This window comes from Bactrocera dorsalis, chromosome 3 (assembly GCF_023373825.1).
Source record: "Bactrocera dorsalis isolate Fly_Bdor chromosome 3, ASM2337382v1, whole genome shotgun sequence".
NCBI lineage: Eukaryota > Metazoa > Arthropoda > Insecta > Diptera > Tephritidae > Bactrocera > Bactrocera dorsalis.
Window position 1 is genome coordinate 42,397,036 of NC_064305.1, and position 144,179 is coordinate 42,541,214.

At 36.9% G+C, this 144,179-nt stretch overlaps 3 protein-coding genes across 20 annotated transcripts; 1 reads left to right on the plus strand and 2 right to left on the minus strand.

The window, feature by feature from the left end:
• Window positions 1-18,065: 18,065 nt before the first annotated feature.
• LOC105232171 (ryanodine receptor) lies at window positions 18,066-108,178 on the plus strand. 17 transcript variants are annotated; one of them, XM_049451151.1, is made up of 32 exons: window positions 18,066-18,203; window positions 24,592-24,789; window positions 33,514-33,717; window positions 52,686-52,763; window positions 52,877-53,065; window positions 53,129-53,328; window positions 53,936-54,110; window positions 54,171-54,520; window positions 56,191-56,315; window positions 69,521-70,085; window positions 70,160-70,597; window positions 70,711-71,130; window positions 71,820-72,423; window positions 73,329-73,428; window positions 78,798-79,002; window positions 79,065-79,827; window positions 79,913-80,290; window positions 80,379-81,160; window positions 86,099-86,296; window positions 86,368-86,483; window positions 86,537-88,809; window positions 89,066-89,545; window positions 90,532-90,669; window positions 90,832-91,118; window positions 95,009-97,106; window positions 97,358-97,470; window positions 98,301-98,643; window positions 98,862-99,162; window positions 104,283-104,417; window positions 104,477-104,896; window positions 105,087-105,288; window positions 105,362-108,178. In XM_049451151.1, the coding sequence occupies exons 2-32, from the start codon at window positions 24,736-24,738 to the stop codon at window positions 108,054-108,056; spliced, it is 15,429 nt and encodes a 5,142-aa protein (XP_049307108.1). In that variant the 5' UTR covers window positions 18,066-18,203; window positions 24,592-24,735; the 3' UTR covers window positions 108,057-108,178. The 17 variants fall into 17 exon arrangements, with proteins under 17 accessions (XP_049307108.1, XP_049307112.1, XP_049307113.1 ...); XM_049451155.1 differs by having other exon boundaries at window positions 104,307-104,417; XM_049451156.1 differs by lacking the exon at window positions 97,358-97,470 and adding an exon at window positions 97,764-97,873 and having other exon boundaries at window positions 104,307-104,417.
• A 20,833-nt stretch (window positions 108,179-129,011) lies between these two features.
• LOC125777158 (uncharacterized) lies at window positions 129,012-140,423 on the minus strand. Of its 2 annotated transcripts, XM_049451416.1 has the most exons (6): window positions 137,902-140,423; window positions 131,698-133,066; window positions 131,487-131,630; window positions 131,375-131,416; window positions 131,172-131,305; window positions 129,012-131,039 (listed from the first exon to the last, which is right to left on the minus strand). In XM_049451416.1, the coding sequence occupies exons 2-6, from the start codon at window positions 131,780-131,782 to the stop codon at window positions 130,704-130,706; spliced, it is 741 nt and encodes a 246-aa protein (XP_049307373.1). In that variant the 5' UTR covers window positions 131,783-133,066; window positions 137,902-140,423; the 3' UTR covers window positions 129,012-130,703. The 2 variants fall into 2 exon arrangements, with proteins under 2 accessions (XP_049307373.1, XP_049307372.1); XM_049451415.1 differs by lacking the exon at window positions 137,902-140,423 and having other exon boundaries at window positions 131,172-131,416; window positions 131,698-133,728.
• LOC125777582 (uncharacterized) lies at window positions 133,691-137,217 on the minus strand. The gene is made up of 3 exons (XM_049452671.1): window positions 136,654-137,217; window positions 135,194-136,600; window positions 133,691-135,085 (listed from the first exon to the last, which is right to left on the minus strand). The coding sequence occupies exons 1-3, from the start codon at window positions 137,215-137,217 to the stop codon at window positions 133,691-133,693; spliced, it is 3,366 nt and encodes a 1,121-aa protein (XP_049308628.1).
• Window positions 140,424-144,179: the final 3,756 nt, after the last annotated feature.

The following is a 144,179-nucleotide window of genomic DNA, read 5'->3' on the forward strand; positions in this document are numbered from 1 at the left end:
AATTGGAAATAGCAGCTGCAACAATATTATCAGAAACAGCAAATATCAATTGAAATTTGAAATTGGACTGTGCAGTCCAATATAAAACGCAAAAATAAATACGTACATGTGTTTGTATTTTATGCGTTTAAGGCGGGCTGCACAATCCAGTATAATATGTGAAAACAAATGTTTGTTTTATATTTTAAATGATCAAATAATATTGGATTGTCAAAAAAATCTTGCGGTATTTTCGCTAGTTGACGCTGAAAGCACGTAGTTCTAGTTTTATTCGTCGCATCGGGTCATGCTATACCTTTTTAGAAAGCTAATTCCACGTGTTTGATTGATTGTCGTTTCTTTTAAGTCGTTCGTGAGTTATAGCGCCGCTAACATGGAGCAAAATAAAAAGAAAATACGGCATATTTTACAGTAGTACTACGATAAAGGCAAAAATGCATCTCAAGCCGCCAATAAAATTTGTGCACTTTATGGACCCGATACAGTTTCCATTTCCACCGCACAACGATGTTTTCAACGTTTTCGTTCTGGTGTAGAGGTGGTCGAAGATTCGCCACGCTCCGGAAGGCCTGTCGTCGAAAACTGCGATAAAATCGCTGAATTGGTCGAAAGAGACCGGCATAGTAGTCATCAAACCGTTATAAACCATCTGAAGAAGCTTGGAGTCACTAAGAAGCTCGATGTATGGGTGCCGCACGAATTGATTCAATAATAATACCGCAAGACTTTTTTTGACAACCCAATATTTATCTTTTCTTTCAGATGTTATTATTATTTTTTTTTAATTAATCTTTGCTTTCAGAGTAATTTCTATTTGTATTTAATATATTTTATTGTTTCAGATAATATTAATCTTTTTTTCAGATATTAGATACTACAAATTCAATGTAGTTATTATTTATATTCAGGTATTTGTCTTTTACTTTCAGGTATCATTAAAGTTTTTCTTTAATAAATCTTTTTTCAGATATTAATTATTTTTTTAAATTAAATATATTTTTATTTATATACATAAGTCATACTAACTTTTATGTAAATATTTAAAATATAAATTAAAATAAAAATTTTAAATATTTGTTTTGTTTGAAAATTTAAAAGAAGGAATCGAAAAATGCAATCCTGCATCAGCCGTCGATTGGCGATATTAGAGCAGGACAGATATACTTTTTTATATGACACTGCTGAATGTGTGCAACAGAGATGTATGATCACATGTACATATACGTACGTGTGAGGGGAAAAGTGGTACGCGCGCTTATGGCAATCTACCCACATTTTTTATCCAGTTTACTACCCACTGTTTCACTGGTTTTTTACATGCACTGTGCTTACATGCACACAAACATATGTACGTGAATATGCGCGACCGCTTGGTCTTCTAATATGTCATCAAACATAAGCAAATAAATATGTAAATATATATAGAGATTTTGAGCGAAATAAAACACGTGTTTGCTTTTCAGTATCCAAATGTTCGAAATGTCGATATTAGTTATAAAGGGGTTAGGCCAAGTTTTCGACCAATATTAGCAAATTTCAATATCAAATATTAAGATAACTCACATATTGGCCGATATACATATGTATGAGCCGTTCAATGCACACATCGGTTAACTCCACTTTTTGAAAAATCTTAAATTTAAAGTGTCAAAGCCCTTGTTATAGTCATAACTTTTTATGTTCATAATATCTTTCCTGAATATTAAATATTACCACCATTAAATGGCAAATTTTTTTGGCAACTGAATAATAAGTAATTTATTTCAAAAGCCATTTCGCTTAAATCCATACTCTAATATAAACAGTTTCAATAACGCCGTATATGTTCTGGCCGTGCATCGACGCTGTTATTTATCAACAGAACAGAATAAAAGGTTTGACATACAGGAATAGGGGAGGAAAATGAATACCTGCAAATAAATTTGTCGATATACAATGCAGATTTGCAATCAAAACGTCAAAATTGCAATCAAAAAACTATTTCGGATGAGAGAGAGGCTGCTATGAAAAAATTTTATACCTTACATAGTCAACTTGGCCAAAATATTTTCTTAAGAGGTTAACAAGTTACGTCTTTGGCTGATAAGCGCAAAGGTCACTTTGCAAGCATATAAAGTCATTTCCAGCCTACAGTTGTCACTACACCAGAGCTCATAATCCAAGACGACAATATTTAAATCCTGACTTAGCTATTAAGAAGATGTCTGAACTATACGTCACAGAATGTGAAAAGGAAAACGTAACACCAGTGAAAGAAAGATATTATTATAATTTATTCTCTACAAAATTTAATTTACATTTTAAACAACCATCAAAGAATACGTGTCAAATTTGTGATGCATTTCAAATAAAAATTCAATCTTCAGACATTCAAAACATTTTTTCACCAGACGATTGGTACCATATAGTCAAAACATGTAAAAAGAAATCTAATCCAAATGACTCACCAAGATTTTTGATCAACAAAACCTTTAGAGCAGTTTATCATTAAGGGGGCATTCTACTCTAGAAATCAAATTGTGGCCAGTTTTTTGAATTTTATTTAAAAAAAAAACCAAAAATATTTTTACTATCAATTTTTTATGGTGTTTTTAGTGATATCTTAAGAATACAGAAAAAAAATTTTACAAAAAAGTATTAAAAATTAAAATAATTAGAAGGGGGGCGGGGGGTTTGTCCGTGAGAGACAGGTGTAAAAAAAATGGCGCATTCTGCTGACATTGATCCTGACTCTCGTGGTGGTCTAAAAAAAAATCAAAGAAATTCTTAATCAGTAAGGATACTGTTATAGTCCCTACCTTAGGGAACACGAAAAACAATTTTTTTTGAAAAATGGCGACTGCCTGAAAATAAAAATCATTTTTTACGTATTTTTTGAAATACCTGAATTTTTTTTAATTTTAAAAACAAAGGATTATATAAAGATAAGGGATAGAGGATTATATTGTATAAAGAAGGTTCACACAAAATTTCAAGTAAATCGGTTTTATAGAACTTGAAATAGTGCCGGTACCGTGTGGAAAAAGTAGTTTCGAGAAAAACGCGTTTAAAAAAGTGAGTCTACCTACCTACCGTGCTAGGTACCTCGTCACTAAAGTAAGTGTAGCTCTTAAAATAATTTTAATTTTTAAAAATCTTTTGGAGGATATGTTCTTAAGGGTCTAAACTTTAAATACATATATGAAAAAAATCGAATTTTTCAAAATTCTAGAGTAGAATACCCCCTTAACAGAAAAGTAACCGTCACAGGGCTTTCAGTAAATTGGCTTAAAATAAGCTGGTTAAAGTTAGAAAGGTCGAAACCCTATCTCATACAATTAAACTGTCACTATAATGATGGTACAGAATTTCAAGCCGTTAATATAAGAAAATCTTTAGTGGGAAGACCACAAACTTTGAAAAATATAGATCAGTCTTTATTATATCCTAAAGGTAGAACTGTGACAGAGGAAAAATGGAGAGACATGACAGACCTGCTAAAAGTCATTCCTCCTGTTAACCCTTTCGCGGACACACGAAATTTAGTAAATGTTATCAGAATGACACATGCATTTATTTGGCTTATAAAACCGATAACCACTCATGAAAATTTCCGTTATAGTTAACAAAAAAAAAAAAACAAAACAAATCGAATTGGGACACTAACTTAAATCTGATTGCTTCTGCAGTGGCACACAACAAGCTACTACTTATAAAACCAATGCAGTAGACGTCGCCTATGTCCGACGTGTTTATATACGATTTTTTTTCTATGTCGGCATATACCGACGTGACCCATTTTAAGCCATTCGTTGTGTCGGATTATGCCGACGTGTCCGCGAAAGGGTTAAACACGATTACTACAAGAACTTGGCAACAAATCGAAATGACGAATCCTCGCATACAGCTGATGAAGACATTATTTACAATATTGCTGAATCATCCCAAGGAATACTGCCGCTAACATATTATTTTATAACCGAAATTCCAACATTAATTTTTATGGAAAAGCTGTGATAAAAATGTATAATAACTAAATTTTTCCTGCAATAAAAACTTACAAATTAAAAGACTAAATTTAATTTTATTACTCACATAAAAACTGTAACATTTCTGCCGATTATTTGTTGGTTATTCTTTATTATTAGATTTATATACCGTTAGATGAAAGCTATATCTGCAATTATGCATTCCACATTATATTTTTGAATTCATATTATCAGAGGAATTTTTAAAAATAATACATATGTATGTATATGTTACATCATCGTGTGTCTCAACTTTTCGTATTATGGAGTTAATCGATATGTGCACTGAGCGGCTCATATGTCGGAAGTTCGAAAATATTTATAATATTGTTACAAAAAGTAGTATTAAGTTGTATTTGTATTACTATATGCATCCCTGATTATGAACAATAGCTGTGGGTATATGGAATAGCATTTGTCTTGTTGTAGACATCTGGCGCCACGGCTGTCTGCTTGTCGAAACAATAGACATCTGGCGCCGCACTGTCTGCTTGTCTAGTTAAACAATTGCTGAGTCTGGCGCCGCGACTGTCTGCTTGCGTCTGGCGCCGTATAGCCGTATGTTCTGGTAATTTCCAGACGCGATATTCTAGAAGGACACGTCGGCATCAGCGAGAAGTGCGTGGCTATATAAGCCGTGGCAGCACCAACGTAATCAATCAGTGCTAAGAGTAAACTGCTATAGTGTAGACGAGTTGTGAAATAAAGAGTTGTTGAATTAAATTAAACAGTGTTGATTTTATTTGTCAATCCAGAGATACGAACCTAACAAAGTAAACTAGCAAGCAGTAGTCAGAAGTGGGATTGTCAAATAATCCAAATTCAAGATGGTTAAATTCGGAGAATTGAGAATTCAGCAATTAAAAAAGGAACTGGAGGAGCGTAATTTGCCGATAAGTGGGCAAAAGGCGGATCTGCAGGCACGATTACGTAAAGCAATGGAAGCGGATGGAATTAATCTGGACGAGTTCGAATTTGATGGGCCAGAAACTTCTACAAAAGTAGAAGAACAACGAACATCATCAAGTGCAGACATGAACATGCTGTTAGTGGCTATACAGAAAATAGCTGAAAATACAGAAAATGCAGTGCAAACAGGAAATCGTCTGGCACAGCAAATAGCTGAAAATGCAGAAAAAGCAGTGCAAACAGAAAATCGTCTGGCACAGCAAATAGCCGAAAATATATCACAAATAACAGAAAATGCAGTGCAAACAGAAAATCGTCTGGCACAGCAAATAACGCAAATAGCTGAAAATACATCACAGTTAGAGTCTCGCCTTACACAACAAATGACTGAAAATAATACGCAGTTAGAAAAGCGTTTGGTACAACAGATTACAGAAAATAATACACAAGTGCAAGAGAAATTTTCAAAATTTGAAGACGAATTAAGCACAATAAAAAATGACGAAGAAAATTTAAGATCAGAATTTCTTCAACTGAGTAATCGTATGCGAGAACTGCAACTGCATGGCCCTGCACCATCAACAAATAATCCAAGACTGAAGGCACCCACATTCGATGGAAGTATTCCATTTCAAATTTTCAAACTTCAGTTTGAAAAGACAGCAATGGCCAATAACTGGAATGCAGTGGACAAAGTGGCGTCCTTGTTTGTATCATTGAAAGGACCTGCGGTAGAAATCCTTCAGACTATTCCAGACTGTGAACGGGACAACTATGAGGCATTGATGAGTGCGATAGAAAGACGATATGGTAGTGAGCACCGGAAACAAATATACCAGATCGAACTGCAAAATAGGGGTCAGAAGATGAACGAGTCATTGCAAGAGTTCGCAACTGAAATAGAACGACTGGCTCATTTGGCAAATGCAGATGCACCTGTGGATTACATTGAGAGGGTAAAAATTCAATGTTTCATAAATGGAATTCGTGATGTGGACACCAAACGTGCCACATATGCCTTGCCAAAAAGAACGTTTGCTGAAACGGTTTCGCACGCCCTCACACAGGAAACAGCTTCCCTACTAAGTAAACCAGCACACAAAGTACAAAGGGTTGAAATGGAACAACCGGCGCTGATGGAAGAAATGTTGAAGACTCTGAAGGCAATTGCTGCACCGCGAGTAAATACAACAGGCAGATGTTTCAACTGTGGAAAAGCGGGTCACTTTGCCCGGAATTGCAATATAAAAGTAAACCCATCAAAACGGAAACAACCAACAGATAACGAGGACGGAGCATCCACATCTCACAAGTCGTTAAACTAAAACGGAACAGTTCAAAGGGGCGTGAGCTGGTTCCCACAACTATTTGCCCCGCCATCTCGATATCACAAATAGGCCGCCATGACAACAATCTTACTATCAACGGTATCGTAAATGGACGACTGTCAACGCTTACTTTGGATACTGGTGCCACACATTCAATTATCCGACCGGATGTGGTAAGAGGAACGGTTGAACCATTAGTCGATTGCAAGCTTCGAACGGCCACCGGAGAGGAAGCAGCTGTTGCGGGAAAAGTGTTTTGCGAAGTCATGATTGGTACCCTGGAAGTTAATCACACCTTCATCGTAGCAGAAATTACGGATGAAATTATAATGGGAGTAGATTTCATGATTGATCACGGGGTTACTTTGGATTTAAACAAGCAAATGCTGTTTTGCCAGAACATGGAGATGCCTATAAACACCGGATATGTGACCAACGTTGAAAGTAAGAGGGCGATTGTTGATGATAATCAGAGTATTCCACCAAAATCTGAGGCGATTGTATGGGCTAAAGTGAATGGAGGAGGTGGGACTGAGTTGTGGATTGTGGAACCAACAAAAATAGATACACCAATATCGGTAGGAAGAACGCTTGTGAAAACTAGAGAAGACGCCACCATTCCGGTCAGAGTAGTGAATGAATTCAACACGCCTATAAGTCTGAAGAAAGGAGCAGTAATTGGACAGTGCCAGAATATAAGTGCAATAGCACGATGTGAACGGTCACAACAGAAGCCTACTATTGAGCCACAGCAGATAAGTCCTACACTCCTAAACAATTTGCTGAACGAGGTGCATGGAAATGAAAAATTAAAAGCAGAAAAACTATTAGAAAAATACGCATCCATATTTGCCAACGAAGGAAACAACACAGGAAGAACCAGCATTGTCAAACATCGCATAAATACCGGAGACGCTAAACCAATCCGACAAGCTCCGCGCAGGGTTCCACTAGCAAAACGTGAGGATGCTAACAAAATTATTCAAGACATGCACAAAAACGGTGTAATCGAACCTTCAATAAGTCCATGGAGCTCACCTATCGTCTTAGTTAAAAAGAAAGATGGTAGCACCCGTTTCTGCGTAGATTATAGGAAGTTGAATGATGTCACAAAGAAAGACAGTTATCCTCTACCGAGAATCGACGATACATTAGACACCTTGTCGAAATGGTTTTCTACATTAGATCTACAAAGTGGATATTGGCAAGTCGAGATTGATGAATGTGACCGTGAAAAGACCGCTTTCAGTATGGGCGACGGGTTATGGGAATTCTCTGTGATGCCATTTGGGTTATGCAATGCGCCTGCAACGTTCGAGCGACTGATGGAACATGTGTTAAAAGGACTCAACTGGAAGACATGTTTGGTGTATCTTGATGACATTATCATCATGGGAAAAAGTTTTGATGATCATCTGAAAAATTTAGAGGAAGTCTTTCAGCGAATAGCATCAGCCGGATTACGCTTGAATCCCAAAAAGTGTTCATTATGGAAGAAGCAGGTCACATATCTCGGACATAAAGTGTCAACTGAGGGGATTCACACCGAGGAAGGAAAAATAAAAGCAGTCAAAGATTGGCCTCGACCCACCAACATACATGAACTCCGCAGCTTCCTTGGCTTATGCACGTATTACCGCCGTTTTGTACCTGGATTTGCGAACGTGGCTAGAAGTTTACATGATTTAACAAAGAAGAATCGCCCGTTTGTATGGCAGTTGGAACAAGAAAAAGCGTTTGAGCAGCTTAAAGAACTACTTTGTACGGCGCCGATGTTAGCTTATCCAATACCTGGAAAGAAATTCATCCTGGATACAGATGCGAGCGCTTATGGAATTGGAGGTGTCCTGTCTCAGCTCATCGACGGGCAAGAAAGAGTAATTGGGTATTACAGCAGAGTGCTCGGGAAACCAGAGAAAAACTACTGTGTGACGCGAAAAGAACTACTAGCTGTGGTGGAATGTGTAAAACATTTCCACAAGTATTTGTATGGACAACGATTCTTGCTGAGGACTGATCATGCAGCATTAAAATGGTTATTACAGTTTAAGAATCCGGAAGGCCAAATTGCACGATGGATCGAAAGATTACAGAATTACGACTTCGAAACGGAACATCGAAAGGGGATTCACCACAAAAATGCGGATGCATTATCACGTCGCCCTTGTCCACTGGAATGTAAACATTGCTCCAAATCAGAGGGAAAAGAAGGTATAATCGACGTGCGATTACTGAATATAGAACCTGAAGATGATTGGACTCCTCACCGCATCAGAATCAATCAGCTGGAGGACCCTGATCTTGCAAAGCTGATAATAGCCAAAGAAAATGGGGTACGACCACCAAAGGAACAAATAAGTAGCGAGAGTCCAACGGCAAAAGCATATTGGGCCCAATGGAACAGCATAAACCTCGTTAATGGATACCTTCATCGTACCTGGGAAAGCGAAGATGGCAAACAGTCTCGTCTGCTGATCATAGTACCGAAGTCCATGATCCCGAAAGTATTGAAAGAATATCACAATGGATCTAGTGGAGGGCACCTTGGAATTACAAAAACTATAGAGAAGATTAAACAACGGTTCTACTGGATCGGTTGTCGAGATTCCATAGCAGAATGGATAAGTAATTGCGTAGAGTGCATGGCAGCTAAAGGTCCTAAAGCCAAAAGTCGCGGTAGGCTCCAACAGTACAACGTGGGATCACCATTTGAACGAGTCGCAATGGATGTTGCAGGTCCGTTCCCAACCAGTACGGCCGGAAACAAATATCTACTGGTTGTCATGGACTATTTCAGTAAATGGCCAGAAGTATATGCCTTACCAAACCAAGAAGCAAAGACAGTAGCCGAAGCGTTTGTAGAAACTTGGATAACAATGTTCGGAGTGCCCGTCGAATTACACTCAGATCAAGGCAGGAATTTCGAATCTTCCATTTTCCAAGAAGTCTGTACATTATTGGGCATCCACAAGACACGGACAACAGCGTTACACCCACAATCAGATGGGATGGTAGAGAGATTCAATCGAACGCTCGAAGAACATCTGCGGAAAATCGTCGATAAAGATCAACGGAATTGGGACAAGTGCATCCAGATGTTCCTGCTGGCGTATCGTTCAGCGAAGCACGAGACAACTGGTTACACGCCAGCAAAGATTATTTTCGGATCTGATCTGCGACTCCCTGCTGATCTTAAGTTTGGAACGAGTCCTACAGCTGTAAGAAATGATGGGGATTATTGTTCTGCCTTAAAGGAAGAAATGAATGATTTGCATCTAATGGTAAGACAGCATACGCATCTGATGAGCAATAAGATGAAGGACCGGTTCGATCAAGCGGCAAATTCAAAAGGTTTTGAAGAAGGTGATCTGGTCCTGTTGTACAACCCACTTCGAAAGAAAGGCTTGTCCCCGAAACTGCAGACAGCCTGGGAAGGACCCTATATGGTGATGAAACGACTTAATGACGTGGTATACCGCATACAAAGAAATGGGAAAGCACGATGTAAAATGAAAGTAGTACATTTGGAGAGGCTCGCCCCATTTGGTTCAAGAGGATTTGTGCCTAATCGGGACGATTAGGCTTTAGTGGAGGGCAGTGTTACAAAAAGTAGTATTAAGTTGTATTTGTATTACTATATGCATCCCTGATTATGAACAATAGCTGTGGGTATATGGAATAGCATTTGTCTTGTTGTAGACATCTGGCGCCGCACTGTCTGCTTGTCTAGTTAAACAATTGCTGAGTCTGGCGCCGCGACTGTCTGCTTGCGTCTGGCGCCGTATAGCCGTATGTTCTGGTAATTTCCAGACGCGATATTCTAGAAGGACACGTCGGCATCAGCGAGAAGTGCGTGGCTATATAAGCCGTGGCAACACCAACGTAATCAATCAATGCTAAGAGTAAACTGCTATAGTGTAGACGAGTTGTGAAATAAAGAGTTGTTGAATTAAATTAAACAGTGTTGATTTTATTTGTCAATCCAGAGATACGAACCTAACAAAGTAAACTAGCAAGCAGTAAATTCGTAACAATATGTATAAAAGGGCTAAGGGAAGTATTAAACGGATTCAACACTTCTTTAACACAAAAAATGCTACTATCAGAAAAGGATTCTCTCTGAATTTCACACTGACTGATATTTTATGTAAATTTTTGGCCATGTCACATGTGACCATCCTATAGATATTATTTGTGCCAATTTGTATCCCGTTATATTTATTACTTCTTGATTCGTACACTGGACAGTGAAAAGATCAGATGGAATTTAAAATTTTGTTATAAGGAAAGTAGGCGTGGTCCCAGTGCGATTGCTCACCTTTACTTAGGAATGTGAGAAGAATGTGACATACCAAATTTGATTGAAATTGGTGAGGCCTGTCCTGAGATACGCGATTACACCTAAAAGTGGACAGTGCGACACCCTTGCGTTTCGAACTCTGACTTACATTTATGCCAAGGAACAGGTGGATGATGGAGCCATGTGTAGAAGTTCACACAAGTGAAAAAAGTTCTTTGAGCGCCATTCACTTGGGAGGCGCCAGAAACGATACTTTTGCATATGGTTGAAAAAGCTCACGACTTTCGATCTTAGACCAATTATATTCTGGGTAGCCAAAAAACATCAGTTTGAAGACTAGTTAAAGTGAGAAGGCGAAACATTTCTCCCCAGGGTTGTGTGCTGGGTTTGGGATTTTTCAACTAAAAAACATCCGCAATGAAAAGAATAAAACAACCTCGGATAAGGGACCCCTTTTGGTTACGACTACTGCAAACGTACTAAAGATTACGATTTGAAGGCATGTACCTGGAATGTCCAGTCACTTAATTGGAAAGGTGCCATTGCCAAGCTGGTTGCTGTCCTCGTAATAGTAATGGCTGACATCGCCGCCGTCCAAGAAGAGTGATGGACAGGACAAGGATTGAGAAATGTAGGTTATAGGGGCATTTACTTCAGTGGCCATATAAAGGAGTGCAAATTTGATGTGGGATTAATAATGGGAGACAGATTCCGTCGCTGAGTACTGCCATATACCCCGGTGGATGAACGTATAGCCACAATTCACATCAAAGCGAAGTTCTTCAAAATATCGCTTATTTGCATTCACGCCCCAATGTCTTCTACGAGCGCTTTGAGCGCACCTATGAGAGCTGCCCCCGCCGACAGTTCGAAATGGTGCTTGGCGACTTGAACGTCGGGTTGACCAAAAAAGGTATACATATATTGTATTTAACTTGGAATTCATCCAAAGTTTAAATGAAAAACCACAATCTTTTATTATTATATTATTATTTAAATATATTTATTTTTACTTCTTCACTTCTGCACAACAAGTCTGTTCTAAGTCTTTTTAAATAATGAATTTAACTAACTGAACTAGAGAAGAGCAAACTATACAACTGCTGATCCTGCCACTTGCTCTCTCAGCTCTTTTTCTAAATTGTCACTGTAGCTTTTGCATGACGCAAACCGATTTCACATTTCTTAGAAAGAGATTGTGGTTTACTTCAACAGTATCTTTGGCAGAACGGTTGGTAAATTCAACATACTTACATGATGAAACATCCCCAGCCCGAATATGGTTAGAACTGGATTCCACCATAGGAAATTAAGCTACCTGGCTGTCTCTGGCTCACCGTCAACAAACCGCGGCATCAGGCCTGGAAAATCAAAATCGTCGATTTCAAAGCTGCTGTTGACAGTGGCTTTATACTGCTGTGCTGAATTTTGTGTGTAAACTTTCTTGGAACAGAATTAGAGCAGCCTCATAGTTCAGCGAATTTAAAGATAGTGGCTACACTAGCTAGGTCATGTCACATACAACCGTTAGGTAAACCAAATTATACTCTGTAGGAACATGTTGCAAGAGTATAAAACTAAAAAGCACTCTTTTAAAGGACTTCAAACTAAAAAGTGAAAAATAATTCTTGATACAAACTTATTTACCTACATCGACAATGTTTGTTTTCAAACATACAACTATGAAAGTTATTACAAGTTACAAAAATTATACAAATAATAAACATATGTACATACTACTGTGACTAAATTGAAAGATGTATTCTGTCTATTTCATCTCCTTCAAAGTAATGCCCTCCCGCTGCAATACACTTATTTCAACGAATTTTCCAGTCATCATAGCACTTGGAATAAACCTCCGTCATTATGAACATCCATAATTCGAGCTCTTGAAATGGCAATAGAAGTCAAATTTCTTACAACTCTTCTTCCATAACTCAAAGTCTGTCCAACTGGAGGTTTGTTTTAGATTATGGCGATTCGAGTTAGGATAGTTCAACTGTATATACATTGCTTGGGTTCCGATCCTCTGACTGACGATTTGCACCATAAGGTATTTTCCTCGCTTTGATTCTTGCAAGTTGCAAGAGTATAAAATATTAGGTTGCACCCGAACTTAGCCCTTCTTACTTTATTAACATAAACTGCTTCTTGAGAATTATGGAGGAATTCAGTTATATATTATAATTGCAATACATAATAAATATCTATAGAGTGAAACCTCTACATTGGAGGTGTCTAATAAGCGGTCCTCTCTCCTTACCGGACAAAATATCTTATTTGTGGACAACGAAAATCAATAATTGAAGTAAAGGTAGAAACTAAACCGAGCAGCCGAAATCTATGTAAAAGTAATTCTTACATACACACCATACACACCATATTTAAAAATGTGAGAACGAACATAAACCTGTAAACTTTTAAAAACATTTGACATTTTGAACGCTGTTTATTTATTATGACCGCAACTTAACGATGGATGAAGATTTTCTCATAACGAAGTTTAGGCTTTGATACAGTTTTGAATAAAATTGGCATTATTACTGACGAAAATTTTACTCAGAATTATCTCGAAAAAATACCGAAAACCTATATAAGGCTATTAAGTGGGGTCGCGGACGATATCTTTAGATACCTCAATTTGGCATGTGTAATTAAGCCTTTCAGTCATTAATAGATATTCTGCTTTCGTCGATAATTTTTGCAGCTGATCTTACTCAATACTCAAATCAAACGCTGTAAACTCATTATGTTCACTCTACATGATATTCATTAGTGTATCAAGAGTTTCATCAATGTTATTTTGGCTTTCAGGCGTTCGACGCTGTCTGCCACTTGCGTTAAAATATGATGTGCTTTTTGTACTAATTTGTCTGCAATCGTTATCATACTTTTTCGTTTATTTCTCAAAGAGCTGCGAATTTTCAGTTAGAAAAAAGAACTTTTTAATTGAAAAAAATAGTATAGCATTTTTTATTACTATAACTGCTGATTTAAAAGAAAAATATTAAGATAATTAAATAATACATTAGAAACAAATCACTGATGATTTCAATTATCTCGTTTTTTTTAATTTTTATGGCTTCAACAGCATTATTCTTTTAGCACTTGTGGATGCGGCATTTTAATTTTTGTGGATATTGGATATAATGGAAAAGTTCCGACAACACTATTTACCAGGAAGCAAAGTTCCATATTTTATATCGGAAATAACGCATTTCGATTAGACACACATGATGGAGCTTTACTAGCAAGCTAATACAATGGAGTCGACTGTTGATGAGTCATAACATATTGAATCTTTGTGCTAATGTCCCAAACGCACAGTCGACGAACATTCTTGGACAGCATATCCGGTAATTAAAAATTACTTGCTGTCAGTTTCAACGTTCGACTATAAGGAGCCCGCATAGTGGACTCTCAAATGCGCTCGGCTCGGCACTTTACTGAGTCACTGCCAGCAATGTAAATTTTTAGTTGGGAAAATTTAAGAGTTCTATATATTCGAGAGTTTAAAATAATCAATGATTGATGTACATTATAAAAACCTCGTTTCCATTATCAGACAACATTCTCACATTTATTTAGTAATCAAAAACCGTGTTTTTGTACCAAAATACAGGACTATGCAGAAAATTTAAACTGTTTTGATTGCGAAACCTTTTTTCCAAAATTTGTATCTTCTTCTTAATAATTTGCACTGGTAAGTTGATCTAAGAATTTATAATATATGAATGTATGTATCTGCAAAAGCATTATTAGTTTTTATTTTTATTATTATTGTATGTCTCTTTCATTTTAGAATACAAACAATGTAAAAATATAATACTCGTATATGTATAAGTAGGGTGGCTTTTATATTTCGGGATTAGAGAACAATTTGTTTTTGTTGATCAAATTGTTCCCCATAATTATATACCATACATCCATATTAGCTTTTTGGCAAAATTTTATAGAAGGATTTTATGGTCCAAGAATAGGCTCTGTATTTTTACAGGAATTTGAATGCTAATTAATTCAACTTCGTTTGGTTGAGGGATCAATACGTTCTTTAATTTCAATTACTCTAAAAGCCGAAATTTTAGAGTGCATTTGACGTGCTTACGCTATTGCTAGTTTACTTTTATGCGCCAGTGGCTGGTGAAACCTTTCAACGAGTTTTAAGTGATTTTCTAGAGTCTTTGTGGCTTTTACTGGGGATTTGCTTCGACATAAAATAGCGGTGTCATCTGCGAATGATGAGGGTACTTTGCGCTGCTTTGAGGAACTCTAGCCATAATTGGATACTCCTCTGAGACAAATTCCTTAGTTTTGACTGAAAATCTCGTGTTAGTATGATATGAACAACTGGCGAAAGCTGTTGAGCAAAGTCATTTTAATTTTATGTATGAGTTCATCATAATATACTTTATCAAATGCTTGGGCTACGTCGAGAAATATCGCAGAGCATTACTATTTGATCTCATTGGTGATTCGATAGATTTGTATAATAGTACCATGCTTACCGCGAAAATCGAATTGATAATTTTGAATAGTTTCATATTCGTGGAGAAAGAAGATAATTTGGATAGCAATACTTTTCCAAACTTGGAGAGAACGGGCAATTAGTTATTAGTCGATATGATGATGGTAGTATTGCGTCACTTAATATTAAGAATAACAGTACACCTTTGCGCTTAAACTAAACAGGATATGTGTGGTATTGCCAAATATAAATACAATTTCAATTTAGGGAAAAATCACACAGTGTCATATCTGCTGAATACGGTGGTTGATCAATAGTATTCATTGGATTTTTGGCTTTAACCTCGGTCACAATCGTGGCTCGATGCGGTGGTACATTAGTATATTGTAAAATTTATGAATTGTTCTTCCACAATTCAGGCTGCTTTCGACGGAGGTTCTCACTCCCATGTCTCAATATGGCCAAATAGAACTCCATATTGACCGTCAGTCCCTCCGGAACGAATTCAAGATGCACCAAACCCTTGATTATTCAGCGGCCATGGCATGTTTTGTTTTTGTTTTTTTTTTTTGGTTTCGGCAAACTCATAAGCCCTCATCGGTAGTTACAATGGTTATAATGCTCTCCATAAATGTGGGATTGGAATGCGCACGATCAAGCATGCCCAAAGATACTTGTTACGGTATTCTTTTTGAAAAAAATTTATCGGGACGAGTCGAGCAAAACGCGTTTCATACCCAAAATATATACCAACACCAGTCGAAAGGACTCGCGAGAGATGTCGAGCTCTCCTGCCATCTCACTAACACTTGCCTGACGATTTTTCTCAGTTAAAGAGGTCGAAGGTCGTACAGAACGAGGTGTGTCTTCAACGAATTCTCGGCCATCTTTGAAGGCTTTGTACCACTCGTAGACTTGTGTTTTGATAAATCTGTATCTATCACTGTAAGCCTTTTCCAGCAACCTCAACAATTCCGTAAGAGGAATTCGGTTAGAAATACAAAATTTGAGACAAATTCTTTGCTGATGTAAATAAACTGGTTCACAAATCGCTCATATTTAGCAAAGTAATTAAGGGCAATTATCAATTTATCAAAATAAATTGCTTTGAAATATAATTTCAAAATATATTTAAAAAATTTGCTTGAAAATATGTTTTCAAGTATACCTCAGCAATATCAAAATGCGATCCGCCGGGTTCAGGTTTGTTAAAATTTCTGATACTAAAATCATCCTACTAAAAGTAATTGCGATCCTCTGGTTGACGTTTTTACATCAATTCATTTTAGCCTCTTCAGTTGAGCTTTATGGCATGTTTAAGGATGACTTTAATATATTTTTCGTTGAAGCAAAGTGAAATATAGTAATAAAACTAAGTGAGCCTATAAACTTCAATATAAGCCAATAATATACAAAATTTTATTGTAATCCATTCACGATTTCATCTAAAATTTAATATTTCGCAATAATCATGTCTATTCTGAAGCCAAATTTGTCTGGTATTTCTTGATAGCAAGGAAGACGAGCGGTATTATAAAAATATTGTCAAAGCAATTGAACTGGCTGGCATTATTGTATAGCTTGCCATCCCAGCGAGATATGGTAGACATTGGTAAGCAGCATGATTGTATCGCTTACCCCGACCGATGAAAATTAACACGGCGATGTCCTACGAAAAGTAACAGATCACCCCTTTCGCTTACCATAGGGACGAAGAATTCTTCGATGCCAAAGTAAACGAAAAATTCTTCGATGCCATAGTAAACGAAGAATTCTTCGATGCAATAGTAAACGAAGATTTCTTTGATGCCACAGTTAACGATGAATTCTTCGATGCCACAGTTAACGAAGAATTCTTCGATGCCATAGTTCACGAAGAATTCTTTGATGCCAAGGTCAATGAGAAAAATTGCATATTCGTATGAAAATAAGTATTATGTGTACAAAAACTCACCTTATAGGCCATTCACACTTTTTATTAAAAAGAAAAATGCACTAGATTCAATACAATCGTTATAAAGGTTTTATTTTATGCGAAATGCACTTAAAAATTGTTATAACAAAATGTGTTTAACTGAACTGAATTATTACAAATTGAAATATGTAGTTTAAAAACGTTAAATACATATTATATATGTATGTATATATAAAATATTCAAAGGTTGAAAACAGCAGGCTTTAAAAAACGTTAAATATACATATATAAAGACGGGTAACTAGCGGAAAGATCCGGGATGCTGCCAAAACGGAGATGTTGGTCGCTACTCATTTAGCCATTATGGTTTTCTTTTATTTTTGTGGCTGAGTCTCTTTTCGTTTTTTTCCAAGCAACGAGACTTGAAGAAACGGCCTTTGGCGAGCTTGATACTTTTTTGAATTTGGTGAATATACTCCGATTCGGTGAAGCCTTCAACTTTCACACATTCTACAAAAAAAGTTGAAAGAGTATGTCTATAAATTTGAAGCTATGTCCTTCAATGTTAAAAACAGGAAAAACTTACCAAATAGTAACCAACTTTTTGCTTGATGATTTGACGAAATAATGAACAAATTTGCTTATAAATTTTATTCCATCAATTTGTATTTGTCGTTTTTCACGTACTTACTTGACTTGTAAATATGAACACAGTAGAATTTAGCCGCATAGCTTACTTTTATGCATTACCTGGTATCGAAGAATTCTACATAGAATTTTCTTCGAAGTATTCTTCAAAGAAAAATGTAAGCGGGGAACCATTATTCCGCATAGCTTACTTTTATGCATTACCTGGTATCGAAGAATTGTACATAGAATTTTCTTCGAAGCATTCTTCAAAGAAAAATGTAAGCGGCGAACCATTATTCTGCATAGCTTGCTTTTATGCATTACCTGGTATCGAAGAATTGTACATAGAATTTTCTTCGAAGCATTCTTCAAAGAAAAATGTAAGCAGTGAGCCATTATCCCGCTGGGATTATTTCATATAAGAGAGCATTACAAGAGAGTAGAACATTTTCCTATTTATTTACTCTTATTTTTTTTTAAGGTGCTTGAGAGAGTTTTTTTTTTTCTTCATTATAGTTAGTGGCGTTTTTCTGATTTCATGAAATTTTTCGTTTCATTGCTGTGCTGCTGCTCCTATTTTCAGTCAGAAGAGAATTATCGACACGACAAGTGGTGAATTGTAATTCCGTTCGACTGTGGTGAAGTGTTGGTAGGGCAGAAAAGAATTAATTTTTACAATATATTTTGTAAAAAATTTCGATAAATCAAAAATTTAAATACATATAAATAAACGTGTTGTCACAAAATAAACCTAATAAACTAAAATAAGTTGATATCACAAGAATTTTGATTTGATATTTATTAAAAAGTGTATTGAAATTGTGTTCACCGTATTCAAATTTTAAATTCAGTGAAAAACTTCCCAGGCAGCAACTGCAAAGTATTTTTAGCCTAGATGGAAGTCGGTTTGCTATTGTGAAAGCGTGCTCTTAAAAGTTCGGGCAAGTTCGGCAATCTTTATTGACGCTAATTTTAACTGCACGAATTCTACACATTTGCCTTCAAAATAAATACATACAAACCCACCTACAAACATTTGTTCATATGTACTTATGTATTTCAACATACATCTGCATATGTACTATATTATAAAGATTGATGAGAATAGGCATTCTTGTATATTTATACCAAAAAATCCATTAAAAAATTCCCAAAACAAGAAATTAGTGTTTTGAAGTATAGATACAGACATATAACCTGTTAAACTAATAATTATTACAAATTACAAGATCCTGAACCAATGAATTTATTTTAAAATGGGATAACAGTGAAGTGTAAATATTGTTACATATAGAAATGTACATACACATACATATAATCCATTGAGTAAAAAATACAAAAATAACCACGTGGTATTATAAAACAGTATACATACATATGTATTACTACATCCGTTGTAATGCCGGCAGTTTGTGTATGATGTACTCTTACAAATAAAAAATAAAAGCATTATAAATGATGCACATATGTATTTAACTACTTACAAAGAGTTGGGATGTATGCAATTAAAATTATCCATAATAAAAGATGAGAAGTGTTTTCGTATTATCGAAAATTATTGTGGACCACTGCCCAGAGGGGATATACTTGTAGTGTTATTTTTATATTTACCTAGTATGATTAAGAGGTGTATTCAAAAACTAACGGGAATTTTGTTTTTTGAAAAAAAATATTGTTCATTCGTTTACATTAATGATTTTGCTTCAAAATAGTCCCTTTTCGATACTATGTACTTATGCCAGTGGTTCTTCTAATCGTCGAAACGCTTCTTAAACTCGTTTGTTGGGATCCAAATAAAAATCGCCAACTTCATAAAAGCACGTCTAACATTAGAGGCTGCTACAGACAAAGAAGCTGAAAATTTTATCGCACTTCAGGCCATGTATATCAACATAATTAGGCGTTTCATACAGTCTCATAAAGTTATAAGTTATAACGAGTCGAAAACATAGCGTTAAGAATTGCGTAAACTGTTTTTTATGTAATCCAGCAAACATTTTTTTAAACAAGTGTAAAAATTTATGATTTTATGATTTTTGCATTGTGACAAGTTGTGAGTACCCCAAATAAAAAAGTTTGACAATTGGACTCTTCAAAGTTACGAAATTTTAATTTTAAAATTCCCATTATTTTTTGTACACGCCTCTATATGACATATGTATATCAAAATAGTATTCCACCCTAATAGTTATTTAGGGTAAATTTCAGAAAAGCATGACTTGTTACGGGGTTGGAGTGGACTAATTTTGGGGGACTTAGAGGTAATCCAGATTTAGAAATTTTGTGTAAAACTGGGTTTTGAATGATTTGTATCTAATGTTCATAAATTTAATAATCATCCTGAAAAATTATGTTGTTCATATAGGAAAAGTGCTCTTCAATTGTAGGGACTAGGTTTTCCTGTAAGATCTGTTGGTATTTAATGGCGTTAATATTTCCATCAATCAAGGCCAAATGTCCAACACCATCATAGGAAAAACACCACCAGATCATTCGACAGGGGAGAGGTCTGACAGTACGTTTGACACACTCATTACTGAAACGTTCGCCAACTCTTCTGCGAACGTACGACATCCCGTCTGAACCGAAGATGTTAATTTTGGACTCACCTCAAAATATGACTTTTCTCCAATCTTCTTTGGTTAAGGTTTTGTGCAGTTTCGCCCATTGGAGGCATTTTTGTCGTATTTTTACTGTCAATAGTGGTTTTTTGGCAGGTCGACAGGCAGTTTGTCCGGCTTCTTGGAGGCGCCGTCATACTGTTTGCGTACTGATTTCGGTTCCATTTAATTCCTGAACTTTGCTTCTGATGTCTTCAATTGTTTTAAATCTTTTCTGTATGCTAATCCGCTTAATATGGTGGTCATCCTTGGTAGTAGTCTTCTTCGCGCGTCCGGAACCCGTTTTTCGTTTTAAAGACTTAGTCTTCGCATATTTCTGAAGGAAAGCACCGACAGTGAGTTTTGGGCTTTTTTCACAATTCATTTTATTTGCAGCCATGTGTATACTCAGAAATATAAATAAAAGCGTCTTGAATAATAAAGTTTGACTACAACACTACATCGATTTATAGTCACTACAATTAAGTGTTCCGTTAATTTTGTCCGCTACTGTATAATACCATTTGCAAGAAATATAAATTACTAGCTGACCCGGCGAACTTCGCCCCGCCCAATTTTTATTTTTTTTTTGGAAGTCATAGACTCGTATAACTTTACCACAAATAATATAAACTTCAAACAACGCATTTTCATTTAATGTTTGTAGCGCCATCTACTGTAACATACCGCACTCAATACCGCACTTAGCGCCACCAACTGGTGGATAGCTCTTTGCTAATAATAAACAAATAATTTGCAATAAATAAATAATGCGACTATAAGGAGAATTATAAACTATCCTATCTTTTAAGTTGGACCAAACTGCACACAGTGTTAAAAATTTCATTAAAATCGGTTCAGTAGTTTAGGAGTCCATCGCAAACAAACAATGTGACACGTGATTTTTATATATTAAGATGTTACAAGTTTTCCCATTTAACTGCTTTTTATTGAGGTTGCTATTTCCTAGCAGTTATTTGTAACGATTTAAGCGATCGAGATGTATGTAACGTTTCATACATACTTCCGAACGATAAGAACAAACAGTCTGTCTGTGAATGCCGTAATAGTGCTTAATGTCACAACATCTGACATCATATACAATACACGTATGTAGACCTAATTCTACATTCGGCGACTAACTTAGAATATGTAAGAATGATATGGTCCAATCAGTTTGTTGACTGCAGATTTAATCTTTCACGCAATATTGCTCGATAGGATCTTATATGCGATATTGAGGGGGTTATCCCACTCGTTGGGCAGCTTTCGTCCACCATATTCTGCAAAGAAGCTAATACATGCTCCTTATCTGTTCATCGACGATGTGTTTGAATAACTCGGTCGGTCGCCCCGCCGTTTTGTTTTTCTTTAGGCGGGTAATTGCTCACGAACTTTTTCATCATCGATTAGAAAATCGAGTTCACCATCTCCTGGTGTTATGCCTTCACTGCCAGTCAGAAAGTTGGAGAAGTGTTCCCTACACAACTTCAATATGCTCAGGGCATTAGTCACTTGATCATCTCTGGGGGTTCTACAAGTTTAAGTTCAGATCTTGAAACCTTCTGTCAGTCGCCGCATTTTGTCACAGAATTTCGACCATTACCTCTATCTGACAGTTTGTCAAGCTCTTCGTACTCACGCATTTCGATCTATCTTTTTGTTTGTCTACAAAATTCGTCTCTCTCAATTCTCAGTTGTACGTAAGGAGCTGAAAGCTGTTCCATAGTTACCTTATATTGAGTTGAGGATGAGTGCTCTCAGAGAGCAGAAGTGCAAATCGATCGGCTGTCTGTTGTGATTGCAGCTTTTTGACGTTCAATCTTTATCTTTATCGACCTGCGTGTTTTGCTGCACAGCCAGATAGTTTCATGAATTTTCTTATGCAGGAATCTAGTACTACAGATAACCATATTTCGGGTCCGGTGAAGTCGATCAGCCTCAACCCATGTGAGGATGTTTCATCTTGCAGTCAGAATTTACCGACCGTTGTGCCAAAGATACTTTCTTTGCTCACCTTGGCGTATAAGTCGCCAAGTATGATTTTTACTTTATTATCGTAATCAAAAGAGGGGTCACTCATTCGAGGCGGTATTATTCTTTTCATTTCTATAGTTTTTACGTGGTGGGGCTCAAACCAAGTGCGCCACCCTCGTTTCTGACCACTCCTAAGTGAATGGCAATCAGAGAGCTTTCCTCACTTGCGTAACGCCCTGACGGTGAGAAATACCAAAAGCTCTTCTATAAGAGTGTACAGCTGCTGAAGTGCGCCCGTGATATCGATATCATGCGCCGTTAGTTCTGCTTTCTTCCGATCATCAAACAAATACCCTTGCCATGCTCTGAGATGTGTCAAAGGCACCTTTAATGACTAGAAAGGCGCATAACATTACCTCCCCAGTTTCCAGCGAACTCTGTATCTCAGAGGATAGCTGGTACAGAGCACTGGTCGTATAAGTACCCTCACATTTTTTAATCGTTAGAGCTGAGATCTCAAGATCCTGTAATCTGACAGTGAAGGTTCTGACAACACCTTCAACTGTGAGACCTTCTCCGACATTCGTTACTCAGGGTGATGTCTAGCACTTCCCCCTGTTACTACATTCTCAATACTTATGTATTATTACTATCAATAAATTCAAGGAGAGACTCATCTCGTGCATTGGAGTCCGTACTATCCCATTCAGTGTGGTGCACGCTCGCATTATACCCCAGGACCAGGGCAGTCTGTTCTTCCTGCACTAATCCACCAGGCCCTTCACAGCCTTTGGGGTCGTAGTATGCGTGTCTCTGGAAAATAGGCCGCTGCCATGACGAAGTTGTCCCTGACCTGCACAGCGACCAGGTCTAATGTTAGGAATTCTGAAATACAGAAGTAATCAATATTTCTCCTAACTAAGTACTATACATATTCGGGCTCTCCCACTGGAGGGATCCCGGATAACGTTATTGCAGTCCAAGTTGAGGCCCCTGACCTCTCCTCTCTCTCTTCTCTGTGGAAACATGGCTCCTGTATTAGCAGAATGTCCAGGTTATCTGAAGGGAACCTGCTTGCGATGACAGCAGATGATGACGCCGCGTGATTTAGGTTCACCTGGACAACCTTTATACCTGCGAGCACTAAAGGATCGGTTCAATGAGAAACTGGTTCTCATCTGCACCGTCCCTCGCATTGCCATTCAGGTCCTGAAGTTCCTCTATGAGCTAATTTTAAAATGATAACGACTTTTTTTTTTTAAATCATCTTCTCCGAAGAGGCTCACTTTGTCACTGTCGATTTTGGTGCGAAGAAAATCCACAAATAATTCATAAACACCCATTCACTAAAATTGAGAGTTTGATGTCGTTTTTGGTGTCGTTTTTGGATCGATGATAACCAACTTTTTATGGCCGCAATTAATAATTTCCTTAACAATTTGAATTTCCATAACAATTAGTGTGTGCTTGTTTTAATAATATCACTCTTCTTGGAAAGCCTTGATGCTGAATCGAGAAAAGAACAAACGACTGGCGCGCTGTTGTCAAGTCGACTATAACCGCCTAGCGTTGTTTACTCCATTAAAGAAGAAGACACTGAAATAATATGATATATTATAAAGGAAGCTACTATTATGTAACTAATTTGCTTGAAATTGGTCTAAATTTGGAGGCGCCATGCCAATGTACAATTTATTACCGATTTAGATTTTGACTTTTTTTCACACTTTTAATAGTTTCTATGAAACGTAGTATAGGAATAAGAGTAGTTATGCTCCCATTTTATAAAATGGGGGGTATCTTATTTTACAAATTCTATTTTCATTATTCATTATTATTTTTCGTTAATTTACATAGCTTTAGAATCTTATGAAATATATGCATTAAATCTTAATTTGATGATATTTGTTTTTTGCATTTAAGGTGAAGATATTTATATATTTTCGATGTTTCAAACAACCATTAGGTGAAGAAAAGTACTATAAAAGAACATATAAAATTTTCTTTATTTTCAACGGTTTATGTACACAAGAAACAATGCGAAATAAAGCCATATATAGAAAAGAAAACAATCATAATTGTATTATTGTCAAATTAGCGTCATTAAGTATAGATGCCACGGAAATCCGATATTTGTGTATAAATTCATTATCCCATAAAATTAATATCTAGTAAATATATATAGTATTAGGTTGTCAAAAAAGTCTTGTGGTATTTTCGCAAGTTGGCGCTAAAAGCGCGTAGAACTAGTTTTATTCGTCGCATCGGGTCATGCTATACCTTTTTGGAAAGCTCATTTCACGCGCTAACACGCGTTTAATTGATTGTCGTTTCTTTTAAGTTGTTCGTGAGTTATAGCAAATATATACAATACAAATTGCAAAAGTTTTGTATGTGCAACACGATTATACAATTTTTAGATAATAAGGTTTCTAATATAGCATTTATTATTCTTTACAGCTTTCAATTTCGAAATAACGCCTCTACGCTTAACTTCAAGCATTCTGAGATTTTCTCAAAAAAACATTAGAGGCTAACATCAAGCTCATTATTGAAAGGTGCACTCCATTTCATGGTGAATAGCAATTTTGACCGAGCACCACAATGGCTGAAGCCGAAGGAGGTTCCGAGCAGGATGATGTTTCATTTCTGCGAACGGTAAGAATACGAAAAATTAAAAACAATGATGAAATATTCCTAAAAAACTTTACGTATAAAAACACATTATGTTAAACATAATCCAGCATAAAATTTTAATTTTATGTTTTATTAATATTATTATTTTCGAATTTATTTTAATTCATTGCTAATTCATATTCATATTCTTGATTAACCTTTCTATAAGAAACAACAATGAATGAAACGCTGACAGTAACTTAGACTGTAAATTTTTCACGTACAGCATTTTTTCAGTTTTTTCGTCCGTTCTCATTTGCCACAATTGATGCTAATTTCTTCTAGTAAACTTAAAACTAAAACTTAAAGTATTTTCAAAAAACATATATAAGCACTGAAAACATATCTTTAATGATAACTTGATCTTTACCTTTAAGGGCTATACTATTTTGCTTGTAACAAAACGGCGATTATTTGTAGCGAATTTGTAAATAAGTTTAGATGAACTCCCATCGTGCCTTTCACCTTTTACTTTCGCTTCGGTGTTCTTAGTTTTACTACTCATATTATAATTCAGTTGAGAGCAGACATAGATCAGTCTTTTTTTTACAAATCAAAAAATAAAACTCAAAAGGCAAAAAAACACTTAAAGCTTACACCGTTTATTCGATTAAAACACTTACTAATAAGTTCCTGCAGTGAGATCGCGGGCAAGCATAAAAAATAACATAAAACATGATGACGATGATGCCGTTATGGATTAGCATAAAATAAGAAAACGACCAGTAAAAAGATCAATGGATATCTCACCTAATGCGATTAGACAACAACGGGCACAGGATTATAGAGCCAACACTTCAAATAATGTTAACCATTACAATATTTTAAATGAAGATGGTGAAGAAATATTCATGAAAGATACAAACCCTGATAACGTAATGAATGGTAAAAATTTAACTGAATACGAGCTCGAAGAGAAAACAAATTATGACGAGATAGTAATGTAAAAATCATGGTTAAGTCGGTTGATATGTATAGAGAACTAATAAAAATGATGAGAAACTATAATACATACTTATTAAGTTGCATATATTTTTACCAAACCAAGAAAGAGCTTTTCGTGTTGTAATCAAAAATCTTCATCCTACTTTGCCACTGAAAACAATTCAAGCCGATTTTGGACATGATGTTCGAGGTGTTAATAACATAAAAAGTCGCATTACTAAGGAACTACTTGTATTAAACAATTTTCCATTGATCTTAAGCCAGATAATAGTAATGCGCATATTTACAATTTAAAATACTTACATATATTGGGAACGCTGCTGTTAATATAGAACCAGAAGAGAAGGTGAGCGATATCATCCAATGTTTCCGTAAAGAGTTCGGCCACAGAAAATCATAATAGTCAAGATGATGCATTGTCCTGAATAGAAAAATTTCTAGAAAAAGGAATTAAACAAAGAAGTAATTTGCATAATATGATAATGCTTCTGTCCATTCAAAATAATTAAATAAATTTGTTCGCTAAATCAAAAAACATTGGTATAAATTTAATTTCAGAGTCGCATTTTAACAAAAAATCATATATATATATAGTATATATGTACATACATAAAAATAATATGAATTTATAAATGCTAACCACCCACCTGTTCAAATTCAACCTCCACGAGGAAACTTTCCCAAATGGGTTGACGCTGATCGACTTCGCCGGGGCCCGAAATATGTTTATCTGTAGTACTGGATTCCAGCATTAGAAGATTCATCAAGCTACCTGGCTGTCTCCGGATCGAAAAGCCACCAACCAGATCAATCATGTTGTGATAGACGGAAGACACGTCGCCAGGGTTTTAGATGTGCGTGCGCTCCGAGGTCCTAACATCGACTCGGACCACTATCTTGTTGCAGCCAAGATTCGCACCCGCCTGTGTGCAGCACCAAACGCATGTCAACAAACACAAGGAAGGTTCGACGTCGAGAAACTGCAATAACAACAGACAGCCGAACGATTTTCTACTCGGCTTGCACTCCTGCTTTCTGAGAGCACTCGTCAACAACTCGGTATAAGGGATCTGTGGGACGGCATTTCAAACTCCTTACGTACAGCTGCAACCGAAACCATTGGTTTTCGGAAAGTGCAAAAGAACAGCTGGTACGACGAGGAGTGCCGTGTCGCAGCGGAGAGAAAACAGGCTGCCTACCTCGCAACGTTACGATCGACCACAACGCGTGCGGGATGGGATAGATACCGAGAGTTGAAGAGGGAAGCGAGACGCATTTGTAGACAGAAAAAGAAAGGGGCCGAAGAGCTTGATAAGCTGGCCGACAGGGGTAATGCTCGAAAATTCTACGAAAAGATGCGGCAGCTTACAGAAGGTTTCAAGACCGAAGCATACTCTTGTAGAACCCCCCAAGGTGATCTAGCCACCGATGTCCAGAGCATACTTAAATTACGAAGGGAACACTTCTCCAGCCTGCTGAATGGCAGTGAACACACAACACCAGGAGAAGGCGATCCCGATTCCCCAATCGATGACGATGGAGCCATCGTTCCATTGCCCGACCAAGAAGAAGTTCGAATAGCAATTACCCACCTGAAGAACAACAAAGCGGCAGGGGCCGGCGGATTGCCGGCCGAGCTATTCAAACACGGAGGCAAAGAACTGATCAGGAGCATGCATCAGCTTCTTTGTAAAATATGGTCGGACGAAAGCATGCCCAACGATTGGAATTTAAATGTGCTATGCCCAATCCATAAACAAGGAGACCCCACATTCTGCGCCAACTACCGTGGGATAAGCCTCTTCAACATCGCATATAAGGTTCTATCGAGCGTATTGTGTGAAAGATTAAAGCCCACCGTCAACAAACTGATTGGACCTTATCAGTGTGGCTTTAAATCTGGCAAATCAACAACCGACTATTCACCATTCACCATGCGCCAAATCTTGGAAAGGACCCGTGAAAAGGGAATCGACACACACCACCTCTTCGTCGATTTGAAAGCTGCTTTCGACGGCACGAAGAGGAGCTGCCTGTATGCCGCGATGTCTGAATTTGTCAAAACTAATACGGCTGTGTAAACTGACGTTGAGCGGCACCAAAAGCTACGTTAGGATCGGGAAGGACCCTGCGAGCCGTTCGATACCAAACGAGGTTTCAGACAAGGCGACTTCCTATCATGCGACTTCTCCAATCTGCTGCTGAAGAAAATAGTTCGAGCTGCAGAACTTAATCGGGCAGGTACAATCTTTTATAAGAGTGTACAGCTGCTGGGGTATACCGATGATATTGATATCATCGGCATCAACACCTGCGTCGTTAGTTCTGCTTTCTCCAGACTGAACAAGGAAGCAACGCAAATGGGTCTGGCAGTGAACGAGGGCAAGACGAAATATCTCCTGTCATCAAACAAACAGTCGTCGCACTCGCGACTTGGCTCTCACGTCACTGTTGACAGTCATAACTTTAAAGTTGTAGATAATTTCGTCTATTTAGGAACCAGTATTAACACCACCAACAACGTCAGCCTGGAAATTCAACGTAGGATAACTCTTGCCAACAGGTGCTACTTCGGACTGAGGAGGCAATTAAGAAGCAAAATCCTCTCTCGACGAACAAAAACCAAACTCTATAAGTCACTCATAATACCCGTCCTGCTATATGATGCAGAGGCTTGGACAATGACAACAACTGATGAGTCGACGTTGCGAGTTTTCGAGAGAAAAGTTCTGCGAAAGATTTATGGTCCTTTGTGCCTTGGCCACGGCGAATATCGCATTCGATGGAACGATGAGCTGTACGAGACGACATTGACATAGTTCAGCGAATTAAAAGCCAGCAGTTACGCTGGCTAGGTCATGTTGTCCGAATAAACGAAAACACTCCAGCTCTGAAAGTATACGACGCTGTACCCGCCGGGGGAAGCAGAGGAAGAGGAAGACCTCCACTCCGTTGGAAAGATCAGGTGGAGAAGGACCTGGCTACGCTTGGAATACCCAATTGGCGCCACGTAGCGAAAAGGAGAAACGACTGACGCACTGTTGTTAACTCGGCTATAATCGCGTAAGCGGTGTCTAAAGAAGAAGAACCACCCGTCTGTCAGTAATTGGCAAAAAACGCTTAAATTCAGAAAACTAGATAACGTAAATTTAGTAAATATACAAGCCCCCGCTTTTCAAATTAAATATATGCATAATGATGTATTGTAAAATTGTTATTTTTGCAAACATTGTTATTGATGGTACAGTTATTTCTAATTTCCTTAGTTTTTCTTTGACTATGCACGCTTCCTCACTTAGGGTTTGTGGTGATTTTCCATGTACATACATATGTATGTATTTACTTCTTATCTGCTTTCAATCGGTAGTCCCGTTATGATTTCATAGTAAACAAAGTCACGCATTCAATAGAAAGTTGATATTTGCGCAATATAGATCATTTTGGGTGGGATCTCTCCGTAAGAATTGATTTGGTTAGTAACATTTTTTGATTTTTTAATTCAATTAAATGTATTTTGTTGCAGTTTGTTGGCTATATTTTTATTATACTCTCGCAACAAAGTTGCTAAAGAGAGTATTATAGTTTTGTTCACATAACGGTTGTTTGTAAGTCCTAAAACTAAAAGTGTCAGATATAGGGTTATATATACCAAAGTGATCAGGGTGACGAGTAGAGGTGAAATCCGGATGTCTGTCTGTCCGTCCGTCTGTGCAAGCTGTAACTTGAGTAAAAATTGAGATATCATGATGAAACTTTGTACACGTATTTCTTGGCTCCATAAGAAGGTCAAGTTCGAAGATGGGCAAAATCGGTCCACTGCCACGCCCACAAAATGGCGGAAACCAAAAACCTATAAAGTGTCATAACTAAGCCATAAATGAAGATATTAAAGTGAAATTTGGCACAAAGGATCGCATTAGGGAGGAGCATATTTGGAAGTAATTTTTTTGGAAAAGTGGGCGTGGCCCCGCCCCCTACTAAGTTTTTTGTACATATCTCGGAAACTACTATAGCTATGTCAACCAAACTCTACAGAACCGTTTCCTTCAGGCATTTCCATATACAGTTCAAAAATGGAAGAAATCGGATAATAACCACGCCCACCTCCCATACAAAGGTTATGTTGAAAATCACTGAAAGTGCGTTAACCGACTAACAAAAAACGTCAGAAACACAAAATTTTACGGAAAAAATGGCAGAAGGAAGCTTTTCTTTCACCGAAAATATCGGTAAATCTCTCAGAATTTAATTCTAATTAATTTTACAGCAAAATAAAAAAAATATGTAAATGACGGATAATGAAATCTCGATTATCACTTTATCGTGCGAGAGTATAAAATGTTCGGTGACACCCGAACTTAGCCCTAAAGAGAAGACTCGGATTGAGACAATGTCTGAGAGTGGTGTAAAAGTTGGTGAAATAGGGAAACAACTCCAACGTCACTAAAATACAATTACTAATTATTTAAAAAAAACCGCAAAAATACGCCCAAAATAATCAGAAGGGTGCGATTCCAAAAACTTTGAGTTGCGGGTAGATAAAGGCACAATTGAAATTATCAATAACTAGGCAAAGGGTACAACAAAAGCACCGAAAGGCGTTGTACTTGAAATATAATGCCAAAGTTCGGGTTCCACAACTTTTACCCCGGCATAATAAGGTCCGTCTTGCATTTTTGAAAAATATAAGTTTTAGGTAATTGAGTTTAAAAAAGTGATCTTCAGTGATAAGAAAAAGTTTAATTTGGAAGCTCCATGGTTTGGATGGAAATCAGAAATATTGGCGTCATCCAAGGCACTCCGGCAGACTTGCTATAGGCGTAACCATGGTGATGGATCTCTCATGGTATGGGCAGTTTTAGCTCACTAGGAATGTCTCCGATTTGCTTTGTACCTGGCCAGATTGATTCACAAATGTATACGGATCTCCTTGAAAGTGAACTTATATGTATCATTTGCGGAAAAATAATGCCGCTGTACATCTTTCAAAGTATACGAAGTCATTTCTCGAGTCGAAAAGTATCCCGTTATTGGATTGGCTAGCTCTAAGTCCGGACCTGAATCCAAGTGAGGATCTTTGCGGCATTCTTTCCTCAAAAGTTTATGAAGGTGGACGACAATTTGATAGCTTAAAAGAAGCCATTGTTGAGAAATGGGCAAATAATTAATAAATTCGATGCTTCGACGATTTAAATTGGTTTCATAACGAAAGGGAGATTCAATATGATACTTATCTAATCATATAATCTAATGATATTATTAAATATCATTATTAACTACCTGTTCAAAATAAATAACAAAAAATCGATGAAGTCAAAATTCCGAAAAAAATAATAACAAAATATGTTGCACAAATATCAATCTACCTGCCTCCGCGTTATGAGTTTAAATTAGATGACTACGAAATATTTTTCGAAAGTTTTAGCAACTATTTACTTGGTGGGAATCTAGTCTGACTAACCCAAAAGTAAATAGTTATTTAAATATAAAACAAAGTTTAACTATTCAACTATTTCTACCAGAAAACCCACACTCTTGCCTAGTGATCCTCTAAAAAGATTAGACCTGCTAGATTTTATATCACAACACCAACTTCACATTAAGGAGACCTTTGACTTACTGTGATCATTCGCCAATCAGTATAACGTTTGGGATTACTGCGTCGAGTATGGAAAACCATACAAAATTATTACGCAAAGTATTGATATATGTACATATGTATATAGTATAGAAATTACTTGAATTAAAAGATGATGAAACAGGAAGGAATGGAATCTAAATCACCACCCAAACAATCCTGAGCTTAATCTGTGGAAGGCAACCAAATATTTGAAGAGGCCTACTAGAGGAAACACGGTTATTGAAAATACATAGTTATGAACACTGCTTAGGTACAAAACTTTCTAGGATCGCCTTGCCAGATGATTCTGCCTATTCGAAAAAATTCTATTAATGAAGTAACGACTGAGATTAAGAAAATAAAACTTAAAATGTTGCTTGCATTTGATAAATTTGATGGACTTACTGTTTGACCTCTACCTTACAATTGTATCAGACCGCCACTTATATCTGTAATTCTATTCTTCGACTCGCCACCCACCCAAGTCAATGAAAATATGCTAAGATAATTATTAGTTAGTTTACTGGAGACATTCTCTAAAGTTTTAGAAAGCGTTACCTGTTTCGATGATCGAAATATATTTCCCGAATGTCAGTTTAGGTTTAGAAGGGGACACGGAACACCTGGGCAGGGTCATCGAATTGTTAAAATTATCATGAGTGCTTTCAAATGTAAGCCCTACTGTGCAGGAGCCTTTTTAGATGTTAAACAAGCATTCGATAAAGTATGTCATCCAGGTTTACTTTATAAAAAAATGACTTCCAGCGCCTTACTATCTACTGATGAAGTCATTTTTAAGTAACCGTAAATACTATGTCCAAGAAAAATGAGCATTTTCTGAGTTGTATTCATTGATGCTAGAATTCCGCTATAGAGCGTTTTGGGTCCCTTGTTATGCACAATATTTACAGCTGACCTGACGGTCATCAATGATTTAGAAGTAACAACTTATGCTGATGATACGGCATTTATTACCACAAGTTTTAATGGAAGATAGAAGTAAATACACAGAAGATTAGAACCGAAAATGCCCCTTAAATGGCTCTACAATACCTGAAAGTGAAACTGTCAAATACCTAAGTCTTCATTTGGACATAAGACTCACTTGGAAGACGCAAATATAGAGAAAATGAGGCAGCTCAAACTTAGAACTAAAAATATGTACTGGCTTTTAGGCCCGCGATCAAAACTTAGTCTTCAAAATAAATATCAACTCTACAAGTAAATTCTTAAATCAGTATGAGTTTTGCAGTTATGGGGACGTCGAGTACACCTAACACTGAAATCCTCCAAAATAATCAATCTAAGACTTCAAGCATCATTGGTATGTAAGCACCTTCGAAATCCTTTAAAACTTTTCCTCCTCGACGATCAAAGACCAATTATTAAGAAGAAGAACGGGGATAAGGTTGCATTCAATTATATTGTTGTAGCGGATAGCATTCTCCTGTTAGGGTATTGCCAAATTAATCATAAATAATTAAGAATATCATGATTTCAATTCGGCCGGGCAAAGTTGCAATTTAGTTTGTGGAACATTCAAGTTGTGCCTGATTAATGAAGAACTTTCCGCACTTTGCGCGAAGCGAAGCAAATATAGGGTATGTCAGAATGACAAAATATGATACAATAATATAACTTGTTTAATAATATAACTTATTTATACATGAGTATGACAACGTGATGAATGTTAATAAGTCGGTTAAACTCCACCTTCGCACGTAGCTGTTCATTAAACAGTTACCTCCTCAACGCTCCAATATCAAATAGTGCCTATTTGATTCTAGCGTAGGCTCATTAAAAAGATGTTTCCCAAAATTTTATAAGAAAAAAGTTTGACAACTGATGATACAACTGGGGTTACGTTTTAACTTTATAATCAACGGGAAATTACTAATGTCGGTACTGTGATTTGATTTCAAACACGCTCTGAGTTGGATTATATTGTGACACTTCGATTATCAGAAATCTTCGCAAACAGCGAGGAGAAGGACTGCGTAGAATATCCCTACATATTACATTTGAGCGTTCATTTTACCTGATAAGTCTTTATTTTATTTAAGTATTAATTTTATAATTATTTATTATTTTTCTCTTATAATTTATTAATAATTGTATATTAAAACCCGTGTCATTTTCAGGAAGATATGGTTTGTCTCTCATGTACCGCAACTGGTGAACGCGTCTGTTTAGCAGCTGAAGGATTTGGTAATCGCCATTGTTTTTTGGAAAATATAGCGGACAAAAATATTCCGCCAGATCTATCCCAATGCGTTTTCGTAATTGAGCAGGCACTATCAGTTCGAGCATTGCAAGAATTAGTAACTGCGTCTGGATCAGAAACTGTGAGTTTTGAAAACTTATATTATAACGCGTCTACCAATAAGAATGACATATTTTGATAAATTTGATTGATTTTGTCAGTGTGTTCAGTATGGTTTGCCATTTCATCATGCCACGTTTTTCAATTTGGTACAATGCTTGAAAATTGTTCAAGATTATTGCGCAAAGCACGATCTTCTAAGATGATTATTTTACAATATTTTACAAATATGTTCATAATAATCGCAATCCCATAATATTAATATCATAAGTAAGGTCGTGCTTAGTTCAGGTGTAACTTATTATACTCTTGCAATTCACAAAAAAGGGAAATATTTTCCGGTGCTGCAAAATTTTATATTAAAAACCAGTAAGGAAGGGCTAAATTCGGAGGCAACCGAACATTTTACACTCCTGCAACTTGCAAGAATCAAAGCCAGGGAAATACTTTAAGAGGTAAAATGTTCACTAGAGGATCGGAATCCAAACAATTTTATATATTCATATACTATATATTACTCATACACTGACCGACATGAAAATCATTATCATGACGGATGTTCGAAAATGCTGATATTAGTTATATGGGGCTAGGTCCAATTTTCGCCCAATTTTATCTGTTCTGGGTACAAAGATACACTGTTATGCTAAAACAAGTTCTGCAATATTCTTTGAGATAACTTAAATACTGGCCGATATATGCAGTACAATTCTTGAAAAAAAGTTACTATCGACAGGAAAGAGTTCTCTCTGAATTTCAATTGTATATCCCATACATTTACTCATATTTTCGGTGAAAAATCAACTATAGTTACTGGGGTCTACATATTCGGTACCTAGGGTCTTGAGGATTGAGCCGTTTCACGCATGCGAGGAAAGTAATCTGAACGCCATTCACTTGGGAGTGGCGATCAATGATTCTTTCACATATGGTGCAAGCAGCTCACGACTTCCGGTCTTTAAATTCCGGTCCTGCCATCGAACAAACAGTCGTAGAAACTTGGTTCCCAGGTCACTATTGGCACTCATAACTTCGAAGTCGTAGATAATTTCGTCTATCTGAGAACCAGTATTAACACAAACAACAATGTCAACCTCGAATTCCAACGCCTCCTTCCTCTCTCCCTCCCTTGGTACGGTTTTATCCCATAATATGAATTACTTCTTAATTTGTGTACTGAAAAGTGCAAGAATCAAATCGAATTTAAAATTGTGCTATTTGGGAAGTACGAAAAAAATTCCCCACTTAATATCAATAAAATATGGCATATATTGACCAACATAAACGCTTTAAAGTCCGATGGAAAAACGGTACAGATCCAAGGGGAAGTTTGATATTGAGTAAATAGGAGGCTACGGGTAGTATTACCCGATTTTATCCAATTTCGACATTCTGACATAACAATATCAAAATCATTATGTTATATCATTAGTTTAATAAGATAACTCACAGATTGATCAATCTAGAATTCAATTCTAGAACACAAATTTGCAAGGGAAAAACGATCTCTAAGTTTCATTGTTAGCCATAGCCACTCAGGTCCAGATATTCGGATCGTTCATACTAAGAAATTAGATGTAATAGATATTAATGACACTATTTGTGCAAAGTTTTCTTCCGATAACTTCCCAGGTGTTTGATTTGTATACTGTTAAAAAAGAGTAAATACTCGATATTGTGTACTATTAAGATGAGGGAATTAAATAAGTACTATAGAATTTGAAATTTTGTTATATGGAAAGTAAACGTGGTTGTATTGCGATTTCGTCCATCCCTTCCATCCTATTTGTGAAATGCTTCTGACGTATTTATTTAGTGAGTTATCGTACTTTAAATTGAATTTAATAAACCTATATAAAGAGTGTGGTTATAATGAAATTACATACATTTTAACACTGTCAAAGTTTTGTTCTGAGCAAATTAAGTTATAATGAATTTTACCTCAGAGTTATTATGGGGTAGAGCCAAGCCTATTTATTTTAAGCCCACAGGTGCCTCTCACTATTGCAATCCTCTGTACGAAATTACAGTTTTATATATTAATTTTGAACTTAGTTATATCAACTTTTAAGTGTTTCTTTAATGCCATTTTGTGACTGTGCCAATATTCCGATTACAAACATCTGCAACGCCAACCTTCATTGGGTGGAAGGAACACATGTATGATGTACGTATGTAGGAAGTTTCATCAAGAAATCTCAAGTTGTCGCTAGCACGGACACACAATCACCCAAATTTCAACTCGTCAACATTTCGATCTTTTATTTATACAATATTCCATATCAATTTCGATTAGTTTTTAGTGATGCAAACATCCGTTAGGTGAACAAAACTATTATAACGTTAAAAATTCGTAATACCCGGAACTAGAAAACTAAAAACTTAACACAGAAGTTATTATTGTATTAAAACATAATTCATAAACTAATTGAGACCGATGGTTCAGGGGCACGGTATTATTCAAAACCACGTAAGCGAAGTAGTTCTTTATAAATTAATCTCACGAATTTCAATGCTAATGTTTTTGAACTTGTGGTAATGTGAAGAAATTAAAATCAGGGAGGGAACATTCATGCAGATGCTATTTAAGGCAGTTTGAACTTGGGTTCAAAAAATCGAAATTTTTTTGCTTAATTCGAAAGTACAATGTCTTTAAAATATACTGTGAAAATTTCAGACAGAAATTCGAAATATTTCGGAAGTTATAACGAGTTTCCTATAGCGCCTCGGAGTTCTCTCTCTCTCGGAGTTGTTGAACTTTAAACGCGTTTTTATCACAACAATTTTTTTCTGGTCGGCCCGGGTCCTAACTTTTTTTCTACTTAACCGATTGCTTTCAAATTTTGACTGGCTGTTCTACACACTTATAGTTCTCGTCGGAACTTACGAGAATTTTTTTCACCACTAACTTTTTATTTACAACTCTTTCTTTGCTAAAATAAAAGGACTATTTTTTTTCAAAGTCCGCTATTTTGTTATTTACCCTTGACATTTAACTTCAGTAGTTCCGACCAGACCGACATGTCTAAAGATTAATAATAATTAGGAATATTTGATTTCAGATAACATCAAGACCTAAAATCTCCTGGACCACCCACGTGCATTTTTTTTGAGGTTCCAACTTCGAGTGACAATAATCTATATATAAAAAACAAAGACGGGTTTGTTCGAACACTTATAACTCGTAATCTGCTGAACCAATTTTCATGGTTATTGATTCGTTAGATTTGTCTCCACCCCGAATAGCAGAATACATATTAAAAACAATGAAAACTCGATAAATTGGATAATTCCAAATAGTAACTTTTTTCCATACAATTTTTTTTTTTTAATTTTTGTTTGTTTTGTTTTTCAATATTTTGATTTGTAAATTATTTGAATAGTTTAATTTCGGTCGCTTGCTTTTTTATTCCGGCTATTCAAAAGAAAAATTATTGAAAATTATTCAGAGAAAACTTTACGTGTGTTTCACACAAAGAGGTCAATTGCAGATTGAAATTTGTTACGAAGCCACGAAGAGGTCGCCCTAATATCGGTCGGCTTTCGTTTTACCATCAACGTATGCCAGCCCAAGGCAAGGCAAGGCAAGAAGTACTCCCAGGATGCGGTAACGTTTGATTGACTTTATCTTGAAGCAACGTATATATGGTGCTGTTGGGTGGCAAAATAGAGGTTTTCGGCACGCACACATTCTTCCTTGGATGGTGGATGATGATTTCACCAGATCAAATTGATGAAATCATTTCTCCGGAAATTCCTGATGTAGAGAAAGATCCAGTATTATATGAAGTGGTGGAAACCAATATGGTTCATGGACCTTGCGGACACAACAATCCCTTTTCGGTTTGTATGTCTGACAATAAATGCACGAAACAGTATCCCCGTGCTTTTCTTTCGGAAACACAAACTGGAAATAATGGATATCAACTCTATCGGCGTCGCTCACCAGATAACAGAACATTCAGCATTCAACTTAGAAGAGTGAATATCGAAGTTGACAACACATTGATCGTACTATATTCACCACTATTGTCTAATTCATATTCAAAACTCATATCAATTTTTAGTATTGCAGTTTGGTGAAATCGACAAAATACGTTTGTAAGTACGTCACCAAAGGATGCAACATGCCGATTATTGGTCTTGAACGATACGGTCGATACGTGAACTGCAATAAAGCGCTTTGTAGGATATTTACTTTTACAATTCATGAACGTTTTAAGTCTGTTGTGCGTTTCGCAGTTAATTTGGAGAATGGACAAAGAGTGTATTTCAACCCAGAGAATACAGTATAGCCAGTGGAAACATAGCCAGCAACAAAATTAACATTGTCGACTTTTTTCTCAAATTTCATCAGTGATCCGTTTGTGAGAACATTGCTCTATTCGGAAATACCTTGATATTATACATGGAATGCATCGTCGAAGAAATAGTTACGCAGAAAGCAAGGCCAATCAGTAGATTGACATCCAGGTGTCTAATGCATTAGGACGAATTTACACAATCCACCCAAAAAACGACTACCTTCGGTTGCTATTGATTAATGTACGCGGTTCAACTATATTTGAGTCATTGCTTACTGTGAATGGTTCGATGTGTGCAAGTTTTGGAGAAGTAAGCCAGCAATTACATTTGCTGGAACACGTTAATCACTGGAATTAAAATGAAGTTCGCATACTTTTCGTTGCCAAAGACATTTTACATCGTCTTCGCTAAAAATGGGAAATGGTACAATTTCAGTTGATACTTCCGGTGGCTCGATATCAATTCACGAAATATGAACTCATCACAAATGTTCGGACATTGGCTAAATTATCGTAACTACGATTCCTTAAGTGCACGCGCAATGTTAGCTGTCAAAAATAACGATGTTGTTGACTTAAACTGGAAGATTCAAAGTCAATTTCCGGGAGACTTGCGCTCATAGAAATCGATCGATCGTCTTGACAATGAAGACGAGGCCGTGAATTATCCAGTGGTATTTCTAAATTCTTTGGACAGGCTTGGTATGCCACCGCATCATTTGCGTCTCAAAGTAGGATCCGTCGTTATTATGTTTTGCAATCTTCATGCGCCGAATATAAGGGGGAGAATGCTAGATTCTACGAATTCCTTTGAGTTCTAACGATTTTCCATTTCAGTTCAAACGTATTCCGGCATAAATAAGGAAATGCTATGTTTTTCACACGGCCGTAGCGTGCACACGAGTTGGAAAACCATCTTTTCTGTACACCGGAACAGAAACCAAAAAACGTTGTTTATAAAGCTGCGTTACATTGAAAAAAATGAAATGATATATTTAACTTTCTTTTCATTTCAAAATACATAATTTCACGCAGGACAACGGCTGCGGGGTCAGCTAGTAATAGTAATAAAGTATTAAATTTTTTCAAATACATTTTTTTTATATTTTCAATATGTAAATAAAAACACTCTAAATATTCAAGATAATTCATTTTTATTTTCCTTTAAAAAACCACCCTCCAAAGTAGTCATGAAAATAGGTATAAGTTACCAGACTACTACCTTAAAACCATATCAAGAATACTATAACTATGCGACAACACCCAACTTCCGTAAAATAAAAAAATGTTGCTATTATCGTTGGGATAATACTCCGGAGATAAAGCGAAATTATAGGTTCAAATTACCCTAAATCAATAAAAATCCTTCTAATTAAGAAAAGAAAGTTACGACGGAAATGGCAACAAGCCCGTTCACCACTCGACAAAACCAACCTTAATAAGGCAACAGCAGAATTAAAACGAGAAATTGCTCATATTAAGAATGAGTCAATTAATAAATATTTATCTCAACTATCCGCTAACAAAAAAGATGATTAGATGATTGCACCATTAAAAGTTGCATCCAATACTTGGGCTAGAAGTGATTGTGATAAAGCTAATGCATTTGCAAAACACCTAGCTGAAACCTTTCGTCCAAACGAGGATAGTGAAATCGCGTTCCTCAGTAGTATTAAACAGCATCATGCAACAATCTCAGCAATCAAACGAAAAACAGTTGATCCCATCGCATCAGTTCGGTTTTAGAAATAAGCATTCAACAATAGAAAAAATTCACAGAATAACATCAGAAATAGAAAAATCCCTGGAGGAGGGAAACATATGCTTGGCTGTATTCTTTGACGTTGCACACGCGTTTGACATTTGAGTATTGTGCTCTTTTAGAATCGTATTTTACCATGACATTTTGACAAGGAAATGAATTTTCCAAACTAAAAGAAATTGAAGCAGGAGTTCCTCAGGGAAGTATCTTAGGTCCACTTTTATATATTCTGTATACAAGACACTTACCGTTAGCACCAAACAGTATGACTGCCACTTTTGTTGATGACACCGCAACACTATGAGCCGAAAAAACAGCAGAAAAAGCTGCGTTAAACCTGCAACATGCAATCAACTCTGTAGTAAGTTGGACTAAAAAATGGAGAATAAAATTAAACGGTGGCAAATCGGTTCATGAAAATTTTACAAATAAAAGAATCACTTATCAACCTACGTATATAAGTATTCTAGATGTCTGCATACCATACGCAAATACAGCTAATAATATTGGCATCACGCTCGATGCTAGATTACGTTGGAGAGAGTATATTAAAATAAAAAGGATTAAACTTAATCTGAAATTGTCGAAAATGAAATGGCTAATTGGGCGAAGGTCAAACCTGTCCATACACAACAAATTACTTCTTTATAAAGAAATAATCAAGCTGGTATGGTCATATGGTGCGCAACTGTGGGGATGTGCCAATGATGGCAGAATTAATATTATACAACGTTTTTAAAAGAAGGTGCTAAGAGGCATTGTAAATCCTCCCTGGTACTGCAGAAATGCTGATATTCGTCGAGACCTAAGGATGAATACAGTCGCTGAAGAAATAAAGAGTCCGGCAGATGCCCAATACAAAAGGCTTAATGCACATGTGAACGAGGAGGCGAGAAATCTTTTTTTAGACACATGCCGCTCTAGTCGATTGTGCCGAAAAAAACCACATAGCTTAGTTGGAAGCTAAAATATAAAGGAATTAATTATATACCATATATGTATGAATATTACTATTAATTTCTATGTAATTTGTTTTAAGTTATTCAAATCAAACTGCTCGTTAGTTTTTTAAACTAGTTGTAGTGATATCAAACATTGTCAAAGTTTTAAAAATGTTTGTAATAAAAAAAAATTACCGTTACGTACGTTACTTCCTTTCCTTTTCACATCAAATATGATTACTTTAAAATGGCTGCTTAAACATAGTTTGTTAGCTTTAATAGAAAATAAAAGATATGTGTGATCCAATCAATATAAAATTAACCTTTTGTTTTAAGATCAATAAGTCATTTACTTTATTTATATTATTTCTCTCATTTGCATAAATATTTAATTATTTTACCTTTTTCTTCCTTTTTATGTTCGGTATGCATGTGCACTTTCCTCAATTACTTCATCTGGTGATAAAATAATGCTAATAAAAATTTCTGCCCAATACAACTACCTCAATGGTGCAGGTCATGGTAAAATTTTATATAAATTGGAAATATTCTAAATTTAACCAAGTAATTAGCATTTTAAGTGGATTTCTTAAACAAAAATTTTATTGGTTGAAAGTATACAAATCATAGCTTATTTTAAATTAATAGTCAGCATTCTGAAAAATACTTAGTACGAGTATATGTGACAGCATGAATCGCGTTTATATTAACCTTAATCAGAAGATTACCAATATAGAAATATTGTCAAATGTACACGTATACTTATATGTATATACATGTACATATATTAGGCTGTTCTTACTTTGTATGGGAAAATTCTTTTATTCGAAATTTTTGTCACGAAAGCTGAAAATAGTTGAGACTTGATAAGAAAATGAATCTACGAAAATTTCACGCTTCTCGGACCACGCCTTATAGTGCCGATAGAAAATTGTATTATTAATTGCACGTCAGTCATACCCCAATGGTATCTTCGTTGAATTATGTATGATACATTACAAAAAATTATTTACATTTCACAAATTATTATTTTATATTGCTTCATTCGAGTTTATTTCGTCTCTTACTATATCAAATTATCAATGCATTGAATTAAGAAAACATATTTTTTGTTAAAATCAATTTCCAAAAACTATATTTCTCAATTGATGACAACTTACCGTTTCGTCTAGACGCCTTTTGCTAACACTTACGTTATTGTTTTGGTATTGTTTGCACTATGATTCTTTGATGAGCAAGATATGTAGTACCGTTACACCGTCTCGGCGTCAATGCTTTTTGGCGTTGCTCATTTTACGGTGAGCTCATTCTGTTTATATTTACAAGCAAGAAAGAGTGATTTGAAGTGAAATGGATTTAAGAAATAAAAATAAAATATTTTTGGTTGGTTCGATTAACTTGAGTATTCTGGGCTCGAAACTACCATGAAATAAGCAAGTTCTACAGGTACTTTTTTTTAATATTCGTGTAGTAAAGTTATCTGTGTGTGAAAGTGCAAATCTTGTAATTCGAGAAGTACTAATATTTTGGGAAAAGGCTCGTTTGCCCACTAAAGAAAAGCACCATTGCACTAAAAAATTGCAAAAATTGTATGACGTGTGGCGTTTTCTGCAGAAAAATAATAAAAAGTCCGTTGATTCTTATCGTGAAAAAGAAAAAGCTTTTGTTAAAAATTTGGACAATTTATTTGATGTTGCGCATGCAGATGTTATGAAACTCGTAAAGATTGAAGAAGATAGGCTTTTTCTTCTCGGACAAAGAGGAAGCAAGCAGAGGAAAAAAGGCAAAAAAGAAGGCATGATGAAGCAGAACGTCGGGAGCGAAATATTGCTGAACAAAAAATTCAACCGGGAGAAATATCATTTAGCAGTATTTCTGATGATTCAAACGAAGTGGATAGTGATCAAGCCGAAGCTATACCGTCACTGAAGAAATCGAGAGTAGTCAAGAGAGGCCAAAAACATTTTATAACGGCAAAATTAGTTTCTGTCCTAGATCGATGCCAAGTAAGTGTACGGAATGCAGTTTATATATTACAAGCGGCTGCAGAAGCTCTTGGCCACAATGTTGACGCTTTGGTTATAACTCAAACGTCAATTTATCATCAAAGAAAACACCTGCGCTCTGTGCAAGCTGAGCTGATTAACCCTGCTTAATAACGTTATTTTTAAGTACTGAAAAGATAACGTACATCTGAGAGACGTATTCAAGTTTTCGTCCTTTAAGGATGTCAATGGAAACACTTTTGCAGATATTTTTTTACGTAGATCTTTTATTTAATTATTATATTTTATTTTGGATATTTGTTCTGCAGTTAACGACTGAGAAAACTGAATGCGAGAATATTCCCTTTTAACGGTTGTGAGAGAGAGAACGAAAAATAAAACAAGTGTACGTCTCGCAGACGTACGTTATCTAAGCAGAGTTAAAGAGAAGTTTAAATCATCACTTCCGCCATTCCTTGTTGTGCATTGGGATGGTAAGATGCTGCCATCATTAAGTAAGTGCAAATTTGATTTTATTTACAAAGATTAGAGGCAGGTATCTAAAAATAACATATGTTTTATAATCAAGATGTCCATGATAAGAGTGCTGAGCGGTTGCCAATAGTTGTTTCAGGAATGGACCATGACCAACTTCTTGCCGTTTCAAAACTGCCAAATTCAACGGGCAAAGAACAAGCAATAGCAGTATATAATGCGTTGGAGGAGTGGAATGTATCGGAGAAAGTGCAGGCATTATGCTGTGACACTACAGCTTCAAACACTGACCGATTGAGTGGTGCCTGTGTGCTCTTAGAGCAAATGCTTGATAGAGAGCTGCTTTATCTCCCTTGTCGACACCATATATTTGAGATAGTACTGAGAGGAGTGTTTGAAGCTAAACTTCCACACTTTACATCAAGCCCCGATATTCCGTTATTTAAAGAATTTAAGAAATCTTGGTCAAAGCTTGACAGAGAAAAATATCAAAGTATGGTATGGAGGATGAATAGTTAGAGAAGACTATCGAGAGCTTTTAGAATTGACATTAATCTTCTTGGATATAAAAAGCGATACACGAATCCGACTTCGTCCTCCAGGAGCAATGCATCAAGCCAGATGGATGGCACGCGCTATTTCTTCCTCTTTACTGGCGTAGACACCGCTTACGCGATTATAGCCGAGTCAACAACAGCGCGGCAGTCGTTTCTTCTCTTCGCTACGTGGCGCCAATTGGATATTCCAAGCGAAGCCAGGTCCTTCTCCACTTGGTCCTTCCAACGGAGTGGAGGTCTTCCTCTTCCTCTGCTTCCCCCGGCGGGTACAGCGTCGAATACTTTCAGAGCTGGAGTGTTTTCGTCCATTCGGACAACATGACCTAGCCAGCGTAGCCGCTGTCTTTTAATTCGCTGAACTAAGTCAATGTCGTCGTATATCTCGTACAGCTCATCGTTCCATCGAATGCGATATTCGTCGTGGCCAACCCGCAAAGGACCATAAATCTTTCGCAAAACTTTTCTCTCGAAAACTCGCAACGTCGCCTCATCAGATGTTGTCATCGTCCAAGCCTCTGCACCATTTAGCAGGACGGGTCTTATGAGTGACTTATAGAGTTTGGTTTTTGTTCGTCGAGAGAGGACTTTACTTCTCAATTGCCTACTCAGTCCGAAGTAGCACCTGTTGGCAAGAGTTATCCTGCGTTGGATTTCTAAGCTGACACTGTTGGTGGTGTTTACGCTGGTTCCAAGATAGACGAAATTATCTACAACTTCAAAGTTATGACTGTCAACAGTGACGTGAGTGCCAAGTCGCGAGTGCGACGACTGTTTGTTTGATGACAGGAGATATTTCGTCTTGCCCTCGTTCACTGCCAGACCCAGTTGGTGGTGCTTCCTTATTCAGTCTGGAGAAAGCAGAACTAACGGCGCGGGTGTTGAGACCGATGATATCAATATCATCGGCATACGCCAGCAGCTGTACACTCTTATAAAAGATTGTACCTGCTCGATTCAGTTCTGCAGCTCGAACTATTTTCTCCAGCAGCAGATTGAAGAAATCGCATGATAGGGAGTTGCTTTGTCTGAAACCTCGTTTGGTATCGAACGGCTCGGAGAGGTCCTTCCCGATCCTGACGGAGCTTTTGGTCCCGCTCAACGTCAGTTTACACAGCCGTATTAGTTTTGCGGGGATACCAAATTCAGACATTGCGGCATAAAGGCAGCTCCTTTTCGTACTGTCGAAAGCAGCTTTGAAATCGACGAAGAGGTGATGTGTCGACACACATCCTCCTTTGACATTCTCCTTTCACGGGTCCTTTCCAAGATTTGGCGCATGGTGAATATCTGGTCGGTTGTTGATTTACCAGGTCTAAAGCCACACTGATAAGGTCCAATCAGTTTGTTAACGATGGGCTTTAATCTTTCACACAATACGCTCGATAGAACCTTATACGCGATATTAATGAGGCTTATCCCACGGTAGTTGGCGCAGATTGTGGGGTCTCCTTTTTTATGGATTGGGCATAGCACACTTAAATTCCAATCGTTGGGCATGCTTTCGTCCGACCATATTTTACAAAGAAGCTGATGTATGCTCCTTATCAGTTCTTCGCCCCCGTGTTTGAATAGCTCGGCTGGCAATCCATCCGCCCCCGCCGCTTTGTTGTTCTTCAGGTGGGTAATTGCTATTCGAACTTCTTCTTGGTCGGGCAATGGAACGTCTTCTCCATCGTCATCGATTGGGGAATCGGGTTCGTCTTCTCCTGGCGTTGTGTGTTCACTGCCATTCAGCAGGCTGGAGAAGTGTTCCCTCCATAATCTAAGTATGCTCTGGGCATCGGTGACTAGATCACCTTGGGGGGTTCTACATGAGTATGCTCGGGTCTTGAAACCTTCTGTAAGCCGCAGCATCTTTTCGTAGAATTTTCGAGCATTACCCCTGCCAGCTTATCAAGCTCTTCGTACTCACGAATTTCGGCCTCTTTCTTTTTCTGTCTACAAATGCGTCTTGCTTCCCTCTTCAACTCTCGGTATCTATCCTATCCCGCACGTGTTGTGGTCGATCGTAACGTTGCGAGGTAGGCAGCCTGTTTTCTCTCCGCTGCGACACGGCACTCCTCGTCGTACCAGCTGGTCTTTTGCACTTTCCGAAAACCAATGGTTTCGGTTGCAGCTGTACGTAAGGAGTTTGAAATGCCGTCCCACAGTTCCCGTATACCGAGCTCTCAGAGAGCAGGAGTGCAAGCCGAGTAGAAAATCGTTCGGCTGTCTGTTGTGATTGCAGCTTCTCGACGTCGAACCTTCCTTGTGTTTGTTGGCGTGCGTTTTTTGCTGCACAGAGGCGGGTGCGAATCTTGGCTGCAACAAGATAGTGGTCCGAGTCGATGTTAGGACCTCGGAGCGCACGCACATCTAAAACACTTCAGACGTGTCTTCCGTCTATCACAACATGATCGATCTGGTTGGTGGTTTTTCGATCCGGAGACAGCCAGGTAGCTTGATGAATCTTCTTATGCTGGAATCTAGTACTACAGATAACCATATTTCGGGCCCCGGCGAAGTCGATCAGCCTCAACCCATTTGGGGATGTTTCCTCGTGGTGGCTGAATTTACCGACCGTAGTGCCAAAGATACCTTCTTTGCCCACCCTGGCGTTGAAGTCGCCAAGCACGATTTTGACATCGTGGCGGGGGCAACTCTCATAAGCGAGTTCCAAGCGCTCATAAAAGTCATCTTTGGTTACATCGTCCTTCTCTTCCGTCGGGGCGTGGGCGCAAATCAGCGATATGTTGAAGAACTTCGCTTTGATGCGGATTGTGGCTAGACGTTCATTCACCGGAGTGAATGATAGTACTCGGCGACGGAGTCTCTCTCCCACCACGAATCCCACACCAAACTTGCGCTCCTTTATATGGCCACTGTAGTAAATGCCACAAGGACCTACTCGTCTTTGTCCTTGTCCCGTCCATCGCATTTCTTGGACGGCGGTGATGTCAGCCTTTATTTTCACGAGGACATCAACCAGCTGGGCAGCGGCACCTTCCCAATTAAGGGACCGGACATTCCAGGTGCATGCCCTCAATTCGTAGTCTTTATTTCGTTTTCCATGGTCGTCATCAAAAGGGGGTCTCTCATCCGAGGCTGGTTGTTGCTATTCGCTGGGGTTGTTTTTTTACGTGGCGGGTCCCAAACCCAGCGCACAACCCTATGTAGGGGATATTTCGCCTTCTCACTTTAGCTCGCCTTCAAACGGATGTTCTTAGGCTACCCAGAGGATACTTGATCAAAGACCGGAAGTCGTGAGCTGCTTGAGTCATATGTAAAAGAATCGTTTCTGGCCACTCCCAAGTGAATGGCGATCAGAGAACTTTCCTCACTTGCGTGAACTTCTACACATGACTCCATCCTTCCGCTATTTACTGTTTAAAAATATTCCTGTTCCGAGCTCAATATCCTATGCAGGAAGAACAAAAAGCAGCACTAGCTGATGTCTGCATTTTCATAGTGCGATTTTATATTAAGATTAGGTTCAAATGCTCCGACGCTACTGCTGCTCCCGTTGACGATGTAAATGTAATAAAAAGTTTAAAATATTATGAAAGCATTGATTTTACAACCAGCGATGCTGCACTGCGAAAATTGTCTAACCATTTATGGTATTTGACAGAGGAAGCAGCCGCTTTAGCCTTTTTTGATGACAGACTATCAGTAGAGACAAAAGTCAAAATGGTCAGTGCTCTTAAAAAACCCGGCAGATGCGATGGATGCAAAAAACTTATTCTAAGTTCACAAGACATGGGACAATTGTTAGGTATAATATAAGAATAATACTCTTAAATTTTTATTTTATTCTTAAATTATTGTCTTACAGACGAGACCATGGAGCATTTCATATCTTCCAACAGTCTCAAATTGTTTTCAAGGCTGCAGATAGATACCAGCTTCTTGGATTTCAACCCAGAAACATGGCAGACGCAGGCTTCATATATGGATGGCAAAAAAATAATAAACTCTCTAAAAGTAGTTAACGACACTGCAGAAAGAGCCGTAAAACTAATGCAAGATTACCATGGATTGCTAACCAAAAATGAAAGTGATTGGGGTTATATTTTGCAATGCATACAAGAACATAGGGAAATGTATCCGAATTGTTCAAAACAAACTTTTAAAAGTTGTAAATAATTATAATTTTGTGTAATGTATCATACATAATTCAGCGAATGTACCATTGGGATATGAGTGACGTGCAATTAACAATACAATTTTCTATCGGCACTATAAGGCGTGGTCCGAGAGGCGTGAAATTTTCGTAGATTCATTTTCTTATCAAGTCTCAACTATTTTCAGCTTTCGTGATAAAAATTTCGAATAAAAATTTTTAACGAACAGGCTAATGTATATATCCAAATTTCCCGCATGTTTCAGAAATAATGTTGCAAATAGTCTTCGAAGTAAATCGAAAACATGAGTGGCACTCTACCGTACTCTTTTCCATGTCGGCAGCTCATGTCGACAGAAATCAACATTTTTTTCCGTTCAAATGAGTTTCTTACTCTCTTTCATTAAAATATTATTTAAATAATTCAAAATCACAGCCAAATGTTGTAAATTATAGAAATATATATGCAAGTATATTACATGCATAGGTCTAAAAAAATGTTTGCTTGGAGTCGACAATGCTATGTTATAGTTTAGTTAAATAACTATCATAGCTTACAAGATGTCATACGTAGTGGTTAAAATCTTAAAATGTAGCACTCACAGTTTCTATTGTTACTGACGACGCTGCTCCTCCTAAAGATGTTTTCAGACTTTCCAAATTTCTGTGGGGTATTTGACAGGCCATAAACTTTGAGCACAAACTGTATACTTGTACAATGGATTCAAATCTTGATTTCCAGATGGCCAGCCTTCTGCATTTATGGAACCAGTAATATTGTTCTCCATCGAAGAGATTATTGGTTAACTGTTTTACGACTCTTTTTAAAACATCCCGCTTGTTAACTTTTGCCCCAGTTTTAACCTCATTTTCACAAAAGTCTTGATATTGATTTCCAGAACGACCACTTCTCTTTCTGTCATCAATGATTAATAGTGCGGCAACAAGCATTTTCGAAATATAAAGTTTTTTGAGCAGCCCATAAATATTCATTGCACATTTTCTGCGAATTTGTCCTCGCTGTAAAAATTGTAATATTTGTAACAAAATATATGACAAGACTACTGTAATTAGTGAGCCGATGATCTAGAAATTAAATAAAAAAAACTTAATTACTTAAGTTCATACGATTATGAAACAGCAGAGCAAAAAACACCATCGAATCAAGAATGATTTGCCAAATTACGAAGAGTTGGTTCAAAAAGTCGTGATAACAGTTTATTGATGAAGTATTACAAATTATTACAATTATTCTAAAATGAAAAGGTCTAACCTTTAAAAAAAATTTAACCAGATTACCATATGCATGTAGCAGTAAAAAAGAAAGAATCAAGAATTTATCACGGTACTTAATGTATTATAATGCTTACCTTTTAGCGGTATTAAATTATTGAAGATCTGTGTCGTATACGAGTATAACAATTTTCATTTAAGGAGGCAAATAAGTGTTGTACGTATTTATATGAGTATGCTAGGAGATCAAGGACAACATTATATTAATGCCTTGTTCTATCTACTTAGACTAATAAAGAGACTACATTAAGGATAAAACTTATTTATTTTTTTTTACCCGCTTCGCCGCGCTAGAGTTTGCTTTATTTTACATCTGCGGGAGTTGAACATCATCGATTTTCGTTGGTAAAATTTTTTATTTTAGCCAGATTAAAATATGTGCGTATGGCAGGCCACGCTTTTGCGACTCAACCGAATTGAGTTTCGCCATACAAGTATATATTACTAGCGTACCCAGCCCGCTTCGCCGAGCTAGATTTTGCATTTTTGTTTGAATACTCGTTTAAGGAGATCGTGTCTATGTGTTGACATGTCGGGGTCTAACAGGTCAGTGATGTCTTTTCAAGTTGGATTGCACGTGAAAGTAATGAAGAGATCCGGTCGTCTGTACTTGCGCACGTAAGTTACAGCATATTGGGCGTACTCGTTCATATGTCGATGACTGCCGGTGTACGTTGCTGGCATCACCATTTTGCCAATATTTGCATCATTTCCATCATTATTAATCGCATCACGTAAGTGAATATATTCCTCGGCGCGTAGCTTTCGTTGATTCAACCGAATAAAAAGAAGACGTTCACTTTCTATTTTTGAGTACATGTCGACCGCAAATTGATGTAATAATTCACGGCATTTTAACAAACAAACAAATTCATTTGTCGGATCATAAGGTGGTAGGCATAAAAGTTTATGCAAGTAACTTTTTTTGTTGACTCATTATTTAAATTTACTTGCATTGCATTAAAATGGTAACCAACTTCGCCACGTGGTAAAAGAACTGCATACTGTAATGCATCTTATGATCGGTGCGTTTCCGCAACGCGTCGACGGTTTTCATTTCGGAGATGGATGATGATATCGCGTCGCTCGAATTCTGTTCCGACCATAACCACTGCAATGTCGTCTTTTACCGGTGAATTGAATCGCCGCTTATGCTCCTCGGGTGGTGTTTTGTCTGCTCTTATCACAACCATATAATCATCTGTCGGCATCTGGTCTGAATGAACGTATGAGGATGTTGTGCTCATGAAGTTCTAAGACGATTTCTCGTCTTACTACAACTTACTTACCTACTACTGATTGCCCAACGTCGATCAGCTTCTGCAGCTTCATTACCGGTGAAATAAATTTGTAAAAACTTGGGATATTCATCTTGAACTGGAAGCAATGATCCAATTCTGTGGTAAATTTGACCTTGCACTTGAAAAGCGGGCATGCAACCGGCATTGTTCACTATGTTGGTTGCTCCAAAGGACGTCATTTGGAAGTATGAATTGCACTTTCGGATGTTTTGAAAAGAATGTTTGGAAGTTGAAGTGCGCTTAGAAATATAACTAAGAAGATGCCCAGGGGGTTCATTAATGGTGAAAAAACAACTTTACCGTTCGAAAGCACAATCCAGGAGATTCTTTAGCAAACTTCAAAGCATCACAATGTGTACAAACTTTGTTCATTGCACCCATCACTACGTCTTCGTGATTTCGGTAATCATCATCCTTATTGTAATTGAACGCCGCAAGATTTAAATCTATTTTTTTCGTAATTGAGCTATTCGGTTACGATTGGCATCAAGTCTTTGCGTACGTTTTTGGATTGTCTCGGTAGCACGCGATGAAGATTTTTTTCACTATCATGTTGAAGCCGTGATTCATGCTCTTCTTCTATATATCGTCTTCTAGATATTCTGTTACGATTTTTCTCAAGGCGCAACTCACGTTCATCATTTGTTTCATTTGCTCTTTTTTCTTTAACATTCTTTGATTTGGAGGTATTTTTCCAATACTTGCTTTTTTGGGTGTCATTTTTTTATTTATTACAATGATTTACAATTTTCCGTTGTAACATTCAATTGAAAACGCGTCAGTAAATGAATACAATCGCGGCGCTACAACTTACCTGGAATTCCTAAAACTTCTTAATTATTTACTTCAATATACTTCAGTATAATTCTACTTCAGTATACTTCAATATTCTCCATTGTACTTAAATATGTTTCATATTGACTTATACATATATCCACAACGAATGTGTCAATACAAATTTGGATTATAAAACAATATAATCATCATAGTAAATAAAAACTGTATTTGACAGTTCAAAAAAAGTGCTCCGATCATCTTTACAAGATTACTCGTCAGGTCAATCTAAAGATTTCCTGAAAGTTTCATTGAAATTGGTCCAGCCGTTTCGGAGCCTACCCGGAACATACAGACATACTTTCTTTTTTATATACTACTACATAGATTAGACTATGGACGGTCTCTGTGTACCAGTCGATCAGTACAAGTAACAGCAGCTTTAGAGAGTGTTGTGTAAAATACGCAAGCTAATATGAGATGAACTCGTCAACTTACGAGTATGTACATATAGTACGCATGTTGAACATAACTGTCGATAAGTCAGAAAAATTTTTTCTACTTTCATGCGCCAGCTTGCCTAGACACAATTAACTTCAAGTAGGAATAAGGATAAATTATAATTCTTTTATGTCGTCCACCATCTTTTTGCATTGCTTTGACCTTTATTCCTGTGCCTATTATGGAGTTACTCAAATACTGTTACGCATACTTTTTTTTAATTACGCAATTTTAGATCTCAGTTTTACTGATAACACATAATAGTCATATACCATATACCATATACAACAAAGTATACTATACAAAGTTTTCGACGGCATAGAGCTGGGCAGAAATTGTTTGTTTAATTTAAAGAGCTTCAATAGTGAAATGGTTCTCTCTGTCTCCCTAAGTAAGAAGTAAACTCCTAATAAGAAATTGAATATTTAAAATAAAGTAAGCTATATTAATATCTCATTATTTCCCGATGCCACATAAGCAACAAGTAATCGTACATAGCATGTTGTTAATAAAATTTTTGACAGTGGGGCAGTGTCTTCAAACTTTTACTTATAGTTAGTTGAAATTTAGTTTGGCATTTAACAGTAATTCTATTTAGCAAAACAATCTAAAAATATATGTAAAACATTTATGAAAAAAAAGTTGCATGAAATGTAAATAATCAGTGTTAATTGGCGGAACTCATACTTTTTATCTCCGCGTCATTCGTCATTTCTTATGTCATAGCCTTGTAGATGCATCCATATTATAAAAGTGATAGGACGCTCGTCCGATTATTTTAGATTATTTAAGTATCCCTATTTTATTTTCTTCAATTCAATTATTACGAAATTTATATATGTACATACATAAATATGTGTTTAAGAAATTAATCATAGTATGTATCATTTGCAAACAATTTTAGCATTGTGTACTATTGCTTAATTTATAGCCTTTTTATACATGAATGCTCGCACTTGCTTTGCTTACTTCCAGGGAAAAGGAACTGGTTCTGGTCACAGGACATTGCTTTATGGTAATGCTATACTTTTGCGGCATCACAATAGTGATATGGTAAGAATACTGCGCGTAATCTTCGGAATATTGGTATATCAGCATTAGTAAATTTTAAAAAGTAGCAATAAAATAGTTTAGTCTTAAATATTAATTTCCTTAATTTTCGGTAGTACCTAGCATGCCTTTCCACTTCTTCCTCAAACGATAAGCTGTCTTTTGACGTTGGATTGCAAGAACATAGCCAAGGTGAGGCTTGCTGGTGGACAGTACATCCTGCAAGTAAACAAAGGTCTGAAGGCGAGAAAGTACGAGTGGGTGATGATCTGATTTTAGTTTCTGTAGCCACCGAACGATATTTGGTATATACCTAACATCAAACAAACCCTTCACTATTTAATACTATTGTATTTTCTAATCAATAGCACACCACTAAAGAAAACGAACAGTCAATTGTTAACGCCAGTTTTCATGTAACACACTGGTCGGTTCAACCTTATGGTACTGGTATATCACGAGTGAAATATGTTGGATATGTTTTTGGCGGTGATGTTTTACGATTTTTTCATGGCGGTGATGAATGTTTAACTATACCAAGTACATGGGGTCGTGAAGCAGGTCAAAAGTAATTTCTAAATGTTATATTGGGTTGTGAAAAAAGTCTTGCGGTATTTTCGCAAGTTGGCGCTGAAAGCGCGTAGTTCTAGTTTCATTCGTCGCATCGGGTCATGCTATACCTTTTTGCCCATTTCACGCGCTAACACGTGTTTGATTGATTGTCGTTTCTTTTAAGTCGTTCGTGAGTTATAGCGTCGCAAACATGGAGCAAAATAAAGAGAAAATACGGCATATTTTACAGTACTACTACGATAAAGGCAAAAATGCATCTCAAGCCGCCAATAAAATTTGTGCAGTTTATGGACCCGATACAGTTTCCATTTCCACCGCACAACGATCTGATTTCAACGTTTTCGTTCTGGTGTAAAGGTGGTCGAAGATGCGCCACGCTCCGGAAGGACTGTCGTCGAAAATTGCGATAAAATCGCTGAATTGGTCGAAAGAGACCGGCATAGTAGTCATCAAACCGTTATAAACCATTTGAAGAAGCTTGAATTCACTAAGAAACTCGATGTATGGGTGCCACACGAATTGATTCAATAACAATACCGCAAGACTTTTTTGACAACCCAATATTTTGTTAACTCTTTTATAAATAATATTTTTTACCTCAGCATTGTTGTGTATGAGGGTGGCTCAGTAATGTCGCAAGCTCGTTCGTTATGGCGTCTCGAATTGGCACGCACTAAATGGACTGGTGGCTTTATTAACTGGTATCATCCAATGCGCATACGTCATATTACCACTGGACGATATCTTGGTGTAAACGAAAATAACGAATTAGTTTTGGTAGCTAAGCCTTACACTAAGCTTTCGTGGATATATAAATTGTACTTTTTTATTGAATAGGTGAAAAAAGAGGAAGCATCTATTGCATCAACGACTTTCTGCTTAAGACAGGAAAAAGACGACGAGAAAAAAGTACTGGAGGACAAAGATCTAGAAGTTATCGGTGTACCTATCATTAAGTATGGTGATACCACCGTTATTGTGCAACACTGTGAGTCCAGCCTATGGCTCAGCTACAAGAGCTATGAAACTAAGAAAAAGGGTGTCGGCAAAGTGGAAGAAAAACAAGCAATTCTTCATGAAGAGGGAAAAATGGATGATTGTTTAGACTTTTCACGATCTCAAGAAGAGGAATCCAAAACTGCGCGGGTTATTAGAAAATGCAGTAGTCTTTTTACACAATTCATCAAGTAACTATAGTAGTGCATTTTATAATCATTAAGTGTTTAATTGTGGAAAACAAAAATCCGACCTGTTGCAGTATGAGCAAATACCAAATTAATATCGTGGTATTAACTTTACAGTTTAATTCAAAACTGATTTTACTTAATTTTTATCATGTTTTGATTTGATTTTTATACTTTCGCATATTGTTCAACAAATATTAATAGTGTTGATTATCTAACCGCTTTAAAATAATCGACATAGATACAGTGTTATATACTTATGTATATTAATCCGTCTGTCCGTGTAACGATAATTTTAATAATTATGTACATTTTTAAACTAATTTCGCAAGTTATGTCTCTAATTTTCTTCAAATTCCAGCATTTGTTTGTTACATTACCTATATACTTATCAATAGCTGTCTTCGATTCGCCATTTCCCTGCTCGTTTCTGCTCTCTTGTCAAAAAAATGACTTATAAAATCAACAACAAAGTTATCGAGTTGAATTAGTAATATTTGTATGTGTAAAACATAAGACATAAATTAATTAAAGTAATTTATAGAAAACAAATATAGCGCTATAAAAAAATTTCCTTACTAAGAATTGTAAAACTACTGCGCATGCAACAGAAGAGAAGTTTAGTTTGTAACATACAAGGCTTGTCCGGAAAGTAATAGGACTGATTTTCTTCCGCCGAGGTGACTGGATTCGGTAGAGAGCGATCCTAGCTAGTGAACCAGCGGCTGGTCAGTCCTCTCCGAGCCCCTAGAGAGGCAGGACAAACATTTTCGCGCAAAGTGTTTCAGTAGTTGTGCAAACCAAAAATTCAGCACTCGTTAGAGCAGAGGTAAGAGATTAAAATATGTGACAGAGACATTTGATATGATCAAACTGTCTTACGTGGATGTTGCTTTAGTAAGAAGTAGTGTGTTTCGGTGACACCAGGCCTTTTTAGAAGGCCGGTAAGAGGTCGATGATGAAGACCGGAGGAATGAGCAAATCCAAAGTGAAAACGTTGCTCATTGTCTTTTTTGACATCAAAGGCATCGTCCACCATGAATTTGTTCCTCCTTGGCAAACCGTCAACGCCAAGTTTTACGTGGAAGTCCTCAAGAGATTCAAAAGAATCGCAGCCGATTGGAAGTTCCACCACGACAACGACTCTGCTCATACCGCCTTTCTTGTGAACAGCTACCTAAACAAGGCCGCATCCCAACGCTCCCGCAGCTGCCTACAGCTCAGATGTGGCCCCCGGACTTTTTTTGTTTCCTTTCCTGAAAAGGCCGATGAAAGGGGATCCAAGCAGCATGCACCTCGGCTCTCAATGCTATTCCGGAGAATACCTTCCGTTGCGCCTTCAATGCTTGGAAATCGCGCTGGCAGCGCTGCATCCGAGCAGAAAGAGCCTATTTTGAAAGTTTTTAAAGAATAGTATTGATTGATTCAAAACATTTTGTTAAATTGACTAAGTCCTATTACTTTCCGGACAAACTACGTTGGTTTGAGCTTCTGAAATACATAGTTTGTTCAATTCGCTGGAGAGTAGAGCTTTGCGAATCGAAGCCATCCAATATTGCATTGGTAGGAACAACTTTCTTGCATTCATTAAGTGCATATCATTCGGAGTTTGAAAGTAGATCCGGCTAAAATATGTGTAAAACCTTTATTTATTAACTTTTTAATAATTATAGTGCTTTGGAAACACTACAATCTAATCGACGACATTCAATATTCTTTCAAAAAGTAAACTTAAACGAAATGGTCATGTGCCTTGAGGATTTAATCAATTACTTTTCGCAACCTGAAGATGACATGGGTAAGTAATATCAATGAAATCATTATTTTTATGCAACAGGAAATAAATAAGTACATATGTACGTATGTATATATGTATGTATAACTCATTTATTGCCACCTCTTATATTAATTACAGATACAATGCCTCACAAAAGTATTCAGAAAATTAATTTCATAAAAGAAATTACCTGCAATTCTTATAAAAGTTAAAAAAAAAAATAGAAATGAAATCTGAACTAATCATTGTTGCAGACTGAGTAGTCGTTCGCGTTTCACAGTCAATGCTTAATTTCTATAAAATTTTATTATGAAATATGGCTACGTTATGTGCAACAAAATTTTTTACAAATGTCATCCAAAAAATATGTTTGAAATATTTAAATTATAACGTGCAATACATAACTTTCCAGTTATATCGAAAATGGAAGAATATAACAAAAGAACCCCGAATTTCACCGCTATTGGAACTGGGGGAAATCCTAATCCGATTCCATATTTTTTCACAAAAAATAATCTCTTATTTCTTATTATTCTGCTTTTGACAAATAACTGAAAGTTCAAAACAAAAATCAGCTGTTACTTAAGCACTGCTTAAGTCTCCCATTTTCAGTACTTAAGTATGGACTGTGAAACCAAGCATTATCCATATATTATTCTAAGACAAGGCGCTTATTTCCAGAGATCTACAAAACGTACAGAGACAAATAATACATCAAATTAAAATGTGCGATCTGAAACTTTGCTCAAATTTTACTGATTTTAAATCCATTAAACCACTTTTGATATGTTTGCGTTTAAAGTTCTTCAATTTTTACATTAAGCTAATATAAGCAGCGCTTCTACAGAAAAGAGCATATACATATGTAAGAGAACGAATAATTACAAATGTTTCTGTCATTTGCTTTCGTTACATACATACCCACATACGCGAAAGCGCAAGTGCGAAATCTAACAACAACAATGTTGCCTGCTCGGTAACAAAATCATAGATAACTTGATGCGAGACTCTTTGATTCGAGAGAGAGCTGCCAAAACTCGCATTTTTTATAAAATTTGCCAATGATGGCACTGCTGAAAAATATTAGATTGGCTATTTAATAAATTCTACAAAACACTAAAATAAACACTTTGAAAATGCATACATATATAAATAAATACTAAAATGCAAAATCATTAATTATTTTACATAAACATTTATTTTGCCAAAATATGTTCGCACAGTTCAATGAAATTTCATTTCACACTAATTTCGTCAAGTAATTATAGCGGTTTACTTCTGGCATCCCGCCTTTTTGACTAACTGCTGGTTGACGGCACCCTGATTGTGTTTTGTTGCCAGCTCACCTACTGAACACATAACGACGACAGACGACAAACGACAAACGAGAGTACGAAAGTGAAATGAAAACAAAACAACGCAGCTGTCCATTTTGCATGTACACAATTTCGTTGTGGCCATACTAATACCTTGCACTTCAATGAAATTTTAATATTTTGTTCAAAGTTAAATTTTTTATGCAAAAAATAAGTAAATAGGTATATATTTTTGTTTTAAATTATCAATTGTTATTACAAATGATATAATAGAGCTATTTTATGCTTTTATTTGTAAAATAACGTCAAGTTTGTAAGAGCTGTGAATAATTTTACATTTTACATATTAGTGGCATCACCACTCTTCCTCATCTCTCTTCTCCCATTCTACTGTCGTTGGCAAATAGGAATTAGCGAGAATGACAACTGTCGGCCTACAGTCGTGTTTTCGTGTCGTCGTCAATATAAGTGTCCATAAGAACGTGTGTAATATTTGACAGATGTCGTTTGTCGTCTGTCGTCGTTATGTGTTCAGAGCTTTAGAAAGCAGATCAGGGTTCGCTGCCAGCTGACAATCGAGAGAGCAAGAAAAGAGATTCTGATCAAGTTATCTATGAGCAAAACGACAATAAGTGAATGACGAATATTACAAATTACAAATGTTTGCTTTGGCATGTGCACTGCGTAGTTGTATGAATTGTACATACATATGGTACATAAATACATATGCATGCGCTAAGGCGCTATCTACGATTTGACATGCGCTCTCTTCTATGTTGTATATTCGTATGTATATGTATGTACGAGCTAAGGAACACTGCGCTTTGACATGCGCACTCTACTTTGTTTTATATTCACACATACATACTTACAAACATATGCATATATGGGCGAAGACGCAAGTGCAAAATCTAACAAAAATATTGTTGTCGGCGTCATTTTTATTAGAAGTTTATTGCGTTAGGTAAGCTTTGAGTCAGTTCAGTTTTCTTCCAAAAGTCAAGGCGGCTATTACCAGCGAATACATACATACTTCATCGAAAATCAGTGCAGATTCAGATTAATTATTAAAAATAAAATGCCAAACCAAAGGCGAATTAGACGAAAAAGGAGTTTAACAGGTCGAAGAGAAGAGGTGAATGTTATAGATAAAAAGGAATTTTTAATTGTTAATGTATGTATGTATATGAATTGGCCAGTTTTATTAGAGCCGTAGTCATGCAGGATCTATGGCAAGTTATTTCAAAGCTGCCCTAAACTCCGCAGTTCTTCCGGAGTATAGGTCGCTTGGGGGTTTGACTAACATATGTTTACACTGTAAAGCAAAACATTTCGGAAGTGAAAAGGTACATACTTATACTCTTCATTGTTTTATATTCGTAATGTATGTATGTAAATACATACTTATTGTCTCAATATTTGGTTGAAATTGTTACTAGGTAAAAAATGGCTTTACGACATGTTGTCATGGCGGAAAAGTTAAACTTCAAGAATTATGTGTACCTGAGTTTTTGAAAGCTGTGTTAGAAAATGATTTGAGCTCTTGGCGGGGACACTATTTGGAGAATATTCGGCAGCTAAATAGTTCGTTTGCTTTTGCATCATTCGAAACGAAAATTGCGGAGCCTACAGGGCGCGAACCATATTGCTTCCGAATACATTGATCAATATATCATAGGGTAGGTCCATTGCATGCAGATCATCCTTCAGAATCCTCCTACACCCAGCTGTTTATTCTTGACACGATCAAGCAACTGATATAAGGGCACAACATAATTCAAACTGCGATAGGTATTTGCTGAGAAAAATCCACGAAATGCTTTCAAATATTAACCCCTTGGCAAATGAGTATAAGCATATGGCGCAGGTTGAACGCGAAGAGGAACATAGGGCCAGAGAAGAAAATCGTAATGCTCGCCGAATTAGCATGCTACTTTTTAACAGCGCTGATCGACGTTATAATTTGCCAAACTACTCAGAAATTGCGGCCGTTTTCACAACAGAGGATGGTGAACCACCTGGAAATCGAAATTTGCGAATATTTTCACGGAAATCTGATATGCAGAATTTATTATTTGTCTCAACGCTACATAGGTTGTGTGATCCATTAGTATATTCGCTTTTGTTTCCTTATGGCGAGTCAGGATATGATGAAACTCTGGTCATCGAAACAGGGTCATCGAACGGAATGTAGATTTAAATTAACCCAACTGCAGTTTGTTGCTTACCGTATGGCGATAAGAGAAGGTTTCAGCTTGCTTTATACGTCAGGTAAACTTTGGCAACAGTATTTAGTTGACCAATATGTCAGAATTGAAGGAGCTCGTCTGGCATTTCTGCGAACTCATCAGAAAGAGCTACGTGTTGAAACATACATATGCTGGTTTGCATGACTACTTAATGCATCGTGCAAATATGGAAAGTGTTCGTCCTGGTCGTATAGTTGTACTTCCCTCAAGTTTTATTGGCTCCCCTCGAAATATGAACATGCATTACCAGGATGCTATGGCTATGGTTAGAAAATATGGAAAACCGTCGCTTTTCATAGCTTTTACATGCGACCCAAAATGGCCAGAAGTTATTCAGAATATTGAGAGATACCAGGGACCGGAAATGCGTCCAGAACTGTTAGCCCGGGTTTTTAAGCAGAAGCTCAATGAGCTTATGAAAGATATTTCCCAGAGGAATGCGTTTGGAAAGGTGAAATACTACCTAAATGTCATTGAGCTTCAAAAACGGGGTCTACCACATGCCCACATCTTAGTAGCACTTCACGAAGAAGATGTTATTCGCGAGCCTTCTGAAATTGACCTGGTTGTCTGCGCTGAGATTCCTAATAAGGAGGCAGAGCCTGAGTTGTCTCAAAATATATGATTCATGGCCCATGTGGAATACTTAATCCATCATCGCCCTGCATTACTGATATTGGAATTTGCTCCAAAAACTATCCGAAAACTTTTCATGCTAATACGCTTTCAAACGTTAACGGCTATCCTCAATATCGCCGCCGCAATGATGGAAATAAAATAGTTGTTCGTGCCAATAAAAATTTAATTGAAATAGACAACCGAGTGATAGTCCCATACAAATTATTGAACACCCAATTGATGGCGTGGATAATCATGATGAAATATCTACATTTATAGACGCTCGATATGTTAGCGCCCCTGAAGCCTGTTGGAGGCTTTTGGAATTTTCAATGCAAGAAAATTTGCAAATGGTAAAAGCTCTAGCCGTTCACCTTCCAGACTCACAAAATATTTATTTTCGTGATGATAATGCTGCGATTTCTGATACCCTTGCTAGGTGCTGCGATACCACTTTAACCGCATATTTTAAATTGAATGCGATAGATCCATTTGCGAATACTTTGTTGTATTATCAAATTCCTGAGTACTATACTTGGCAAGATGCGTCGCGCTCATGGCAAAGAAGAAAAGTCCGAGTAATGCAATTGGTAGAATGGGTCGATCCAAAAAATCGGGAACTCTTTGGTTTACGTTTATTGGTTACTTCGTTAAAAGGACCCAGGTCATATTCAGATATATTAACCGTGAACAGGGAACATATCTCTTCTTTTTGGGAATCAGCAGTAAAGAGAAAGTTGCTAGCGGATGACACAGAGTGGTAGAGGCATTCTTTGTTGATGGTCCTGGCGGCTCTGGCAAAACTTTTTTTTATAAGAGTATTATTCACCATATTCGTAGCCTCAGACAGAAGGTGTTATCCGTGGCTTGGACAGGGATTGCCTCTATTTTGCTTCCTGGCGGAAGAACGGCACATAATAACTATATTCAAATTTTCAATATCTTTGACTGAATCTTCTGTTTCTCTCATTAAGCCAGATAGCACCCTCGGAAAAGCAATCAAATGTTCTACAGCAATAATATGGGACGAAGCTAGCATGGTTCCTGGGACTGCATTACTATGCTTAGATCGATTATTACGTGATATTCACCAAAATGAAGTACCTTTTGTTGGAAAGGTTATTTTGTTAGGTGGTGATTTTAGGCAAGTTCTTCCTGTGGTGCCCAATAGCTCACGCGCCGCTATAGTTGGTAATTGTTTGAAACGGTGCTCACTTTGGAAATTTTTTAGGTGTCTCAAACTCTCAACGAATATGCGTTCTAAAGAATCCATATATAACAGTTTTCTTTTGCGTGTTGCAGAAGGTTGAGAGCTCTCTCCAGAGTCGAAAATGAATATACCAGAAGAGATAATTTTGCTAAATGAAAATTTAGTGGATTGGGTATTTCAGCCTCAGTCTCGTGTTATTAGTCAAAACCATTTGAAGGATCGGGCAATTTTGTGTCCAAAAAATGATCACTGTACGATAATAAATAGCGAAATAGTAAATATGTTGCCCGGTGAAAAAAGGGTATATTATAGCGTGGATACTGTCGTTTCTGAAAATCCTCAAGAGCATGTCAGATTCCCTACAGAATTTCTAAATTCCCTTAATTTCAGTGGAGTAGCGCCTCATGAGTTAAGGCTTAAGGTTGGAACAGTCATGTTAATCCGCAATCTTAATACATATGAAGGGTTGGTCAATGGGACTCGCTTGATAGTAAAAGCACTACATTGTAATTGTTTGGAGGTCGAAATTTTAACCGGTGAATCACAAGGGAAACAAATTTTATTTTCCCGTATAAATTTACAGCCCAGTGAATCAACACTTCTTTTTATTTTAAAGCGTCGTCAATTTCCAATAATTGTAGCATTCGCAATAACAATAAACAAATCTCAAGGGCAGACTCTAGCAAGAGTTGGTGTTTTCCTCAAGGAGGATTGTTTTACGCATGGCCAGCTGTATGTCGCATTGAGTAGAGTACGATCTTCTCAAGATATCAAAGTTAAGACTTACGACCAAAATAAAACCACTACGGATGTAGTTTTCCATGAAGTACTTGAATAAATTGAATTTTTATAAAAAAAAAAATTGTTTACTTTTTTCATTTTAAATAACGGAGACCCCCGATTATCAGGGGTTATTACAAGTTATTATTAAAATAAGTTATTTAATTTCTGTATTGTAATTTTTTTAAACCCAAAAAAATAAGTTTTTATTTCGAAGGAACATAGTTAAAAGCACTCCAACTGAAGAAATAGGTGGATATACTTATATAACAAAAGGATTTGTAAAGAAAACGTACATATATGCTAAAATTAACTTTTCTTTTAATTAATATCGGGTAGCGTATTAATTCATCTTTATAGCTTATTTTAATCTATTCGGCAAAAATACTATTTTTTTCGTTCGCTCCGCAGAGATTTCTCCCCATTCGCTAGGAATGTTATTTTGGGGGTTTGGATGTTTGCGGATAACACGTTCCTAATCTGAGTAGGCTTTCCTAAAACTTTTAGAGTGTTGTAGAATATTTACAGCTTTGTAGTGTGAGCTGTATATTTCGGATTGTTATTCTGTTGAAATATTCAACGATCGCAAAATCGGAACTTAAATTAATATTTTAAGAATATATTGTGATGCATATTATCTGTAATAAACTGCATGTTTACAACCATACTATCCCATAGCAGTACATTTTGGCTTTAACTTTTCGCCAAACTTTGTTGCCACAATCCGCTCTAAATATATGTATGTATCGACATTCGATACCTGATTTACATATGTACGTAAGGTTTTACGAACTCAAAACGCTTCTTTCTATTTTTTTCACTTATAAGCGTCATTATTTGTGCTTTGATTAATATCTCTATCTGAAGTACGTGGATTTTCTTTAATTTTTACAGCCTTCCTGATTACTGTCCCAACTTTATCGAATTCCTCTGCAAAATGCTGGATAATTAAGAAGCTTCTATTGATAAATTTTGATATCTTCAGGAAAGTCTTTCTTTCCTTTGGAAGATTAAATATTATTTTTCTTCCTTTTTTGATTTTCGTTCCATCTTTTATACAATTTGACGAATTTAAGGGATCATCTCAGTGTGAAATTTTCGGAAAATCGATTAGTTTTTTGTTGTGCATTATCGGACAGAATACACTGTAATAAAAATTCTCTCAAATTTAAAAATCAAAACTCAAATTATTACGGACGCTACAACGTTTCTTGTAGAGAGGGAGCAGAGTGGGGAACGAAGGGACTGCAATCTGTAAACGCGTTTTTCTCAGAATGGTGTTTTTTAAAATGATTTCCACTCTAAAAGTAAGAGTTTTGAAGATATCTAGTTCCAATTCGAAGACAACATTTCTAACGCCATTCTCTATCGCGCTATGGAAGCTTTTTGTCTTCCTATTTTTTCTACGAAAAACTGTCGATTAAAAGGGCCAAATTCGATACTTTTTTTCAAACCGCCGCCTTGTCAATTTTCAAAAAACAAAAACTCTCCGACTTTTCTACAGATTATAATCTTTTTTGTTATAGATTAGATCAAGATTGCGGTCATTTTTTTACATGCCATTTCAACAATTTATTTAACTATTATGCACTCAATAATAAACATTAAGAAATCATCTTGTATTCGTCTTGAATGTTTTTATTTATTAAAAACCCAAAACCGACCGATTAATTAATTTCAACATTTAAAAAAATTCGCGAAAATCAGTGATTTTTCGGTGGGTTACACTGAGACGATCCCTTAACGTAAAGGAGACAAAATAATCTACAATTCTACAAAATTTGCTAACATAAATTGCTAATAGCTAAAAATGCCGAAGCGATGTTGGTTTGGCCAAGTTCATACTTAAAATAGTTTAAATTCATATTTTTGTTAACAATAAGTTTGGTTTCTCATTTTTAGTCAGAGCTAAAAATTTATTTTATAGTTTGTATAAACTTCCAAAATAAAATTTTGCAAAGCAAAAATATTTTTACAAACACAAAAGTTGGTCTACCACTCTGGTTTGACTTAATTTAATAGCTCTCTTATAACAAATGTATTACTAAGTATTGGTTACACTTCGAGACGTCTATGTAACTACGCTGATGTTATACACCTAATTTTTCCCCATTAGAATTAAATGAAATTATGCAAAAAAACTCACTCATTTCATCCATTTCCACAAAATTTATGCATTTAAATTACTAGTTCTGTGGTATTATTATTTATACACCAAATTTATTAAACAATTAATTTAAATAATTTAATTCTATAAATTATTCAGATTTTTAACTATTTTAAGTTGTTGTTGTGCCAATTCTCTACAGGTCCTTGTTCAATTTTCATCTTTAAACTTTCTTCCACACTCCCCCCAATTTTATTTTGTTTATTAATTTCCGTGTTGTCGGAAAAAAAATCAGTCGACTAAAGCAATTTGAATAATAAAAATACAAGCAGCTTATGAAATCAAAAAGTCACTTTTTTTATGCACAACTTTTGTCCAATATGCAAATTGCACTCAAACTTGGAAGATCTGGAATGGTTCTTCGAAATGTCTTTATGTGTCCAACTGAGTGCAAGTTTTAAGAGAAACCGTAGACATAAAATGGAAGAAAACAAGCAACCGTCCAAGTTTATCGAAAAATAAAGAGTAGATATCGGCATAAAAGTATATATATATATATTATATATACACTGACATTAAATCTTGATTCTTGATGGTTTAAGATTCTTTTGACAGAATATTTACTTACAAAAGGCATGGCCAAAATGTTAGCGCAACTTTGGAGACGTTCTTAACGTAAAATTGTCAGCTGATACTGTGCTTCATTATACATAATTGAACTTTAAGAAGTACACAGAGGTGCTGGACGATGTGTTAATCACTTTTATGGAAAATAATGTGGAAACAGAATTCATCTTTCAACAAGACAATTCCGCCATACAAGTGTCGAATAAAAATTTATTGGGCATACTGGCTTCAAAGGAATATGCGAATTGTATGCAATTTAAACGGTTTCTGAACTTAAGAAACTAATTCCGATGCCATAATATCCAACAGAAGTGTGTTTAATTATGAAACCACTGACTATCTTCTTCTTCTTCTTTACTGGCGTAGACACCGCTTACGCGATTATAGCCGAGTCAACAACAGCGCGCCAATCGTTTCTTCTCTTCGCTACGTGGCGCCAATTGGATATTCCAAGCGAGGCCAGGTCCTTCTCCACTTGGTCCTTCCACCGGAGTGGAGGTCTTCCTCTTCCTCTGCTTCCCGCGGCGGGTACTGCGTCGAATACTTTCAGAGCTGGAGTGTTTTCATCCATCCGGACAACATGACCTAGCCAGCGTAGCCGCTGTCTTTTAATTCGCTGAACTATGTCGATGTCGTCGTATATCTCGTACAGCTCATCGTTCCATCGGATGCGGTATTCGCCGTGGCCAACGCGCAAAGGACCATAAATCTTCCGCAGAACTTTTCTCTCGAAAACTCGCAACGTCGACTCATCGGTTGTTGTCATCGTCCAAGCCTCTGCATGGTGCATAGCAGGACGGGAATTATGAGCGACTTATAGAGTTTGGTTTTTGTTCGTCGAGAGAGGACTTTACTTTTCAATTGCCTACTCAGTCCGAAGTAGCACCTGTTGGCAAGAGTAATCCTGCGTTGGATTTCTAGGCTGACATTGTTGGTGGTGTTAATGCTGGTTCCTAAATAGACGAAATTATCTACAACTTCAAAGTTATGACTGTCAACAGTGACGTGAGTGCCAAGTCGCGAGTGCGACGACTGTTTGTTTGATGACAGGAGATATTTCGTCTTGCCCTCGTTCACTGCCAGACCCATTTGCGTTGCTTCCTTGTTCAGTCTGGAGAAAGCAGAACTAACGGCGCGGGTGTTGAGACCGATGATATTAATATCATCGGCATACGCCAGCAGCTTTACACTCTTATAAAAGATTGTACCTGCTCGGTTCAGTTCTGCAGCTCTAATAATTTTCTCCAGCAGCAGATTGAAAAAGTCGCACGATAGGGAGTCGCCTTGTCTGAAACCTCGTTTGGTATCGAACGGCTCGGAGAGGTCCTTCCCGATCCTGACGGAGCTTTTGGTCCCGCTCAACGTCAGTTTACACAGCCGTATTAGTTTTGCGGGGATACCAAATTCAGACATTGCGGCATAAAGGCAGCTCCTTTTCGTGCTATCGAAAGCAGCTTTGAAATCGACGAATAGGTGGTGAGTGTCGATTCTCCTTTCACGGGTCTTTTCCAAGATTTGGCGCATGGTGAATATCTGGTCGGTTGTTGATTTTCCAGGTCTGAAGCCACACTGATAAGGTCCAATCAGTTTGTTGACGGTGGGCTTTAATCTTTCACACAATACGCTCGATAGAACCTTGTACGCGATGTTGAGGAGGCTAATCCCACGGTAGTTGGCGCAGATTGTGGGGTCTCCTTTTTTATGGATTGGGCATAGCACACTTAAATTCCAATCGTTGGGCATGCTCTCATCCGACCATATTTTGCAAAGAAGCTGATGCATGCTCCTTATCAGTTCTTCGCCGCCGTGTTTGAATAGCTCGGCCGGCAATCCGTCTGCCCCTGCCGCTTTGTTGTTCTTCAGGCGGGCAACTGCTATTCGAACTTCGTCATGGTCGGGCAATGGAACGTCTGCTCCATCGTCATCGATTGGGGTATCGGGTTCGCCTTCTCCTGGTGCTATGTGTTCACTGCCATTCAGCAGGCTGGAGAAGTGTTCCCTCCATAATCTAAGTATGCTCTGGGCATCGGTGGCTAGATCACCTTTGGGGGTTCTACAGGAGTATGCTCCGGTCTTGAAACCTTCTGTAAGTCGCCGCATTTTTTCGTAGAATTTTCGAGCATTACCCCTGTCGGCCAGCTTATCAAGCTGTTCGTACTCACGCATTTCGGCCTCTTTCTTCTTCTGTCTGCAAATGCGTCTCGCTTCCCTCTTCAACTCTCGGTATCTATCCCATCCCGCACGTGTTGTGGTCGATCGTAACGTTGCGAGGTAGGCAGCCTGTTTTCTCTCCGCTGCGACACGGCACTCCTCGTCGTACCAGCTGTTCTTTTGCACTTTCCGAAAACCAATGGTTTCGGTTGCAGCTGTACGTAAGGAGTTTGAAATGCCGTCCCACAGTTCCCTTATACCGAGTTGTTGACGAGTGCTCTCAGAGAGCAGGAGTGCAAGCCGAGTAGAAAATCGTTCGGCTGTCTGTTGTGATTGCAGCTTCTCGACGTCGAACCTTCCTTGTGTTTGTTGGCGTGCGTTTTTTGCTGCACAGAGGCGGGTGCGAATCTTGGCTGCAACAAGATAGTGGTCCGAGTCGATGTTAGGACCTCGGAGCGCACGCACATCTAAAACACTGGAGACGTGTCTTCCGTCTATCACAACATGATCGATCTGGTTGGTGGTTTTTCGATCCGGAGACAGCCAGGTAGCTTGATGTATCTTCTTATGCTGGAATCTAGTACTACAGATAACCATATTTCGGGCCCCGGCGAAGTCGATCAGCCTCAACCCATTTGGGGATGTTTCCTCGTGGAGGCTGAATTTACCGACCGTAGTGCCAAAGATACCTTCTTTGCCCATCCTGGCGTTGAAGTCGCCAAGCACGATTTTGACATCGTGGCGGGGGCATCTCTCATAAGTGCGCTCCAAGCACTCATAAAAAGCATCTTTGGTCACATCGTCCTTCTCTTCCGTCGGGGCGTGGGCGCAAATCAGCGATATGTTGAAGAACCTCGCTTTGATGCGGATTGTGGCTAGACGTTCATTCTCCGGAGTGAATGATAGTACTCGGCGACGGAGTCTCTCTCCCACCACGAATCCAACACCAAACTTGCGCTCCTTTATATGGCCACTGTAGTAAATGTCACAAGGACCTACTCGTCTCTGTCCTTGTCCCGTCCATCGCATTTCTTGGACGGCGGTGATGTCAGCCTTTATCTTTACGAGGACATCTACCAGCTGGGCAGCGGCACCTTCCCAATTAAGGGACCGGACATTCCAGGTGCATGCCCTCAAATCATAGTCCTTATTTCGTTTGCCATGGTCGTCATCAAAAGGGGGGTCTCTCATCCGAGGCTGTGTTTGCTTTTTCATTGGGGGTGTTTTTTTACGTGGCGGGTCCCAAACCCAGCGCACAACCCTATGCAGGGGATGTTTCGCCTTCTCACGTTAGCTCGCCTTCAAACGGATGTTCTTAGGCTACCCAGAGGATACTTGGTCAAAGACCGGAAGTCGTGAGCTGCTTGAGTCATATGTAAAAGAATCGTTTCTGGCCACTCCCAAGTGAATGGCGATCAGAGAACTTTCCTCACTTGCGTGAACTTCTACACATGACTCCATCCTCCGCTGACTATACACCAGGAAAATACATTTCCACTCGTATTCAATTTAAACCCATTTTTATTAAAGAAATAAAGTACATTTTAATAAATAATTAAAATAATAACAAAAATTTAAGAACCTACTGGATTGATTCTAAGCGAATATCGTAACATTCCTACATTGCAATGCAAAATGAGACAAAAATGACAGCTGCACAGCAATTTTATACGCCATTTTATGCTTTGAACACCAACCTATGTGTCGTTATAAAACTTTGCGAGAATAATTCCTTGGATTAGTGCCGGACGAAATCTATTCAAGCCTCTAGATTCCAAATATTTGGACAGCAGTTTCTATTTTAAAACTTTTAACTTTTAAAGTATCGTTCAAACTGTAAGATATATGTATGTATATACATATTATTGAATTTGGAATCTTGTAAGTTGCGAGGGTATAAAATGTTCGGTTACATCTGACTTAATCCATCCATTTCAAAGTTCGTGAAAGCATTTTCCCGTCTGTAATCCATGCGAGTTGCAGGAATATGAAATGATCGTGTACACCCGAACTTAGCCTTTCCTCTCTTTTTTAATATAAAGTTTTCAACACCAGTAACTCCTTAGCCCTTCCTCGCTTGTTTCTTATTTAAGTTAAAATTATATCATTTAAATTTCAAAACTCTATAAAAATATATATGTATGTATATTTATTATTTAAAATTTCAGAACACGAAGAGAAGCAAAATCGGTTTCGAGCACTTCGAAATCGACAGGATCTCTTTCAGGAAGAAGGAGTTCTAAATCTAATATTAGAAGCTATTGATAAAATTAATGTAATCACTTCACAAGGATTTTTGGCCAGTTTTTTGGCGGGCGATGAGACCGGTCAAAGTTGGGACCTAATATCGACATACCTTTATCAACTATTGGCAGCAATAATTAAAGGAAATCATACTAATTGTGCGCAATTTGCCAACAGTAACCGCCTGAATTGGCTATTTTCACGACTAGGCTCACAAGCATCTAGTGAAGGATCCGGCATGTTGGACGTGTTGCACTGTGTACTTATTGACTCTCCAGAAGCACTGAACATGATGCGCGATGAACATATTAAAGTAATAATTTCCTTACTTGAAAAACATGGGCGAGATCCCAAAGTTCTTGACGTACTATGTTCACTGTGCGTAGGCAATGGAGTGGCGGTTAGATCATCCCAAAATAATATATGCGATTTTCTCTTGCCTGGAAAAAATTTATTATTGCAAACGCAGCTTGTGGATCACGTAGCCAGGTGATTTTTCCTAAATTTTTATTCGTTTTCAGACTAACTAAAATCTGAAAAAATCCATTTTCCACTTTTTTTAGCATACGTCCGAATATTTTTGTTGGTCAAGTAGATGGATCTGCGATGTACCAAAAGTGGTACTTCGAAGTCACTATGGATCATATTGAACAAACTACTCACATGATGCCGCATTTGAGAATAGGATGGGCTAATACCTCTGGCTATGTTCCTTACCCAGGTGGTGGTAAAAAGTGGGGAGGAAACGGTGTAGGTGATGATCTTTACTCCTTCGGTTTTGACGGCGCCCATTTATGGACGGGTGGTCGTCGAACTTTGGTTGTTAACGACTTACCCCAAGAACCATATATTCGAAAAGGAGATGTTATTGGCGTTACTATAGATCTTTCTATACCTATTATTACATTTTCTTTTAACGGTAGCAAGGTTCGCGGTTGCTTCAAGGATTTTAATTTGGATGGGATGTTCTTCCCTGTAATGAGTTGTTCTTCAAAGTTGAGGTTAGTCCTAACAAAAGTCACATAGTATATCCATGTTAATATCCATATTTTCCATTCAATAACAAGTAATACATATATATGTATAAACTGTTCTATTTTATACTGAATTTTAGTTGCCGCTTTCTTTTTGGTGGAGACCACGGCCGTTTAAAATTTACCCCACCTCTGGGATTCTCCCCATTAGTTCAGTGTTTGATGCCACATCAAAATCTAAGTTTGGATCCTTGTTTTTACTTTGGAAACTTAAATAAAAATGTTTTAGCCGGACCGTGGCTAATCGAAGATGACACTGCATTTGTACCTAACCCTGTTGACACTTCTGGTGTCGCACTTCCTTCTTCAGTGGATCACATAAAGGAAAAACTAGCAGAAAACATCCATGAAATGTGGGCACTGAACAAAATAGAAGCAGGCTGGTCTTGGGGAGAGCACAGAGATGACTACCAACGAATACATCCATGTCTTACTCATTTTGAAAAACTACCTTTACCAGAGCGTCGCTACGATAGTCAATTGGCAGTGCAAACACTTAAGTAAGAAGTCTATATATATATATATAACTTAGTAAATATTAAATTAAACTTAACTAACGAATGTTGAATTGTGAAAAAAAAAATATAATTCAACGGGAGACTGGCCGCTAATTAGATTTAGCAGCACCGAAAGTGGTAAAATAAAAGATATTTTATCCTAAATATCGTCTCATTCCCCATAGTGGCGAAACAAAGAAACAAGTTCCAGATGTTTGTCAATCCACCCGTCTATCTGGCATCCGATTAATGAGTAAAAATTTAAATACCTGCTGACCCAATACTGTATACTGTCAGAAAACGTCTCTTAAATCCATTACATCTTGATATAAGCGTTCTCTTTGTTCTTTCTTATAAGCTCCCCAATGCACTTTAAATTTATCTAAATGAGAATGCAATATGATAACTACTACTTCAAATATGAATCCGACTTTTATTTTTGCCACTGAAAGCTTTGGAAAAATACTCGTATGTTTCAAATATTTAAAAGATGATTTCCTGGTTCCCTCCAAATTATCGGCATTGGCACAGCCAAAGTTATTTGAAAAGTATTCAAGCAACAACAAAAACGATTAAGACCCATTTGTAAATAGGATGTTTGTTGACTGAATGAAGGTTGAACTGAATAGTATAATAAGTAATTTATATTATGCTTCCCTAGAACTTTTGTTTAATAATTTCTTCTTTCATAGGACCATAATAGCTCTTGGATATTATATTACTATGGATAAGCCGCCTGCCCGTATTCGTCCCATCCGATTACCAAATGAAATTTTTATGCAGGCTAATGGCTACAAACCTGCTCCCTTAGATCTCAGTGCAGTCACACTTTCTCCAAAATTGGAGGAATTAGTAGACCAGTTGGCTGAAAACACACATAATTTATGGGCTCGTGAACGAATCCAACAAGGTTGGACTTATGGACTCAATGAAGACTCCGAAAATCACCGCAGCCCACACTTGGTGCCTTACTCGAAAGTGGATGAAGCAATTAAAAAAGCAAATCGTGATACCGCTTCTGAAACAGTACGTACTCTCTTGGTGTATGGATATATATTAGATCCACCAACAGGTGAAGGCAATGAGGGATTACTAGCTGAAGCGCAACGATTAAAATTTGCTGCTTTTCGCACTTATCGCGTCGAACGGAATTATGCCGTCACAACTGGAAAATGGTACTTCGAGTTTGAGGTTCTTACAGCGGGTCCAATGCGTGTAGGATGGGCTAGAGCAGACTGTCATCCAGGGACCATGTTGGGCAGCGACGACTCCAGTTGGGCTTTTGACGGGCATAACGTGAGTTTTAGTGGAAGTAAAAATCTCATTCCTCAAGTAGATCAACCAAAATTATATACACATATGTATATTTATGAATATTAACGAGCATATATATCAGGGACATATACAAAATTGCCTAAAGACGTCAGTCAATCTTAACTTATATTAAATAAAAATTAATTGAAATTGGTTATTAATTTTACTTATACATTATTAATTATGTAATATACATGTTTTATGAAATATAAAACTTGGGACGATATGTTCTTATATTCAACAAAATTAAATAATAGTTTAAGCGACTTGACTGATTCAAAATTTACTGACTATTTTCAATTCTTGTAAGGTAAATATGCTCGTAAAACTACTTTTGCAGAATTTTTAATTTAATATTATCTTGGCCATATTTTGCACTGGTATGATAGTTTGATTTACTTTGACATTAACTAACCAATTGAATTAGTTTGTCATATTTTGGAAACCTCAATTCAATACAATATTAAATGTAAGTCGCTTTTAAAAGAGTCGTACCACCACCACTGATCTCAAGTTTTTTATGTTAAAGGAATCTTTTTTTGGCAATAAATAAGTAATTCTTAAAGATTATTGAATTTGTTTATATATGAAGTGCGCCGACGAGTGGCCTTCCCTAATGTAAAGTAATATAAATTAAATTGTAAAGAGAGGAAGTATAACAGTTTTGGAAACTTTCACCGGTGTCTGTGTATTTGTATAATATTTAGTAGTACTAAAAAAATGTTTTAAAAAATCTGTCAAGGTATGTGAAATACATACTTATATCTATTACTTTTATATTCATTATGCTATTATTAACTATATATACTCGTACATGTATCATAAACTTATGTATATGTATATGTGTGTATACATATTTATGTATGTACGGATGTAAAAAATTATAGGTGACAAAGATGCACGGCGGATCAGTGGAACACTTTGGTGTTCGGTATGAGGAAGGTGACGTTATTGGTTGTTTTATTGATGCCTTGGAGAGAACAATCAGTAAGGATTTTAAACAAGTTGCCAATAAATTCAGATTATGTGTTTTTCATTCCGCTGTTTTGTTCATTAATTACAACTACCATACAATATATTCAAATGAGCGGTATACAATATTTAGAGCGAATACTTTCCTCGTATAAAGCTTCAATTCAATGGTGTCAGAAATTAGTTGAACGAACGTCCAAATATTTCATTAGTTTATTAATATTCTTTTTTACCTAATACGCTTTTATTCTACTAATTTATATAAATATTTCTATTAACTTTAACTTAATTAGGAAGAAAAAATTGCTGGTGGCACCTGTGAGTCTTTTGGTAAACAATGCGGGCATGGCGATATTGTCGGCGTGTTCTTAGATCTCGCCGACCACACAATCAGTAAGAAACTACATTTTTTGTGTCCATGACCTTGCTTTTGATATCTACTAAACATCATTCTACCCAATTGATCAGATGAATAAATCCTAATATTCATACCTTTGCCTACACAAAAGCTGTTTTATGAAGTAATAACTTGTTTCTGGAAAATGCAGTCTACTCCCTACTACTTAGCAATAAGCAGAACCATTTGACACTGCTTTATCCGTATACAAATGTTATGTCATAGAATTGCATAATATAATCAAATACTAGGTAAGGGCATTACTATGTAAATAAAGAAAAGAAGTTTATACTAAAAAAAAACATATTGGAAAGTACAACAGATGAGTCTTCTGAGTAAAAGTTAACAAAGTTTTATGCGATTGTTAACATGCTGGAAAGTAGTAATGCTTTCAGCACAACAATATTTGTCCCATAAAGTATATATAAAATGTATGAAACCCCCAAATTAATGAATATCTTGCAATGCACATTGTACATATTTAATGTTTCAATCTTTTCATAATTTAAGTACGGTGGTTTTTGAAAGTTACATACATATATAGTACATACCATTTTTCGAATTATAGATATAGATGGTAACACTTGAGTTAAAAGTATGAATAGTGTTTTTTTTTTTTTTTTTTTTTTTGTTTTTTTTTTTTTTTTTTTTATAGTAGGAGGAAGCATCGAAAGCCGGAGTGCGGGACTTTAATCCGCTAAACCTAACCTACTCCCACCTCATGTCTCTCCCACGGGACCACTGGACAAAGTATTACTTCATGGGAGAGAAGAAGACATTTAAGTCTCCTCTATTGCACGGACTGACTGACGCCTAATCTGTTCTAAATGTCTCAATTTTGTGATAATTAGATTTGCCGCTCTGCTGACAGCTTTCCATTTTACAGAGGACTCGCACATATGTGCAGTCAAATTTTCCACCGTGATACTACCTCCCAGGGTGGTTTTCAACATTTCCCTTATACTTGAAAACCGTGGGCAATAAAAGAACACGTGTTCAGAGTTTTCTATACACTCTGTACACGTCGGACAGTATTGACTAAAGTCATGACGATATTTGAATAGATAGCTTCTGAAGCAACCATGCCCACTGAGTATTTGGGTAAGGTGGAAATCCAGGTCTCCATGTTTCCTACCTATCCACGAGTGTATGTCCGAAATCAGTCGGTAGGTCCACCGTCCTTTGCGTGAAGTTTGCCACCGCTGCTGCCACATTGCTATGCTTTTTATTCTCTCTTCTCTTTTTGCTGTGGTAGACGTCTCTGATAAGTTATATATTCGCGCGAATTCGTCTCCCTGGATGTCAATCGGTGCCATGCTGGCTAATACCTCAGCAGCGTCATTTGAAATGGTTCGGAAAGCACTTATCACTCGTATTGCTGAAAGCCTATGCACTGTGTTAATTGGTCTAGCATATGACTTTGTTTCTAGCGCCTGTATCCATATTGGAGCCGCATATAGGATCACTGAACTTATTGCCTTAGCTATTAAACATCGTCGGCTGGAACGCACACAGCCTTTATTTGCCATCATTCTAGACAACGCATTATATATTTTATTTGCCTTACTTGTCGCATTTTCCAGGTGCTCTTTGAACTTGAGCCTTGAGTCCAATGTTACCCCGAGATACTTCAACTGCGGCTGTGAAGTAATCTCACATTCTCCGATGGTCAGCGATATTTTCTCCTCAATTTTCCTTGAGCTTATGAGCAGGACTTCTGTTTTCTGCTCAGCCAGCTCTAGACTCATGGCAGTAAACCATCGGCGCAGACCATTTATGCTGTCATTGCATGTGATCCGGAGGTCATCCAGATGTTTAGCTACAGCTACCACTATGAGGTCATCCGCATAAGCGATTGTTTTTACATTTTTTGATTGCGGTATTCTTAATACCCCGTCGTACATCAGGTTCCATAGCAGCGGGCCTAAAACCGAGCCTTGCGGTACTCCACTGGAGATAGTGTAGCTTTCAGTTCCCTCGTCCGTCTCGTATAGCAATCTCCTATTTTGAAAATAACTCATTATAATATTTCTCAGATACTGAGGAGCGTTTATATCGTGTAGAGCTTTTATTATATTTGCCCACTTTGCGGAGTTGAACGCATTCTTCACATCCAAGTATGAATAGTGTATATAGTAGTATATGCTGTGTATATATTTGGAATTTAAAATTATACATAAATAAAATGTTTAGAAGTTTAACGTGAAAATTGTTATATGAAGACTCATCCGAAAGATGAATTACCCGAAAAGAAAATACATATACATATTTCTTCCAGAACATGTATCTCTCGCTAAGGTGTTCACAATTCTTCTTCTTCTTAATTGGCGTAGACGCCGCTTCCACGATTATAGCCGAATTAACAGCAGCGCGCCAGTCGTTTCTTCCTTTCGCTACATGGCGCCAATTGGATATTCCAAGCGTAGCTACGTCCTTCTCCACTTGGTCCTTCCAACGGAGTGGAGGCCTTCCTCTTCCTCTGCTTCCCCCGGCGGATACTGCGTCGAATACTTTAGGAGCTGGAGTGTTTTTGTTCATTCGGACAACATGACCTAGCCGGCGTAGCCGCTGTCTTTTAATTCGCTGAACTATGTCAATGTCGTCTCGAACAGCTCATCGATCCATCGAATGCGATATTAGCCGTGGCTAACTCGGAAAGGACCATAAATCTTTCGTAGTTCTTTTCTCTCGAAAACTCGCAACGCCAACTCATCGGTTGTTGTCATCGTCCATGATTCTGCACCATATAGCAGATCGGGAATTATGAGTGACTTATAAAGTTTGGTTTTTGTTCGTCAAGAGAAAACTTTACTTCTCAATTGCCTACTCAGTCCGAAGTAGCACCTGTTGGCAAGAGTTATCCTGCGTTGGTTCACATTGTTGTTGGTGTTTTCACTTGTTCCAAGATAGACGAAACTATCTACAACTTCAAAGTTACGACTGTCAACAGTGACGAGAAAGCCAAGTCGCGAGTGCGACGACTGTTTGTTTGATGACAGGAGATATGCCGTCTTGCCCTCGTTCACTGCCAGATGCCCATTTGCTTTGCTTCCTTGTCCAGTCTGGAGAAAGCAAAACTAACGGCGCGGGTGTTGAGGGCCATGATCAGTATCATCGGCATACGCCAGCAGCGATTCAGTTCTGCAGCTCGAATTATTTTCTCCAGCAGCAGGTTGAAGAAGTCGCACGATAGGGAGCCGCCTTGTCTGAAACCTCGTTTGGTATCGAACGGCTCGGATAGGTCCTTCCCGATCCTAACGGAGCTTTTGGTGTTGCTCAACGTCAGTTTACACAACCGTATTAGTTTTGCGAGGATACCAAATTCAGATATCGCGGCATAAAGGCAGCTCCTTTTCGTGCTGTGGAAAGCAGCTTTGAAATCGACTAATAGGTGATGTGTGTCGATTCTTCTTTCACGGGTCTTTTTCAAGATTTGGTGCATGGTGAATGGTGAATGGTCGGTTGTTGATTTGCCAAGTTTAAAGCCACACTGATGAGGTCCAATCAGTTTGTTGACGGTGGGCTTTAATCTTTCACACAATACGCTCGATAGAACTTTATACGCGATGTTAAAGAGGCTTATCCCACGGTAGTTGGCGCAGATTATGGGGTCTACTTGTTTGTGAATTGGGCAGAGCACACTTAAATTCCAATCCGAGTCAATCAATACGAGTTCTATCGGAATGTAATATTGATACCAATTACGAGGAAAATCATCATCAATTTGTGGAAGTTACCTATAACTTCAAAATTATGATAATACTTCGCCTCCCGTCTTTACTTAAATACTAGTAAACCACCTTTATCTTTGGCTATCCTGGTATTAAAATGAAAAGGATCGTATTGAAGAGGGGGTCATATCAATGGTCCAAATATACGAGTATGTTTCTTATATGGCGACACAACGCAAAGAATTAAATACATTGTTGAATAACGTAAATACAACATAAGGACTGCCTTACCAAAGAAACTTAAAGAATTGACTTTCAATCCATAATCTTTAGTTATTCACTCGTCATAGAAGTAATTGAATGTATAGACGTGCTCGTATTATATTCTACCCCAAAGAGAAAATCGAAAAACCTTAAAAATGTGAAATTTCTTTTTGTGGTGGAATTATCGCTTACATCTTTGATTTAAACTCAATCAATTATAGAAATTAAAAACACAAAGACTAAAATAGAAAGTAAAGAGAAGTTAGATAAAAATTATCTTAAAATTCTACTTTAGAGAAATAAAAATTAAACAATGTGTAATGCAACGCACTTTATATTTATGTTAAATTTTGAAAATTTGATTTTAATATTTCATGAATTGAAGCTAAAAATTTACAGTTACACTAAACTATCTTCACAAAAACCTGTATTTAGATACTTATAAGTATTTGATTACTAAACATACTAATTTAAATTTTACCGCATGCTGCTTATAGGTAATTAGATGAAGGCAATAAATCGCTGCTTTTTGAAATGAAAGATTCGTATTAATAATAAAAGATTTACATATATACTACCAACTGAACTATGCACCAACGAACAAATTGTACACTGTTTAGAAATTTGTTGTACGAAATTAAAGAGTACTTTAAGTTGAGGAAATTGAAACTCTCTATCAACTATATAATTTTTTGTCAAAACAATTGGCACATTCACCTCTTATTTTCTCCTCTAAAGAACACTTACAATAAAAGGGTATCTTCTTAGCCTTATATGTTGAGGAATGTGTTTTAAGTGAATTGAATTAAGGATGCTCGTGCTCAACTGGTGCTAAACATGTACAACAAACCGCTCATGCATTTGACCAACTAACTTTCGTAAATATATTAATAGCACAATTGTTTTATTTTTCTCTTTTAATATTAATTATTGTGGATCGCAATATTAATTTGCATTTGTATGCAGTAAAAATGTTTTGCGTTTTAAACTTTGCAATTATTAATATCAATAATTTTAATAGGATTACTAATGCGCATAATTGTCGTACACAGGTTTTTCACTTAACGGAGAACTTCTTATGGACGCTTTAGGTGGTGAAACAACTTTTGCAGAGGTGTCTGCAGAAGGAGTTGGATTTGTCCCTGCTTGCACTTTGGGTGTGGGACAAAAAGCACGTTTAATATATGGTCAAGATGTGGACTCGCTGAAGTTTTTTACTACATGTGGCCTACAGGAGGGCTATGAGCCGTTTTGCGTGTATGTTTGAAGTTTATTTTAAATATTTTTAAAGTTTGCACTTCAAGTTAAAATTAATTTAGTAATATGCGTCGCCCAGTAACTCATTGGTACACTAAAGATCAACCAATTTTTGAAAACACTGAAGAAATGCCTGACTGTCGAATAGATGTTACACGTATCCCAGGAGGAGCAGATACCCCACCACATTTGAAAATATCTCATAATACGTTTGAGACAATGGAAAAGGCAAATTGGGAATTTTTACGACTTTCTCTGCCTGTTACTTGCATGAGTCAATTTATAACTGAGTTAGAAAAGACTCGTCGATGGGAAGAAATTAAAATACGGCAGTATCAATTACAACGCGAAGCTCAAGATTTAGCTATTCAACAACAACAACAAGCTGCTGCTAACGTAGATCATATGTTAAAAGGTGGCTTCACCATGAGCGACATTAAAGGTCTTCATCAAAATTTTGATGACGCGGTGGAATCAGAAGAACAATTGGCACGCAGTCCTGCAAGACCACCTCGTCGAAGTTCCTTGACACGTAATATAACTTTCGAGTCAGACGTGACGACCGACATGCGAGGATCTACTGCGTTTGACATGGTAAACGGTATTAATGGATTGAATGGAACTGATGAAGGAATTGATGATAAGAAAAAACGTGGTCGAAGCCCTTTTAAATTTTTCTCCAAGAAATCGCGGGACCAAAGTAGAGATAAAACAGGTAGCACATTCCAAGAAACATCACTCGAACGTAGAAATACTGTTGCACATGGTCGCAATGTTGTAAATGCTCAATTATCTACAAAAACGCCTACTCTACGCTTGAATAATGTATGTAATTTCAGCTTTCAAATAAAACGAAAATTTTAACTTAACATAATGTCTTCAAAACATCCTAATATTGACATATTTACAGGCTGATATACCGATTTCTCCAATTCAACAAGGCCCTAAGCAGCTGACCTCTACTACTTTGGGGCAACCAACTATAGAATCATCTGGCAACGAATTATTTGACACTGAGTGTTTGAAGTTAATAAATGAATATTTTTACGGCGTTCGGATATTTCCTGGACAAGATCCAACACATGTCTATGTCGGTTGGGTTACGACACAATATCATCTTCACAGTAAGGAGTTTAACAAATCAAAAGTACGATGTGGTTCCGTTGTTATTGAAGACGAATATGAAGTTATTATAGATCGTATTGATAGACAGAGTTGCTACGTTGTAAGAGCTGATGAACTTTTTAATGAAGTAACGCAAGATTCTTCCGGAAAAGGCGCCTCCCAGGTAAGAATGTGATATAATTTTTGTATTATACCACACACATGTTTGAATATTAACAATGCAAAAATATAATGAAACACTACAACTGTAGGGAATGTTTATTGGATGTTTTGTGGACACCTCGACGGGTATTATTCGTTTCACTTGTGAGGGGAAAGAGACTGCTCACCGCTGGATGATGGAACCAGACACAAAGCTTTTTCCAGCAATATTTGTGGAAGCAACGAGTAAAGAAATTTTACAGATTGAATTGGGGCGTACATCTACAACTTTACCTCTTTCTGCTGCTGTTCTCCCTACAAGCGATAAGCATATTAATCCTCAGTCTCCTCCTCGCCTTAAGATACAGTGTCTCCGGCCTCATCAATGGGCACGAGTTCCAAACACAGCTCTGCAAGTGCACGCTCTTAAACTTTCCGATATAAGAGGTTGGTCTATGTTATGCGAAGATCCAGTATCAATGCTTGCCCTTCACATACCCGAAGAAGATCGCTGCATTGACATTTTAGAGTTAATAGAGATGGACAAATTATTATCATTTCATGCTCATACCCTTACATTATATGCTGCACTTTGTTACCAGTCAAACTATCGCGCTGCTCATGCTCTTTGCCAGCACGTTGATCAAAAACAGCTTCTGTACGCAATAAGGTCCGAATACATGAGCGGACCTCTTCGACAAGGATTTTATGATCTATTAATTGCACTTCACTTGGAGTCACATGCCACTACAATGGAAGTATGTAAGAATGAATACATAATTCCACTTGGCACTGAGCTAAAAGAATTATACAGCGATGATGAAATGTGCCACTCGTTGCGCTCACTTATAACAGAGTCGGTGCGCCCCCAAATGCGAATGACGGATATTACGTAAGTATTAACTTTTAACTTATGATTCATCAGTAATCTTATGTAGAATATAAAACAAACAAAATTTTAAACTGCTCCTTTATTTGACATAATTCGACACGTTATTGGTCTCTGTGGACATACGAAGACAATACAACCATAAGACATTAGGGTTATTAAAAAAATAAGCTATTGGTATTTGTACTCGTACAACAATTTGTCAATTGGCATTTCTATAGAACACTAAACGGCGCAAAAAAAATATATTAAGTTAATCCAAAATCCTATCATAATTCATATCAAGTCTGGAAGGAACTTAATGCTTCCGAAAATTTAACAAAATCTCTAAAAGTGAACAACTCTTAACGGCACAAACAAAGTTTTATTAAGTTTTGATATTCCCAAGTTTAAAATAAATTAAACGTCCTTGTACCCCACCAAGCACCTTACAAATGAAAATAACACGAGTGACCAGCCAATGAAAATGAAGGGACTTAATGCCCCTGAAAACTTAACCAAGTTTGTTAAAGTGAACAACTTAGTGAGCTCCGTATTCGGAGTATATATCGATAATATACCTAGGCATTATTTTATTAAAGCATGGAACAATATTATATATATACATATATTAGAACAAGTAAGGAAGGGCTAAGTTCGGGTGTCACCGAACATTTTATACTCTCGCATGATAAAGTGATAATCGAGATTTCATTATCCGTCATTTACATATTTTTTTTATTTTGCTGTAAAATTAATTAGATTAGTAGTTCCTGAGATATGGTTTTTGGTCCATAAGTGGGCGACGCCACGCCCATTTTCAATTTTTAAAAGAAGCCTGTGTGCAGCTTCTTTCTGCCATTTCTTCCGTAAAATTTAGTGTTTCTGACGTTTTTTGTTAGTCGGTTAACGCACTTTTAGTGATTTTCAACATAACCTTTGTATGGGAGGTGGGCGTGGTTATTATCCGATTTCTTCCATTTTTGAACTGTATATGGAAATGCCTGAAGGAAACGACTCTATAGAGTTTGGTTGACATAGCTATAGTTATTTCCGAGATATGTACAAAAAACTTAGTAGCGGGCGGGGCCACGCCCACTTTTCCAAAAAAATTACGTCCAAATATGCCCCTCCCTAATGCGATCCTTTCACTTTAATATCTTTATTTATGGCTTAGTTATGACACTTTATAGGTTTTCGGGTTTCGCCATTTTGTGGGCGTGGCAGTGTGCCGATTTTGCCCATCTTCGAACTTAACCTTCTTATGGAGCCAAGAAATATGTGTACCAAGTTTCATCATGATATCTCAATTTTTACTCAAGTTACAGCTTGCCGGACGGACAGACAGACATCCGGATTTCAACTCTACTCGTCACCCTGATTACTTTGGTATATATAACCCTATATCTGACTCTTTTAGTTTTAGGACTTACAAACAATCGTTATGTGAACAAAACTATAATACTCTCCGTAGCAACTTTGTTGCGAGAGTATAATCGAAAACTTTCTTTTCCTTAAAATATACATCAAAGACTTCGATACTATTTGTTTGTGTATACTTACAATGCGTTCAGAAAATAACGTTTTCGTTTCCCAAAGTTTAGAGAGCGTTTATTGAAAATAATGTTTTAATTATAGAAAATCATTGTTTTGTTATATGTATGTAACTTACGTCAATTCAACATTTGCTCCAATCTCCCATTGTCTATTATAGTCTGACATCTTTGAGGACAACTTGCAACTTATTTTTCCATGCATTTCACAGAAAGCGACCTCCAGGTAACGGGTTATAACTAAAAATCTGCACTAATTTTAATAGTCTGCTATGCAAATATTACGCAATTAGCGAACTGATGGCATCACCTTTTTGACTACAAATTTGTAACAGCTTACAAATTCAATTAGTGCTTAAAATTTCTTCTAAACAGCAACACCTCCCCGACCGCGTTGTACATCTTTATAAAAAACATGAAACCACTGGAAAAAAGTTTACGTTCGTGCATTTTTTGGTGGAAGGAGTATCCAGATTAAGTACTCTAAAAATAGAAAAGGAACCGGGTTTTGGAAGAAAGCCGACTATTATGACGCCCTAAAATATTCGGAAGCTGAAGACAGCGTTCAGCAATAAGGATTGCATAAGTCAAAATGAAGCCGAACGAAAATTCGAATGTTCACAGCCATATGTCTGCAAAACATTAAATAGACATAACATTAAAGCCAGAAAAAAACAGCGTTATCTAGGGTACACCAAAGAGCAGATAAGTCAAGTAAAATCACAATGTTGGTGGATGTGCAAGATATTGAGTGGAAAATCTTCCATTTGGGATGACGAGAGCTATTTTTCACTCAATGGGCCGCAAATGTCGGGTAACGATGTTTATTACACATACGATATGTCTATAACGCCTTCCGAGTTAAAATACAAATTAAAAAAAAAAATTGAGTCCAAAGTTATGCTCTACATAATAGTTTCTCCAAAGGGTATTTCTGAGCCATTCCTTAAACCAAATGGACTGATACTAATCATGAAACGTACATTAATTAATGTTTGGACAAAATTTTGGTTTTTCTCATACATAAACAACATAAAAACGATGAAATCGTATTTTGGCCGGAAAAAGCCACTTGTTATTATGCAAATGCGACATTGGGGTTATTGGTCAACAAAAACACCTACTTTGTGCCTGAAGAAAATAACCCGACAAACTTAACACAATGGCGATTGGGATTCGTCGCATTAGAAAGTGCCTTATGGAAGTTGATACTAATGGTGTACAACGTGTTTACTCAAGTATCCTGACTAAACTAAGAAGGGCTGCTGACAATGGCCCGTATTTTGAAGTTCATTATTTTTGTCTTTTTTTAAATATTATAATTTTTATACTCTCGCAACAAAGTTGCTAAAGAGAGTATTATAGTTTTGTTCACATAACAGTTGTTTGTAAGTCCTAAAACTAAAAGAGTCAGATATAAGGTTATGTATACCAAAGTGATCAGGGTGACGAGTAGATTTGAAATCCGGATGTCTGTCTGTCCGTCCGTCCGTCCGTCTGTCCGTGCAAGCTGTAACTTGAGTAAAAATTGAGATATCATGATGAAACTTGGTACACGTATTTCTTGGCTCCATAAGAAGGTTAAGTTCGAAGATGGGCAAAATCGGCCTGCTGCCACGCCCACAAAATGGCGGAAACCGAAATCCTATAAAGTGTCATAACTAAGCCATAAATAAAGATATTAAAGTGAAATTTGGCACAAAGGATCGCATTAGGGAGGAGCATATTTGGACGTAATTTTTTTGGAAAAGTGGGCGTGGCCCCGCCCCCTGCTAAGTTTTTTGTACATATCTCGGACACTACTATAGCTATGTCAACCAAACTCTATAGAGTCGTTTCCTTCAGACATTTCCACATACAGTTCAAAAATTGAAGAAATCGGATAGTAACCACGCCCACCTCCCATACAAAGGTTATGTTAAAAATCACTAAAAGTGCGTTAACCGACTAACAGAAAACGTCAGAAACACTAAATTTTACGGAAGAAATGGCAGAGGGAAGCTGCACCCAGGCTTTTAATAAAAATTGAAAATGAGCGTGGCGTCGCCCACTTATGGACCAAAAACCATATCTCAGGAACTACTCGACCGATTTCAATGAAATTCGGTATATAATATTTTCTTAGCACCCTGATGACATGTACGAAATATGGGTGAAATCGGTTCACAACCACGCCTTCTTCCAATATAACGCTATTTTAATTCCATCTGATGCCTTCTCTGTATAATACAATATATACATTAGGAACCAAAATAAAAAAAAATATGTAAATGACGGATAATGAAATCTCGATTATCACTTTATCATGCGAGAGTATAAAATGTTCGGTGACACCCGAACTTAGCCCTTCCTTACTTGTTTAAATATTATAATTACACTATCTTTTGAATTACGCTGAAATAAAATTAGTGCAGATTTTTATTTAGAACCCATTATGTTGGATTAGCCGAGTGAAATCTTTTTTTGACGTTAAATGTGTTTCTAATATTTTGGTTTTCGTTAAAGCCAATCTAATGTAACAATATGGTTTTCCTGTTTCCATTGCGTTAAGAATTTGCTTCTATGTTCCCGATCATTGGTTTCTTGCAGTATGCAATCATGGTTATTTTTGCCGTAAAGCTATTAGCTAACTTCAGTAAAACTTATAACAATATTATATATTATTATAACACCGCTCATGTTTTCTGTGAAGCACCTCAAACCCCCAAATCCATGGATCCTTAACGTTCTTTTGAATAAATGTTTGTACTTTTCTTAGCCAACCAAGTCTGAGGATGTTGGACAATACAAAGGTTAACACATCTGTAAATATTACATTGCTCCAATCAAGTTCAATGCAGTCTCTCCCGTTTTGTATTAAAAGATAAGATAAAGATAGACTGAGTAGTGATTCTTTCTCAAAAAGGAGAATAATAGCTGTTACCTCTCTTTCATATGTCACGTCATCCCTCCCTATTCCTGGCTTGTTATCCAGGTATATAGTTTCACAATAATGGTCAGACTACAACGTGACACATAAAGAAAATGTGAAAAAAAAAATAGTTTTTTGGGAGTTGATCGAGCAAAGCAAACAAGTTATTTATTTAACGTATTAATTTACATAATGCAAAAATAGGGTTTTCATTTGTAGAACTACCTGATACTTTAACATTATAATCATATATGCATAGTATATTTGAAGTCTTATTACAAAATCCCAAGATTGTTCTATATTGTTCTTTCCCTTCTTTCATGGGCATTCGCATCACGCACTTTTGCACTTGCATACAATAAAATACATATATATATACTTATGTATATATTATATATACATTTATTTATGTATGTCAATACGAGCATCGTTCCTGTTTTTATATGTTATATATGCAATATACATTCACATCCACATTCGCACAAATTGGTTATGAAGACCCCCTGTATATAGCCATACATCTAGTTTACCAAGTGTTTCCAGTGAACCAATACCCAACATCGATCAACTGTACTCTCCGAAATTTCCACTTGAAGTAGTAAGAGAGTTTGTAATGGAGGCATTGAAAGAAGCAGTTGAAGTCAATCAAGTTCACAACCGTGATCCAATTGGTTGGACTAATGAGAATCTATTCTTGTAAGTAGGGAGCAATTTACATCAATATATGTATGTCATTATTTTGATAAACCGATTGATTATTTTTTAAGACCACTTCTTAAGCTTACTGATCGATTATTATTAGTTGGCGTTCTTACGGATGTAGATGTACAAAAGCTACTCATTATGATTGATCCTGAAACATGGGATATCACATTCGAAAAAGGTTTGAGAAACTTGTAACTGTTTTTATATTTATATAACACCCCTATTTTACAGACGGCAAAGATGAACATCGGAAAGGCCTGTTGACGATGAAAATGGCCGAAGGAGCTAAGCTTCAAATGTGTTACCTCCTTCACCACCTTTACGACATACAACTGCGGCATAGGGTTGAAAGTATCATATCATTTTCTCATGATTTTGTTGGTGATTTGCAAGGCGATCAGCTCCGGCGATACATTGAAATAAAGCAATCGGATCTTCCAAGTGCTGTGGCTGCAAAAAAAACTAAAGAATTTCGATGTCCCCCTAGAGAGCAGATGAATCAAATACTGTGCTTTAAAAATCTTGAGTCTGATGATCAAGAAAATTGTACATGTGGCTTAGATTTAAGAAGTCGATTGTATGATTTTCATGATAGCCTTATGAAAAAGGTATCTCTTAATGCTCTGCAAGAACCCGATGAAGTGGATTGTAATGCAATTGAAGAAGTGAAAACGGGACCAATTACAAAAATTTATAATTTTATAAATGCTGTTAAAGAACTAGAGGAAGGGCCTAAAGAAATTGAGGAACCGGAGAAGAAAACTCCAGAAGAAGTTTTTCGAAAAGTATTAATAAAAACTATTGTCAGTTGGGCTGAAGAATCGCAAATAGAAAACCCGAAGCTTGTACGTGAGATGTTCAGTTTATTAGTTCGCCAATATGATACTGTGGGTGAGTTGGTTCGAGCTCTGGGTAAAACCTACGTTATTAATAACAGAGCTAGAGAGGACGTAGCTGAAATGTGGGTTGGCTTAAGTCAAATTCGCGCTTTACTTCCGGTACAAATGAGTCAAGAAGAGGAGGAGCTTATGAGAAAACGTCTTTGGAAATTGGTAAATAATGCTACATTCTTCCAACACCCTGATCTTATACGAATACTAAGAATTCACGAGAACGTAATGGCAGTTATGATGAATACATTAGGAAGACGGGCGCAAGCACAAAGTGATGCTCCCCCCCAGACGGAAGGGGTAGAAGGCGCACCCCCAAAAGAAAAAGACACATCTCATGAAATGGTGGTTGGATGCTGTCGCTTCCTTTGTTACTTTTGTCGTACAGGTCGTCAAAATCAGAAAGCCATGTTTGACCATTTTGACTTCTTACTAGACAACGCAAATATCCTACTGGCAAGACCCAGCTTACGTGGTTCAACCCCATTAGATGTAGCATATTCAAGCTTGATGGAAAATACAGAACTGGCTCTAGCACTAAGAGAACATTATTTAGAAAAAATTGCTGTTTATTTGTCGCGATGCGGACTGCAAAGCAATTCAGAATTAGTTGAAAAAGGCTATCCAGACTTGGGATGGGATCCAGTGGAAGGTGAACGGTACTTAGATTTCCTAAGATATTGTGTATGGGTAAACGGGGAAAGCGTCGAAGAGAACGCAAACCTTGTCATTCGTCTTCTTATCCGCCGTCCAGAATGTTTAGGACCGGCTCTAAGAGGAGAAGGGGAAGGCTTATTCCGCGCAATAGTGGAAGCTAACCGCATGTCAGAGCGTATTTCTGATAGATGCAACATGCAAAATGAGGCCGAAGGAACAATTGCTGGTTTAAATTTCACACATCCATTGCCTGAGGGAGATGAAGATGAAGACTATATAGATACTGGTGCAGCGATTCTTAATTTTTATTGTACGCTTGTTGATCTTCTTGGAAGATGTGCTCCAGATGCCTCCGTCATTGAACAAGGAAAAAATGAGTCGCTTAGAGCTAGAGCTATTTTGAGATCATTGGTCCCACTGGAAGATCTTCAAGGGGTTCTCAGTTTAAAATTCACATTGACACAAACACCACCAGGAGAAGAGAGACCAAAATCAGATATGCCGTCCGGACTTCTTCCAAACAATAAACAAAGCATTGTTCTATTTTTAGAACGAGTATATGGTATAGAAACACAAGATTTATTCTACCGATTATTGGAAGATGCATTTTTACCTGATTTACGAACAGCCACTATTCTTGATAAGAGTGATGGTTCGGAAAGTGATATGGCCCTTTCGATGAATCGTTACATTGGTAATTCTATACTACCATTACTTATAAAACATTCGAAATTTTACAATGAGGCCGAAAATTATGCTAGCCTTTTGGATGCAACGTTGCACACTGTATATCGACTATCAAAAAATCGTATGCTAACGAAGGGCCAGAGAGAAGCTGTATCGGATTTCTTGGTGGCACTTACATCCCAGATGCAACCTGCCATGTTACTGAAACTATTGCGCAAGTTGACTGTGGATGTATCCAAATTATCTGAATATACTACCGTGGCTTTAAGAGTACGTTGTCCCTTAATAGATATTATATGTTACCAATTTTTGCAAAAAGCTAGGCACAGTTATAGACTTGAATACCAACTACTGAATTTAGTATAGTAAATGAATTTTTTACCCACGATTTAAGCTATATACATATATTCAATTAATTTCAATTTTATAAGAATTCACGGAAATAAGTATAAGTGCCCAACTAGTTGCAAAATGCAAAAAACACTTTAAAACAACAACTTTAATTTACTCCAAATAATACTTTTAGCTACTCACTCTTCACTTCGATCGTTGTGCAAAATATTACGGTTCATCTCAAGGTCAAGGGTCATATGGGGCATCGTCTGATGAAGAAAAACGATTGACGATGCTTCTATTTTCTAATATTTTCGATTCCCTGAGTAATATGGATTATGACCCAGAGTTATTTGGAAAAGCATTACCTTGTTTAATTGCTATTGGATGTGCATTGCCGCCTGATTACAGTTTATCGAAAAATACTGATGAAGACTATTATGGTCGACAATCGGGAGCTCCGGATCAGCCACAATATGATCCCCACCCTATTGATACAGAACAAGTACAATTAAACAATGATCTCGAAGCACTGGTGCAGAAATTTAGTGAACATTACCATGATGCCTGGGCAAGTCGACGTTTAGAAAGTGGATGGTCCTATGGCGAGATACGTTCCGATAACGATCGAAAACATCCTCGCCTGAAGCCATACAACATGTTAAGTGATTACGTATGTACATTTTTATACTAATTTACATACATACATTTCGTAAATCAAAGTTAGACTTTATTATTTTTGTACGTCATTTTAATTTCTATCTTCAGAAACTTAAAAAATGGTTGTCATTCACAAAAAAAATTTATTGAATAAAATTATACATATGTATGTACATATCGCTCATTTGCTGCAAGGCCGGCATAATTCAAAAAACGTGATTTTTGAGTTAATGCTGCAGAATTGTTCGTTATATCATACATCATGTTGAGTGAAAAATTCATATGAATACCTCTTATATGCTCCGCTTGAGAAGAGGTGTAAGGTTGGAGTCACCGTGTAAGGTTGTAGTAAGTTGAAAACTTTAAACGCGTTTTCTGGCGAATCGATTTTTTTGACTTATGCCGGTCTTGCAGCAAATGAGCGATATGTTCTAACAGTTTGTACTTAATAAAATAACTTTCCTAGTTTTCATATGTACATACATATATTATTAAAACTCAATGTCAATATTTTTTCAAAGTCACTTGACAGTTATTAATTTTATATTTAAACCTTCATAAATTATGAATTATCAATATATTGTCCTATTTTTATTAAACCCTGAATAGGAACAGAACTTAATATAAAGTTTGCTACGAATTTTGTACAACTCGGAAGGAAACATCTGATACCCTACAAAATGTATATAAATGATCAGCATGATGAACTGAGTCTATTTAACCATGTCCGCCAATCTGTATACACGCGCACTAGTCTTTTAATTTTTGAGATATTGATCTGAAATTTTGCACACGTCATTTTCCTCCGCGACGCTGCACATTTGATGGAACCGCCGATGCCAAACCACTTTATCATATAGTGCCACTTTTTTTTGACGAGATACATATCTACTTGAAATTTGGCATCAATTGTTATCTAATTCTAATAGCTGTTATAAAAACTGTTAGACGAAGTTAACGTTTTTTCTTATTTTTTTTTTTATACTTCTATATTAAAAGGAACGTGAACGTTATCGAGATCCAGTGAGAGAATGTCTGAAAGCCCTAGTTTCTATTGGTTGGCGTATTGAACAGTCAGATATTGATGTTCCTCTCAATCATCGTGGATCAACTCGTCGCCAATCCAAACCACAAATCGTATGTATATTTCCTTTTACATAGCTTTAAACTGTCCTTCTTACTTACTTATCACTTAACAATGACATACTCTTTCATACAAATTTCTTACAATTGGTACGAAACTGCACCCAAATTCAACAACTCCTCGTTTTTCCATTATGGCTATCTTCTTAAAAGCAGAACGATTTTCAGAGTGAAAGCAGTCCGTTCAACTATAACCCACATCCGGTAGATATGACAAATCTAACGCTAAGTAGAGAAATGCAAAATATGGCAGAACGTTTGGCTGAGAATTCTCATGACATATGGGCAAAGAAAAAGAAAGAAGAGCTTAACTCTTGCGGTGGTGTTATACATCCTCAACTTGTTCCTTATGACTTATTAACAGATAAAGAAAAACGGAAAGATCGTGAACGATCGCAAGAGTTTTTGAAGTATATGCAATATCAAGGCTACAAATTACACAAGTGAGTAAATAATAATATGTTGACAATTCGATAGTAATTCTACTTCAACAAGTCTAACTTTCAGGATATATATATATATATATATATATATATATATGTAAATATGTACTAAATTATATATTTAGAATTAATTACTTATTTATTTATTATATACTAGCTGACCCCGCAGCCGTTTTCCTGCGTGTTTTGTAATGAAAAGAAAATTAAATGTATCATTTATTTTATTTTCAATGTAACGCAGCTTGATAAACAACATTTTTTGGTTTCTGTTCCGGTGCGTAAATGTACAGAGAAGATAGTTTTCTAACTCGTGAGCACGCCACGTATTTTTGGCCGTGTAAAAAACATAGCAGCTCAAAATTTATGCCATACACTTCTAGCGACTATCCTTCTGTCCTGATGATTGTCATCTCAAATGCTATTTTTACTGGAAACGGAATCCGTTTGAACTGAAATGGCAAATCGTGAGAACTCAAACAAATTCGTAGAATCAAGCATTCTGCCCCTTTGTATTCGATAGCTGCGTCACAATCAGTCGGGTTCCATTACACAGTTTCGGCTTGTTTCGGCGCTTGTAGATTGCGAAGCATAATAACGACAGATCCAACTTTGAGACGCAAATGATGCGCTGGCATACAAAGCCCCTCCAAAGAATTTAGAAACTCCACTGGATAATTCACGGCGTCGTCTTCATTGTCAAGACGATCGATCGATTTGTATGAGCGCAATTCTCCCGGAATTTGACTTTGAATCTTCCAGTTTAAGTCTCAACAATTCTTGATGAGTTCATCTTTCGTGAATCGATAAACGGCAAATGGAATTGATACCAAACCACCGGAATTTATCCATATTCAATTTTTAGATGTAAAATGTCTTCGGCAATGTCATTTTTGTTCGTATCCCATAATAGACGCGAATTTGGAGGCTGATATGTCGAAATTATTATCGTGAAAAGTGTGCGAACGTCATTTTCATTCCAGTGATTATCAATTTCCAGCAATTGTAATTGCTGGCTTGCTTCTCAAAAAGTTGCACACACCGTATCATTCACAGTACGCACACAGACTCATATGAAGTTGAACCGCGTACATTTATCAATAGCAACCGAAGGTAGAAACAATCGTCGTTTTTCGGGTGGATTGTGTAAATTCATCTTATAGCATTAATTGATAACACACCTGGATGTCCATTTACTGGTTGGCCTTGCTTTCTGCGTAATTATTTCTTCAACGATGCATTCCATGCATAATATCGAGGTATTTCCGAATCTCCTCGCAAACGGATCACTGACGAAAGTTGAGCAAAAACTCATAAATGTTAATTTTGTTGCTAGCGGTGTTTCCATTGGCTGTACTGTATTCCCTGGGTTGAAATACACTCTTTGGCCATTCTCCAAATTAACTGCGAGACGCACAACAGTCGGAAAGCGCTACAAAGTGCTTTAGTGCAGTTCACGTATCAACCGTATCGTTAAAGACCAATAACCGCCATGTTGCTTCCTTTGGTCATGTACTTACAAACGTATTTTATCGATTACACCAAACTGCGACACTCAACATTGACATGACTTTTGAATGTGAATTAGACAAAAGTGGTGAATATAGTACGATCCGTGTGTTGTCAACTTCGATATTCACTCTTCTAAATTGAAAGCTGAATGTTCTGCCATTGTCGTGTGGTGAGCAACGCCGATAAAGTACAGTACAGTACAGCCATCATTTCTTGGTTGTGTTTCCGAAAGAAAAGCACGTGGATAGTGTTTGGTGGATTTATTGTAGAGATGAGCGATATTGCGATTTTTAAATCACTGTGATTTCAGTGATTGCTATTTTTAAATCACTGTGATTTTATATTGCTATTGCGATCGCAACTAAGTCGACGTTAAAACGGAGACCTTTTGTTGTTGTTGTTGTAGCGGCAGATTCTGCCGATTTGACAGTGTTTGGTCGAATAAAGTCCGGGTCCCGTCCAGTTACGTACACCCGACTGTCGTGGGAACGACGAAAACATTTTGTCGTTATTGGCGGTAAATTCTCTTTTGGTTCCTGTAACTCGAGTCAAGTTTTTACGCCTTTCTTTTCACTACATTTTCGCAAATGTTGGAGCGGTTCGGCTACCTGAAACTTAGAGCTTATTGCATAGTTCATTTGTATGTTGGTATGATCCGCTTTTAATATTTTAAAAGAAAAACTATAAACTCCATAATCCATCAGAATGTTTTGAATACCCGCTAATAATATTTTCAAGACCAATTGGGAAAATATTAAAAACCCGTAATTTTTTTATTCCATATTTTTTCTGAAATTAATTAGTTACAATTCTTGTTTTCAACACAAAAAGCTTTCGAATTTGGTTTTAACAATAAGTAAAATTAAAAATTTTATTAAAACAAATTAAAATATTCCATTTAGATTATATTTCATCTACCACTTCAAACATTACACTTCACTTCTTTTCCTTGATACATTTCCTGCCATTATTAAAAATTATAAGAACGTTACACTTAAAACTTCAAACCGCTATGACGCAAAATAGCATATACGATATATACAATACCCTGAAGAAAGCTGTTACTTTTCTGCTATTTGCTATTGTGATCGTAATTCACAGGTTCGAACTGCTATCGTAAATCACAGGTTCGAACTGCGATCGCAATCACTGGTTCGAACTGCGATCACAGTTTCGAACTGCGATCGCAATCGCAGTTCATAGAAGCGAACTGCTATTTATAAAAAGTGATCGCAGTTGCGATTTGCGATTTTTCAATCACAGTGAAAAAATCACCGGTAGTGAAATATCGCTCATCACTAATTTATTGTCAGACATACAAATCGAAGTGGAATTGTGATATCCCACGGGAACCATAATGGTTTTCATCACTTCGTATAATACTGGATCTTTCTCTGCATCAGGTATTTCAGCAGAAATGATTTCATCAATTTCATCTGGTGTAACCACCATCCAAAAAGGAATGTGTGCGTGGGGCAAACCTCTCTTTTGCCACTCAACAGAGTACATCTAGCATCTAATCGCAACATATATACGTTGCTTCTAGATAAAGTCCATCGAAGCTGTTGCTTGAAAAGTCATGATGTGACATCGTGACGATCGCTTGCTGATTCAGCGCGATCCATAATACCGCACGTATGTATCATCGCATCTTGGGAGTACTCGGTCAAGTGCCTTGCGCTGCTAATGTACTTATGTTGATGAAAAAAGAACACCGACCGATATTACAAATTTCAATCTGTAATTGATCACTTTGTGTGCAACATATAAAACATTTTCACTGAATAATTTCAAAAATTTTTTGAAGCAAACGACAAATTTGAACGATTCAAATAATTGAAAAAAAAAAACAAAACAAATTTGTATGGAAAAAATTTACTTTTTGGAATCGTCCAATTTTCCGACTTTTCCTCACGAAAAGCATTCAAGTTTTTTATTTCTAAACCTTCCCCGATCCACACAGAACATTCTCTGAAAATTTCCTCAAGATTGGTTCCGTCGTTCCCTTAGCGTTACTCATAAACAAACAAACATTCGTTTGTATGGGAAAAAGAAAATGGTTGTTTTAGGGGTTTTCCGGCAATTATTCGGGGTTTTCTTGCCGTAAAAACCATCCTTGAGCCTCAACGAACATTTAAAAAAAAGAATTGGCAAAATTTGTCCAGGCGTTTTTGAGTTATGCGCTTACCAACACATTTTGCGATTCATTTTTATATATAAGATATGTAGAAAATGTAATTTCGTTTACAACGATGAAATGAGCATATACATATGTATGTATTAACATATATTCGATTAACATTTTAATAATGAATGACTAAAAGGCTAATATCATTCCAAAGAACAAATATTATCTTTTTTATCTAAACATTTGAATGTAGGCCATCTAAAGGAGGAGTTACAGAAGGAGAAGGAGGAGCCACACAAGCAGCAGTGGAACTTCGATTTTCATATTCTCTATTAGAAAAATTAATTCAATATTTGGATCGAGCTACTATTAATATGAAGCTACTTAAGCCATCGACCACATTTAGCCGACGCTCATCATTCAAAACGGCTTCGCGTGACATAAAATTTTTCTCAAAAGTTGTACTTCCATTAATGGAAAAATATTTTTCTACACACCGTAACTATTTTGTTGCAATGGCAACGGCAACAAACATCACAGGTGCAGCTTCTCTGAAGGAAAAAGAAATGGTAGCATCTATATTTTGTAAATTAGCATCACTTCTTCGTAATCGTCTTAGTGCCTTTGGACCAGATGTGCGAATCACAGTACGTTGTCTTCAAGTATTAGTAAAGGGCATAGATGCTAAAACACTAGTTAAAAATTGTCCAGAGTTTATAAGAACATCAATGTTAACATTTTTTAATCAAACTGCTGATGATCTGGGTAATACGATTCTTAATTTACAAGAAGGCAAGTATAGCCATCTTCGAGGCACACATTTAAAAACATCTACTTCATTGAGCTATGTAAATCAAGTAGTGCTACCAGCATTAACTGCTATGTTCGACCATTTAGCTGCTTGCGATTATGGTAGTGATCTTCTATTAGACGAAATACAAGTAGCTTCGTACAAAATATTAGCGGCATTGTATCACCTAGGAACTGATGGAACGCTCACACATGATCGAAAATATTTGAGAACCGAAATAGAGCGGCATCGGCCCGCACTAGGCTCGTGCTTGGGCGCATTCAGTTCTTGTTTCCCAGTCGCTTTCTTAGAACCACATCTTAATAAGCACAATCAATATTCACTACTTAATCGCATTGCAGACCACTCATTAGAAGCTCAAGATATTATGGTTCGTATGGAAAGCTGCATGCCAAATTTAGAAACAATTCTGGGAGAAGTCGATATCTTTGTTGAATCAGAAAAAACATATAATGATGCACCGCATATAATAGACGTTATTTTACCTTTACTTTGCTCCTATCTTCCGTTTTGGTGGGCACAGGGTCCGGATAATGTTAGCCCCACCAGTGGCAATCACGTGACTATGGTAACAGCAGATCATATGAACTCACTTCTTCGTAACGTTTTAAAAATGATTAAAAAGAATATTGGGAATGATAATGCTCCTTGGATGACGAGAATCGCTGCATACACACAACAAATAATTATTAATACTTCTGAAGAGTTGCTAAAGGATCCGTTTTTGCCACTCGCCGAGCGTGTGAAAAAACGGACAGAAAATATGTTTCATAAAGAAGAGAGTATGCGTGGTTTTATTAAATCGGCCACTGATGACACTTCTCAAGTGGAAACTCAGTTACAAGAAGACTGGCAACTTCTTGTTCGGGACATTTATTCGTTTTATCCACTTTTAATCAAATATGTTGATTTGCAACGTAATCACTGGCTTAAAGACAATATCCCCGAAGCGGAAGATTTATATAATCATGTAGCTGAAATATTTAACATATGGTCAAAGAGTCAATACTTTCTTAAGGAAGAGCAAAACTTCATTTCGACCAATGAAATTGACAATATGGCGCTTATTATGCCTACGGCTACCAGACGATCAGCAATTACTGAAGGGGCCCCCGTAACAGGTGGTAAAGTTAAGAAGAAGAAAAAGAACAGAGATAAAAAAAGAGACAAAGATAAAGAAGTACAAGCTAGCCTCATGGTAGCTTGTCTGAAGCGTTTGCTTCCAGTTGGCTTAAATTTGTTTGCTGGGAGAGAACAGGAGCTTGTACAGCATTGCAAGGATCGCTACTTGAAAAAAATGCAAGAATATGATGTTATAGAATTTGCTCGAAATCAGTTGACACTTCCTGACAAATTAGATCCTTCAGATGAAATGTCATGGCAGCACTATTTGTATTCAAAGTTGGGAAAAAGGGAGGAACTCGCAGATGAACAGGCATTGGAAAAACCTTCAAATCAAAATGATAAAGGCAAGGACAAGACGCAAGAAACTGTTGACCGTATAGTAGCCATGGCTAAAGTTTTGTTCGGTTTACATATGGTAAGGAAAACTTTACTAGTTAGTAAACAAAACGGTATAAATATTACTGAATTTTAAACCAATAAAAAATAATTATTTCTCTTTAAACATTTTTACACTTTTTTAATATCATTATTATAATTTATTTTCTATTACTTTTTCACACTTTCGCGAAACGACATCAACTACACATGTAAAATTTATTTGCTCTGATATGGCATTACTCAAAATTATTGAAACACCGATGATGGTGAAACTCGTCATATATACAGATTGACCATCCCCAACAACAAAGCAAGAACGTCTACAGGAGTGTTGTATCCATACAAAGAAAACGTGCCGTTATTGCATGTTTCCGTCAGACATCTTTACATTCTCTACCCAGGTTTTTAACAAATGAGAACAATTTCCGCTTGCTCAATACACTAACAGTCACATTGAACGTAGATGAAAAATGTAGAGTTGTTGACTTAATGTCTTTAAATGCCAAAAATTACTTACATTACTATCAGTTTATTTGTATAGTTAAGTCAAAAATCCATGTCTTCCATATTCAATCAAATTTTTTGTTTCTACTAATATTTTCCGTACTAACCTCAAAAGTGTGTATGTATGGCGTATTCTTTGCAAAGCTTTAACTAGCTGATACCGTGTATTGTATCCTTAATTCCTTCCTAGGCATCACGTCCTAAGCCAAGAAGCAAACGTTGGAATTCGAAAATTACATTGGCCCGACGCCAGGCAGTCATATCCAGCTTACGCGCTAAACATCTTTATCGCATGAGCAGGTACACTTTCTCCTCTTGTTAATATTCCCCAATATAATTGAAAAATTATAGAAAAAAATTACTTTTACAGAAAGTATTAAGTTTTCATACATACATATGTACCAAATTTTCATGCAAATATTTCTGCATACACATGCATTTGAAACTCACTGAAAATAAATTTAGTTTTGTGTTCCTTCAAATAACTAACCTAACTAATTAAACGCATGGTCTTTTTTATCTCAAGGTAAACTAGGGAATCGCCATAGGTTTTTTTCACCTAAATTGAAACAAACGGTGCGTATTTGATTACATTTTTATGAAGTGAGTTAATTATATCACTTCGACAGTTAGCAGAAAACAAAACGTGTGGCTATTCTTCAGTTTATAAAATATACGTTCTAGTAAAAATAAATTACTCAAACTTTTAAATCTACACTCATATTAGACATCGAGCCTGCAACATTTTTGCCAGATCGTACTATGAGCAATGGCTTCAAGAAGAAAACGTAGGTCAAGAGATAATGATTGAAGACTTGACTCAAACGTTTGAGGAATCGGAGAAATCCAAGAAGGAAGAAGAAGAGTCTGAAGGTAAGCCAGATCCACTTACGCAGCTAGTTACTACTTTCTGTCGTGGAGCGATGACCGAACGAAGCGGAGCTTTGCAAGAAGATTTACTCTATATGTCATACGCACAAATCGCTGCAAAATCCTGTGGAGAGGAAGAAGAAGAGGGGGGCGATGAAGAGGGTGGAGGAGAGGGCAATGAGGAAGGAGCAAGCATACATGTAAGTCAGCATATTACGACATTTGTTCATTATTATTAACTTTATATGTGCACATATTACTGACAAAGAAACATTTTATACTTTGACATGCTTCTAACTAAAGTGCACAATACATAAACTAGCGGTAATAAGCCATACTTATGTAAGAACTTTTGAGATACATTTAGTATATCTTTAGCATTTAATTAAGAGTATAACACAAATTGATTAAATTGCAGGAACAAGAAATGGAAAAACAGAAACTTCTATTCCATCAAGCGCGGCTCTCAAATCGTGGCGTTGCGGAAATGGTGCTGCTTCATATATCCGCTTCAAAAGGTGTGCCTTCTGAAATGGTTATGACAACATTAAATTTGGGAATAGCAATACTCCGTGGTGGTAATATAGACATTCAGATGGGAATGTTGAATCACCTGAAGGAGAAAAAAGATGTGGGCTTCTTTACATCAATTGCAGGTCTTATGAATTCTTGTAGTGTATTAGATTTGGATGCATTTGAACGCAATACAAAGGCAGAAGGTATGTACATTAAAACTATGTATATTTTTATATATTATTATATTGCTCAAATTAGTTATATAATAAAAAGTCATTAGAGTATTCCATATTTTGCATTATAATAACAAAATAACTTTTTGGCTCAACTATTAATTTTGCAATGATTCTAAAAAACGCTGTTTATGATAACTAAAAACCATAGTCCTCACGTATTTCTTTGATATTACTTTAATATCTTCCATTAGTAAAAAAGCAAACAACGTGTTAAATTTAATTAATATATATGTACATGCAATAAATTTACATAGCAGAGGGTATAGGTTATGTGTATACAAAGATTTTCTAAGTAAACTTTTTTACATAAAATTTAACTTTAAAATAACTAAAACTTAATTCAAATAAATGAGTTAAATTTCACTTTAATAGTTAAAGCAAAAAATAAAAGTACGGAATTGCAAGCAATTTGTCAACATGCGTCTAAAACAGTTTAACATTGAAATAATTTATCAATCGATTGAAACCATTTTCGCTGTTTCTTAATTCGATGAACTATGTCAATGTCGTCGTATATCTCGTAAAGCTCTTCGTTCCACCGAATGCGATATTCGCCGTTGTCGATCCGCAAAGGACCATTAATTTTCCGCAGAACCTTTCTCTCGAAAACCCGTAACGTCGACTCATCAGTTGCTGTCCTCGGCCAAGCCTCTGCAACATATAGCAGGACGGGAATTATGAGTGACTTATAGAGTTTGGTTTTTGTTCGTCGAGAGAGCACTTTATTTCTCAATTCCGTACTCAGTTCGAAGTAGCACCTGTTGACAAGAGTTATTCTGCGTTGAGTTTCGAAGCTGACATTGCTGTTGGTGTTAATACTGGTTCCAAGACAGACGAAATTATCTACGACTTCGAATTTATGACTGTCAAGAGTGACAATTGCTTTTTTGATAAGAAATGTTTTATCTTGCCTCCTTTTCACCACCAGACCCATGTGCTTTGCTTCTTTATTTAGTATGGAGAAGCAGAACTAACGGCGCGGGTGCTGAGGCCAATGATGTCAATATCATCGGCGTACGCAAGTAGCTATGCACTCTTATAAACTATTGTGCTCTGCAGCTCGAATTACTTTCTCTAACAGTAAATTGAAGAAGGCGCACAATAGGGATTCGCCTTGTCTGAAATTTCGTTTGGCCCTGAGAGATCCTTCCCGATCCTGATGGAGATTATGGTATTGCTGTACGCCAATTTGCATAGCCGTATTAGTTTTGCGGGGTACCAAATTCAGACATAGCGGCATAACAGTTCGTGCTGTGAAAAATAGCTTTGAATTCGACGAACAGGTGTTGTGTCTATTCCGTTTTCACTGGTAATTTCCCTGAGTTGGCGTTTTGTGAATGTCTGGACAGTTGTTGATTTCACACTAATAAAGTCCAGTCAGTTTGTAGACGGTGGGCTTTAATCTTTCATACAATACGCTTGATAGAACCTTATACGCGATATTGAGAGGCTTATCCCACGGTCGTTGGCGCAGATTATGGGTCTTATTTGGCAGAACACACATCGTTTAGCCGTATTAGTTTTGCGGGGTACCAAATTCAGACATAGCGGCATAACAGTTCGTGCTGTGAAAAATAGCTTTGAATTCGACGAACAGGTGTTGTGTCTATTCCGTTTTCACTGGTAATTTCCCTGAGTTGGCGTTTTGTGAATGTCTGGACAGTTGTTGATTTCACACTAATAAAGTCCAGTCAGTTTGTAGACGGTGGGCTTTAATCTTTCATACAATACGCTTGATAGAACCTTATACGCGATATTGAGAGGCTTATCCCACGGTCGTTGGCGCAGATTATGGGTCTTATTTGGCAGAACACACATCGTTTAGCATGCTTTTATCCGACGAAGTATTTGATACACTCCTTCGTTGAATCGCTTAATGACATGGTATGGTCCTTCCCAACTACGCTTTAATTTTAGAAACATTGCTTCTTTCGTTGTGGGTTATATATCAATACCCAATTTCCTCTAATCTCTCAATGTTCATTGGCTTGTCGTATTTTACTTTCCTTTTATCACTTATAATTTTTGTGTGCTGTCTTACCATAGCATTTAACCACACCATTATTTTTCTTACTTTCTAATACAACCATCAACGACTCATAAGTCCTTGAGTCACAATTTGGAATATTTTGTAATATTTCCGCTGCAGATCCTTTTAACGCAATGCAGTTACTTTATTTTCACTGTTCCAGTTATTTGCTGATGCAGTTTTTTTCGAATTGAAGCTTAAAACGGAACTAAGCCATCAAGGGATGGATGTTTTACCTTGGCAGAGACTGCTAACATAATTGACCGATTTAATTATAGCTCCCGGAGACGACCTTTCAATTCATCTAATTGATTTTTAATTTTATCCCACTTTCCGAAATCTGTGAGGACACCTTTGTAATTTGTGAGATCACTTGCGGTATCCGTGCCTTCTGTTCTTTCAAATTTGAGGACACTTATGCTGATATATTATATTTGCATCTTGCGCTCCTAATTGTGCAGCGTAATGCACTGACTACCTCTTTTGTAACTGCGAGGACATTTGGGATTGTTGTACCAACATTTGTGATGACATCTGAGACATTTGCGTTGATATTGCAGCAACAAACATGTTCAAGTCTCTAACCTTTGATAAATCTTGAGCGTTTTTTTAATAATATATTCCTCTAAACTAATTGAAACACATATTCCCTGACATCGAAGTTTCCATGGCATATATTCCCCGACATCGAAGTCCATGGCTTCTAGTAACCGTGACTGTAATTCGGATTTTACTCCAATTGTCGCCAAACTGCGTTGTTACATCTCATTTATAAGCTTCAAATTGGCAAACTTTGCTATTTTCGTATAATTATAATCAATTGTAACGGATTTGTCGATAAATAAAAGTCCCAATATAATAACTATACATTTATCTCTATTTCTTATTCAAAAACCCCAAGCTATTTACACAATCCGGCAGCACTCATACTACTGTATTATTGTAACCAAAACATCGCCACTCGAACAATCTGGTAACTACGAATCGCTGCCTAGTTAACTCTTGTAATTTATCGTCGATTCGATTTTGCTCTAGCATTTGTGTTCGCCACAATATCTACACTTGTGGCCACGCAAACCTTACCATTAAAATTTTCAAGTATTTAACACATTATAACGGTACTTTTTGCGGTATAGATTTGCGGTATAGAATATTGTTTTTTTTTTTTTTAAATAAGTTAATGACATGTTATTTATCAAAAATTAAAAAAAAAACACTTTCAGCTATAAACAAAATCTTTACTTAAAAAAAATAAAATCGGCGGTTTTTGTATAAGCACAGAAAAGCTAGTACGTGTTTTGCCCATTATACGTATTAAATTAAAAACTATAATTATAATTAGATAATAAAATTTAATTTACCTAATAAAAAAAATTGAAGAACATGGCGAACAAACGAAAAACCCCGAAAAAAATTTAAGAAAGTGTAGTAGTAAGCTTTGCGTGGTCACAAGTGTATTCAATCAAACTATGCCAACGTCAACATTACAATTTTTCGGTTGTATTCGGCACGCTACTTCGCGCCAGAGATAAAGATATGCCCAACACATCTCTCATTTGAAGTGAAAAAGCAATTGCTAAACGTCAAAACGTCCTGAATTCCATCAACTGTTCAAGAGTATTTGACGTTTAGAAATTGGAAACGAAAGATGGAAATCTTACCAAAAACAAAAAAAATTTGTAAAGGAGGGATATGCTGTCTCGTTGAATACCATTAATAACAAATGTAAAACAATAAAAATTATTTAAAAAAAAGTGAAATTTAAATATACTTCTTGAAACACTTTGTAATGTATGTTTCTTATTATTAATTTTCAATGAAAAATTATTAAAAACATTTATTAATTAAGAGCTAACGATCTTAAATGCTTTTATTAAAGTTGAAAGTTCAAAATAATAACATAAGTAGAAGTAGTACTAGTTTATGTAAATAACTTTACTTTGAATATATCTTACTGTTTAAATTCTTTGGATATTTGTCATAAATTATAGGGAGAATACATCTAATTCTGTTTTAACACGATTTATGATTTGAAAATAATTCTTTTTTTAAGTTTTTTAAACAATTTTATTCTAGTTAGCACTATTTAAAATTTTTTTAGCTTACATTTTATTTGTCAGATTTAACTTTTGCGAAATATGTTCATATCACTAATTTAGAGGAATACAATCAATGTTTATTAGTCAGAGCAATTGTAAAAATCCAAAATTTAAGAGAGCATTGAATGCTCTTTTTACACATTTTTTTTCTGGAACCAATCTAACGTGTAAAAACAGAATTAAGAAAAAATTGCTGTCTTATAAAGAACCTCTTTCCTACAAACACCTTTCAATTCCTTCGTGTCTTAATTTACTTTCACGGATGTGCAAACATACATAAGTATATTTTATTATTGGCTTATTAATATGTACAAGATTTTCATAGAATGGTCTCATATTTTATATAATTTTTTTATCAATTTCTTTTTTTTCTGCTAAGTTTACTTCCTATTATCGGTGCTAGCTCGGTTCAGTCCCCGCTTCTGCCTGAGTTATTCATTTATTATGTGAATAAAAAATTCGAAATTATATGTAATATTGAGCAAGGTTGCACAATATATCATATTAATAATTTTTGCTCATAAGATGCTACACTTTTCAATTACTTTACTTGTTGTTAGAATTTTCTCCACCATGACCTTAGGAGTGCAATTTACAAGTGGTTAGTAATTTACTTGTTTTCCTTATCTTTCATCAGAAATCTTAAAATTATTATGCATAATGGTGGGAAACTACTTACTTATTTTTACTTTTCGTCATATCGTTATATTTTGTAGTACATTTCCTTTTTCATTTGGTGTTATAATATTTTATTTTATATCAATTGTATTTGTGCATATTATGTATACGCTTTATTGTTCGGGTATAATTTGAACACAACACGCGCATCTGTTGTATATTTATCTAATTACACCTTCGTCCTGGCCCTGGTTTATGATTTGGCGTACAAAAAAAATAATTACCTCGCATGTCCCTACGTCCCCAACCTAAATACACAATCAAACATTTTTGCAACAAAGAGTACATTCCAAGTGCGGGTGCAGGTCTTGGTGTAGGTTCGGAAGGAGCTGCTGGCGAGAAAAACATGCATGATGCTGAGTTTACTTGTGCATTGTTTCGATTCATTCAATTGACTTGCGAAGGGCACAACCTAGGTAAGTATATCCGGAGAAAAAGAAGTTATTTGTATTTTAAAAATTAAATATTTTGGCAGATTGGCAAAACTATTTGCGTACGCAGGCGGGCAACACAACTACAGTCAACGTGGTGATATGTACTGTTGATTACTTACTACGTCTACAAGAATCCATAATGGACTTTTATTGGCACTACTCTAGTAAGGAGATCATAGATCCAGCAGGAAAGGCTAATTTCTTCAAAGCAATTGGTGTGGCAAGTCAAGTATTTAACACATTGACTGAGGTCATTCAAGGTCCATGTACATTAAATCAACAAGCTTTAGCGCATTCTCGTTTATGGGACGCTGTTGGGGGTTTCCTCTTTCTTTTCTCGCATATGCAAGAAAAATTGTCAAAGCATTCTAGTCAAGTGGACTTATTGAAAGAGCTACTTAATTTGCAGAAAGACATGATTACTATGATGCTTTCTATGCTCGAAGGAAACGTTGTCAATGGTATGTTCATTTAAAGTGTAATAACCTCCACGGAGGAATCATTTTCCTCCTTTTTTACCTCTTATATAGAAGTTTATGTTTATATATTCGATTGCATGCATGTTCTTAAAAAATATATACACTAAAAACTGTGGATTATAATTTACATTAAATGAAAATAGTAAAGAATAAAATATTCGATTCATTACAGGTACAATCGGTAAACAAATGGTGGACACACTGGTCGAGTCGGCTGGCAATGTAGAATTAATTCTAAAATACTTCGATATGTTTTTAAAATTGAAAGACTTGATTGAATCTCCAAGCTTTGCGGAAATTGATATTAAAAATGAGGGATGGGTGACTCCAAAAGATTTTAGGGATAAAATGGAGCAATCTAAGAATTACACACCGTTAGTGAAATTTAAATTGTCAAATGGAATTACATTTTTATTCTAATCTATTTTGTTTTACAATTGTAAACAGAGATGAAATGGACTTTCTTTTGGCATGCTGTGAACGTAACCACGAAGGCAAAATTGACTATGGCGATTTCGTTGATCGTTTTCATGAGCCATCAAAAGAGATCGGTTTTAATTTAGCCGTATTGTTAACGAATTTGAGTGAACATATGCCGAATGAGCCTCGTTTAGCCCGATTTTTAGAGACAGCTGGATCGGTGTTAAATTATTTTGAACCTTTCCTTGGCCGTATTGAGATTTTGGGCAGCTCCAAGCGCATCGAGCGCGTATATTTTGAAATAAAAGACTCAAATATTGAACAATGGGAAAAGCCACAAATTAAAGAGTCCAAGAGGGCATTCTTCTATTCAATTGTCACTGAAGGTGGAGACAAGGAAAAATTAGAAGCTTTCGTTAATTTCTGTGAAGATGCTATTTTTGAAATGACACACGCCTCAGGTTTAATGGCAACTGACGAAGGTGGTGGTAATGTTAAACGGGATACTGCCTACAGTTCCTATATGAGCGAAGAAGAGGAAGAACGTGCCGCACGGGATCCTATACGACGGACCATGCAAGCTATCAAAGACGGTCTTAAGTTCATAGTGCATATCCTAAGTCCATCAAATATAAAACATCAAATTGGGGTAATGCAAACCAAGTCGGTGCCAGAACTTATTATTGGATTCTTCAAAATGATATTTTATATGTTTTATTATACTGGCTACGGAAATTTCTGTGTAGTTCGTTACTTTTTCGGAATTCTAATGAATCTAATGCGTGGCCCAGCGCCGGAAGAAATCGAAGCTCCACCAATGGAGGAGGAAACATTTGGTAAAATGTTGCCAGCGTTACCTATTGAAGAACCTCCGGGACCAGTGCAAGCATTTGGACTTGAATTAAACAAAGAAGAAAATGGTCAGTTTAAAGTAACAGTTCGTGAATCACCTGGTGGTAGTGGTAACTCTTCATTAGAAGAAACGGGTGAATCAAGTCCAGAAGAGGGAGGAACAGCTGCTGATCAAGCGGTAGAGAATGAATCGTATCAACTTCAAGAACCAATATCAATCGTTGATTTACTAGGAGGAGAAGCTGCTAAAAAAGCAGCACAAGAACGGCAAGAGGCACAAAAGGCCCAAGAAGCGGCTATGGCTTCAATTGAAGCCGAAGCTAAGAAAAAGTCATCAGCAACTGCTCAAGAAACACCAGCGGTTAATCAAATTGACTTTGCCCAGTACGCACATCGTGCCGTTAGTTTCCTCGCACGTAATTTTTATAACCTTAAATATGTTGCATTGGTTTTAGCTTTTAGTATAAATTTTATGTTACTCTTCTATAAAGTAACATCTTTTGGTGATGATGAAGAGGCTTCAGGTGACGATGAACTTATTCTTGGTTCTGGTTCTGGCGGTAGTCTAACAGCATCCGGATTTTCTGGAGGTTCAGGAGATGGTTCTGGCGATGGTGCAGGCGACGAAGAAGACTTACCAGAACTAGTACATGTTGACGAAGATTTCTTCTATATGGCTCACGTCATACGCATAGCTGCTTTTTTACATAGTTTAGTCTCTCTAGCAATGCTGATTGCTTACTACCATTTAAAAGTACCTTTAGCCATTTTCAAGAGGGAGAAAGAGATAGCTCGTCGATTAGAATTTGATGGTCTCTTCATTGCAGACCAACCGGAAGATGACGATTTTAAATCACACTGGGACAAATTAGTTATTTCTGCTAAGTCATTCCCCGTTAACTATTGGGACAAGTTTGTGAAAAAGAAGGTGAGACAGAAGTACAGTGAGACATATGACTTTGATTCAATCTCGAATCTACTTGGAATGGAGAAAAGCGCTTTCATGGCTCAGGAGAGTGAGGAAGGTGGATTGGTGAAGTACGTAATGAATATAGATTGGCGTTATCAAGTATGGAAAGCAGGGGTTACATTTACCGATAACGCTTTCCTATACTCGCTGTGGTATTTCTCATTCTCAGTGATGGGCAACTTCAATAACTTTTTCTTCGCAGCCCATTTACTCGATGTAGCCGTAGGATTTAAAACACTTCGCACCATTTTACAATCGGTCACTCATAACGGAAAACAACTTGTTCTCACTGTAATGCTACTAACAATTGTAGTATACATTTATACAGTAATTGCGTTCAATTTTTTCCGCAAATTTTACATACAAGAGGAAGATGAAGAGGTAGATAAAAAATGTCATGACATGCTGACTTGTTTCGTATTCCACTTATATAAAGGAGTGCGGGCAGGAGGAGGAATCGGTGATGAAATTGGAGATCCCGACGGAGATGACTACGAAGTTTATCGTATCATTTTTGACATCACATTCTTCTTTTTCGTTATTATTATACTTCTAGCCATTATTCAAGGTTTGATTATAGATGCTTTTGGTGAGTTACGTGACCAACTTGAATCGGTTAAAGAAAATATGGAATCAAATTGTTTTATATGTGGCATGGGAAAAGATTTCTTTGACATAGTTCCTCACGGTTTTGATACCCACGTGCAAAAGGAGCATAATCTTGCAAACTACATGTTTTTCTTAATGCATCTAATCAATAAGCCGGATACTGAATACACTGGTCAGGAGACTTATGTATGGAATATGTATCAACAGAGGAGTTGGGACTTCTTCCCAGTAGGTGATTGCTTCCGTAAACAGTATGAAGACGAGCTATCAGGAGGTGGTGGAGGTAGTTAAACAAAACATTTATTCATATGTTACATCATTGAGAATATTATAGAAAGCACTGATCTTTCAATCATAAATAAAATATTACGATTTACTCTTTGTAAATAATTACTCTTTATTGAATGATAATATTTTATTGAAATTATATTTACAAAGTATACCTAAAGTTGAAAAAATTATAATTTTTAATATCGAGAGACTTAGGAAAATGAAAAGGTCTGTATAACTACACGAATTTGATATCAAATAAAATATGCACTGAGTTCAAAAAAGTTAGATCAAATTTCTACTCAACCATAAGATCTGAAGTAGCTGGACGATTTAACCGAAGATTACGCGGTTATTCCTCTTTTATTTAATAAACGTAGTTTATCAACTTATAGTCAAAAAATTTTAGTTAAATAAAATATGAGGTTGCTGATAAACACCGTGATGAGAGACCTACGACTGAGACAAACACCGACAATGTGACTCGTCTGCGCAAATTGGTTCAATAATTTTTTTTTAAATCGACTCAGTTCTATTACTTTCCGGACAAGCCCTGTACTGTTTGAGAGCTTTTCTATGCTTCTTCTTCACATATATGTACGTCACATGATGGCGGTTATGGTACAATATGTTTTCGTAACAATTGTCATAGCCTAACCTGAAAAGTAACGGTAAAATCTTGTCGTAATCCCGTATTCTATCATTCTTGGTTTGCCAGCGTCTCGCAAATGTGTGACTAATTCTACTCCAGAATAAGTTCCTCAATTTCTGAGGCGACTATGTGTCGCAACATTGCGACTCTGCTGTTGAATGAAGTCTGATCATAATAGCGCTGACTGTATCCATTTGCTTAATGCCGTGCTCGGCATGAGAGGAATTGCTAACCCCCCCATCATTTTGCTCGAGATGTCATTGGAGTTTTCCTCCCTTCTCTTTAATGGAAGGCAATACTGGGGACCGGATTTAGCTTCAACTCTGTATGATTTCTAATCCGTGGTAATAGGAAGAAACGGAAACGTTTTAAGTGTCAGAGACGCAACCACTGAGCTCTTTTTAGTAATACTTTGTTTCTGTGCATTTTCACTTAGAATGCTCATGCTGCGAAATTTCCATTTTTTCTGAGTTTAGTTTGCTTCTTATGTATAACTCTAAAAGCCTTGCTAACATTTTTAAGAGAAATGAGGAAAGACTAATTGGTTTGAAATCTTAAGAGTTGGTATGTGAGCTTTTGTCCGCCTTTGGTATATACATATATAACCTATACTTTCCTCCACAACGATCAAATATATTTGAATTACATTGCCTCTTTATAGTTGTTAATTCAATTTTTATGTAGCTGTGGGATTGCTGTAACTGATCCGGGAGAATACCGTTCAGTCGCGAGAGTTGAAGGGCTTGCAACTGCCTAACATCCAATGTACATTAATCTCAGACACTATGTCTATAGGAATGGACACTGTCTCTAATTCGCTGCCTAGTACATACTCCATCGAGTGGTTTTACAGAGCTGCCTTGGAAGTCAGAATTCATTAGCTCGCCTAAAGGCTCTTCACTTGGTACAGTCCAGTTATAGTTTGGCTTCTGAAAGTATCCACTATTATGCACCGATTGTGCCATTATTTTCTTAAGTCGAGACGCTTTCATCGTATTCTCTTTTGCTTTCCTTATTTATATTCAATACGCCCTTAGGAGGTTAAAATAGTTTTTCCACCAATCTTTTCTTTGGTATAGATTGGCTAAATTAAATTTCTTCCTGCTATCTTTCTGTAAGTTCTTAAGTACGGGATACCACTGTGGGGGCCTACTTCTTTCCTCACTTTCCTCTATTTATTAATGCTGTCTAATACCGTGCTGTTCCACGCTGTGTGGTGCGTATTGGCATCCGTAAGCTCCGTTCGAGGATGGTCCAGATGGGGATTTTTACCGACCGTGGTATGAAATTCCTCTCCTTTGCGTTTGGAAGATCAGCTTCTCGGCCTCTAAGACAGATCAAATACATTTTCGTATATAACTCTTATCTTAGAGACTTCGCGTCTGCTACTATCTGCCCCACGTGAGACCGACGGGAATCTCCGAGAGTGTGCGTGGGCATATGTGTTACGAAAATTTGGCGCGGGTATAGGAAGGTTAATGCAGCGAATAATACAACCACTTTATCTTTATCAAAGGATGAATGCTTTACTTCGGTGTTGACTTAACTTTATATAAAACTAAGGAAGACTAAGAATGTAATGTTTTGACAATTGAAAACGCAACTGCTACATTCAAATTAAAATCAGGTGTAACGAATATTTTATATATTTTTCGCAGTTTGTAGATCTCAAAGCTATGGAATTTTTTCAGATGTTAATTAAATTTTATATCAAATAAGTAAGGAATGCTAAGTTTGGGTGCAACACCAAAACTTTTTATTAAAGTTGGTTGCGAAAATTTAATGTACATATATACCTTTAATTCAGGAGTTTAAGTTTACATTGATTACACTCATATTCAGTTTGTGGTTAAAAAACTATTTAATTAGGGATTAAGAAAATACTTAATGCCATTTAAATATCGCACATATTGACTTAAACAGATAGATTTAAACTCTTCTGGAACTTAATTAAATTATCTTACATATTAATAGACTTATGCAGTATAAAGTCAGCAGTGTGAAATTTAATGCTTTTGAGATATTTATTATGGAGGATGGAGTCATGTGTTGAAGTTCACACAAATGAGAAATGTTCTCTGAGCGCCATTCATCTAGGAGTGATCAGAAAAGATTATTTTACTTATGGCTCAAGCAGCTCACGGCTTCCAGCCTTAGACCAAGTATCCTCTGTGATATGAACTTAAAAATGTACAAAACTGGATTTCAGTGTTAATAGTTGTCAACCCTGTCAGTTTTTAAAACTTTGTAAAACGGAACTTCCTTCTTCTGGATTGCACTACCATCGAGTACAGACGTGCATTTATATTCGGTATTGTACAATACTCTATTTTAATACATAGGTAATTATAATGAATTATAATTAAATAAATACAAACACAACACTCAGGGTAGCCAAATAACATCCGTTTGATGGCGAGCCTAAGAGAGAAAGCGAAACATTCCATCGCCAGAATTGTGCCCTGGGTTTGGAACCCGCTACGTAAAAAACACTAATAATGAAAAGATGAAAACAGCTCCGCATGAGAGACCTCCCTTTTGCTGATGCAAACGTGTAAAAATCCCGATTTTGACATCATGGCGGGAGCAGACCTCATAGGTGCGTAATATCGTTGTTCTCTTCCATCGGGACGTGGGCGCAAATCAGCGATATGTTAAATAACTTCGCTTTGATGCGGATTGTGGCTAGACCTTCATTCACCGGAGTGCATGACAGTAGTCGGCGACGATGTATCTCTCCCATCACGAATCCCACACCGAATTCGCGCTACTCTATATGACAACTATAGTAATTGCCACAAGGACCTACTCGTCTCTGTCCTCGTCCCGTCCATTGCACTTCTTCGACGGTGGAGATGGCAGCCTTTATTTTCACGATGACATCAACCAGCTGGACAGCGGCACCTCCTCAATTAAGGGACCAGGCATTCGAGGTGCATGCCCTGTTTTTGACTGTTTCTTGGGGGCGTTTTTTACGTGGCGCTCGCCTTCAAAGGATGTTCTTTGGCTACCCACAGGATACTTAGTCTAAAGCCGGTCCCAAGTGAATGGAAATCGGAGAACTTACCTCACTTACATGAACTTCTACACATGACTCCATCCTCCTTTACATAACATTTACTAAAGTAGTCATATAAAGGAGCGAAAATTCGATGTGGGATGCCTGATGGGAGAGAAACTCCGTCGCTAAGTCGTGACATTCACCGCAGTGGATGAATGTCTAGGCACAATCCGCATCGAAGATCATCAACTAATCGCTGATTTTCACTCACCCCCCGACGGAATAGAAGGACGCTTGGAGCGTACTTATGAGCGCTACCTCCGCCACGATGTCAAAATCGTGTTTGACCTCTTTAACGTCAGGGTGGGCAACCAGATCAATCATATTGTGATAGACGGAAGACACACCACTATATTTTTGCAGCCAAGGTAAGCACCCGCCTCAGTGCAGCAAAAAACGTAAGTCTACAAATACAAGGGAGGCTCGACGTCGAGAGTTGCAATACAATAAGCAGCCGAACGATTTTGTACTCGACTGCACTCCTGCTCTCTGAGAGCACTCATCAGCAACGCGGGAAACCATTGATTTTCGGTAAAGGCAAAAGAACAACTGGTACGATGAGGAGTGCCCTGTCGCAGTGGAGGGAAATGGGAGATGGGAGAGATTCCGAGAGTTGAAAAGGGAAGCGAGACGCATTTGCAGACAAAAAAGAAAGAGGCCGAAGTGTGTGAGTACAAAAAGCTTAACAGCTGGCCGACAGGGTAGTGCTCGGAAATTCTATGAAAGGATGAGGCGACTAACGGAAGTTTTCAAGAACGAAGTCTTCCCTTGTAGCACCCCCAAAGATGATCTAGTGACTGATGCCCAGAGCATAATAAAATTATGAAGGGAACACTTCTTCAGCCTGCTGATCGGCATTTAAAAAATGAAACCTGGAAATGGTGAACCCGGTTTTCCAATCGATTGCGATAGAGCGGACGTTTCATTGCTCAAACATGAAGAATCGGGAAGGACTTTTCCGAACCGTTCGATACCAAACGTGGCTTCAGACAAGGCGACTCCGCATCGTAGGACTTCTCAAATTTACTGCTGGAGAAAATAAATCGTGCTGCAGAATTTAATCAAGCTGGCCAATCTTGTATAGCTGCTGATGCATGCCGATGATATTGATATCATTGGCTTAAACATCCGCTCCATTATTCTTGGTTTCTCCAGACTGGGTAAGGAAGTGAAGCAGATGGGTAATGAACGAGAGTAAGACGAAATATGCCCTGTCATCAAACAAACGTCGCACCTGCGACTTGGCCACTGTTAATAGTTATAACTTCGAAGTCGTAGATAGTTTCGTCAATCTTGAAATTAGTATTAACACCAACAACGTTGTCAGCTTCGAAACCCAACGCAGAATAACTCTTGCCAACAGGGGCAACTTCGGACGGGGTAAGCAATTGAGAAGTAAAGTCCTCTCCTGACGAACAAAGACCAAACTCTATAAGTCACTCATGATTCCCGTCCTGCTATATGTTGCAGAGGCATGGACGATGACAACATCTGATGAGTCGACATTACAAGTCTTCGAGAGAAGGGTGGTCTTAAATTAATAGATTTCAAAGAACATATTTTTCCTGACTAATTACAATATTAAAGAAACGACAAAAAATATATTAATTTAAAATGAAGTGAGGACTTTAGAATAGTTCAGCGAATTTAAAGACAGCGGCTACGCTGCCTAGGTGATGTTGTCCGAATGAACGAAAACACTCCAGCTCTGAAAGTATTCGACGAAGGTCCCGCCGGGGGAAGCAGGGGAAGAGGAAGACCTCCACTACCTTGGAAGGACCAAGTGGAGAAGGACCTGGCTTCGCTTAGAATATCCAATTGGCGCCACGTAGCGAAAAGAAGAAACGACTGGCATGCTCTTGTTAACTCGGCTATAATCGCGTAAGCGGTGTCTACGCCAGTAAAGAAGAAGGAGAGGAGGACTTTAGACAATTAACTTATAGCATAGTCGATATAGATCGTATTGGTAATTTTTTTTATATAAATAGGGTTCTCTTCACAACCTAAGTATTTATGTACATACATATTGAAATGATTTAACGATTTATCTTTTACTTTTATACTATGTGTCATAATAAGGTGTTACATATTTAGAAGAGAACTGTTACTAAGCACCACTCAGTGGTTATTAGTTACTAAATCATCTGAAGTTACGAAATAAAGTTGTAAATTTTGGCTGGAAGTTGTTCAACAGATATAACCGCGTACTGAACTCCTGCGCAAATCGAGCCTACGCTTTCACATGTACACATTACATCGTTAATTTGACGTTCATGCGAGCAATTTGTATCATATTGCTACAAAGTGTAATATTTTTTTTCACACGTTGAATGTATCACCTAAAACTAATCGAGTTATATAGGGGTTATATATATAAATGACCAGAATGATGAGACGAGTTGAACTCCGAGTCTGTCCGTCCATCACTCCGTTCAAGTTGTAACTTGAGTAAACGAACAGTGTCTTTGAAGTATGCCACCTTATGATCAAAATTTGTCCAAATCAAACCAAAACAGTTAAAGCTCTGGGGAATATGTGAACCCGAGTGCCCATAGTTGCGAAAACTTGACCTAGCCAAAGGATTTTCGAACACTCGACTGCCTTTACTCTATTGGATTGGTGGTTGTATGTGAGGAGCCCTGGTAAAACCTTGGGACCTTTTTATTAGTCTGTGAACTTTTAATTGCATGCAGTATTGGCAAGACATATAAAATCAGGTCAGTGCTATGAACTACAGTCGATATCGGTTATATGCAATTGTTATAATATAAAAAAAAATTTGCAAACAGGCGGTAATTGCAAACAAGCGGTATTCGCTTATATGCAAAATATATGCATATACACAACAATTCGATGTAAACCAAAAATTGCACACAAGGGATAGAATATATAAATTTATTCAGTTTAACTAAAAATTATATTTCACTTTAGTAAATTCATTTAATTTGAAAATTGTAAAATTTTACTTAAAAAAATCTGTTATTTTCTTCTGGCATTTCTGTTTTCGAGAACTCTCTAGGATTAAATTTTCAATGTCTTCAAAAGCCTCTAGGGGATCTACATACATATATTGTTTTGGAAAAAAATAGTCACGCAGCGAATCTAATCTTAGGAAGAAATTTTTCGTTGAGGGGTGTTTAATACAAGCGTCAGTCAGATTGCGCGAACACTTCCTCATCTTTAACTGTTTTGGTTTAGAATTTTCATTGACTGCCAATACATACGCAACAATATCCTCGTAAGACATGGCTCCAAAGCAGACAAGTTCATTATCGCAATGAATGTATTCGTTATCAAGTGTGCACCATTCAGAGTTTTCGCTTTCAGTGGCTGCAATCTCATCTGTGATGAATTCAATGTTGTCAATGCCTGCCTGAAACGAACAATTTTATTTTAAATTTGTACCATCTTGAACAAGAAATCTGCCTTTTTGAAACAATTACTAATTGTTTGCTGCTTAACAAAGTTCCAAGCACGATTTGCATATTTGATACCATCTAAAATAGTGAGCGATTTAAGGAATTCATCTATAGATAGGCCCTTCTCCATCGCACAAATTTGTTTTGTTTGCCATAAATAAAGGTATTAAAGTGAAAGGATCGCATTAGGGAGGGGCATATTTGAACGTAATTTTTTTTGGAAAAGTGGGCGTGGCCCCGCCCCTACTAAGTTTTTTGTACATATCTCGGAAACTACTATAGCTATGTCAACCAAACTCTATAGAGTCGTTTCGTCAGTCGGAAGAAATCGGATAATAACCGCGTCCACCTCCAATACAAAGGTTATGTTGAAAATCACTAGAAGTGCGTTAACCGACTAACAAAAAACGTCAGAAACATTAAATTTTACGGAAGAAATGGCTGAAGGAAGCTGCACCCAGGCTTCTTTTAAAAATTGAAAATGGGCGAGGCGTCGCCCACTTACGGACCAAAAACCATACCTCAGGAACTACTAATCTAATTAATTTTACAGCAAAATAAAAAATATGTAAATGACGGATAATGAGATCTCGATTATCACTTTATCATTCGAGAGTAGAAAATGTTCGGTGACACCCGAACCTAGCCCTTCCTTACTAGTTTTTATTATGATTTGTTGATATTCCATTTTAAATGAGTGGATGATACCTTGATCAAGTGGCTGTATAAGGGCAGTTGTATTTGGTGGCAAAAATTCAATCGTAATGTTTGAGAATTTCTCATCCGTACTGTGGCAAGGAGGATTATCAACAATCAAACATATCTGCTTGTCATCTTTTTCAAGATTTTGATTAAGATCTATTAGAATCTTTTTTCAAATATCAATCGTCATCCAAGCACTTCTATTATTATAATATGGCAGCGGTAGCTGTTTTCCTTTAAAGGATCGTGGTTTAGCCGATTTTCCAATGCAATATGCACGTTTATACGTGCCGGTTGAGTTTTGAATCCCTTTGGCTTCTCTTACTTGCCTTTGTAACTAAATATACAATCCGGCGAAAATTTTTCAAGAATATGAAGCAAACGGTTAGTAGTGAAGACTTCTGCACTTGTTGCGTTATATTCGCCAGTTTCTCCATAAATCTTGGAGAAGTTAAGAGCATTTCGCTGGCACCAACTCTGCAACCAACTACGGTCTGGCACATAACTTTCGTTCAATTTTAAGGCAAATTCCTGTGCTTTAGAAAGCAAGACAAGTCCGGCACAATTTCCTATTGGGATTTGTTATGGCGTGGATTTTGTTCGCTTGGATTTGAATGCGCGATATATCGATAAATCGATAGAATAAATTTAGTGTTTCAGTGTTGGAAAATTTGCTTAAAACAGATTAAAATTTGCACATAACGATTAAATTTTGTTGAAAATTTTTTGCATAAATGCGATATTTGTATATAAACGATTTGCATTCAAACAACCAAATTCATATAATAAATCCGTGTATAATGCCTTAAAATATGAAAATTTTACATATAACCAAAATTTGCATACAAGCGGTTAATATAATATCTTCACATTTTCGTCGAAATCCTCCGAATTACTGGTCTATGAATTACCCAAATTCTCTACTACGTATACTTATTTTTGTTACCCCAGCAATCTTTATGCCAAATATGGCGGTCAGTGTACGAGTAATACATAGTATAAATAAAAAAATATGTACGTATGTATATATAGTATAAAATTCCGATTATTCTTAAGGTATTTCCTTGGTTTTTATCGTGGTAAGTTGAAATGTTCTGTTACACCCGAATTTAGCCTTTTCTTACTTGTTTAACTATGTTTTAAATGAAAATTTTTAAAAATTATATAAATAACCAACAATTTCTTCAATCGTATACATTAAAGCGGGCGGTTGAGTGAGCAATAAAAATGGAAAAATCTCGTAAATGGGAACTGTTCTGCGAACCATTCTAAACAACTTTGCAAGGAACTGTGGACTTAAACCCGGTTTCGAGCCCATGATTTTTAAGACGAAGTTGTATGGAAGATATGTGATATAGTCACAGAACGTTTATCATAGAGAAGGTGCACGGCGCGGAGAACGTAAAAATATTTTTGGCCAACTCGGTCGAGATGAGGGAATTAATTAACTTTTTCAAAGCAATATTCGTAGTTTATGTGAAAATAAGGCCTTTTTTTTAATTAGCATTTCTTGTGTTTGATATATTCCTGCTTATGTGTATACTTTATTATATATATATGTATGTTTAGAACAAACTATATATCATAATATATTAACAAAATTAAATATATTACAATAGTGATAAATGTACATAAATCGAATATTTTATCATTCAAAACTGATGTATGTAGTATTTATATTCACATGTATCATGACATGTGCGTGCTACTCATATGTACATATATATGTAAATATGCTCGCATGACATTGGCATACAAATAATGCATACACAAACTTAAATACAAATATGCGTACACATGTAGATATGTCACCCGCAAAAATTACAAACATTGTTCTACAAAAACAACAATTGTCTCAAATAACATCAGCTGACTCACAAGTAAATATGGCAACCAAATAGTCGATGCCCAAATTTGTAGAAAAACACACAAAAACAACATTTTCATTCATGATCGCAAGCGTACTTTCAACGGCAAGCTCGCTTCATCGCAATCACCATTACATCTCCCCGAGCTTGCCTTTGTCGGCAAGCGTCTTTTTGCGGCGGAGGCAAAAGCTAGATATCATAAATTGAACAACTTTCTGATGTTTCTTCACAGAAATATATATAATATTTGTCAATTCTAAAATATTTTTCCGTGGCTGGCAAAAATCTACGTCGATATGTATGTATGCTCATATATATACATACATTTTTTTATATTAGGGGAAGCATCGAAAGCCGGAGTGCGGAACTTTAATTCGCTAAATCTAAGATACTCCCAACTCAAGACCCTCCCACGGAACCACCGACTAAGTATTACATCAAGTCTTCCACATTACATTTAAGTCTCCTCTATTGCGCGGACTGACGGTCGCCTAGTCTGTTGAAAAGATCTCAGTTTGGTCATTATGAATGCTGACGCTTGCTGACAACTTTCCATTTATTAGTCGACTGACACATGAGTGTCGTTAAGTTATCGACCGTAAAACTACCACCGAGTGAGGTTTTTAGCTTTTCCCTTGTATTCGAAAATCGAGGCAATAAAATAATACATGTTCAGAGTCTTCCATATGCTCCGCACACGTCGGACAGTTCGGACTAATGTCGTTGTGGAATCTGAAAAGGTAGCTTTTAAAGCATCCATGTCCACTAAGTATTTGGATCAGATGAAAGTCTAGGTCCCCATGTCATCTGTCTATCCACGAGTGGATGTCCGGTATATGTCGGTGAGTCCATCGTCCTTTGGATGAGGAATTCCACCGCTCCTGCCACATTTTAGTGCTCTTGTTTCTCTCCTCTGTCTTAGCCGATACTGTTGTAGGCGTTGATAACTGATATAAACGCTCGAGTTCGTCTCCCTGGATGTCAATGGGCGGCATGCTGGCTAATACTTCAGCAGCGTCGGTTGATATAGTCCGGAAAACACTTATTACTCGAATTGCAGAAAGCTTATGCACTGCAATTATTTGTTTATCATATGCTTTTATATCTATTGCCTGTATCCATACTGGTGCCGCATACAGTATTACGGAACTCATTGCTTTCGCTATTAAGAACCGCCGGCTGGAACGCACACAGCCTCTATTGGTCATCATTCTCGATAGGGCATTATAAGTTTTGTTTGCCTTCGCGGAAGAATACTACAGGTGTTCTTTAAATTTTAATTTGGAATCCAATATTACTCCCAGATACTTCAGTTACGGCTGCGAGGTAATCTCGCACTCCCCTATAGTGGGCTCCATTTGTTATTCTATCTTCCTAGTGCTTATGAGTAAAACTTTTGTTTTTTTCTCCGCCAGTTTTAGACTCACAGAAGAGATCCATTGGCGTCGACCATATAAGCACTCATTACATTTATTTCTCAGGTCGGCTAAATGTTTGGCCACTGCTACCACCATGTGATCATCTGCATAAGCTACTACTTTCACGTCTGTTAGTTGCTGTCTTCTTAGCACCCCGTCGTACATAAGGTTCCATAATAGTGGGCCTAACACTGAGCCTTGGGGTACACCCAGGCCCGTAGCCAGATTTTCATTTCGGGGGGGGCTGAAGTAAAAACATATTTAAACTTTAAATTTTCTGTTTATTAAAAAAAAACAATATAAATTCATATACATATTACTTAAATGATTTGGTAGTTGTAACTTAAATAAGTAATATTTTTCTTTTCTTCTTGTTTGCCATATCATTAATTACTTCATCTGGATCTATTTTAATATCCCAGTGCACTGCAATAACAGCAAGTGCACTCAGCCGCTCATTGCCCATCACACTGTGTGGTAAAGTTTTTATTCACTTTAAGGTTGAAAAAGTTCTTTCAACGGAAGCGGTCGTCACTGGAAGAGTTGCTAAAATTGTAAGCAGGTAGTGAATATTTTTAAAATACGTTGCATCGCATTGTTGCAGTAATTTCAACACTTCTATGGTTGGATCTATTGTTGATAAGCTGGCACACCACAATCGATACTCTGATTTTAATGCTGTCATTGATATTTGCTCCTCGAAGTAAATAGTTAAATTTTTTAATTTTTCGGCATTATCAATTGCAGCAAAACCTGGGAGTAGAATTTAAAATGACGAGAGTATATCCTCATTTACTAATAAACGTTCTGTCATGTTTTGAATCAGAGCATCAACGCATGGAATAAATATTGTTGTTTGGAAAATATCGTTGAAAAAACCATCCGCTGTTTCTCTTATCTGGTGCAGAGTTCTTATTAATTCTTTGGCTCGGTTCATTGCTGATACAAAATCCATAGATTTTTCTTGGAGTTGCACAGACAGTGGCAGCGTTAAGCTGAACAATTGCTCACAGACGAATAGACTAAGCAAAAAATCGCTTTTCTCTATCGCTGCTAAGAAGGCTGATGCTTTAGACGAAATGGACCATGTCTTACTCGAAATTATTTCCAAACTTAGAAAACTTAGACAATGAATTTGAAAAGCTCCACAAAGGTTATAATGCTTCCATGCCTTTCTATAAACCTTGTTTCACAAAGGCGAACAAGTCGTCTTTTTTTGCTTTCTGGTGCGTGCTTCTGTATAACGTCCTGGAAAGTTGTGTTTGCATTTGAATGGTTTCTAAATAAATTTTCTATTTCATTGACAATACCAAGGCAGTTCCATATTGAAGGTAATGACATAGTATTAGAAAGCGCAAGGTTCAATCGGTGACTAGCGCAATGAACATATCGTGCTTTTGGATACAGTTGTCTTATCCTGGTTTGCACTTCACTTAAATGCCCTGACATGTTTGCTGCTCCGTCATATCCCTGTCCAACCAACTTCGCCATATCAAGATGGAGATCTGTACAACGCTTAAGTATGTCTTTTGATAAGTTTTCAGTCACCGTCTAGTGTAGTTGCGTACGACTGTTATAGGTTTGAGCTGAGTTGTGTATAAGAGTTTCAAAAGATTCAGTCAGTGATAAATCTTTTTTATTTGCGATTTATTTAAAAAATTTCCTTATTTCGGGGGGGGCTTCAGCCCTCTAGCCCCCCCCCCTGGCTACGTGCCTGGGTACACCACTCGAGATAGAGTAGGTTTTGATGCCTTCGTCCGTATCAAAAATCAGGCTGCCGTTTTTAAAATAACTAGTTATTATATTTATGAGGTATTCAGGGGCCCGTATTTTATCCAGTGCTTTGATTATGTCTGCCCATTTTGCCGAGTTCAACGCATTCTTGACATTCAGGATAGTCAGCGTGCAGTACCTTTTTGTGCCACCTTTCCATCTTTTGCCACTTACTGTAGATTTCGCAGTATCGACCACTTCTCGTAGTGCGTCAATAATGGATCTCTTTTTTTCAAAGCCGCATTGTCTCTCTGATAATCCCCCGGCTTTTTGGATTGCTAGCTCCAAGCGGTTTCGTATTATACTTTCGTACACTTTACCCATTGTGTCGAGCATACACAGAGGTCGGTACGATGAAGGTTTTTCAGGTGGTTTCTTTGGTTTTGGGAGCAGTACCAAACGTTGTACTTTCCAAGAGTCGGGGAACACCTCTTCCTTTATACAAGCGTTGTACATTTTAGCGAAAACTCGAGGTTTTGAGCTTATGGCTTCCTTCAGAGCTCTGTTTGGTATGCCATCCAATCCAGGCGCTTTGGTATTCTTGATTTTCTTTGCTATTGCCAATAGTTCGTCTTCCATGACTAACGGGGTGACTCTGCAGCTTCGTTTCGTCACTTGGCATATGAAATCCGGTCATGCTTCGGGAATAATGTTTCGACGACCTTTCCCATAAAAGAGACATCTTTAGATTGCTGCTGTTTTTTTTAAATGTCGACATACAGATTTTATAAGCAGTACCCCAAGGGTCAATGTTTGCTTCCTCATACAGCTTCTCAAAACATGATTTTTTGCTTCGGGTACTGCCGACTTCAGGAGCTTCTTGTGGCTTTTAAATTCTTCCCTAAGGCGATTTTCGTTCGTTTCGCTCCGGTTACGTTGTAGACGCCGTCCAGCTGAGTGACAAAGCTTTCTCAGCCTGGAAATTTCCTCATTCCACCAATATACAGGCCGTCGCTTGTTGTGATGTGACGTTCTACGCATTATTGCATCGCATGCTACGACCAGTTCTTTTCGCACTGCCGATACCAAGTGGGCGGCGCCGTCACCTTATGCCTTTGATGCACTCCGGACTAGCTCAAATAGGTCTGAGTCGAACTCTTGTTGTTTCCAGCTTCGCTTTTGGGAGGGGTTTCTGCTAAGAAGATCGTGCTCTCTGGGGTACGAGATTTGTGCTATAATTGCCATATGATCACTGTTTGTGATGTCATACACCGCCCACTTAATGTGTAATTGGTAAGTGTTTCGAGTTCCGGTGTTCATTATTGTTAAGTGCGTTTGACTCAGATATTCATGAATTAGCCGCCCGCGGTGGTTTGTACATCTGCTGCCCCATGTACCTGACCAAGCATTAAAATCACCCGCTATTATAATAGGTGTTTTGCTTCTGGTTTCTAAAGACGGCCTTAAAAGGAAATCTTCAAATTCTGTGACTGCTGCGCTGGGACGATCGTAGCAACTTACAAAATAAATCCCCTGAATATTCGCCCATGTGAAGCAATTATGTTTTTCTCTGGAGCAGGTCTTAAAAGGTTGCCCTTTACAGAACCATATTGCTGTCTTGCTGGATTTGTCTGCAATCCAAATGCTTTCCAGACGCTGGGAGTATTGTTCACTTAGTATGGCGACATCAATATTCTCTTCTATGATTGTCTGTTCTAGCAAATCTTGTGCTGCTGCGCAATGGTTTAGATTCGGCTGTAGTAACCTCATTTGCTTAGAGACTTCATCATCTCGAGGTACTTTGGGCAAGTCGTGCTAAATATAGAGTGCTCCCCTTTGCAGAGCATGCAGCTTGGAACGTTTGTGCACGACTTTTCTAAGTGTCCCGCGGTTCCACAACGCGTGCATAGGGAAGATATGTCTTTCAAACTGCAGCATTTGCGAGCCATGTGACCCAAATGGAAACACTTACACCACCTAAGAAGAGTATTCTCGAAGACGACAAATCGACCACCCAATTTTTATTTTTCCCAATTTGAGTGCGGCCTTAGCATCTTGAGCGCGCATGCATACAAGTGCTATTTGTGTGCCACTACGCGTTTTTCGCAGTGTTTACTATAGTTCATTTAAAGTTATTCACTCACTTTGTTAATAAAAGACTGCAAATGCACTTTATGTTTAAATTTCTTTTAGGTAGGCAGGTAACAAATACGAGTATGAAACGTATAACATAAATGCCGAAAATAAATATATGCACTAGATTAGCGATAAAAAGTCGAAGAGAAGGTGTCCAGTTTCAGAACCGTGAAATAATGCTTTTTGCAAAAGTAGCCCGGTAGTTACTGATGGATAGACGGCCATTCTTCATAACCTCCGTAAAAGGTTTCTGTGTCACATGTGGGCAACTCGAGTTGGATGCCTGAACTTGCTTTCTGACTGTCTTCTTGTGGCAGCTCTACTCTCGGATGTGGAGTAGGTGCAATTGCTTTTATTAGCTTTAATTGATCGGAGATCATAGCTTTTGTTCTGATTTGAAATTGTGTGTATCTGAACCGTAGAGGCGAGTCCAAAAGTTTTCAAGATTTTGAATTTTGATTTCTAATAACGATTCAGGGTTTTCATGAATCGGCGAAGAGGCAAATCTAGTGCAGTATCGTAATAAACTGTCACTTTGTGAAATGTTTTTAACAACCTGTTTTGAGCGTGTTGCTCCTACAGGTGTATTTTGATTATTGTCTTTATGAACCATTTTTGCAAAATAATATTATTTATTTATATTTTTAGTTTGAAAATATATTTGAATTAATTACTATTAAAAATAGCGTTTTTTATTTATTAAAATATTTTGATGTCGGAATGATTTTTTATTTAGGTACACCCTAATACTGGGACTTGTATGTCCGTTTGACGTTGCTTATGTTTTGTACAATTGAGAGCTCGTTGAAGAGATCAATGCGCTATTTACATAAGTATGCACAATTTGTTTGTATGTATTTCTAATTATGTTTTTGTTCTTAAGCAATTGAGAGCTCGTTAGAGAGATCAATTCGCTTTTTGTAGGCAATCCTGCTTGTTTTTGTTTGCCAAAGAACAAGAGGTATTGGCGTATAGTTGCCAATCTGTACTTTGAATATTTGTTTGTACTAATATGTGTCACAGACAGATTCTTTGACGTACGTTTGTATATAAATGTAAATATGTATATTTGTTTGAAAAAGCGAGAGCGAGATTTAAAACGGAATTCCTTTTTTATTTTCGTTGTGCTCTTATGTATTAGACCCGCCGTCTAATATGCAATATAGATATATTCATATGTACATATGTACATATCTGTGTAAGTTATATATATTTTGTTTCTGTTTTTATATTTTCAAATATTTCTTTTCGCAATTGTTTTATAGTTATGCTTATGCACTTATGTAAGTTTGTAAATGAACTTCCCTTGCGTGGGAAGTATTAAAAAGAAGTATTCCGTTCCGCTACGCGCGGTAGAAATAAAACACAAGTGTTGGTTTGAGTGCGATAATATATGGTGCGCTTTGATCATCAAGATGATCTCTCAATACGCCTGACGATTATACACTATAAGAAAATACAATTTGTTTACGTTTATCATTAGGTCTCTGTGTGGCTGCTGCCGTTAACTCCCCCCTCTCTAAAATGAATCGTCCCCGATTCAATATCATTTTTTGATATATTGTAGATTCTTTCTAAAATAGCGTTATATGATAATTCTTGGAATTTTATTTTTTTACTTTGCTTTTTAATTTTTTATGATTTTTTTAATTTTAAAATCTTATAGATATATTATTATTATATGTATATTATTATTAATAGTACAATTATTACAATCATGTACTAGAAAAGTGAATGATTTTTTAATTCTTTCACTCAAAATATTTATGTTTTCAAATTCAAATTCTTTATTTTTTATTTCAATGTATTCTATAATTTCAAAGTTATTAATATGATTATTTTTTAAAAAATTCCAAATTTTACAATCAATATTTTCGTAAGTTATATTATCAATATTTGTATAATTTTCAAATGTTACAAGATAAACTCCATTTATGGCAGAGTCATCTATAGTATGATTTCCAGAGACTAATATTGCTCCTTCTTTAATTATATCTATGTCTTTATGTTTTTCTTTAATTTTTTTACATTTTTCTTTTGTATTGGACAAGATATCTGATAGGCATGTATTTTTAGTATTATTTTTACAATAAGTATTTATCATTTCTTTTTTGCAGTTTTTTATATTTATATATTCTTTTTTGCATTTCGAAATTTCATTATCAATTATTAATATACCATCTTTTTGTGTAATTGCGCTTACTTCATAATATTTACAATCATATGTATATAACTTTTGGTTATTTAATATACATATATAACTATTACATCTTTATTCTGTACTATTTTAAAATTTGAAATATCTATTAAATCAGTTATTGTCAATCGTTCATGTTCATTTTTAATTATACTTTTAATATCGTCTAAATTTAAAATTGTCGGGTTTAAAATTCCCATTTTTCCTATAGCTATTGTATTAATCATATTTTGTAATTCAGTTATTAGGAATTGATTTTTCCGTTTCGTTAGAATTTTAATATTTGAGTTTTCATTAATATTATTAATTGTTTCGGTTAATTGGTTAATAATTCCAAAAATTTTAGAATTTGTTATGTATTGTTTATTATTATTTTCAATTAATTCGTTTAATTTATTATTTACTAACACAAGGTCGTCATGGTCTAGTGTTCCTGCTATCCACTTCCATAATGTACCTATTTCATTTATAAAGTTTCTATGAGTTCCATTTCTGGATCTGTGTCTAAATCGTTAATATATGCCTTGTCTTGTTCATTATTTTGTTCAAACATTTTATATTTAAATTTTTTATTATAATAACACTGTGATAGTCAAAAAAAAAAAAGACAAGACCAAATTCGACGGTTTCCCCCCTATTTCGGGTCCTACGAATCGAACTGCATCATTACTTTTTTGAGTTACAATCATGGTTTCATACAAAAATTTTTGTTGAAGTTTTTCATCAAAGTGGCCCATTGTAAGAGAAAGGCACATTTTTCTTCGGTCTCTAACTTTTTTAATGTTGACTTTTTTGGTAAACTTTCTTTGGCAAAGCTTCTCAGAATAAGTCCGTCTTTAAGTTCTTAGATGACTGTAAACCCCAAAATCAATGTTTTTTGTGTCCTTATAGCCAATATGTCGAAAAAACTGAAATTTAATCCATTTTTTAAGGTTTTTTCCCTCACGTTTCGTCAATATTTTAATTTACCCTTTGATACTTATACATTATATAGTATATAGTAATAGTAAGAAACTTAAGCAAAGACAACGTTCTGGGCAAACTAACCATTAGAAGAAAACTTAACAAAATTTGTATTTTTTAAAAAAGCTACACTAACTATGTTTGTGTGCTGTTTTATTTTTTTTTTTTTTGTATCTTATAAGTGTTATCATAAATTTGTACACAATATTTAAATTAAATTTAACAAGACTCATATATCAATGTCCAACACAAATCAGCAAGCAACGAGTCAAGTTTTAACCACTGCACTGATAATAAATAACAACAAGTAACGTTTGAAAGAAACGTTAAATGCTTGCCTAAGAGTCAAAATTTAAGCATAGATTGCAGTAGTTAATTTGACTTTGACTTCGCGGAAAGAACATTATTTTAGTGCCTTGTATATTAAGAAAATAAATTAAAATGAATAAGTGTCCAATTGTTCTGCTACGTATGTGGAAAATTTACAAGCCCTCGGAGTAGATGCAAAATATCTTCGGGAACTGCCGGCATCTACGAGGAATATTTCGATTTGCCCGTTATAAGAGACGTAGATTGGGTGCCAAATACCATTTGCACGCAATGCAACAACAACCTGCATAACTGGTCAAAAAGACTGTGCCTAAAAATGGGGTTCGGCATCCCAATGATTTGGATAGATCCACAAGGGCATCATACTGGTAACTGCTACGCGTGCAAGAACAAATTTGCAAGACTCAACAAAAAAAACACAGTTTACAAAAGTGTTCAATCTGCACAGCTACCAGTATCCCACTCAGATGTCCAAATCCAACTGACAGATATATTTCGCCAACATTTTCCACCGAGCCTACAGATCTACTCACAATGTATAACCGAACCGAAGTTGAAAGCCCATGTCGTCACTTGGAGATTTCCCAAGCCCGTTTGAATACGATGGTACGACAGCTGAAATTATCGCAAAGACAAGCGATTTGCCTAGCACATCATCCAATCGCCATAAGCTCCAACACAAAGGAAAAATACGAAGCAATGAAATTAATTTTGGACAGAGTTCAGTATCAGCAGCATCAATGGAAGATATGTGCGGATTTAAAAGTTATCGCCTTGCTTACTGGTTTGCAGACAGGATACACAAAAAATATGTGCTTCATTTGTCATTGGGACACAAGGTACCGCGGAAACCAATATAGAATGCTTGATTGGAAGCTTCGCACAGAATTTCATTTAAATGTGGCAAATGTTATCCATATTCCGCTGATACCAGCTAATAACATTTTGCTACCACCACTGCACATAAAATTGGGAATTGTCAAAAATTTCATAAAAGCAATAAATCGAGTTGCCGAAGCTTTTAAATGTTTGACAGAAATATTTCCAAGACTAAGTGTTGCGAAAATAAAATAAGGTATTTTAAGTCTTTTAATAGAACGAATGTTATGTTGATACATTATTTTCAGGTGTTCTCAATTGCCCCGACATAAGAAAACTTATGAAGAACGCAAAATTCGGAAAACTTCTAAGGCCAAATGAAAAAATTGCCTGGAACTCCGTTATGACCGTTATAAACCATTGCTTAGGAGTGCACCGGTCTGAAGATTGGAAAAAATATGTGGATGACATGGTAGACGCTTTTGAAGAAATAGGTGTGAATACGTCCTTAAAAATTCATTTTCTTCACCATCACAAGGACCATTTTGAGCAGCAAGTTCCGACTGAAGCCGATGAGCATGGAGAAAGATTTCACCAAGTCGCCGCCCCCCTTGAGCATTGGTACAGCGGCAAAAAACTTGACTCGATGAGTCTTATTAAATTTAATTTAAATATTGTGTACAAATTTATGATACTTATTGATAACACTTATAAGATACAAAAAAAAATAAAACAGCACACAAACATAGTTAGTGTAGCTTTTTTAAAAAATACAAATTTTGTTAAGTTTTTTTCTAATGGTTAGTTTGCTCAGAACGTTGTCTTTGCTTAAGTTTCTTACTATTACAAGATGTCACTTAAGGTATAAGTATCAAAGGGTAAATTAAAATATTGACGAAACGGGAGGAAAAAACATTAAAAAAAATTGATTAAATTTCAGTTTTTTCGACATATTGGCTATAAGGACACAAAAAACATTGATTTTGGGGTTTACAGTCATCTAAGAACTTAAAGACGGACTTATTCTGAAAAGCTTTGCCAAAGAAAGTTTACCAAAAAAGTCAACACTAAAAAGTTAGAGACCGAAGAAAAATGTGCCTTTCTCTTACAATGGGCCACTTTGATGAAAAACTTCAACAAAAATTTTTGTATGAAACCATGATTGTAACTCAAAAAAGTAATGATGCAGTTCCATTCATAGGACCCGAAATAGGGGGAAACCGTCGAATTTGGTCTTGTCTTTTTTTTTTTTTGAAAAAAGCTATCACAGTGTAATTTGTGTCTGAACTTCTTAGTTCTCTAAAGTATGTTAAATTAGTGATGTGAAAAATATTTCCGTAGTCATTATACAGGGCTACATCTCCGTCTTTTAATAATACGTAATCTTCTCTTGTATAGTCCACAATGTCCATCATTGTATTGGTAATTAATGTTAGAATAATTAAGGGTATCATCCTCTAAAAATATATGATTAAAATTTAATACGAGTATTATCTTTATGTACTATTCTATTCCTGTAGTTAATTCTAACTTTATTCCCTAAGTCTTCTTTTACTACCTGTTTCTTGTATCTAGGATTTAGTTTATTTCTCTCTCCTGTAATCTTTTCATATATAACAACTCCGCATAAATATGTTTTATTAATTCTTTTTTTATTGTGTCTTTCTAGCATCTTAGTTTGTGCTGATAAAAGTTTGTCTGGTAAAATATCATGAGAGACTTTATTATAAAGTACTTCAAATGGTTTCTCATTACACACAAAAAAGTTTTGGTGTCAAAACAGCACTCTTCGGTGTTGCTGTATATATAAACTAAAAAAGGTGTAAATTTAACACCAAAAGGAGTCAAAATAAATAACACTAAAAGGAGCAAGTTTGACACTAATGCAGAGTATTTGTAAACAGCACCTTAAAGTGTGATTTTAACTCCAATAAAGTGTTAATAAGAATTACACTAAAAAGTGTAATTTTAACTCTATTAAGTCTTAAATTTTGAGTGCAGTTTTAGCTCCAATAAAGTGCTAAAAAAATTGACACTAAAAGTTGTAATTTCAACTCTTAACTATTCCCCAAAATTTGCCCCCACATAAAGGCTGGAATGAAACGGAACTCGTTTTTAATTCATTTTTTATTCAGTTCAAAAACTATTTACATATACTATTTAGATAAAAATTACATCCGTTATTATTATGTATATATTACAGTAGAAACTCGATTAACCGGACTAATTGTTGTCGAAAGGCATTCGGATAATCGAAAATCCGGATAATCGAATCTATGAAGAAAAACAAATAGATATTCATATCCTGCAACGAAAATCAATGTTTATTAAGAAATGAACACTTACTTATGTATGTATGGACATATTTTCTTAGATTACACTACATACGTAATACTAAACTGCAGCATTAATCATGAAATACAATAAAATATTTAGGTATGTACGTATGTACGAATAATTTGTCTACAATATGTACTTGGTAATTTGCATTTGGTAATCATAAAATAAGTACGTAGGTAATAAATTTAATTTGGTTTAAAATATTTGGTAATTGTCATTTGACGTAAGCAACTTTTTCTCTTCATTGCTGCTATATCACGAATTCGTTTCAGTTGTAGTAGACTCACAGTATCACTCTAGAGGTATTCTCTTGCTCTTGCAAAACCCTTGCACGGTGCGAAAATTGCATATATTTCCTCTCGGTGCACCGGCACAACAACAAACACACGCAGATAATTATTTGCAATGGCTGTAAAATATGTCAGACCAAAACCCATGTATATTTGCGTGCAATGTCCTGGAAAAATATATTTGCAACCCATTTTTAGCTGACATTTTACATAAAGACATATAACGTCGTTCCAACACGTTCATGATTCCATAATTTGTACGTAGGTACGAGTACATATAAATTGGTCGCGATTGGTAGTCCGGATAATCGCGAATCCGTATAACTGAGGGCCGGATAAACGAGTTTCTACTGTAGAATTAATATGATAGCAATCATAAGGCTTTTTAAATTTCAGGTTGTCAAAGGGGATTACCTCCTTATTTTTCGAAGGAGACACCTCGTAAATATTAAGAACATCATCAAAAGTTGTGGTAGTATAATATTGAACATAAAATAATATATTATTAATAATATAAATATCTTTTATTTGTGCAAATATAAGCGTTTCATTTTCTCGTTTCAAATAAAGCATAAAGTCAGTTCTATAACGATATCCGTACTTATATTCAATCCAAGTTGAAGAATATATGTTACATGTTTCGTATTCTGGTAAAACCTTTGATAGACAAAATTTTACATTTTCATTTAGATTAGTACTATTTATAAAACCTTTTCTCCCTACCGAGTTTCTTACATATAAAGCAAAAATATCCCATTTTTTAAATTACTGATCGTTCAGCATCAATTTTGCTTTTGAATTTCATATAGATCTCAAGAACTCGATTAGAACACTTCATATTCGGTTCAACTTTGTAAATGAACTTAGAAAAAAATTTTATAAAGTTTGACAATGCTGGATCGAATTCTATATGGAATACATAAAATGACTTAAAATATAAATGAAATACCTCAATGAAAGTATATGTTATAGGCACATGTAAAGCTTTACCGTCAATTAAAATAAAATACTGAACAATTTCCTCCTTACTTTTTCCAGATGCTACGATTGTGGGCTGCTTGCTGTTTAATTTGAAGTCGTCTTTGGGTGTATTTATCTAAAATTATAAAGATAGTTAAATTATTAATATTCTTATAGGACAAATTATTGCTACTTTTTAATTTATATTTGAATAAAAGCAGGACAACAGTTATAGTTTTATCGCAAACGTTACTCCATACATACTTACATTCTGAAAATTTATAAATTTATTGATGGTTGATTCGAAATTTAGTCGTTGTTGTTTATTTTCCTTTGAGCGTAGTGTAAATGAAGGTAGTAGTCGTAGCAGATGTAAAAACGGTTTGATTTCAATAAACCACTCTAAAAATTTAAAATTTAAATCAGAATTTTTAATACATACATATGTATTTCCTAAGTGAAGATGCTCACCTGGTATTAAACAGCTTCTAATAGTATCTTTCAAAACGTCACCTGTGAATTTGTAAGATTGTACATTGTAATTCATATTAGCACAAATAATTGGGATTTTGTCTTAGCTTACCTTTGTCTAAAATTTCTAGCAAAAAACAGGAGCAACTGCCAAACTGCTTAATTGTAGATACTATTTGGTCTTCCTCTATTGGAACTTTATCCCGGTTCAGAAATTTTATTGTGATATTGTACGCAATGCCGAATTTTGAACAAACTGTTGAAATGATAATGCAATAAAGGTTCACAAACTTTTACTAACCCACAAACAAGAAAAAACTTACTGAAATCAAGCACATCTTTCGCTCTGGTATCTGTGTTTATATCAATGAGTTTTATCACATTCCCACTTTTCACTTTTACCAACATTTGCGTTCTTATTAATCAATTCCTTGTTTATTTAACAATTTTAGTTATTTTGTCTGTTGAAGCACGAAATTTCCCGACTGATTTCAGATGAAGACAAAGCAAGCCATGATGAGCGAAATGAGATGGCACCATGATTGCCATGCATTTTTTCATGTGTAGTAGTTTCAAAAAGCAAATAATTTATGCGGGATTTTAATTGTATTTAGATAAATGCATATACTATTGCGCATAGCCACAGATTAAGAAAACCATATCACTTCCAATTATTATTGGTGTGTATTTGTTAATATTTAAATTGAAAAATAAATTCTTCTTATAATATACTATCGTTTGGGATTAAATTTTGCATCTTTTTACAGATGAACATTTATATATTATTCAACAATTTTTTAATACATACAGATGCACATAACAGCATAAGTACTATTAATCCGTGGTTGCTGAACATATTCTTTATCTTTTATGCTAAATCTTTTATTATAAAACTAAACAAATATCTACTCATAAATGCACAAGTAACATATCGTCACCTAAAATGCAAAAGGCCGTAACTAACATTTTTAGTATTTTACAGGAGAAGCAAAAAACGTTATAGATTAAAGACTACTTAAAGCTAAATATCCAAATTGTAGATTTAAGCTTAGAAAACAAAGACGGATTTGTTTCTGAAAACCAAATTAATTGGAAAAAAGCAGTTTTTAAGAAATGTTAGTTACGGCCTTTTGCACTCTATTTTTCTGAAACCAAAAAGCCGTAACTACTTGAAAAAAATTGTGTATAAAATGAAAGCAATGGTTAAAATAAGAAAATGTGCTTTTAGGCTGTAACTAAAAAAGTTTTTAACAAGTTATGTCTTTTTGTATCTATTTATTGTAAGTATTTTAACACAAAAGAAATTATTTAATTAATACATTTAATTCGAGAAAATAAAATTAAATTAAACTAGTTAAGAAAAACAAAATAATTCATTTGAAAACAACAAAACCTGCAATACAAATAGCAAATTAGAATAGGTTTAAGATGTAAAGGGTATATTATCATAAAAGCTGTAGCAGTCAGCCGGAAGTAAAAATTTAAGTTCATGCAAGTGTTCCCATTTCTTTTTGGATATTGATATTCTTTCGGTATGTAACTGTGAAGGTTCGATGTCCCTAAATTTTTGTTGTGTACGTTGTGGCAAAACGTTATAATCGTCGTTGATGTTTGTTTTATAATAAATTATTCCAGATGAATCATATGCCAAGGCACGGATCATATTAACAGTTGGCTCTCCGGATTTTTTGCCTGTATTGAAGATGCTGAGTTTTTTATACATAATTTATACATGTATGTCATCGATCAAGTGGGGCGAGTTTAACGCATTTGGTTTGCTTCCGAACGGCTTCAAATGGAGTAATGTTTAAATAGTTCCAAATAATTCCAAATGGTTTATTTCTAAATAATAATTTGTAAGGCCATATACATTTATAAATAATTACATTATTGATTATTACTTACCGCAGTATGTCCTTCCACTTTCCTGGCTGATCGATGAATAAGCTGAAACACGATATGCACTGGCATATATGCACAAAGGCACTTGCATTTACCGTGCAGATCAGCACAGCTAGGATAGAGGGAAAACATACTGCAGCTTACAAACAACAAGTATATAAGCCCAGATAACTAATTAGAGCTTGCGCTTACCTGCTTATGCTTGTGCGAAGAAGAGGAAATGACAAATATACAAATTGCACAAACAAGTAAGCAGAAGCTTTACAGTTGGAATAATGTATATAATATGAAGCTCGCGACAATTTGAAGAGAAATGAAAATGAAACATTCAACTGTAAAATAAACATAGAAATTGAATATTACAATACTTATATGTATATGGGCAAGGGTTGCCAACATCCCCACCCCCGTGAATCAACCAGATTCACCACCATCAATGTCCAGAACGGCTAGTTTTGAGACTGCTCGCTGTTTAACTCCCGTGGAAGTTCGTATGTCTGCTCGTCGTACTTCGCCATCAGTCCCAAAGTATATTTTCTCCACTCTACCGCGGCACCATTCTCGTCGTGGAACGTTAGGATCGCATATAAACACCAATTCTCCTTCTTTTAATGGCTTCGTTCTACGGCACCATTTCACACGGCGAGTCAATGTAGGTAGATACTCAGTAATCCATCTCTTCCAAAAATGATCCCTTAATTGACGAGCGATGCGCCACTGCTTGTGTAGCATACAAGTGTTTCCCAAGTCAGCGTCTGCTATAGGAGTCTCGGGCGTGTTGTCTGCTCCCAGAATGAAATCGTTAGGAGTCAGAGGCTGTTCTTGATCGGCAGTGATAGGCAGATGCGTCAGTGGGCGAGAGTTAACGACGTTCTCAGCTTCAATCAGGAAACTAATCAGAGTATGCTCTCTTGGTGAAACTTCTTTTAATGTGTGACGTAGAACTCGCTTCACGCACTGTACCATTCTCTCCCACGCGCCACCTTCCGAAGGGTTAAATGGGGAATTAAACACCCACTGGATGTTTTTCTGTGATAATTCACTTTGTAAGCGACCGCAGTCGAACACTTCTGCAAATCGTTTTGCTTCTCGGTCGGCGCCAACGAAATTCTTTCCATTGTCAGACCTTATCCTTATGGGCGCACCACGTCTATTCACAAAATTACGTAAAGCAATAATACAGGAGTCAGTACTCAAATCGTGAGCCAGTTCTAGGTGCACAGCTCTCACTGTAAGGCACGTAAAGAGCGCAACCCATCTCTTCTCCGTACTGCGTCGAACAGTCACAGTGACTGGGCCAAAGTAATCAAGGCCAGTGTAGCTAAACGGGCGTACGTAGGGAGTAAGTCTGTCCGACGGAAGCGGTCCCATCCAAGGCGCTGACGGGGTAGCTTTATTCAAACGGCATACATTGCAACTGGCGATGACGTTGCGCAACACACTTCTTAGTCGTGGCACCCAATAATTACGGCGGATCTCACCAATAGTAGCTTCAATGTTTTGGTGGCACATAACGCTATGGTGATGTAACACCAATAATTTTGTGAAGGCATGATCAGGCGGTAGAATAATAGGACGTCGTGTGCTGATTGGAAGCCAGCTGGCGGCGTCGATGCGTCCCTGTACTCGAAGAACACCTTCTTCGTCTATATATGGTGAAAGTTGTAACAATGTACTGTCGTGGGCAATGTCGTGATCATTTTCAATAGACTGAAACTCTGCTGAATACACTTCGCGTTGTACTATGCGGCATAAAAGGCGTTTAGTATTGTCCACTTCTTGGGCTGTTAAACCATAACATTGATTTGGCTGTGTACGACGACGGCAATGGTTGACAAAGCGTAATACCCAGGCAACGGTTCTTACCAATCTTTGAAAAGAAGAGAATCTATTAAAATCAATAAAATTACAACTCACGATGACTAAAGCGTATTTGGGCCGAAGCTCTTCATCAGGTTCATCATTTCCAGAAACTGTTACGTCTTCTGAAGGCCATTCTTGCTCATCCTGGCGTAAGAAAGGGGGCCCCCGTGACCAACGTGCTGTTGGATTAAAATTGGTACAATCATTTGCTCGCGTCGCTTCATCGGCTACATTGTGCTTAGTGGGTATCCATCTCCAATTTGATATGCTTGTAGAAGCCAATATCTCTGCTATCCTATGCTGAACGAAAGGCTTGTAACGACGATGTTCACTCTGTATCCATTTGATGACCGTTTTTGAGTCACTCCACAGGATACAATCTTTGATGTTCAGAGAATGTTCGTCGCGGATACACTGCATAAGACGAGTGCCCAAAACCGCTGCCTGAAGCTCGAGGCGTGGCACAGTAAGGGTTTTCATTGGCGCACATTTTGTCTTGGCACAAACGAATGCAACATCAAATTCACCAGATATAAATTGAGATCGAATATAAGCAACGGCGGCGAAGGCATCTTCACTAGCATCAACAAATATGTGAAGTTGAAGTACCTGAGGTGCACCATTTCTGAAATAGTAACGAGGTATGGCATACTTGTCAATCTCGGTTAGTTGTTTATGCCACTTCGTCCAAGCAGCGTTTACGTCGTTTGGCAATGGGTCATTCCAGTGGACATCGTGTTTCCAAAGCTCACGCATAAGTAACTTGGCTCCAATGACGAAATGGCTTAGAAACCCAAGAGGGTCAAAAATCGACATGACGATACTTATAAGTTCTCTTTTAGTAGGGCGTCTCTCCCCATTTATAACCGCTTCCGAAACGTTAAGAAATTTTAGTTTGAAGCCAAAACAATCTGATGATGGCTGCCAAAACAAGCCTAGTACCTTCTCACCAACGAAACCTTCTTTTTTACCAATCGATCGTGTAACATCAGTACCACCAAGCGCGGCTAACACTTTCGAAGAATTGGATGTGAAGTTGCGAAGCTCGAACCCAGCATCCATATGAATCGCTCGGACCTGCTCTGACACGGAAATCGCTTCCACTTCCGAACTGAAGCTATCAACGAAGTCATCGACATAATGGTGGTCCAATATTGCTTTTACTGCAAGGGCCGTGGTTCCATGTTCATCTTGGTGCTCCAACGCGTTAACTTTTTTTACATAATTTGCAGCACATGGTGAACAAGCAGCGCCAAACGTCATCACGCACATTTCGTAAACATCCGGCGGTTGCGTAGCATCACCATCACGCCAAAGAAACCGCTGTGCACATCTGTCATCTTCTCGTATAAGGACTTGGTGGAACATTTCCTTGATGTCTCCACATACAGCAACTGCGCCCTCACGAAAACGAAATAATATCGACGGCAATGGGCGATATTCTTGTGGACCCTTCAAGAGCTGTGAGTTGAGGGAGATTCCACTTACCTCAGTAGCGGCATCGAAAACCATACGTAGCTTTCCGGGTTTTTTGGGATTAGCAACGGCAAGGTGTGGCAAATACCAAGTTGTTGGTGTACACTTGTACTCGTATTAACAAACGTAGGCATTGTCGTCGAATTAGAATGGATCGAAGGCGTAAAAATAGTTGAACTGTACATGTGGTTTGCAGCAGTGGTACTTGCTGCAAATAACGGCGGCGTATAACGGATATCGGTAGGTTGCGACAACGGTACTGTACAGTTGGCAATAGCTGGCTGCTGCGATTCCGGTAATTGTGTTGTTATCCTCGACGAAACTTCGGCGGCGACATTACTGTTGGATGTACCCACGTTGAGCGTTTCACCACGTGACTGGGGTTGAGAGGCCGATAAACTGATCTCAAGCATGGCTATTCGTTTTTGTAGAGCCGCAATCACGTTTTCCAGACGCGCAATGGCAGCGGCTGACGATGATCGAGTGGTGGCTCCGGTGGCTGTAGGGGCGGCTGGTAAATCACTGGCTACATTGACGGCGGCTGATGCACTGCTACCCTGGCTGGGTTTTGATGCTGATGACGTAGAAGCACCGGTATCCATATTTGGCAAATTTACTGAAGTCTGGCGGCGAGGTGATTTACCCATCGAATCTTGAAATTTCACAAACCAAATAGGCAAACAATTGGAATGCGAAATAAAGATTTGTCATCGATCAAGTGGGGCGAGTTTAACGCATTTGGTTTGCTTCCGAACGGCTTCAAATGGAGTAATGTTTAAATAGTTCCAAATAATTCCAAATGGTTTATTTCTAAATAATAATTTGTAAGGCAATATACATTTATAAATAATTACATTATTGATTATTACTTACCGCAGTATGTCCTTCCACTTTCCTGGCTGATCGATGAATAAGCTGAAACACGATATGCACTGGCATATATGCACAAAGGCACTTGCATTTACCGTGCAGATCAGCACAGCTAGGATAGAGGGAAAACATACTGCAGCTTACAAACAACAAGTATATAAGCCCAGATAACTAATTAGAGCTTGCGCTTACCTGCTTATGCTTGTGCGAAGAAGAGGAAATGACAAATATACAAATTGCACAAACAAGTAAGCAGAAGCTTTACAGTTGGAATAATGTATATAATATGAAGCTCGCGACAATTTGAAGAGAAATGAAAATGAAACATTCAACTGTAAAATAAACATAGAAATTGAATATTACAATACTTATATGTATATGGGCAAGGGTTGCCAACAATGTATGTAAATCTTTACCTGGTCGAATAGATACGTAGCGCTTAGGAATACTTTCGTAGTCAAGGAAATACTTGTAATCAACATGGTGCACTTTTAGAAATGGGTTCTTTCGAGACTCTCTAATCAAGCCAGACAGCTCAGATGGTAAATTTAATTGTCCCTTGTTGATTTTTCTTTGAATGAGGGAGTGGATCGAATCACATTCCATTTGTGTATGTCCCACTATTAAATATTTATGTTCTACCGTTATGTTTTCTTGAACACATAAAGATAATATTGCATTAGAGAGAATTACATTTCGGTTCTGGTAGAAACAACCATCGGAATATATAATTATGTGATGAATATTTGGTGACTTTTTAGTGGAATTTTTTATGTATTTTTTTATATACATGTAGCAAAGATAGAAGCAACAAGGGTACCATCTGTTTCGTCCCAGACAAAATTGTCAGATTCATGTGAAATAACGTTATAAATTGTGAAATTGTGCACTTGTAATTTCATTTTATAGTACGTGGCATTTGCATTTGTCTGTGGAATCAATTTCATTGCCTGCATGTCAATGCATAACAACAAGTGTAATCCTGATTTAGCGTTTTCTATGTCAATTAACTTTTCATTTCTCATGTCTTGTATATCCTTTCTATGAATGTCGTACTGTTTGTAGCTTTTAAAATCGGACCGCAAGTACAGTTTCTTCGTATACTGTTCATTTCTCATTTCTGATTCAAGCTTAGGAATGTCATGCAACCATTTTTCCAGAAAATGTATACGTTTTTGAAATAAGACTCCTTCATTAGTAAATGCTTTACGTTCTGATGTTATTTTGTTTTGTTCTTCTGGCGAAATATTGGTGCCATGGGAGTCATTGAAATTTACCCAATTCCTCACCATTTTCTCATTTAATCCAAGCGTAGATAAAAACATATGAAAGCACAGTTGAACACGTTTAGAATGATGTTTTAAATAGTAACGTTTTGTAATTGATCTTCTAGAGTTCTCAAAACCAATTCGCTTTATGTTCGCGCGTTCAACAAGATTAACGACATACATTTTTTTTTGATCCCATGACATTTTCCAGAACCCATTAAATATTTCCTTACGATTTTCTTCGGAAAATGTAGAACAATTCCGTACAGCACTTTTCTCACAGAATTTTGAAGTACATCCAGCTTTAAGTTCTCTTGGAGCTTTTTCACTAATAATGCCTTTCGATAGTCCCACGTATTCTTTCCTTTCAATCGGTTTATTATATATCCAGACCTTTTATTATTTTTTTTTTAAGTTTTTCATTACAACCATTTTCACAATTAGTACTCATTTTATTAATTTTGTTTTATTCGGGGAATAAAGGCAGTAACACAATAACACAATTTGATAAAGAATGAAAGATAATGAAAACAACTGTAATTACGGATAACACAATGTGTCACATTGAAATTGAATCAAAGAGAATGAAAAAAGGATAGTTACGGCTTTTTGGTTTATGAAATTGTTGAAGTTGTAGTTGCGGCCTTCTGATTCTCGCCTATAAAGTCGTTATTTTTGGACGTATGCATGTAAAATTTGCTGTGTACACGTATTTCGGTAAAGTACTTCATAATCAATCAAAAAGTTATAAGTAAATATACCATAAGTCAATGAAAATATTTCATACTTAAGGTATATCTTGCATTATTTGATGGCAACCCTTTCTTTGCGTCCACGAATAACTGTTAATTTCGCTTGTTATATACATACAGATGTACGTACACTTGCGAGCACTTGAATAGGAACAAAAACTGATGTCGGAATAATTGGATTTTTCCATTTTTCAACATATTTTTTCTCGTTTAAAATGAAATACAATTGTCCGTGGCTGAGTGATAGGCCTCAACATTTTACCATTGTGATTAAACGCTTTTTTGTCTTAAACCTTTCGAAAAATGAACAATTTTTCGTATAGAAGAATTGACGAGCACATACAAAGAATAACTTCCTGCCTTACCATTAATTTTGAAATATATTTAAGTAGGCGCTTCTGTCTCTAAACAAATACAAACAAATTAAAAAACCGTCGGTAAATCGTGTCTGTAAAACATAACGATCCATCATTCAAACATTGTCTCTTTCCATGTGCGAGTTAGTGTATACTGCCGTTCTTACGTGAGATGGGAGACAGAGAGCGGTTAAGAGCGATTTTGAACATCGCGAGAATTTATTGCCAGATTGGGTAATTAATAAACCATAAGTTTACTCTAGGGGATTTTCGCATTGGTATGAGATGGGTATAGACATAATCAGCAATTTGTCAATAATTTTTCAAGTTAAAACCAAATTAGTGGACAAAAGAAGGATATAAATTTTTATATAGTATATAATTGTGATACTTTGCAAGAAAAGCAATTCGCATTTATGGCATACATCAAATTGCAAGTGGTGGATTGGTATTGTAGTCAATTTTTTTCTAACTTATGGTAACGCCATTTGTAATGAACAGCAATGCTGACTACCAAATAGTGTTAAACTTATACTTTAAAGTGCAGATCAGCGAGCAAATTAGTAAAACGACTCCACATTTTCTCACGGTGCAAATGAGAATGACACCATAAATTGGTGTTAATATTGCTCCCAAAGGTGTAGAATTCACACTTTACTTTTTTGTGTGTAGTTACCGAATGTATAGTTTTATTATATTGTTGGGCAGCTCTAAATATTGATTTTGAAAAGCTTATTAAATTATATTCCTGTTTAATACATCGCGAAATTTCAATTATTGTTGAATGTACCCTCTCAATTTGACCATTCGTGGTCAGGCACGTAGCCAGGGGGGGGGGCTAGAGGGCTGAAGCCCCCCCCGAAATAAGGAAATTTTTTAAATAAATCGCAAATAAAAAAGATTTATCACTGACTGAATCTTTAGAAACTCTTATACACAACTCAGTTCAAACCTATAACAGTCGTACGCAACTACACTAGACGGTGACTGAAAACTTATCAAAAGTCATACTTAAGCGTTGTACAGATCTTCATCTTGATATGGTGAAGTTGGTTGGACAGGGATATGACGGAGCAGCAAACTTGTCAGGGCATTTAAGTGGAGTGCAAACCAGGATAAGACAACTGTATCCAAAAGCACGATATGTTCATTGCGCTAGTCACCGATTGAACCTTGCGCTTTCTAATACTATGTCATTACCTTCAATACGGAACTGCCTTGGTATTGTCAATGAAATAGGAAATTTATTTAGAAACCATTCAAATGCAAACACAACTTTCCAGGACGTTATACAGAAGCACGCACCAGAAAGCAAAAAAAGACGACTTGTTCGCCTTTGTGAAACAAGGTTTATAGAAAGGCATGAAAGCATTATAAGCTTTGTGGAGATTTTCAAATTCATTGTACTAAGTTTGGAAATAATTTCGAGTAAGACATGGTCCATTTCGTCTAAAGCATCAGCCTTCTTAGCAGCGGTAGAGAAAAGCGATTTTTTGCTTAGTCTATTCGTCTGTGAGCAATTGTTCAGCTTAACGCTGCCACTGTCTGTGCAACTCCAAGAAAAATCTATGGATTTTGTATCAGCAATGAACCGAGCCAAAGAATTAATAAGAACTCTGCACCAGATAAGAGAAACAGCGGAATCAACATGCTAATGTTAAAGAATCTAGGCTCGACGGAAGTAAAATATCACACCAAGGTCCTCAACCTGTCGCTCACCACTCTTCAAATACCCGATGTGTGGAAAGTCGGAAGAGTGGTCCCACTACTGAAACCTGGGAAACCCGCCAACAAAGGGGAATCTTATCGACCGATAACTCTCCTCTCCCCAGTAGTGAAGACACTTGAGGCCTTGTTACTCCCGACCTTCACTCACCACCTGAGCCTAGCCAGCCACCAGCATGGTTTCCGCAAAGTGCACAGCACCACCACAGCACTTAGCGTCATAAACGCCCAGATAGTTCGTGGCCTCAACCAGAAACCACCCTGCGAAAGAACGATCCCCGTAGCGTTGGACCTGTCAAAAGTTTTTGACACGGTCAACCACACAACGCTACTGCAGGACATTGAAAAAACCACTCTCCCTCCAGGGCTTAAGAGGTGGACCATAAACTATCTGAACGGTCGTCAGTCATCCGTACTATTTCGAGGTGAAACATCTAAACTTAGAAGAATTAAACAGGGGGTTCCGCAGGGTGGTGTCCTCTCCCCGTTACTGTTTAATTTCTATATCTCGAAACTTCCTCAACCACCAGAGGGGGTCTCCATAACCTCGTACGCAGATGACTGCACGATATTGACGTCGGGCAATGGAATAGATGGCATGTGTTCGAAAGTAAACAGCTACCTCTCCGACCTTTCTCGTTTCCTCACTGCACGAAACCTCCAACTTTCACCCACCAAATCCACAGCGACTATATTCACAAACTGGACGAAGGAGTATAGACTTGAACTTAATATTGCAGTCGATGGCGTCAAAATTCCGACTGTCAATAACCCTAAGATTTTAGGCGTAACCTTCGATAGTCTATGCTCCTTCTCTCCCCATACGACCGCGATTATCGCCAAGGTACAGAGCCGCAACAAAATCCTCAAGTCGCTAGCCGGCAGCACATGGGGAAAAGACAAAGAAACGTTGTTGGCAACTTACAAGGCAATCGGCCGGCCGGTCCTCAACTACGCAGCACCGATATGCTCGCCTGGATGCAGTGGTACGCAGATGAGGAAACTTCAGACCTGTCAAAATACAGCACTCCGGACCACGACGGGATGCCTCTTGATGTCTCCCGTTGAACACCTCCATAGTGAGACGCACATGCTTCCTGTAAAGGAGCATAATCAACTCCTCTCCAGGCAGTTCCTCCTTGGTTGTTTCCGTAGGAATCACCCCTGCAGCCATCTGCATGGAGCGGAACCGCCTCCCAGGAGCATCAAGAGGTCATTCCTCGACTATGTCGATGACATTGCACAGTACGCCGACCAGACTTCGGACGCAACTAACTTTCGACAGGCACTGACCGCCATTCACAGTGGAGCCATCAACACCTTCACCGACTCCCTTCCCGTGAATGGCGTTCTTGGAGTCAAACCACCACCTATTGTAGACGAAGAGCTCCAGTTGCCGCGAGAAACGCGAGTGACCCTAGCGCAACTTCGTTCTGGATACTGTAGCAGGTTAAACTCCTACTTATCCAGAATCGACCCCGACATACCTAATGTATGTCCTGCATGCAACGAGTCTCCGCATGACACAGGCAACCTCTTTGCATGCCCCACAAACCCCACCCATCTAGCACCCTCTTCCCTTTGGTCCGACCCCGTCGTAACAGCACGTTTCTTGGGCCTACCGTTAGATGATCTCGACGACAACACAAACAACCCTTACCATCCTAACGGGGATTAGCTAACCGTTAAAACAACAAACAACAACAGAAACAGCGGACGGTTTTTTCAACGATATTTTCCAAACAGCATCACAAATGTCTATCTTTTTGACACTTCGCGTCAAACTACTCGTGCTAATCCACCTTGCACAACCCCTGAAAGCCACTTCAGAGTTACAATATTTATTCCATGCGTTGATGCTCTGATTCAAAACATGACAGAACGTTTATTAGTGAATGAGGATATACTCTCGTCATTTCAAATTCTACTCCCAGGTTTTGCTGCAATTGATAATGCCGAAGAATTAAAAAATTTAACTATTTACTTCGAGGAGCAAATATCAATGACAGCATTAAAATCAGAGTATCGATTGTGGTGTGCCAGCTTATCAACAATAGATCCAACCATAGAAGTGTTGAAATTACTGCAACATTGCGATGCAACGTATTTTAAAAATATTCACTACCTGCTTACAATTTTAGCAACTCTTCCAATGACGACCGCTTCCGTTGAAAGAACTTTTTCAACCTTAAAAAGAATTAAAACTTTACAACGCAGTGTCATGGGCAATGAGCGGCTGAGTGCACTTGCTGTTATTGCAGTGCACTGGGATATTAAAATAGATCCAGATGAAGTAATTAATGATATGGCAAACAAGAAGAAAAGAAAAATATTACTTATTTAAGTTACAACTACCAAATCATTTAAGTAATATGTATATGAATTTAAATACTTTTTTTTTAATAAACAGAAAATTTAAAGTTTATACATATATGTTTTTACTTCAGCCCCCCCGAAATGAAAAGCTGGCTACGGGCCTGTTCGTGGTACTAAGATTTGGGTTACAAAAAAATATTTCTATTTGAAGTCTCTGCATCAAGGACTTAAATTGTACCGTAGTGAATCCTGGTTCATTATCAATTGTTAATTTCTT

What these genes read in the sequence shown, in the direction of transcription:
- LOC125777582 (XM_049452671.1), bottom strand. Translation starts at nt 137,217, where the DNA reads ATGGATACCGGTGCTTCTACGTCATCAGCATCAAAACCCAGCCAGGGT. An exon ending in CAAAAAACCCGGAAAGCTAC is followed by an intron (nt 136,601 to 136,653) that starts GTATGGTTTTCG and finishes CTCAACTCACAG; the next exon opens with CTCTTGAAGGGTCCACAAGA. An exon ending in CCAAATACGCTTTAGTCATC is followed by an intron (nt 135,086 to 135,193) that starts GTGAGTTGTAAT and finishes CGTCGTACACAG; the next exon opens with CCAAATCAATGTTATGGTTT.
- LOC105232171 (XM_049451151.1), top strand. Translation starts at nt 24,736, where the DNA reads ATGGCTGAAGCCGAAGGAGGTTCCGAGCAGGATGATGTTTCATTTCTG. An exon ending in ACTAATGAGAATCTATTCTT is followed by an intron (nt 86,297 to 86,367) that starts GTAAGTAGGGAG and finishes TTATTTTTTAAG; the next exon opens with ACCACTTCTTAAGCTTACTG. An exon ending in TCTTTACATTCTCTACCCAG is followed by an intron (nt 97,471 to 98,300) that starts GTTTTTAACAAA and finishes CACTCATATTAG; the next exon opens with ACATCGAGCCTGCAACATTT.
- LOC125777158 (XM_049451415.1), bottom strand. Translation starts at nt 131,782, where the DNA reads ATGTTGGTAAAAGTGAAAAGTGGGAATGTGATAAAACTCATTGATATA. An exon ending in GAAAGATGTGCTTGATTTCA is followed by an intron (nt 131,631 to 131,697) that starts GTAAGTTTTTTC and finishes TCATTTCAACAG; the next exon opens with TTTGTTCAAAATTCGGCATT. An exon ending in GCTAGAAATTTTAGACAAAG is followed by an intron (nt 131,417 to 131,486) that starts GTAAGCTAAGAC and finishes ACAAATTCACAG; the next exon opens with GTGACGTTTTGAAAGATACT.